Consider the following 129,360-nt stretch of genomic DNA (forward strand, 5'->3'; position numbering starts at 1 on the left):
TTCCTTCAAAGGTTGATTCCTGTCTGAATCACAGCCTTCAACCAGCAGGGTACAAAGTGCTTTTTATTTCATTCAGCACATCACAGTTTGAGGCCAAGTGTGTCCTGATTATAGTGGGTGTGTCCAAAGCCCACTGTAAGGGCCCCCAGTCCTCTGACAGCTTAAGGGAATCCTCCCAAGCAGAGCTAATGTTTTCATGCTGTGTGTGCTCCAAACATCATTGTCTCCTCCCCATTTGGGGTTTCCCAACTGTTTTCATTCTGCAGGGGATCTGTTGATTTGTAAGCATGGACCACGCAACCAGTGAAAGGTTGATGAAAATCACCCAGAAGAAAATAAAAGGCAAGGATACGCGCACAGGAGATACACTGGCTGACACACGAGCAAGAAGTTGACACCTCACACCCATGACATCTTGAGAGAGGGAAGCTGTGGCACATTCAGAATACACCTCTAGGAGGCCTCTAGAGGGGACAGGAGGTGCTGTTCCAGTCTTGCTGAGGATGATTCCAGCAGGAGAAGCTTTCAGTTCGTCCTATCATTTCCATCCGTGGGGTGCTGTTGATAGAGGGCAAGATGGACAAGAGTGGAGCTTGCCACCATGTGTTCCTCCCACCCATAACTCATTCAAGTGACTCCCACTCCAAACAAAAGTTAGACCTTTGGGGATGAGCTAGGAAATTTGTCAGTCTTTCTTTTCTTACCCATCCTGTCCATCCCAGTCCCCTAGACTAGTCCCAATCAAAGTAATCGAAAATATGTTCTTCCAAGATTAAAGAAAAAACAACCAAGACTTCAGCCAAGAGAGAAGGCAGCATGCAACCAATTAGTATATGGCCGTTTCCAAGAGGCACTTTAAAGCAGGGTGAACCCTGACGTGGCATGTTCTTTGGCAAATAAGGGCAGGTCTGTTTTGAGTCAACCAGAAAAATCTGAGCCCACTTGAACTGGGGGCTTCTTTCAGTGCCAGTTCCTTGAGAATATTGGGGCCTCCTCTCGGGTTCTCAGGCAGCTGTAGCTCAGACATTGGTATCATGGTCTGCAGAAGGAGTCTGTTCCCACACAGAACCCCCCACCCCTGGCCTCTCCTCCTCTCCTGGGCCCAAATACCTTTGCCTAGATTCTCTGCTGGCCAGGTCTCCACCATAATCTCAGATGGCCCCCTAACCCCAGGCGTTCAGTTAAAACTACCAAAGTAATAGTTAACAGACTCCTGATTCTCTTCAGTGATTGAGGGTTAAAGCTCTAATAAAGCAGACAGAAGCACCACTGTCTTGATGGCCAACCCAAAGCAGGTCTAGGTAGCCCACTGATTTTATGGGCAACTAACAGGAAATTCCAACTTATGTGCATCTTGGGAGGTAGGGTGTGAATGGAAAGGAATGTTTAAAAGTTTGGTGTCTCAGTGAAATAGTCTGTGGCTGACTAGATTTGAGAGACGTAAGCTAGAATCTTAGTGGAGTAAAATGTAAGTGATAGTGACTTTCAGGTAATAAATTATAATTAAAAGCACCATGAATTTGACAAATCATCTTCAGGCACTGGAATCTAGTTTTCCCCAGCCTATCTCCCCGGAAGATTCACGAACCTCTCAAGAGTAAGGACCATGTCTTACTCGTCTTCCTATCCCTGGGCAGCTGCTGCCTGTAGCACTCCATAGTTGGGCAGTGAGTTTGGAAAGAACGGAACTATTTATGCTTTGCCTCACACCCCTGCCCCTGCCTTCCCCGGTCTTCCTCAGATCCTGGCAGCTGAGGTATCTGAGCTGGCACTCCTGCCCTATTCCCAGACCAATCATGTCTCGAGACAAGGATTTTCATTCTGGCGGCTCTCAGCTCTGCCTGCTGTCCAGTGTGGTACCAACTCACTGGTCACACAACCCAGGAATTTAATTTGGTTCTTGGTGCTCCGGAGCCGACCCATCATGTTCCACAGCTGCTACTCAAGTCGTAGATTCACCACCACCTGAGGGCCCCTGGGATTCTCCTGCTGACACCGAGATTCCTGCACCTAAGGCTTCACCACTGAGTATCAAGGGGCATGCATTGGACCTCTTTCGCTTGTTCTGGGCCAGCTGTCCAGTGAGCACTCCAGCTGTGGCTTGTCACCCCACTGCATGCTCCTGCAGCCCACTATGGAGACAGCTGAAGTTCCCTTCTCCCCTGAGCCTGCTCCCCTGCTTTTATTCCCCACCCTCTGCCCCCACCTTCTGTCCTGCTCCCTGGAAACAGAGGCCCTGCTGTGAACCCCTGGCCCAACAGCTAACTTCCTGTTAAATTCAGACTGCTTTCAGTGGTGACAGCTACTTCTCTGCCCTAGTCCTGGTCTCTACTTTGCCCTCCGATGGGACATCCCCACCTCCATTTCGTGAGGCCCCAGGCTGACCATTTGTTTAAATCAAGATAGGAGATTACTGTGTCCTTTACCCTTCCCACTGGCTCTCTAGTTAGCACCATCTGCCCACCATTGATGAGAGGGTCCTGGTGTCTCCCAGCCTTCCTTGCCAACCTTCAACACAACAAAGGGATCTGCAGTATGGTGGTAATTACTGCACCCCAACACACACACAAACACACACACACATTTGCTTTCCAGCTTCCTTCTTGCACTGCCAAGAGAAATGGAAGGTGAACTAACCCACAGGGGTTATTCTGAAATGAGTTTACTGCTACAGAACAAGAGTTTTTTGGTTATTTACATTTTTCATGGAAGTAGGGGACCTGGGGTACAGATAGATCTCTGAGAACCACACATGCTGAAATTATCTTGGACAGCCCCACTTTCCTAACATTTTATTCTTTTCAATGAAGGGTATTTTTTAATGCTTTTATTAATGCACATATGTCTATATTTCAAATGCCTTGTTAGACTTCATATATATTTCCAAAAACATTTGAAAAGAATTCCTTCTCAAATCATGAATTTGGGAAAAGAGGGCCCCTGGATGAGGAGGTGACCAAGTCACTGCTTGTACAGCTCTCAGGATGTTTCTGGGCACGGAACAGCTCTCCCAGGGTGCCCCTGTCCTGGAGCCCTACCCCGGGCTTCATGCTCTAAGAGTCATGCTCTCATCAACAGCGGTGTGAACTTGGTTTTGCTCATCATCTTTCTTGGCTTCTTCCTACGTAAGGCTGCAAACCACCATCCTGTCTCTAACTGGGTGGGTACTTTGGGACCTTATGCTATGCTTTGAGGGCAGATTTGTCTGCAGAACTCTCAGCGGCCCACTGTGCCCCCCCCTTTTCTCCCCACTTTCCTCAGACAGCCAGGATAGGATTCCTGGACATCCTCCCCAGCCCTTGCCAGAAAACTTTCCCAAATCATCCAACTCTTTTTATAAATGGAAGGTAACCCTCTCACCTTCTCTAAAGTTATTTGTATTTTAGGCCTTTTTTTTTTTTTTTTGCACTGAATCAAAGAATGAAAACTAGTCCCATTAAGGGAATTTTATTGTTGATCCTCAGGAGAGTGGAGGAGCTGGGGGAGGCTCCCTTCCAGTGCTCAAATATCCTATACACACTCCTGCTGCTAGGCCCAGCAGAAGCCAGTGATGGTCAAACATGAACAGCCCTCACATGCCTCCAAACATGCCCCTTCCCCACCACGGAACTTCAGGACTCCTAGTGGGTGAGTGGAATGCAGACACCAGGTGTGAGGCTGAGGTTGAGTTGTAAAACCATCTTTTAAAGGCCATCTTCCTTGGCTGGTCCCAGCCTACACGGGCCCGCATTCCCCTAACTCCTCAATAGTTTCTATTTACTTCACATTCTTACTTCATTTCCCAGGAGTCACCTGGGAATGAGGCGATGTGTTTCCCTTAGCACAGTGCCTGGCACATAGTAAGCACTCAGTAAATGTTAGCTATTAACAATAAAAAGAATGAATCCAGAGTGGGATCTATGGGATGCTTGCATAGGAGCGTCTAGGAGTAGTCAAGGGGCTGAGACAGGGTAGGCAGCTACATTCTCAGCACATGGTAGCCTGTTCATGTTCCGGAGTTTGAGGGAGTTTCACTTCTTTAAAGTGAAAGAAGAATGCCTGTTGGCCAAATGACAATGATAAGAGCTCCTTATTCCTAAATCTCCAAGAGAGTTAACAAAAAAAAAAAAGTTTTTCATGTAATAGCTAAACGTGCCGTGCCGCTCAATGCCCAAGATGGAAATTTATGACCAAAACACTACCCATCTCCCTTCTGTTTTGGCCATAAGAATTCTAATTGACCAGGTGATGTAGACAACTTTCAAAGGACCTGGAAACTTCTACAGAAGGAGGTGAGGCTAGTGAGGTGTGTTAAACCAATTAAGCAAGCAATATTTGTAAGATTCTCACCTAAAGCCAGGGAACAGAAAGAGAAAGAGCTGAGATTCTGCCCTCAGAGTCTAGAATTAATATTGCTGCCTTAAAGCCCAGGATCACAGCATTGTTGTTTTCCCTCCTCACCCTGTCATGTTGCTTTGCACAGAGTGGTTGGAATTTTGCCTCCATTTCCTGAGACTCTGGACTTTCAACTGGTCCTCTAGCAGTGCCTTGACTTCTAAACTGGTTAGCTGGGGCAGAGGCGTGGATCCTCTGCCTAAGACCTGTCAGACTTCTTGCCTGAGGGCTAGAGCCCAGAGCCTAGGTGCAGGTGAAGCACCCACTTCAGTTTGAACATCTGCAGGGCCCCACAGCACTGTCCCCAAGCTCTAGATTGAATGCCATTAGGTAGGATACTAGTTACCCTTCTCTTCCCTCCCTTGACCCCCAGATTATGTATCATTTTGGTCACAGAATGCCTAAATTTGGCAGAAAACTAGATTGGAGACAGATTATAAAAACCTTGAAAGTGAAGGTATGGAATCAGGGATGGGGACACTGAAGGTTTTTGGGCAGGCAATTCATATGATCAGAGCTGTGCTTCAGGCCGCGGTGATGGTACAGGTGGATTGGAATGGGCAGAGCCTAAAGGCAGAGAGGTTGGCTCACAATCCAGGTAACTTCCCCTCAAGGTGGACAGGAGGAGACCAATCTGTGAGATGGTTCAGAAGAACTGACATGGATTTGGGGAAGGGTAGGGGAAAGGAAAGTTATTACATTAACTGGACAATTGCAAAACCATCTTTGTATGCTGTCTTCCTTGGCTGATCCCAGCCTCTGTAAGCCCACACTCCCCTAACTCCTCAGAGTTTCTATCTAACTGGAGGTTCCTACTCAGTTTTCCCGGAATTACCTGGGAATGAGGAAAGCATACCTTACAGAGAAATAAATGTTCATGCTAATAAAAATGGGCAGAAGGACCAACATCTAATAAGTGCTTATTACAGAACAAGCATTGGTAGCATTAATGGAACAGGCAAAAACAAAAACAAGGGGCACCTGGGTGGCTCAGTGGGTTAAAGCCTCTGCCTTTGGCTCGGGTCATGATCCCAGGGTCCTGGGATCGAGCCCCACATCGGGCTCTCTGCTCAGCAGGGAGCCTGCTTCCCCATCTCTCTCTGCTGCCTCTGCCTACTTGTGATCTCTGTCTGTCAAATAAACAAAATCTTTAAAAAAAAAAAAAAAAAGAAGAAGAAGAAGAGCCTCACTGAGGGGCACCTGGGTGGCTCAGTGGGTTAGGTCTCTGCCTTTGGCTTGGGTCATGATCTCAGGGTCCTGGGATCGAGCCCCGTGCAGGGCTCTCTGCTCAGCGGGGAGCCTGCTTCCTCCTCTCTCTCTGCCTGCTTCTCTGCCTACTTGTGATCTCTATCAAATTAAAAAAAAAAAAAATTTAAAACAAAAACAAAAACAAACCAAACCCAAAAAATTGCTTCAGAGGCTACACAAAAGTGTAGAACCAGGATTCTAACCTAGGGATGTGACCCAAAGTCCTTGCCCTTTGCACTGCAGAGTGTTTCTCTAGAGAAGCCAAAAGGAGAAGCAAAATAGAGGGTGGAAAATGACTTTGAATATGTTGAGGGGCTGGCAGGCCAGGCAGAGCACACCATCAGCGGTTCGAAATGTGAGCACAGAGATCTGGAAATAGATCGGGACCAGAAGATACAAATCTGGGAGTCAGTTGCATGACCGTTACAATGGAAACTCTGGGACACATCAAATCTCCAACACAGAAGGTAGAGATCAGGGAAGAAAGCTCAGGCTGGAGACCTGAGGGATACCCTCGGCTTAGGAACTAATAAAGAAACAAAAAAGGAGCCATCAGAGTAGAGGGAAAACCAGGGGAGGGTCATTTAACCAGAGTCCAAGGAGGACCGCGTAAAAATAGGAAAGAGAAACCAGTGGCTTAGAACACTTGACACTAGCAAAAAATTAAAAAACCAAACAAGAAAAGGCTAGCAGCTTCAGCAAGGAACACAGTGGTGCTCTCCATCAATCAGATCCAGTCAGGTGGTGGGCAGGGGAGCTGCTGAGACAGCGAGGGTGGACTCTTCTTTCACGAATTTGGCATTAAGAGAAGAGAGGTATTGGAAAAGGTGGGCAGGGGTGGAGGACCTCTTTGGATCAGTCTAACGAATGAATTGCACAGACTTGATCACTCAGTCCTTAATCCGTGCCATGCTCAAAGAGAGAAACTGTCCCCAGCCAGACTCTGTATTGTCCCTGTGCAGACCACACCTGCCTTCAACAGTTTTGTAATGCCACTTTTCAACCGCAGCTCCTCCTTGGTAGTAATTCTGCCACCATCATTGGCCTCTCAGGATAGTTACTCTCCAATACAATGCCGATATCTGGGAGATCATCTCGCCCATCCCTCCATGCAGCAGTGGGAATGGCTCAAGTTGGCAAGGGGTCTTCTAGATCCAAAAATCCCATAGAAAGCTTTGAGCATTTTCATAACCTGGCAAATCATATCTAACTTTCACAGATTTAGCCTGTTCCTTGGCCTCTTTCCTTTTCTTCTGCCTTCGAATTGGAGAGGGGGCTGTCTAAGAGAAAATGACATGAAAAGTCAAGGGGAAAGCTCCCTTTACTTGGGGCCATGTGAGCAGGAGCCAAGTAGGAGTGACATCCAGCCCCTGCTTCCTTGCCAGGCTTTGTATGCCTCCAGAGGGGACACCTTTTTCTAAATTGCACAAAAGAGGGTAGACTAGTGGGGCACTACCTAAACAGTTATGCTAGGAGAAGGACCAGGTAGAGAGCAGCTCTCTCCTCAAAAGAAGCTGTTTTCTCTGACGGGGGTCCTTCTGTGGCCACAGGCCCCAACCCCAGAGGCCAGGCACTCCATTTCTCTGCCTAACATTGAGGGGCATGTGGGGAGAGCTGGGAGTCAGTGTTCCACAGGACATGATGGTCTTGAGTAGAAAGGTCTGCCTCCCTCCAGGAGAAACACTGGCTAACATAGGGAAAGGGGCCCAGATGATGTACTGAGTGTGGGAACAAGCCTAATGCCAAAGACTGTCAACTGCAGAATTTGCCCAAATTATTTTAAACAGAAAATTAGCAAGTCTGAGCTACCCGCTCCTCTTGAAGGAGGCTGATAAGATCAGACTCTAAGAGGTTAAATCATGTGGAAAACCCTTACTTTTAAATGGAACTACATTTAGTCAAGAACCACTTGTGTAGGATATGTCTTCAAATATTATTGCCATTTGCCTGAGAAAATGTGCTTTAATTCGTTGATGCCAAAGAATGTCTGATACGTTGTATAATGAAACTAGAATAATTGAACCACTTGTTCATTACAAAGCTCTCTAGCCAAATACTCTAAATTCTTCAGCGTCTGAGTGGGCTTGCAGTGAATTAACAACGTTCTTTTCTTAAAAAAAAAAAAATAATAATAATTTTGAGGTAGGACACAATATTTACAAAAGAATTTTTTGTGAAGCGTTACTAAATGCTTTTTATTCCCAGAAGGATCATGCATTATTCTTTGTTGCTAATGCCAGGGTGATTCAGAAGGACAAGTGAACCGTTAGCCAAGGCATTAATTAAGCAAGAATCCAGACCAGCTTTACTCTGGCCATTTTTCTCTCAGTTCCCGCCAGGGATCGTCCCCTAACCTACTGCCCCTCTCATGGCATTCCCACCAAATGGCCTTGCCTCCAGGTAACCAAAACATCAATTCTGCTACCTCCGCCTCTCCAGCTTCCTTAAGCTGGGGAGCCCTATAAAGGCCGAGATCATGTGGTATTAACATTCTGGTCATCAAAAGCACACAACAGAGTACTTCACACCTAGGAGGCCCTCAGGAAGGCATTGATGTTGGGTATAGAGAGCTAGAATGAGAGTGAGAGGCTGGAATAAAAATGGAAAAAAAAAAGTCCAAACTCAGACAGATGCTTCCTCCATCCCCCTGGATTTGACAGAGGCAGTCAACTTCTTTGCGTTTCCTACGAAGATTAAATGAGGTGCCCGCGAATCAAGATTGTTTGGGGAAAGAAAGCTGGCCCTGTCATGGATCACAAAACTCTGGCAGCAAGGGAGTTGGGGGAGTGGAGAGAAGAGTGCGAAAAGAGAGAAGTGACTCAATAAAACACGGCCAGGCCAACCAAGGCAGGCATAAGGATGTTTCAAGGTGCGTGGGAACATTTTAAAGATCACAGACAGGTTGATTTTAAGGCCAACCGAGGAAAGGCCCCTGGGTTTCAGGAAGTGGCTTCTAGATTTTTCCACTGTTTCCAGAGAGGTGAGGCTAGAAGCCAGATGGCAGAGAGGTAGAAGGGGCTTGGGAAGATGGGAGGCAGTAGGGCAAAGACCACATTTCCAGAGCAGTAGGGGATAAGAGGTAGGAGGGGAGAGTCTATGACTGACTGGGGCAGGGGGAGGGGGCAAATGCTGGAGTTCATTTTACAGCAAACCTCCGGGTAGGGGTTATGGTAGAAAGGGCCTTGAGAGAAAGAATCTGAGGAGCAGAAATTAAGTACATTCTTCCTCCGAGATTAGAGGATTTGAAAAAGAAAAGAATGGATGTAGATTTGACACACTTTCACGAGTACCCCTCCCTCTTCCAAGTCAAGATGGTGCACACTATCACCTCTAAACTGGTGATCCTTGAGGCCAATTCATGGGCCAGTGTCCTTCCACAGTAAACTTCTCACTGAAATGAGGTTCTTTTTATATAGAACTCAATTCAGTGTGAAGGACTGTCCTTTGTGCTGAGACTAAATCCTCTACTTTTTTGGAATTAATATGTTCTTTGCTGAACACGAAATGATGATAGTAGATCAGAGTTTGATTTTTTCCTCCATGTCTTTACTTAGCAAAAGAAAACAATGCTATTCCTTGTGAGTCCTCCTTCTGCCCCCACCACACTTTATTTTTCATGTTCCTGTTAGTGAAATTAATTATTGAGAGTAATTGTTCTGAAACTAATGTCTATATGCTTCTAAAATATAGTTTTAGAAAACGGCTATTTTAACAAACCATAAGTGACTCTTAATCTCACAAAACAAACTGAGGGTTGCTGGGGGGAGGGGGTTTGGGAGGGGGGTGTGGGGTTATGGATATTGGGGAGGGTATGTGCTATGGTGAGTGCTGTGAAGTGTGTAAACCTGGCGATTCACAGACCTGTGCCCCTGAGGATAAAAATACATTATATGTTTATTTAAAAAAAAAGAGAGAGAAAAAGAAAACAGTTATTTTAAATGAACTATTGTGGGGAACTCAAGAAAAGGCATTTCTGGTTTCATCTCCTTGGTTAGGACTTACAACCTCATGCCAATTTATCAGTTGAATTGAGAATTACTTCCTTTGAGGAACACCTTAAAGATGAGTGGGAAACCAAGTCTTTTTGACTCAGTGATTTCCAAAAGGACCAGGTGACGACTTTTGTGTACACCTCCCTCCAGAGACACCAATGAACAGGTTTGTGGTAGTGGTAGAAATCCAGGTCATGCAGCCCTAAGATCCCAGACCTTTAGGCCTGGAAGGAACTTTAGAATTCCTTTTTGCCATCTCTTCTGGTTTAGTCTATTATCTGAGGCCCTGTGCCCGAAGCCACACAACAAACCAGCAGCAGAGCCAAGATGAGAGAGGCCCAGGCTCCAAATCCCCAAGTGTCCCTCTCCCATCTCTACTTGTTCCTGGCTCAGGATCATTCCTCATAGGCAAGCCTCAAGCCAAACAGTAGCAGCCTTGGCCCAGCAAGCTTGGCCTATGGGCCGGTACGTAGAGTAGAGAGCCATTTTCTCCTTTATAATAATGGCTGTTGCCTCAAATGTTTAATGCCTTCCTGATTGTATCACTCAGAACTCTTGCTGCAACCCCTTAGTCCCCTCCCAGAAGGGCTTCTCTTCTAATGACTCAGAGGTCAGTTCCAAGGCCCAGGCTTTCATAGTCCACCTCAACCTCCACGATTTCAACAAGGCTTTCCTGCAAATGGCTCCTCTTGACAGCTCCCTTCTCTTATCTCCCTGTTCATGGTGCACCCCAGGAGTGGCATCTTGTTTCCGGTGAAACAGACCTTGTGGGAATCCCAGTTTTACCAATGAGCACTAACATTTTCATAGTAGCCTTTGAGGCTGAAAGATCAGGAATTACAAATAAGAAACGCATCTAGGGCTGGTGGAGACCTATCAGAGTCACCTTATGCTATGACTATAAGGGACATTGTGTAAGGGTGGCAGGGGAGCATGAGAACGGGATGATTTGGGTCACTCTGGGAAATGGGGGTGGAGGGAACCCAGGAAAGCTTCACAGAGAAGACATTTGAGCTGGCCTTGAAGAACGATTTCAAGGCAGAGGAAGAATCTTCTAAGCTCCTTGCCTCTAGTCATAGAACTGACCTCAGAGAGCAAAGCAGGAGCTGGAGAGGAGAACTGCATAAGAGACAGGGAGGACCCACCAACTGGGATGCAGCTACTGTTTGGGATAGCACAGAATCAAATGGTCCTTCCTTACTGATTTGGGTTATGCCCCAGCTGATGGTATAATAAAAGGTTGTCTGTCCACTGACTATAAGCTGAGATTTAATGCCAGAATGACATTAAAGTTACTTTGCATTTTTGGCTTATTTCTCAATTTTAGAACTTATAGAGTAATTCAAACTCTTATGGAGCCTATGTCATGAAAAATTAAGAGTAACTGTTTCAATTGTTATGTTGACAAAATACAGTGATATTTCATTATCATTTATGACCTTGGGTGATGATTAAAAGTAGTGATATAACTACTTCATGGTGCATACTATGATAAGGTGTTTAGTTGGAGATGTGTCATGAACCATGTGTTTTTAAAAGTTGGTATGTGTCATTGAAATTAACATAAAAGAATCCAGAAACATTCTGTCTTTGTGGAAAGATCAGGTGGGAATCAGGAAGATGTAGCTTCTCACTCTGGCTCATCTCCTGACACAGTGTCTCATCCCTGACTACCATCCACTTTACTTTCTCGTTAGTAGAAAGGAAGCAGTTGCCTAGCTAGGGAGGGGAAAAATGGAATAGATGGTTTCTAAGGACTCTTCCAGCTCTGCCATTTCTATGATGAAATTCAAGGGATTCCTTTATTGAACAGTGGTCCAGAACATTTCCTTCCATGCCCATCTTATGCATCATTTGCTTCTAAAACCCTGAACCCTTGCTTTCTCAGTAACTCTTAGCATGGTTAGTAAGTTGACTCAGAAATTGCTCAAGTACTAATGATCATTATCCCACTTCAGCTGTTGCTGAGAAAATGAGAAAAAGGAACTGGTTTGGGGGCAAAGAATCATCCCCAGGATAATGGATTACTATTTTTCTTAAATTAGAAAACAAGTCCTGAGCTGATTGCAAATGTAAGCTTGTTCACATGCTTAATGGGAAGCTAGGAAAGAAGGTGGCTGCCCCCCATTGGCCAGCTCCATTGCTTTAGGGTTTCTTGGAGCCTACAAAGGCACTTTCTGATCCCTTAGTCCTCTGCCTCAGGAGGTTTCATAGAGAGGCAAGGGGCCTCTGCCAGAACAGAGGACCCTTACTACTGAGTCTCCCATGTATTCTTTTCCATTGTTGGTGGCATCTGCTGTCTGATGGCAACTGGGCTTCTTGCCATCACCAGGGCTTCCTTTTGATCCCTGGTTTACATGGCTTTCTGTTGAGCAAATAAACACACACTCATCCCTGCCCCCAACAAGACAAAGGCAATTCATTCACAGTAGCCACTGCCCAGCTGACAGATGTTCTGGCCTCTTGACCCTGTAGCCCAGCATGCTGCTGACCCTAAAAGTGAAAGTGTCTGTCACCCATTCTTATCCCCCTGTTGGCCAGTTGCTGCTACACAGGATCATCCAAGAATGATCTTGTCTTTCCTCCTCCACTCCTGCCCCCATGGCTCTTAGTGGCTCTTAGGACAGAGCTGTTCCCAAAGTGGCCTTTGATCAGGTCAGCTGGAGAATGAAAAAGATGGGTCATGTGGTCAGGGTTGCCTTGCCACAGCTGCTCACTTCCTTCTTCTGCAAACCTGACTGTGCCTTTGCAAAGACAAGGCCGTGAGGAACTTTTTTAGGTACTTCCCCACAGAGAGAGAGAGCAAGGAGAAGGCCCTTTATGGGAATTTAATGGCTGAAAAATAAGTCCCAACTTTCCTAGCTTTATCATGATGTTGTTGGGGCTCAATAATCTTCCTTTCTTTGATACTTTACAGCCTAGGGGAGGAAGAAAAGACCTTTGCTAACATACTGTCCAGATTTTAGGGTCTAGAGGACTGCCCAAATATTTGTTGAGCCCAGAGAAGGAAATGTTGACTTGCAAAGGGACACTCTTGGAAGGTTCTACAGAGGAGGTGACGTTTGAGCTGGGCCAGAGGAGAGGTAGAATTTCATCCACCGAACTAGAGATGGGAGGGCCTACGGTTATGCAGCTGCTTCTGTGTAAAGGCAATAGACTGCAGAGTCAATCTGAGCAGCAGAGGGACCATGCCACCACAAAGATGCTCTCTGAGTGTGTCAGTTAGCCCTCTGAGGAGTACTGAGCCCAGTTTAAGCAAAACTCTTTAAACCCATTTCTTTGTAGAAATTCAGAGGGTTTTGAGAGGGAAGTAACCCCTAAGTAGTCTTTAAAAGGAAACTCTATGATCTGAACTCAGCTGACTCCCTCCCCGTCTAGGCTTCTTTGGAGTCTTCCAACATTTTTCTACATAAGTTACTGAGTGGTCTATGCTTGTACCCCAAACCACAAATAACCAGAAGGGTCACAAACAGCCTATTAGCTTATCTTTGAGAGTTAAGACTCTCTAGAAATCACTGTGGTGCTTTTCAGCCTTTTCATAGGAAAACATCTCTGGAGAAAATGATCAGGTGCACTAGAAAGAGGTTTGAGTCACATGTGACAGCATTAAGGAGCCAATTTCACTCTGCCAATAGAGACTCTCAAGAATATAACCCTAAAGAGCCTGTTCCCACCACAGCTGTGAGGCTTGAAGCTCTGGACCTCCTGTGCCACTTGCAGAGTCTGAGCAGTACCATCACCCAGCTCCTCCTCTAGCCCTACACTGGGAACCAACTCCTGCTGCTTTTCCCTCCTTCAAAGAGCATTTCCACCACATTACATTCCTCTTCAGTGCCTTTTTAGTGTATCAAATGATTGAAGTTCCCTTTAGTGCAACTATTGTGTTTTGTTTGTTTAAAAGCATAATAATAACATTTCCCTTAAGAAAATCATCATCCCCAGAAACAGAAAACAATTGTAGGGGACAAATAAGGCACCAGTAAGACTGAAGGCCAGCAAAGTGTGATCAGAGAAACGGCAGGAAGGAGAAAGAGGTGAAGAGAAGTGAACAGAAAGCTAAGAAAGGAAATCACCTCCCTGGGTGAGATAATTCAATTAGACCAGGGGGAAACTGTCAGAAGAGAAATCAGATCCAAAGGGACCTGCCACAGGAAGGGTTAATTTGTTTGGGTTGAGTATAGAATGGGTATAGAAAAGCTGGACTTTTAAGACAAATTACAGGAGGCAAAGCCTAGAAAGACAGAGTTTAGAGGCTGAAAAAATTCATGTGGGCATATCCCCAAAGGCGATTTCTCACACTTGGTAAATTGCCAATCTGACTCCAAGTAGTCGAATTGGCCATGTTGTCCCTTGTCATTTGCCTCCCAGTCTCTGATAATACTGAGATAATCTCCACTATTGTATGATAATTCTTGCCCAACAATGGTAGACATTAAGCATAAAACTTAGAGGGCACAAAGCTTCCTTTCCAAATTAGGTCAATTTAGCCTTTAAATCCTGGGTCGACCAGAAGCAGGGTTCACCTCATGCTGGATGGTAGGGCTACACCTCTAAGGTCAAGGTTCCCCACCCTCCCCAGCCATGTGTATATAAGATCAAGGAGAGAATGACTGTCTCCTCCTCCCACCAGAGGATTCTTAGGATCAGTAACCATAGGTCTGCATGCTGACTCTTCTCTGACTAACCCACTATGACTTCTTTTTTTTTAATGCCGCCATCCAAGGCATGCTACTACTCTCTCAGGCCTGAGTCTTGTGCTCTTCATCCTTTGGTTGACTAGACCTAATTTATCTGCCAACTTCTCTTCTATCATGTATCATTGGGTTGCTTTTTCTTCCAAGGCTAGGGTTACTGCTGACTAAATTCAGTTCACTGGGAATGACCAGAATCCTGGGGAAATACTGGTTATATCTGGGCTTAAAAACAAAAGTCCAAAGAGTTTTATGCCGTGAAAGATTAAAAATTGTTCTTGGAGGTTGTACAAACATTTTTAAAGGAGTAATGTTTGGAGTAATGATTTCCCTGCCAAAGAAAAATTTTCGCAAGATCCCTCTTTAGTCTCTACAAAATGGTAGAGCTACAATTCTAAAACAGCAACAAAGGGGAAAAAAAACTGAATTAAATTAAATATTTAAGTGTGGACTTCTTAAATAAGTTTTCCCTTTTATCTTATCATTCAGTTGCCCCTTCTTGACCATTTTTTTTTTTTTTTTTGGCGGGGTTCTCATCAAGCAATTTATTACCAACTCCTCTCTACCCATGTCAACTCCAGTTCCTCCTCTTTCTCATTTCTGCCTACACTCTTCAAAACATGTACCCATACTGTTTCTATTGGCACACATGAACTAAACATCAACCTGATACTCTGGCAAATACAAGTGAACAGTTCTGATCATATTCACTCTTTGGGGTCCCATCTCCCATTCTACTGTGAAGCATCATTGCTTGCTTGAAGGTGTTCACTAAGAGACCTTGCCTAGGCCCAGAGGTATATCACTGGCTCTCCCTCCAAACACAGACTCATAGAATAATGGGACTGAGGGTCAACCTAACCACTCTCAGAGAGCACTTGTCATTCCAGCTGAGTTCTCAACTTTTAGCCATTACTCCTATAAACAAATAATTACCTATTTTCATCTGGACAACATTGGGCAAAATGTTAAACAGGTAAAGTGTCATTCCTGTTGTCCTTACTGGAGAAAACACCCAGAGTCTCCTTGAGCTTTTTCCCACCTTTCTCCAGCTACCTACCCTGCCCCCCTACAGATCTCAGTCTTGGACTGAAGGTGTCCATCACCATAACTAGCACCACCTCCAATCTCTGCCTGTGGAAAGTTCCCTGTCACCTTCCTAAGTCCAGCTCAAATGCAACCTCTTCTGGCAGGCCTTACTTGATGACCAGCCTGCATCTTTCTCTCTTCTGAAGCCCCATGGCCCTTGGAATTGCCTTTGCTACAGTACTTGGCACTTTTCTACCACTAGACAGTGAGCTCCTCGAGGGCAGGATCCATGTCTGATTCATCTCTGGGTCCCCTGCAGGGCTGAGCCCAGTGATCACTCTTGGAGGCATGCAGGAATGGCTGAGGAAGGAGTGAGGCTCTAAACATGGCACAACACACACTCTCAGTAGGTTAGGAGGAGCCTGGAGGGGGTCTACCTCTTCAAAAGCTGGTTATTTCCTTTCCCCTTCCATTCTCACTCCCAATCCATTCCTGAAGGACCTCTCTTGTTCACTATCTTCAGCTAACTGTCACTGTGGGGAGAATCCTCTGTGAAGGCTTTAGCTGTTAACAGCTTAGAATGTTACTGCTCCCAGAAGTCTTTGCACTCAACAGTATGGGTGGGATGGGATGGGGTTGGGAGAGTGCTGAAGGAGGTGAGGGTGAAAACCTTTAGTTCCTAATAACATGCCCTCTTATTAGAGGATTTAGGCATGACAGGTTGGGCAAGGAAAGAATTTGGGGGATTGGGAGAGCTACTTCTTGATACCTCTCCAGTCATAGCCATTTAGTATTTTGAGCTACTTTTCTTCTCTTTCTGCCTAGCACAGAGTAGCCCTTAAATAAGTTATAATCATTAGTGTTGGTACTAATAAGTCAAGAACATAAACAACATAGACACATAGCCCAGCCTAAACACATGAATGCTTGGAGGTGCCAGGTATAGATGTAGATAGATTTTGTTAGAATTTCTGAAGTGTTAATGGAGATTTTGAAACCTCTGCTTCCCTGATGGTGGAAACAGTCTGAACAAAGATAAGGAGGTAAAAACCAGCAGGTTATGTATGCACAGGGAATGGCCAGTGACTGAAGAGAGAGTCCTCCTAAAAGACTGACAAATGGAGTTGGTTAGATGGGAGGAAGCAAGAGGGGAGAGAGGGTCCGTGTTGAAGAGAGACATGATGACAAATTCAACTTTGAGTTGTTGATAGGTCAGTAAGAAAAAATGTCCCCTAGGAGCCTGAAGATCCCAGGCCGTGAGTAGATAGGTAGGGCCCAGGGTCATAGGCAATGCATGGATCCTGCAAAGCAACAAATGAGCAGGGTTCAAAAAAGAGCAGGGTTCAGCATTCACGTTCAAATGAAAAAGTTGGGGAGGGAGAGGGTGATAGTGGTGATAGATAGTGCTTTTAGTGCCTCTGTGCTCTGTAGCAGAAAAGTCCAGAAATATGAGGTCAGGGAGAAAAAATATAGGATGGAAGATGGAGAACTTATTAGAAACCCTACGTGTGCTCTAAAGACAACTTGGCTTAAATTAAATATTGACATTATATTTACTTAATGATTTAGAAACTAATTTTTTTGCTATTTTTCTGGGTTGGAAGACATATGCAAGTCTCCATAAAATTGAGTCGAAGGTCCCACTTGGTGCTCTCCTTGGTGCTGGATTTGCACAGTGCATTCCTTGTCTTAGTAGTTTATGGAAACCAATGCTTTCTCCCTGTTCTCCGTTTAGGTGCTAGCCAGGAAGTAAATCTTGCCAAATAAAATCACCTTTACATGACTTGTGTTTCTCCTCCACCCAGCATCACTAAGGTTAACTTTGCTGCGAAGTATTGAATAGAAACAGCAGTCCTTCCCAGGAGTAAAACTCTCCATTTTTTTTCCAAACCAAATCATGTTAGTAGTTTTCAGGGGGTGGTCAGATTATGAAGACTGTTTATTTCCTTTATATTTTCCACATTTTCCAAATGTTACTTCCATAGTTAAATTTGTATTTCTTAGAGAAAAGTAGATTGGAGATGGAGTTACATCAAGAGAAGGGACTTACCTGGGACCTATTCTACTGAGTTGTTAATTGGAAGATTAAGCCCCATGGACTGAGAACATGGTGGGGGGGGGGCTAGATATAGTTGGTGGAATTCTAATTCTATTGTAATTCTATAGTAGGTGGAATTCAGCTCCCCAAGATTCCAACCCCCTATAGAATCCTCTCCCCAGGACAGTGAGCAGGATTTGTGAAGATGTAATTTCACACCTGTGATTATGTTAACTTATATGGGAAAGGGGGGTTTATAGATGTAATCAAAGTCCCTAATCAATTGACTTTAAATAAATTAAAAGGATGATTATCCTGGGCCTGAACTAAGCAAGTGATCTAAAAGTGTATAGGCCTTACCAGAAGTCAGTGATTCCAAGCAGAATATAGGCTCTACTGTTGACTGTGAGGGAAAATCTGCCATGTTGTGGAGAGAACCACATGGCTAGGAAGAGCATGTGGCCTCTAGGAGTTGGAAATGAATTGAATAAGCAGTGAACTTGGAAGAAAACCCTAAGCCTCAAGTGAGATTGAAACCTTGGCCAACACCTTGATTCCAGCCTGATGAGACCCTGAGCAGCTATCCCGTACCTGTGCCCATGTGGGATAATAAATTTATGCTGTCTTTTTTTTTTTCTTAAGATGTTATTTGACAAAGAGATCACAAGAAGGTAGAGAGGCAGGCAGAGAGAGAGGGGGAAGCAGGCTCTGCACTGAGCAGAGAGTCCGATGCAGTGCTCAATCCCAGGACGCTGAGATCATGACCTGAGCTGAAGGCAGACGCTTAACCCACTGAGCCACCAGGCACCCCTAAATTTATGCTGCCTTAAGCCTCTAAGTTGGTGGTAATTTGTTATGTAGCAACAGAAAACTAGTTCAGTGGGTAAAGAAGGAAAAAATGTTGAAGACAGAGGAGGAGGTAAGATCTAGAGCCCTACTTTCCACAGAGAAACTGGGGAACAAAAAACATTCTGGTCAGCTGGTCAGTCAGTGAGAGGTGCTGAAGTATAAAGTCAGGCAAAAAAGCCCTCCCTACCTCCTAAGGATTCCCGCGATAGGAACAAAATCCATGAGACTTTCCTTCTCAAGAGGAATGCTCAGGTGAGTGGTGCTGGCTGCGGCTCTATGACTTTTCCTGCCCAAGAAGAGACCAGTGGAAAGGAGATGATGTTTATATCCTGGGGAGATGTAAAAAATGTGTTTCATTCAAAGGCAAATACATAATTTTGTACTATGAAACTTGGCAAGTTTCTTCCCTGAAATTTAGTTGTTTCCTAGCACTTTCATGTTGTTACTTGCTACCAAAGATGCAAAAGCATACTCGTGCATTTTGTGGTGCATTTCAATTCTTTAAAAATATTGAGGGGCGCCTGGGTGGCTCAGTGGTTAAAGCCGCTGCCTTCGGCTCAGGTCATGATCTCAGGGTCCTGGGATCGAGTCCTGCATCGGGCTGTCTGCTCAGCAGCAAGCCTGCTTATCCTCTCTCTCTGCCTGCCTCTCTGCCTACTTGTGATCTCTCTCTGTCAAATAAGTAAATAAAAAATCTTTAAAAAAAATATTTTAAAAATATTGAAAAAAAGTGTAGCCAGTTTATTTTTCCCTTCAAAGGAACCAATATTTGATTTTCTTCTTTGTCACACTTGTGAATCATTTCAAAGTTTGAATCATTTTACAAAATGCAGAGGGACTATTTCTTTAACACTGGAAATAATCAGCTGTTTTATAATATACATAAGAAGGACAAATAATTTTTAAAAAATTCCTTCATCTCTTTTTCTTCTACCATCTCAAGAACCCTAAGTCTTCACTGAAAATAGTAAACCATTTTTAATGACAAAGTTATCTTCCTATGAAATTTTAAAGCTCTAGTAAATTTTGCAATAGAATATCAAGTGCCTATTCTGTGAGAAAAATATGGCATTGTACTGTCACATCCACAGGTGGAAAGGAAATTACAGACATCTAAAGACAATTAACAATACAGGATGATTAAACTTGGCACAAGGAGTCCAGATAATCAAAGATATAATTGTAGGGGAAGGAAGAATTGCCTAGAGTCTAGGTGACCAGCCCATCTTTGAAGGAGGAGTGATCTCCCATGAGTGGTGAGGACTGAAAAAGGGAGGGTTGGCATAAGGCAAGGAAAAGTTGGGAAGGTTGGAAGAGTCTAGGCATATTTGTGTAGCAATAAGTAAATCAGTTAGATTGAAGGTAGGATTCATGTAAAAGGAAGTAGGGGAGATGTTTGGAAAAAATTACTGAGTCTAGGCTTTTCCTATGTACAGTGGAAAGCCACTGATGTCTTTTGGATCCAACAAAAGCAAATGTTTCTTGAAGATCCATGGCAAGTTGTGTTTGTTTGGATTGGTGGCAGAGAGCCTATTGGGAGTTTATGGCAAAAGTGATAAGGACCAAACCATGGCAAGGGGAAAGCAGACAGAAAGATGACATTCAAAATATAATATACAGAAAAATGCAAAAAAATGTGTTACCTCTCGAGGGAATTTATTGATGTCACAAACCTTCAAAGATTTTGGTCAACATCCAGCTTCTTTGGTGGGGACCAGTGGTCTCAGGCAACATTCCTTTCTCTTTGCAGAGAAATATAATTGTATGTGAGCTCACGGTGACATTTTTAGAGAATCAGCTCATGACTCATTGAGAACTTCAGTGGAAACTAGGGATGATTCCACCATCCTGATGCTACTGCTACTCACTAAGCAATCCCTCCTCCATCCCCAAATCACTTTCCTTGTCAGAAGAAGAGGTCCTGGAAAATGATGCCACCCTTACCTCACCTTTCCTTCCTTTGTCTCATGGTCAGTTTCTGAACTTTTTTATTTTTGAGAGAGGGAAATATGCACTTGCCTGAATTATACTCCAAGGAGATACAGGTCTAGGGAACTTGCAGTCTGGCTTCCCAGTGGACTTCTTTCTCTCTTGTGAGCCTAAGATCCCACTATTGGTATCTCTTCCCCAGACCCTCAGAATGACCCATATGTCACACAGAAAACCTCTGTGGCTCTAGCGGTATGAGAAGGGAAACTTTCAGACCCCAAAGTCTAAAGGCTGGTGCAGTGGAGAAAATAGAACCTGTACTCAGGATACCTAGGTTCCTTGTTAGGATCCTGAGAAAATCGCATCACACTTGAGTTTGTCTCCCTGTGACTCATGTAGGAATCACAAAGCTTATCACAAAGGCATGCTGGATTATCATGAGGATGGTAAGATAACTAATACACAGAACACTCTTGTTGATGTGATGCATGGCACCTACTTGTGCTAGCTAAACGGCTGACCCCTATTCTTTCTCCTGCTTTTTATCCTCTTTCCCAGATTGAACACACTGGCATTACTTTGTTGTAGAAAGAAAAGGTAAGTGCTTTCAAAGAGAAAAGATAGCAGAGATGGCATGGAGGAGTAGTTAATTGTCTTTATGAAGAATTATGTCCTTGGCAAATGGCCTCAGCTTCTCCCACTCTTTTTTTTTTTTTTAATGTAAGATTTCATCCTTTTTCCACTTCAAGTGCTACTCTGGACACCCTCTGATGTCTTCATTTCCCTTTTGAGTTCTGGAGCCCCTAACCTGATTGTATTCTCTAAGATTACATTTACTAGGCAAGAAGACTATTATATGGAGTAATCTTGGCATTTTGTAGGATTCATAAAACTTAAAGTAGTACTTTATATACTGTTTTGTGAAAGTGATTTGCTATTGGTTTTTGTCAGAAGAGAGAGACAATCCTTCGATAGTTGTTTTCTAGAAAGGGAAAGCCCCAGAATCAGGCTGGGAAATGCTCGCTAACAATATGTTGCATTTCCGAGGGACAGGAGAGACCTTAAGAAAGATTTCAAACTTGGATCCTAAATTTCTAGTCCGAATTTCTGTTATTTCACTGAATTGTGAGCTTGTTAAGGTCAGGGATGATGTATAAGCCATTTTTGTATTTCCAAGATATAGCACATAGGGACATTCAATACACCTTTGTTGAATGAACATCTGTATCAAGTATCAACCCAAATAAGGCAGAACACTTGGAGGCATAGACTCCTGGGACTTGGTACCACCAGACCAGGAGTTATAGGATTCCTAAATACAACAGTTTCTATCAGTGGGCCTCTGCCAGTAAGTCCTAGGGGAGCACCAACTAGAAGTAAAAGAGATGGATTCCAAGTATGTGGCTAGACTTCCAGGTCTAACCAAATGGAGGAGGGACATTGTACTGTCTCACACTGATCGATAACTAAACACTGAACAAAATCCAAACACACAAAGCAATTAACTAAGGACTCTGAAAAGTAAGTAAAAGCAAGTGGACTGGGGCAAGAAAGAAAAACTCAATACATGACCAATATGGTGGCAGTGAGTTTCTTAGAATTTTTCTCCTTTCATCTGAGGGTGAGCTGACTCATGAAACTGCAAAGCAGTTATAAACAACAACAACTATAAAAAGCAGCCCATCTTAAGTAAAATCTTTAAAAAAGGGGGGGGCGCGCCTGGGTGGCTCAGTGGGTTAAAGCCTCTGCCTTAGGCTCAGGTCATAATTTCAGGGTCCTGGGATCGAGCCCCACATCTGGTTCTCTGCTCCTCGGAGATCCTGCTTCCTCCTCTCTCTGTCTGCCTCCCTGCTTACCTGTGATCTGTCTCTCTCTCTGTCAAATAAATAAGTAAAATCTTTAAAAAAAAAAAAAAAAAGGGGCAGCCCATCTTTCTGGACAAATGACCTGGAAAGGGGGCCCTTGCAAGCCAGAGTATGTGGGGAAAATTCTTGTTCTCATATATTTTCTCTCTCAACTCAGTCTCAAAACCAGATGCAGCTTCCAAACTACAATGCCACCACCATAGCAGCAGCCTGGGCACCTAAAATCCCTGAGAGAAAAATCTGTACCTCTGGATAGAAGGATGTAGAAAAGGGACTTCTGCTATGTGAAGAGTATAAGAGGAATCCTCATTTTTTTCTCTTTTCTCTTGCCATTTTATCCAGAGGGCAGGCCTAGTAGAATGAAACTCTGTGATGTCATTATTGGCTCTAACTGAGAAACAGCCCCATCTTGCTGGTCAGGAGACCAGCAAAAGGTGATTCTAGGAGCTGAAGAATGTGAGGGAAATCCTGGAGAGGAAAGAATGGGAGAAAGGGATTCCATGTATGAACAGCATAAGTCCTGGGCTTTACCTCCAAACTCTGCATGTGTGGAATACACCTGAAAGCGCAGCAAAGACTTTGGAACCTGAACTGAGAGTGGAACCTCTGCACACAGAAGGTGAGAGAACTACAGTCTGCACTTAACTGGTTTGCTTGAATGCTAAAACAAAACAAAACAAAAAATCAACATGCTCTGATTTTTAACAGGACCCAGAGTTACATAACACTCCATATAAAATAACTAAGATATAATCCAAAATTACCCAGTGTGCTAAGAACCAGGAAAATCTGACAATTCTCAAAGGAAAAGGTAGGACAATGTTGAAATTATAAGAAAAAAGGTTTTAAACCAATCGTTACATTCTTTGTAATGTTAAAGTAAACACTCTTGAAATGTATAGAAAGACATTGTCAATAGATTTGAAATAGAAACTTTTTTGAAATGGAAATTGTAGAACTAAGAAATACAACATCTGAAATAAAAAAAAATTCACTAGATGGGTTCAATAACAGAATGCAAATGACAAAGGGAAGAGTCAGTAGACTGGAAACAGATCAATAAAAATTATCCAATCTGCAGAACATAGAGAAAAATGTTTGAAAAATAATAAATAAAGCCAAAGGGACCTGTGGAACAATATCAAATTGTCTGACATCTATGTCATTGTAGTTCTTAAGGGAGTGGAGAAAGAATGGGAGAGAAGAAAATAGTTGAAAAAAAGTAATGGTTGAAGATTTCCCAAATTTGGCAGGAGATATAAGTTTATACATTCAAGTAGCCTAGCAAACCCCAAACAGAATAAACTTAAAGAAAACTGAACATCCCACCATTCCCTATCGTTTCACCCACCAGTGCCCTTCTTAGACCCTGAAGACATTTGAATTTTTGACCCTGGAGTCAGGGAAGGAGCACATGAATAGGACTCAGACTCCTAGGGACAGACTCAAGGGTGAGACCCAGGGAAAACCAGTTCCCCTGCAGGGCCTCAGGTCCTCATCTAGAAAATCTCAGGGTTGAACTACATGATTTTCTAATTTCTTTCCAGCTCTTAAATATTAGCCATTATTAGCTATTCTGTAAACTTTTTCTGTTCAAATGATAATATTATCAAAACTTAATGCTCTGAAACAAGAAACCACTTTCCTGCCAAGTCTTTCCACCCTTTGTAATGGTGCAACTGACTGAAATGGAGTTGCTCACAGAACACAACCAAAAATGAAGTTTTGTAGCAACCAGAATGGAGGTTGGTTTTCCCCAGCAGCTTCCTACAGAGCTCTTTGAACACCATGGGAAGCCTAGAATTCATTGCGAAGGAAAGAAAGCTCATCAGAAAACTTTTTACTCTCCCAAAAATGCATTTCCAATCTCATCATGTTTTTCAGAGGCTAAGGAATGGAATGGAATGCCCCCATGACCTCAGATTCCTAGTTTGATGTCAAGTCTTGTCAGAATAGGTTAAATCTAACTACCACTTGTATAGCATCTTAAAGCAAACAGAACAGTTCTCTTTCATGCATAATTTCATTTCATCCTCCCAACCACCAGCCTCAGCGGTAGGTTGTAGCAGTCTCCTCCTGTTTCCTCAGAGGAAACAGTCTGAGAGAGGTTGAGAGTTTTACCCCAGGCCATCTAGTACTAAGCTTGAGAAAGTGCCAAATCTCTGGCTTCCAGTTCTGTCCTTTTTTCCCACCACCAGCAACCAGAGGCCCTAGGCAATACCCAGAGCCAAGCTGTGACTAAGAGGCCAGTTACCCCACATTTTAAGGACAGGCTGTGGTATATTAGATCTGCTAGATCATTCCTCCCAAGAGAAACATGGCGTTAAAGGTTGGCTCCAGTACTCTCTGTCCCTCTCCCAGTCCCTCCTGCCACACTAGCCAGGCTACTTGGCATGGAGAGTCTCTCTGATATTAGATACAAGCTCTTTTGAAAATGTCTTTCCTCGCCTACTTCCAGCTGCTTGAGAATGTGCTTGAATTTGAGTCAAGTAGGTTTAGGAATTGGTGGTTGCTTGTTCAGGTTTTGCCACTGAGGGGCCTTGAAGGGCTTTGCTGCTTGACCCCCCCCCCTCCCCCGCACACACACAGGCTTCCTCCCTGCTCTCCTCTCCCCCAAGGAATTGCTGTTCCCTCCCATTGTTTTACATTCATTCAGCCTCCACTGTGCATTGAAGTTCCTGGAGGTCATCCTTCCCTCCTTTCATGAGCCAATTTCATCTCATTTATTCACACATTGTCCCTTCATTTTCAGGAAAAATACAAAGTAGTCTCTTTGAGTATGATAATTCTGAGTCATTGCATACCATCATCATTTCAGAACAAAAAGATGTCAAAAGGTGGGCGGGTTCATTTCGTCTAGCAAGAGAGTAGGCTTCCCTTCTTTGTTTTACCCTTAATGACTCATTCAACCTGAATCAAAGCTGAGTAGTCTTGGCCTTTGAACAGGAGGCTGGGGCCTCAAGGGGGAGGAGCAGGGTGTAGGTACCAACCAAGCTGGGGCCATGTCCACGTGGCATGGAGTGGGCAGAAGGGACTGAGAAAATAGAATGGTAGTATGGTGCCTTATGAAGCCCTTGTTCAACTCTGGACCTCTTATTTTCCCATCTATAAAAACCTCAAAAGGATCACACAAGAGTGGGTCAAGACCAGGGTGTATGACCTCACTATAACTATTTTTCTGAATCACTTTGTTTTTCTACTTGGGCATTGGAACCTTGATTCAGGAAAGGAAGTTCAACCCTCACCTGCCTTAGATACCTGAAGAGGTGGAGAGAGGAGGCTTTGCTGGCTGATTTAGGTTGGATCCTACCTCTACTACTTCCTGGCTCTGTGACCTTGGGATAAGTTTTTCAGCTCTCTGTGTCTCATTTATAGTTTTCTCATTTATAAAAAGAGAATAGTACTTATCTTGATAAGGTGATTGTGAGGATAAAATGTATTATCTGCCACAGTTATCTCAGGGACTTCCTTGATTCACATACAGGATATACAGGACAGAGGACAGGTAGGCTGAGTGGGCTTGGACAGTCTTTTAATATCCCTCAGTGTATTCTTTGGTAAAACTGGAATAATAATGTGTGCTTTGCAAGAGGTTTCAGAGTGTTAGAGATGATATAGTAAAGAGTCCAGCACAACACTAGGACCCTAAGTGGTGCTGCTCATCAGTTAGAGATTATCAGTATTTACCTTACCCAGGGCCAATGCTGGGTCAAAGCAGGAGACACCAGTGGGTTTTGAGCCAGAGAAGGTGGGACCAAGATGCCATCAGCATACAGGCTAGGGCCAGTACCTAGAGGTATTGTGTAGGATGCTCAGACAGGGGATGGTGTCCAGCAAGAGTTTACACCCCAGGACCAGAGAGGCTGCTCCACGCACACACTTATACAGCTGTATTTTCCACAGTGTTGGGTTCAGGGAGTCTCCCTGATGGGTTCACAGGCCTCACAATATAAGCTGCCAGGCAGGCCTCTGCAGAGGCCTAGAAATAGGGTAGCAACACTCGAGGGCAATAGCTCTCAGCATGAGGACCCAGGTCATGCAGAAGATTCACAAACAAAAACATTCCCTTTGGGGAAGGAAGACTTTTGGGTTTTTCTTTGCTGGTGGAAACTGGGATTTATGGGGTTTTGGTCATGCTGGGCTATCTAGTGGTTCATAGACCTCTTGAGGTTCCTACACAAGTGGCCTTGGGGAACGCAAAGGACTCTGAACTATTCTGGGAAGGGAATGGGATTCCTTCCCCCAGTCCCTTCTTTCACCAAGTTTTAGTTACATACCACGGAGAACCAGGTCTCAGCATCTCTCCCCAAAAAAACCATGACCAAGGGGCGCCTGGGTGGCTCACTGGGTTAAAGCCTCTGCCTTCGGCTCAGGTCGTGATCCCAGGGTCCTGGGATCACGCCCCATGTCAGGCTCTCTGCTCAGTAGGGAGCCTGCTTCCCCTCCTCTCTCTCTACCTGCCTCTCTGCCTACTTGTGATCTCTCTCTGTCAAATAAATAAAATCTTTAAAAAATAAAAAATTAAAAAATTAAATTAAAAAAAAAAACATGCTAAACAAATCACACACTGTTCCGTCTCAATAATCTTACTTGCATCCCAATCCTGGAATGTCCTCTCCATCACTCAAATCCTACCCATATAAAAGGCCCAGCATCCATCCTAACTTTTCTGGGAAGCCTTCCAAAATCTTCCAAACCCACATAAATTGTCCCTTCCTCAGAATACATGGTCGTGCCACCATTTTCTTTCTGGATAGCTCTTATTTTATGGTTTTGTTTGTTAGCATCTGTCTTTGGTATTTTTAATTTTTTTCTTCATGAATATTGGTTTCTTTCATCTTTCTCATTTCATCGTTCCAGCTCATCACCAAAGCCTGTTATTTGTGCCTCTCAAAATTATCTTAAATCCATCAGCTTCTCTTTACCTATCAGGGTCAATCTCTGGTTCAAGCCACCATTACTGTAGCAGCCTCCTAAGAAGTCTCCTCCATCAGGACGAACCCTTCTAATTCATTCTTCACCCTGAGCCCAGAGGACTGTTTCTAAAATACCTCGGGATACCTTGGTGGCTCAGTCAGTTAAGCATCTGCCTTTGGCTCAGGTCATGATCCCAGGGTCCTGGGATTGAGTTCCATTGTTGGACTCCCTGCTCAGCGAGAAGCCCACTTCTCCCACTGCCTGCCACTCCCCCTGCTTGTACACACTCTCTTTCTGACAAATAAATAAAATCTTAAAAAAAAAATACAAATCTGCCTCAAGCCCTTTATCCCACTAGCCTCAAGATAAAATATAAATTTTCCAACAGTCTTTTTTTTTTTAATATTTTATTTATTTATTTGACAGAGAGATCACAAGTAGGCAGAGAAGCAGGCAGAGAGAGAGGGAGAAACAGGCTCCCCACTGAGGAGAGAGCCCGATGCGGGGCTCGATCCCAAGACCCTGAGATCATGACCTGAGCCGAAGGCAGAGGCTTAAACCACTGAGCCACCCAGGCGCCCCTCCAACAGTCTTTTCAAAGGCCTTCATTTACGGGTCTCTACCTACCTCTGCAGTCATATTTCTTAATATTTCTCTCCCCCAACCCCTTCCACCATTATCACTGAGGCCTGCCACATTCTGGTCATGATACACCCTTCTTTGCTCCTCACACACACATGCTGTTAGACATTCCATCTAGAATTCTCTTCCTTCCCCCGCACCATGACTCTCCCACAGCACTTGACTGTACCTGCACATATTTAGTTCAGGTCTCTAGTTCAATGTTCTCTCTTTCACTGAGCATTCCCTTGATCTTAGCCAAAAGGCCGAGAAGCGATTCTTCCACTGAGCCTTGATGCCTGCCAGCCCCCAACACACACCCCAGTCTTGGTCCCAGAGCTCCCTGTCCCCTCCCCATCACCATACTTTTAATTCCACTTTATAGTTGCCTGTTTACGTCTTTGTCCCCCAGTAGACTATAAGCAATTACAGAGCAGAAACTGTATCTGCACAGTTTACTGTTGCATACCCAGTGCTGGGGCAGTGTCTACCTTTCATAGATGCTAAAGAAATAATTTTTTAAAAAATGAATGAAAAGAATCTATACATCCAAATCTTCAAGGGCAATAAACATTTTATATGCTTCTCTGTATCTCCCTTCAGCGCCTGATTCAGGGACCTGTGTTTTCTAGGTACAGAGGGAAAGAGGTAATGCCCTCATTATTTAAATAGAATGTTCCTCTATTTTTTGGTATTTCCCTTTTCCAGACTGAAGGCCTTTTGGACTACATGCTGACAGGAGTGCAGCTGACAACACAGTGACCTAGATCTGCTGCCAGGGGTGCCAGCTGAGCAAGAAAACACACAAAATTCAAGGCCTCAGAAGCTGAATGGGCCACTCATCAAGGAGAAGCTGGAAAAAGCCTTGAGGGAGACCAGAAATTGAAGCTCTCATCCTGGCTCCTTCATTCAGTAGCTCTATGACCACAGGCAAATCACTTAGCCAGTGAAGTTCAGTTTCTTCATTGGTAAAATGTAAGGAAAAGGACTGACGGTTTATCTTCACTTAGAGCTTGGAGTTATCATTCATTAATAAACATATCACCACATTCCCACCAGAGGTGAGGAAGAATTGGGCTGTTTACAACCTAAAGATCAGGATACCATATCATTACAAACAAGGTAAGCGTTTTTGTAACCATAATCTTACATATTATATGAAGCTTTAAACTAGGTAGTGAGTTTTCATAATTTTAATTATTAAAGTAACTGCAGCTATATAAGTATATCAATAGCCATTATTCCCCTCTTGCCTATCAATTTATTCGAAATGGCAATATGTCCAGTTAAAAACTATATTCCCCAGCCTCCCTTGTAGCTAAGATAATCATGTGACTAGGTTCTAACAGGTAAGATTTGAGCAGAAGCATAATGTATAGCATCCATGTAAAGCCTCTCTAAAGGGGCAGAATGCACTCTTTGCCTTCTTTGTCCTCTCCTTTCTGAAGGCTGAATGTGAAAAAGATGTCTGGAACTTGGCAGCCATAGTGGACCATGAGGTGATGTGTTAAGAATGGTGGAGCAGCAAGATAGAAGGAGTTGGGTCCCTGACTCCTGGAACCACCATCCCAACCCTGGGTTATTTTCTGTTAGACCTCTTTGCCATAAGAGAGAAATGATTTCTATCTTCTTTAGGCTACTGTTATTTTAGTTTTCTTGTCACATGTAAACTTAGACCTAATTGATAAAATAATCATCTATTCAAGACCCTGAGCTAAATGCTGCACCTGCTCTAAAGATATATAGGTTTTAGATACACAAAGAATTGAGCAGAAAGGCTCTGTCTGATCTGAAGGAAATGCTAAGAAAGGTTTGGCCTGGTAGGGCTATGTGGATATGAAGAGGATTTTATGAGATGAGGCCAGGGAATATTAGGGAAGGAGCTTAAATGCCAGGCTAATGACATTGGACTTGACCCAGTGATGGGCAAACAGAGCAAGTAAGTTTGCCTCCAATATGTGAATGAAGAAACCCAGGCCGTATCAGATTACAGGGCTTGTTCAAGGACCCCCAGCTGGTGAGCTGCAGAGCCAGAGCCGATCTCAATTCTACTGACACCTGCACCAGTGCCATCCCATAGTTCTGTGTCCTTGACAGAATCTGAAGAAAAAGAGTGGGAATGGAGATTTTGCACTTTGACATAGCCAGGGAACTGGGCTGTGCCCCTCTTCATACCCCCACACCTTTAAGAGGAAGCTTTGGAGGGTTGCTAGAAGTTTAGGATCCAGACCTACCTTGAAGTCAGAGGACCCTTCTCGGCTTCCTGCTTAGCCACCCCCATGAGGCTACAGGGGCCAATGTGCTGCTTTGCTGTGTGGTAAGTTCTCATGTGGCAGGCACAGTGCTGGGCACTCTGTGCACATTATGTAATTTACTGCCTTCAGTAGTTTAACAAGAAAGTTATAATACCACTCCTATCTTACAACAAAGATGTAGAAACTGAGGCTCTAAGAAATGAAACGACCAATCAAAGTTGATGGCAGAGTTGAACTTCAAAGCCACATTTGTTCAACTCCAAAGCTGTGTTCTTAGCCCCACATTCTAATGTCTTCCCAATCCCTGCCGCCAAAGCATGAAATAGTATCCTATTACTACTCAGACACCAAGGACTTACCTAGTTTGGTAGGCTGACTGGTACCAGATTCCTTCTATGCGCATTCCACCTATAGTCGGGAGTCAACCTCCAATCCAATAATCCTATCAACCATGCCCTACACATGACCCTCACATGGATGAGGGATCTTCTGGAGAGGTAGACCCACAGATGCTCAGATCTTTGTGGCCTCAAACCTCCCAGGGTTCTTTGTCTTGCCTGGTCATGTGGCTAGGATGTCAGAGTCCTCCCATTCTAGGTTCTAGAATTCACAAATTCCAATGAGCTGTTTCATGGAATCAGGGACACTGCATTCTTTGTGTCCTTCCTGTGGCTGTCATGGTTAGAATGCATTTGTTATGATTTGCACTGGCATTCAGTCAATAAACAACTGGTCACTGGAACTGAATCTCCTATCATTGCCAACACTTGGAAAATTGCATTTTATTTTGCTGGTTATCCAGTGTGCATCTTTCCAGTAATGTGGTATGGCCAGTGTTCCAACACAAACCACATATTCCCCTAAGCTGACCACACTGGTTTTCTTCTGGAACTTCCATAGGAAACACCCTGCGATGTAGCCTGTAGAGCTGAAGGCGACTGATGGACCCCTATCTCCTCTGCATTCTCTGATCAACAGAGACAAACTACTTTGTCAGGTTTTGCCCTGGATCATCACCCACCACCCAATTCTTGTGCAACCTCCCTTCCTATTGGAAAAACTTCTTCCTTTCCATGCTCAGCCTGTGATTCTCATCCCACACCTGCTTGCTAATCAAGCGAAGATGGAATGTGTTTCCCTTATTTTAACTAGATATGTTAGGTTTAGCCTAAGTCTAGCAGATTTTAAGTTATCGATAGAATTTTCATCCATTTCCTTATAAACACTATAATCAACATTCCTATTTTCAGATGCACTACTTACAGCATCTGAAATCAGACATGAAAGAATAATTTAAATTTGTTCATAACAAAGTTTTCTAAAGATATAAGCAGATTCTGTCAGATGCAGAAGATATAAGCAGATTCTGTCAGATGCAGAAGCACAATTCTTATACTTTCAGGCATTGTAGTGTAGTCAAACTATCTCACCAGAGCTTACCAATACACCTGATAGACATTCTTATCAATGGTTCTTATACAATCCTCATAATCTGCCATTGTCACCCCAAAGTGATAGCCAGTTAAGCAGTTGGAGCCACATGATTACCAGAGGCTCACTGCTTCCTTGACTGCAATATTTTCTTTAAAATTATGCCCTAGATATTTCATATAGGCAGCATTAGCATGTTCCCCCAGGAAGCATCAGCACTTGGTGGACCTGTAAGGACTTTGAAACCCTGTATAACTGTACCATGTGTCTGCTGTCCTTTTACATGGTAACAGATGGTGGCCAAAGTCCAGCTAAACTCTACCTCTTAATTGTAGTACCATCTCTAGTAGGTCATTCACACTCTCTCACCTCCAAGTTTTTCATCTGTGAAATGGAAATGATAATGCTTGCCCTACCATGAAGTTCAAATGAGATCACAGTTGGGAAATCCCTTCAACAGTCAAATGTTAGCAATTTTATCAAATGCATTTACTTTTAATCTTCACAATAATAAAACATAGAGGTCATTATCCCCTTTTATGGATGTGAAGACTCAAGCGAATAAGCAGTGGAGGGCCTCGGGTCCACACCCAGGTCTCCCTGTTCAATGCTCTTTCCTCTCTGGGAGGAGGCACACTCCATGGCACCATCCCTGTTTATGGCTCTGTCCTCTGCACATTTCGAACAGCACATCATGAAGCTGTTGGCCTAAAGTCTGGCAGCAAATCAGTCCTCAAGAGCCATACAATGGAAAGAAGGGGACCAAGGGAAGGCAGTCAAGCCCCTGAGGCCTCTGCTGTCCAAGAATCCTACTCCCAGCTCTGCTGCCTGATTTTCCCCAACACAGGTATGTTGGCCACGTACCTGTGGAACACCTGCTTCCGCCACAGCCCTGGGGAAGGTAGATGGGATTCAGTGGCAGTGCCCTGAAAAGACGTGTCACCTGAGGCAAGAACTGAAGAGACACAGCAGCAGTTAACACAAAAGAGTATATGTTCAGGTGCCTAGTGAGTAGGAAGGATACAGGGACATTTCCAGATGCTCCACTTGAGGAACACTGGAAATCCTTGAAGTCCTCTCTGGCCCCAAAAAGCCCAAGAAATACCTCAGTTTGGGGAGAAACAGAATCGGCATCATCTCTCCTCTTTCCTCAACCCCACTTCCTTACCACAAAGCTGTTTCACTCACTGGCCTACAAGGTTCCACGTGGTCAGAGAGCAGATGTTTCCATTGTCATAAGCTCTAGACCTACCCCGGAGTCCATCCTCAGTGAACATCTACTGAATTGAATAGATGCAAGTAGAGCACTTGGACAACAATAGGGAATCACCCTCTGGCCTCAGAGACCTATGAAGAGTATGCAGCCAGGCTGGACTCTGTCCTGAGATGGAGGAGGCGTAGGCCCTCATGTAGGAGCCAAAGGAAGAGAAACCCATCAACATCCTATGAACTAAATGGAGAAAAATGCTGTTTAGGAAAAAAAAAATCCAATAAATGAAATTCCCAAGAGCAGCAACTGTCAGGGGGAGATTCCTCCCTTGTGTGAGAGGCAGGGAGGTGGTACTCTGGCCACCACCAGCCAGAGCTGGGCTGTGGAAGTGAAGGGGCTGCTTCCTGCACTTGAAGTCAACTAACAGGAGCCCTGTGGGCACCTTCCTGTCTCATTCATGGGGGAGTTTTGAGGGCCCTGACCTCTTCAGAGGAAGGAGGCCTAATTGCCAGGTCGAGTATTCTTCCCTGATCTTGTATTGAGTGAGTGGAGAACAAGCGGGGGCTTTCTCTGAACCACGTGGCCCCTTACCTGATCTGGAAGCACAAAGGGAAATTAATACAGAGCTACTTTATGCAAACACCTCCCTCTTTTTTTGTATACTATATTTAGAGAAAGAAACTGCTTTGGCATTCAGAGATAAGTTTTACATAAGAATTTGTTGCTGCTGCTGCTGTCAACCATCCAAAGAGTAAAAGCCAAGTGGAAATACTCAAATGTCAGTAATACGACCAAAATGCTTAAAACTATCCACAAGGCCCCCTTCAGTCACCACATTTTTAAACTTCTGGAGTATAGAAAACCTTCTCAGAAGAACTTGTCATAATCTAGTGCTTGACAGAATGTTTTCAACCTTCCCTCCCCAACCTCTCCCTTTAAGGTTTTTCAGGTACACTTGATTGTAACAACTTTGGGCCAAGCTAACTCACTGTGTGGCCTTGGGCAAGTCCCTATCCCTGTTGGTCTCAGTTGCTGATTGTAGGACCTCTAAGTTTCCTCCCTGCTGAAAGGGGCCCCTTTCAGCACTATGAGTCCAGAACCAGTGATCCCATTAGGAAACAATGCAGCCCCTAGAATTATGGGTCTACAGAGAGCATAGCACACCTCTGGCTGAACCGTTCCCGACTGCTGCTAACACAGAGGCTCCAAGCTTTCAAGCCTTAGTAATGGCTCCAAGGAGTTCAGTGTTTTGTACCAAATGAATGCTGGCACCACAAGGGGACTGGAGAGGTCTTACTTAGCTGGCCCAGTAAAAAGAAGGAAAGTGACCTTCTGCCCTCTTCCTGTGTTCTCTTCCACTGGTCTCCTGGGCCGCCTTCTCTGGACCTCTCTCCACACCCCTACTACCAAGCCATCAGCATTGCAAGAGTTTGGGCTCTTGGGTGGCCTGTGAGTACCTACCATGCCGGCTCCTTCCAGCCCTCTCCTTCCCTGCCTGCTGGAAAACTCCTTCTGTAGGAAGCTGCTCTCAAGTGGGAAGGAGCCAATTGACTAATTCACACTGAGATCTAATGCTTCCTAAAGAATTGAAATGCAGATGTCCTATGGGAGGGAAAAAAAATCCATTAAGTTCCCAGAGAAATTAAAGAGTAGAACTTGAGGCATCAAAGATGAACCAAGAGAAGATGTTTTATGACATGAGAGCTTTCCAACACCAGATTTTTGGATTTGGGTGTGGCTCTGCCCTTTCTTTTACAAATGTGTACTCTAGGGAAATTTGTTGAACCACTCTGAAATCCAAGTTTAGGACTATAAAATGGCTCTGGAGCCACTGACCTACCCTATGAGATAACAGAAAAGTGTTTGCAAAATGCATAGTTCAGCACACACACCCATGCCCGCGCTCCCTTCAACCTACCCCCAGTCATCTCTTTCTTAGTTCCACTACTCACTCCCACTACCCTGAGAAAAAAACAAGGAGAGAAAGATGCTGGCATGTTCTCTTCCAGCCTTCCCCATGCTTCATCCCCTCCCCACCTCCTAATCATCACAGGGATTTCGAGGATTGTTTTTGCATGTGGATTTTCCCTTGCCCTATGGGAAACACTCCAAGTCTCTGGAATCACAGGGTTTGACATGCTCTGCAATAGGACAATAGAAGATGGGGTGTGAAGGATGGGAAAGAGGAGGGTCTGCATGGTGGACAAAATCAGGAGACACGAAGGTTGTGCTTTTTTTTTTTTTAGACCTATACAAAAGTGTGTCCCTTCTGACTCTTTGCCCAACATCTCTCAGTCCCCTTGAAAACTGGGCAGCATGATGACAAGCTTGGTGCCATTTTATAATCAGGCAGCTCATGGAATGGGGCTATTTCCACATATTGCTCTCAGTGGGGGACAGTTCTCCACCCCAAACAGAGTGGACATTCCCCTTATTTAAATGTAGACATTTCTCGGGGTGCCTGGGTGGCTCAGTGGGTTAAGCCTCTGCCTTCGGCTCAGGTCATGATCCCAGGGTCCTGGGATCGAGCCCCACATCAGGTTCTCTGCTCAGCAGGGAGCCTGCTTCTCTCTCTTTCTCTGCCTGCCTCTCTGCCTACTTCTGCCTATTTGTGATTTCTCTCTCTGTCAAATAAATACATAATCTTTAAAAAAAAAATAAATGTAGACATTTCTCGTTACTGACAAAGATTAATATTTATAAAGTCCTAACTTGATGGGAATTATTCTAGCTATTCCTGATTACCATTAGGCCTATATGTTAACAGTGTATTCCCAAGTCAGTTTGGGAACTGGTCTAAAAATATGAACATAGAAATAAGAGTGAATAAAAGCAAAGCCAATTCATAGGAGGACACTAGAACATTGCAAAGGGAGGAACCATCATGTTTATTAAGTCCCTGTATGATGAAATTTGGTAATACATGCTGGGGAACAAGGTCACACACTGATCAGAGCTGAATTAGAACACAGTTCTTCTAATCCACTTTGTGGATGGCTGAGAACATAACAGCAGTAAAATAGTATAAACTAAAAGATAATTACAAGCCAAAAAAAATAAAAAGACAAATTCAAAGATGGTTCAAAACTCAACACCAACCTAAATTCAACTAGCAAACAAATAGATGGAAATGAAATTCAAACGGGAAAAAGCATACGTGGAAATGCAAATTTCAGACTGGGAGAATAAATGCGAACTGGAACTCCACTTAAGCCATCCACTGATCTGGAGTTTTTACTATCCGCTGTGGAGCTCCCACTGGGTTATAATACCCAAGGAAGAAGTGATTCTATTTTGGGAAAACAAGGTTAAAGACAAAACCAATAACAGAATGCTGGAGCTTGTGTTTGACACAAATTGAAGGCAAACGTGGAACTGTAACCTCATTTTTGGTGACAGTCACCAGGAAGATTAAACGAAAGAGTTCTTGCTGCCCGCTACAGGAAAAGGAATAAAATGCCAGCAACAAGAAAAACACAGTAATTAAGAGAATTCCTGAGCCCACATCAACTTTGCTTATTGGGGTGAGTGCCCAAAGCAGGTTGCTCCTGGGCAAGGCCCTTAAAGTGGTTCAGGAAAGCCTCTGAGAAGACCCTGCTGGCAGGGCAAGAGGTTGTGAAGACTGAGGAGACAGAAAAGAAAGCATCCATTTTAAGGACTTTGACTCTGAAGATTTTCACCTCCTCCTCCATCTGCCCTCTCTGCTCTGTGCTCTTAGGCTAACAGCGGGACACTTAACCTTGGGGCTTGCGCCTCATACTGACCCGGCAAATAATGAAGAGACTTCCTGCACACCCCCTACTTTTCCCAGTTCGATTAGCGTAAGTGTCTGAATCAGGCTGCCACACAGTAAACACCTGTTTTACTGAACTCTATCGGCTCAATTCATACTTCACCCATACTTCCCAGCCATGGCTTCCAAGAGGCCAGGGTCAAAGCTCTTCCAGGAAAGTGGAGGAAGAGAAGTGCCTCTGCAATAATTTAAGTCAAATGTTGGGTTTCCCGGACAACAAAAAATGAGACTTGAGCAAAATTAATAGGAACACAACATGGACCTTACAGTCAAGGAATTTTGCTGGTAGAATTCTCAAGTACAATAAAATATAGAACGAGGCTCGAGTTTAAATATTTTTTAAAGATTTTATTTAATATTTATTTGACAGAGATCACAAGTATGCAGAGAGGCAGGCGGGGGTGGGGTGGGGAGGCAGGTTCCCTGCTGAGCAGAGAGCCCAATGCAGGGCTTGATCCCAGGACCCTAAGTTCATGACCCAAGTCGAAGGCAGAGGCTTAACCCACTGAGCCACCCAGGTGTCCCTCGAGTTTAAATATTTTACTAGTAAATCCCACAGATCTAGACTTTCACTCAGTGGTTTTATTTTCTTAATAGGAATTGTCCAATATCATGCCTAGTACCTAAAGAAAGTAATAATGTACCTTTGACACAGCACTGTCCTTGACACTCAGAAATAACAGGACATGGGGAGATGGAGAGGAGAAGGGAGTTGAGGGAAATTGGAAGGGGAGATGAACCATGAGAGACTATGGACTCTGAAAAACAACCTGAGGGTTTTGGAGGGGCAGGGGGTGGGAGGTTGGGGAACCAGGTGGTGGGTAATAGGGAGGGCACATATTGCATGGAGCACTGGGTGTGGTGCAAAAACAATGACGCTGAAAAGAAAAAAGTGAGAAAAAAAAAATAACAGGTTCTAAAACTGGAGAAGAAAAATGTCCTTCCTCAAGCCCATTGGCCAAAAATACAGAATTTCGAACCTGGAAGAAATCTTAATTGCAGACCCAGGTTTAGGGTAATAATATCATCTTGACAAAATAAGGCACAGGGCCTTAGGAATAGGTGATTGTGAAATGAGGGGCATTAAAGTGTGAGCATCTTTAGTTTCATGGTATATGTACCTCTGCCAATGACTCATGGTGTAATTCACTTAAATAGTCATTTACTGCATTTTGATTTGTAGAATTTTCAACCTGAAAATATCAGCTGGCTTGTCCATTGCCATACATTTAGTTGGTGGAAAGTGTCAGGGATCAAGCCCTGTATTTTGAACTCCTATCCAGAACTGTATTACCTCTACTGGCTATATCTGCAACTATTTTGCATATACCCCTAAACATCCAAAAGTATCACATACTTTTGGTTTCAGGTAGTCAATAAAAGGAAAGAGAATAAACCTATCTACCATTTAGAAGTAAAGTAACTTAGGACTTAGGCCAGCCCTAAATGAAAGTCAGTGGGTGATACATGGCACCATATGTCAGGTTTGTTAACAGCTTAGCTCTCTCCTGCTTGTACTCATCTTTGTTCTCCTTTTCTTCCAGAATCAAGTGCCAGGCCTAATTAAATTCCTGATTATAGCCCAAGACATCACTGGGAGTTCAGCTGGCCAGCTGGCTATGTATAAAGGACAAAACAGTCTCCCCTATTAGATTTCCAAAGATATTGGTATTGTATTGGTAGAGCCATCTGTTGGACTCTCCAAAATCATGCATTCATTTATTCATTCATCCATTCATTCACTAATTTGTTCATTCATTCATTCAACATTCATAATGAGTGCCTCAGGACAAGGGACACATCAGTCTCTCTCCTTAAGGAATTTACAGTCCATTTGAGGAGATAAGAAATAAACTCACGAAAAGAATTTAAGGTGGAGCACATGTAGGCAGAACAGAGGAGGGGAGAGAGCTTCCTCAAGATGGACCTGATCCAGGCAGCCTTCATGGAAGAGGCAGGACCTGTAAGTCCCTGGAAGGTAGGCACAAAGCCCTCTTGATCTTTCCAGCCCTTGACTGAACAAAGAAATATCTCACTGACACTCAGTGACATTAGTCAATTGCTTAGGGACTTGCTAATTTCTTTTTTTTTTTTTTTTTAAGATTGTATTCATTCATTTGACAGAGAGAGAACACAAGCGGGCAGAGAGGCAGGCAGAGAGATGGGGGAAAGGGGGAAGTAGGCTCCCCGCCAAGCAGAGAGCCCTGTGTGCGGCTCGATCCCAGGACCCTGAGATCATGACCAGAGCGGAAGGCAGAGGCTCAACCCACTGAGCCACCCAGGCACCCCTCTTTTCTTTTTTTTTTTTTTAAGATTTTAAGTAATCTCTATACCCAGCGTGGACCTCGAGCCCACAACCCTGAGATTAAGAGTCACACGTTCCACTGATAGAGCCAGCCAGGTGCCCCGGGACTCATTAATTTCTGAAGTTTCTCCAAAATGGAAGATAAGATTATTGGGGACCTAGCCTCCTCACCACACACAGACCCCTTGGGGCCAGGCTTGGGACTGACAGGTAGATGAGCATCTCTTCAGAGGCACTGGTTCATTTAAAATAGTGGCTCTCAGCCATACTAAACCTAATGCCTCTTTTTATAACAAATAATTTGTAACTCTCCCTTTGTTAAGCTCAAATGAAAACCATAAATAACACAATCTGCCTATACAAAGAATTTTCCCTCCAAAATACATAATTTTAAAAATTATTAATAATGTACTCACTGTTATAATGAAAGACCAAAGAAATGTAATTTTATAGTAAAATACTAAGTATTTTGGTACCTGAAAAAAAATGTACATAGTTACACTGGACCACCTAACGAGTAGTTAGATGTCTGCACCTCTGGGCAGAATCACCATGAATGCAATATATAAATGCACGGATCCACATGTATTTTAAGGGCCACTCAAATGCTGATTGGCTTTGCTATTCATTATATGGTTTTCCAGAATCATGGGAATACTGGGGAACAACACTCCATAAAGTCCTAAACAAAATATGCCACCTTCACTCAATTTTGCATTCCTAGAAAAATTCAGTTCCTGTCAAAATTGAAAAAAAAAAAAATCCTTCATGTTTATATGTAAAATGGAGTTGGATGCTAGACCCATATAATTACAAACAGGGTTTTCATGGACAAACATCTAGTGGGACATTTGTAAGTCATGTTGACAGTACCTTGTGGTATAGACTGTCCTGATCATGGCAGAACATCTGACACCCCATCCAGTGACCCCCCCCCATCTATTGTAACAAACTGTGATTGTGACAAATGCTTCCATAAAATCCCAAAATTCCTCTTAGGGAGTGAAACTACCCTTTCTGGGAAGCCTACATTAGAGGGCAAAGGTGTGTGTGGGGAGGGGGATAAGGTATGTGTCTTCTAACAGCTGGAGGTAAGGATCACCTGCTCACCCTATTGCCTCCTGAAGTGGTTAATTTTATGTGATGGGGCACCAGCTGGCTCAATCATTTGGGGTCTGACTTCTGCTCAGGTCATGATCTTGGGGTTCTGAGATTAGAGCCCTGCATCGGGCTCCCCTGTTCAGTGGGGAGTTTGCTCGGCCCTGTTCTTTTCCCTCTGCCCCTCCCCCCACTTGTACTCTCTCTGTCTCTCAAATACATAAAATCTTTAAAGAAATTTTATGTGTCAACCTATGAGCCATAGGGTGCCCAGATATTTGGTCAAACATTATCCTTGAGTATTTCTGTGAGTGTGTTTTTGGATGGGATTAACATTTAAATTTATAGACTGAGTGAAGGAGATTGTACCCTCTAATGTGGGTGGTCCTCACCCAATTAGTTGAAGATCTGAATAGAACAAAAAGGCTGACCCTCCTAGAGTAAGAGAGTAAGAGAGTAAGAGAATTCCTTAGACTGCCTTAAACTAGGACATCAGCTTTCTCCTGCCTTCTGACTCAGACTGAAACATGGGCTCTTTCTGAGTCTCAAGGCTGCTAGCATTCAGACTGGTATCACAACGTCAGATCTCCTAGGTCTCTACCTTGCCAATTCATCCTGTCAACCTCCATAACACCTTAAGCCAAGTCCTTATTATATAGATATAAAATCTGTACTTAGCTATGTATATATCCTATATACATTACCATATATATGGTATATATGGTATATACATTACCATTATACATCCAATAGGATGGGATACCTCTGTTTCTCTGAAGAGTTCTGACTAACACATTCCCATTCAAGTCTGAGTAATGTTCTTGCCCTCTACTGCCTTCTGCCCTCTGATTCCTCAATTCAGGATGCTGGGCTCTTGGCTATCACAGTTTTTCATCCACTATAAGACACTCTGAAGCACTATATCAGGAGGCCCCAGCTGAGCAGATAGGACCCCACACCAAACTTAGCACAAATCAACCAATGGCAAACAGAAAGGAGAGAGAACCCAACAAGGCATCTTTTAGAGCTGACTGACTGACCCTGAGACTTTGGCCCCTTTTTTTGGTGTCTTCTTGGACACTCAGGCTTGGGTCTTCTCATGAAACAGGAGGAAGGGCCTTTGGGAGAAGACTGGTGGCACTTTGATCACTTTGATTTACTTCGATTATTCCCTTCTAAATAAATGAATTAATTCTGTGGTCAGGAAAGGAGTCTCAGAAAGAAAGTATAGCAAAAGTATTTCATTTTATCAGATACTTATTCAGTCATACAAAAATGTATGGAATGTCTACTCTATGCCAGGTTGGCATTAAGTCTTGAGAACATAATGATGAGGAAGATATAGATCACAGACTGGCAAGGAGACAGGCAGGTAAAAAGGCAATTAGAAAACAATGGAATATACTCCAGGATGGGTAAACACAATTGCAGTGGGAACACATAGTTGGGGCAGCTAACCCTCCCAGGGAGGTGGGGTCAGGAGTGAGGAAACCTTTCCAGAGGGAACATCACAAGTGGGTTTTGAAGAACGAATTGAATCTACCAGACAGAGAAGAAGAAAAGGAAAAAAAGGCCAAGAGAAGAGTGCTGTAATGGCATGAAGCAAGGACAGAGCAGGCACATCCCAGAAGGTAGAGGAAAGGATATAAGGTACAGGTGTGGAGTGGGGAGAACTAGGCTAGAGAGAGCAGGCAGGGGTTGGATTGTGGGATGCCCTCTGTGGGTCATGATAGGCTGCTTGGTTTTCACTCAAAAGGCAGTAAGAAGCCATTGAAATATTTTAAGCAGGAGAGTGGCTGATCAGATTTGTATAATAAATGTATCACTCAGACTGCAGAAAAGAGTCTGGTTGCATAAACTATCAGACCAAGAGCAGGAGGAACACTCAGGAAAGTGTTGCAGTAATTCGGTGGAGGTGTGATGGGTACCAAAATTAAGGCACAAGTCAGAGAGGAAGGAAGGGGTATGCAGAATATGAAGTAGAGAAAGGATTTGCATATACACACACATAACTGATCAGTAAAACATGAAAAAATCTTGCTATAACTAATAAAGCAATAAAAAAAGTGATAAGGTACTTTCTTCTGTTTATTTCATAAGGGTTTTTGTTATATTTTATTCTTAGGGAATACAAGACACATTGAGTTTGAGGTCCCTGTGGGTCTCCAAATGGATTCCCTCCATTAGTAGTTGGCCCTGTGGGTCCATAATTCAGGAGAGAGTCCTGGGCTGCAGACAGAGTCTGGTAATCATCCATGGTAGGTGGTGGTCAGCAGCTTTGGAAGTGAGCTAAATCACCAAGGGAGAGTTTGTATAGAGAGGAAATAGGGCAAAATCCTGGAAAACACTAGCAATCAAGGTGAAGAGGGGTTAAAGAACAGCTGAAGGAGGCTAAGAAGGAATTGTCAGAAAAGTAGAAGGAAACCTGAAAGAACATAATGTGGAAGCCAGGACAAGAAGGAATGCCAAGAAGGAGGGAGTGAGGAAAACCACCAAAGGTTGCAGAGAGGTAAAGTGAGGTTGACCTTCATACTGAATATTATGCACTGTATTCAGCAAACAAGTCATTGGTGACTTGTTTCTTCTATTTTATTTATTGCTTATTTCATCTCCCCTCCCCATTTCCTTGTACAAATTAGTTGTTATTCAATCTTTTATTTTCCTCGTTAATCTGGGATCTCTACTTTTTCCGTAAGATCAGCTTTCTTCTCCTTTTTGTCACTTATAGTCAGACCCATATTTTTATTCCATTGCATGAAGATAAGACTCCAACTATTTCCCCTAAACTCTATTCTCCTGCTGTTCTTCCTCCCCGAAAGATGGATCCTTTAGAGTGCTTTCACTTCCCACTTTCACACCAACATGAGACGTGTGGGAAAGTTTTCCTTCCCCTCTTTCTCCTTTAGTACTTTCAGTTCCAGGCTATTATTAACATTTCCCTTGAAATATGTCTCTTCTATTTTGAGTACTTCTATTACACATCCTTAAACAGTCTATAATTATCCATACAAATGTAACTAGTTATATATTGTAAGGGCTCTTTCTCATCACTATTTTTTTTTCTTTTTATCCTCCATCCATCTTGATGCCTTTATACTGATTCAATTATTGTTTTGTTAGATCTTTTGTTAATATCTTTTTCTCTGATGGAAGATGTGGGTGACATGTCTTTTGGATCTTTGCATATCCTCAAATATATTTCTTTCACTCTGACAGGGGAACAATGTCTTGTTACAGGATTCTTGGTATGCACTATTTTTTTCTCAGGGATCTTCACATGATTCACCGCAATACTCTCTGTTTCAAGGGTTGAAGAGAAAGTTGATTTCCCCATGATCCTTTTTCCTCTGTCAGTAACTTGTACTTTCTTTCTGGATGATTGTAACATTTTCTTTTTATCCTTAGACTTCAGGAATTTACCAAGCTTACTCATTTGTCTTGTCCAGAACTTGCCAAAACCTTCTAATCAGCAGTCTTGGGCCTTTTTTTAGCTTAGGAAATTTATTTTCTACTACTGAAATATTCTCTCTCTCTTTTCCATCTACTTAACTTGTGTGCAGATCTTGTCTTTTGGCTTCAGAAAGTTTTTTGTACTCTACTAGAATCTTTACATCCTAATGTTCTTATTATTTTTAAAGTTTATTATTGTCCTTTAGTGGCTTGTTTTTATGAAAGTCTCTTTCCTAAGAGTACTGCTGGGCTCCTTAGGTATTATAGTAGTTTCTTTTGTCTGCTCTCAGGGCTCAGTGCCAGTCACTAAGGTGCTTTAAGAGGGGGTAGACCCACAAGTGGTGGGCAGTATTCACCCAGTCAAGATGCCAGGAGGATGACTCTCATCCTCCAGTTTTCTCACATTGCCCAGTCTTGAGAGTAGAGTAGAACATAGTACACCTATATAATTTCCCTTCCTCTCAATCAGCTGAGTCTCTTTGCCAGGATAGCTACCGGTACCCAGATGCTCCGGCCTTCTTCTGATCACAGAAGAAGGGGCAGTTTGGAGACTAGGTGCTTACATGCATAGCTTTAAGGAAGAACACAGGTCCCATTCAAAAAGTTATCTCAAAGTGACATGAGCAAGATAGCACAGTAGAAAGACCTTCATTCTCCATAAATACATTGATTTAGCAGCAATTCACAGACAAATTCCTTTTGTGAGGAATTCAGAATTAATTGAAAGTTTTTTGTACCTCAGGCAAACATGAAACCAGGTTCACTGAAGCCAGGAGGGAAATTCAGGACACAATTTTGCCAGAATTCCTACCCTTAGTGCAGCACCATATGATCAGGAAGAGACTTGCCAGGTCCCAGGTTTTCACAGGGGAGAGAAAGAGTTGATTCATGCATGTAGTAGCCCACCTTTTCCAAAAGGGCTCCCCAAGAACTGACTTCTGTCTTGCCAGGCTTGGCACTCTTATGGGTCCAACACAGTCTAGCCACCCAGGGGAGAACAGAGACAGTAACTTGGACTGGTAAATGCCATGACTCCTCCCCTCTGCACAGCACGGAGCAAGCAGGCAAAAGCACAGCTGCCTGCTTCTCCCTGGTGAGGTAAAGAGTTGGTCCAGGCTTCCAACAACACTTTTCTGGGAGTTTCCCAAAGGACTAGTTCTGACTTGCATGTCTTTTTTTTTAAGATTTTATTTATTTATTTGACAGACAGAGATCACAAGTAGGCAGAGAGGCAGGCGGGGGGGTGGGGGGAAGCAGGCTCCCTGCTGAGCAGGAGCCTGATGCAGGGCTCGATCCCAGGATCCTGGGATCATGACCTGAGCTGAAGGCAGAGGCTTAACCCACTGAGCCACCCAGGTGCCCCTGACTTGCATGTCTTGTAGTGCTGATGTGACCTGACATATTCTATCTGCCTGGGGGCTAGTGAGAACCGAATCAAGATTTGGGTTGGCAGTCATCATACTACCCTTTCCTGGTTCAGCACAGAGCAAGCAGAGATAGATAGATAGATATAGATGGAGAGATAGATAGATAGATAGATAGAGGTTTCCCGATTGTCCTTAGGGAAGGAAAAGTTGGACAGAATGTCCTGTGATCCAACTTTTTTGGATCCCATCCAGGGAACTGGCTTCAATCTCACCTGTCCCAGATAGAATCCAGCATACTCCAGACATCAAGGAGCTGTATAGAAAGTGGGTTGGTTTAACACAAAATATTGAAAAGCCCCTAGAATCTCTGGCCAGCCCAATTGATGGGGGGTCTTCTGCTGTACACAACCAATCTGTGAAGACTATGAGAGGTGGCTGTTTTGTCTAATACACAGACACCAACACAGAGTCCAGGAAAATGAAGAATCAGATAAAGATATCATAAAAGTACACAATAAATGTTAACAAAACAACCCTAATGAAATAGAGGTATATGATATACCTAACAGAGAATTCAAAATAACTGTCATAAAGATGCACACTGAGGTTAAGAGAACATGAAGGAAGTAATAATTTCAATAAAGAAATAGAAAATATTTTAAAAGTCCCAAATAGAAACCTGAATCTGAAGAACACAATAGCTAAAATTAAAAATTCACTAGAGGTGGTTCAATAACAGACTAGAGCAACAGAAGAAAGAATCAGTGAATTAAAAGATAAGTCACTGAAAATAATTTAGTCAGAGGAGCAAAAAAGGAAAAAAAAAAAAAAAAGGACTGTAGAAAGCATAAGGGACTTATGAAATATCACCAAACAGGCCAACATATACATTGTAGGAATTCCAGAAGGAGAAAAGAGAAAGGACCAAAATGCTTATTCAAAGAAATAATGGCTGAATATTTCTCCTCAACTCTGTGTAAGGAAGTAGACATCCAAATCCAAGAAGCCCAAAAAATACCCAAAAATGTGAAACAAGAAAATTTCACACTGAAATGCATTATACTCAAACTGTCAATTCAAAGACAAAAAAGAGAATTTTAAAAACAGCAAGAGAGAAGCAAATTGTCTTATACAAGGGAACCATCACAAGACTATCAGCAATTTCTCAGCAGAAATCTTGCAGGCCAGAAGGGAATGTTAGGATAAATCCCAAGTGCTCAAAGGAGAAAACTGCCAACCAAGTGTACTGTACCTGGCAAAACTGCCTTTCAAAAATGGAGAGATAAAAACATTCCAGACAAACAAAAGGTAAAGGAAGTTCATCACCATTAGACCCCCTTACAAGAAATACTAAAGATAGCATAAGAAAGTACAAAATGTGTTGGTAAAGATTAATATATACACAGATACAGAATACCGTGTTACTATAATGGTAGTGGGTAAAATAGTTTTAATTCTTGTATTAAAAAAACAAAAATACTAAAAATAACTATCTAAAATGTTAAAAGACAAACAATATGAATAGATGTGTGTTGTCACACAACAACAAAATATGTGAGAAGTTATAGTGTAGAGTTTTTATATGTGATTAAACAGCTTAAAATAGACTACTTTTATGAGCTTAAAATAGGCTTTTAACTATGAGATATTTTATGTAAACCCCGAAGTAACCACTAACACCAAGAATATTTATACAAGTTACACACAAAAAAGAAAAAAATATTAAAATATCAGTACCAAAAAATCAACAAAACAAAAAATAAGATAGCAAGAGAGGAAGACAGACAACAAAATTACAAGATCAACAGAAAATAACAAAATGGCAATAATAAAACCATGCCTATAAATAATTTAAATGTAAATGTATTTGGGGCACCTGTGTGGCTCAGTGAAGCCTCTGCCTTCACCTCAGGTAATGATCCCAGGGTCCTGGGATCGAGCCCCACATCAGGCTCTCTGCTCAGTGAGGAGCATGCTTCCCCCTCTCTCTCTGCCTTCCTCTCTGCCTACTTGTGATCTCTGTCTGTCAAATAAATAAAATCTTAAAAATAAATAAATAAATAAATGTAAATGGATTAAATTCCCCAATCAAAAGACACAGAGTGATGGAGTGACAGGATAAATAAGAAAACAAGACCCAACAACATGCTATCTATAAGAAACTTAATTTAGATTTAAGGACACACATGGGCTAAAAGTGAAGATGGAAAAAGATAGTCCATATATATGGTAACCAAGAGAGCAGAGGTGGCTATAGATATACCACACAAAATAAACACATAAAAATGAAGTAAAAAACTATCACAAGAGACAAAGAAGAGACAAATAAGGATAAAAGGGTCAATTTACTAGGAAGCTATAACAATTATAAATATATATGCTCCCAATATCAGAGCACCACAATATATAAAGCAAACATTGACAGAACCAAAGGAAGAAATATATAGCAATACAATAATAGTAGGAAACTTCCATACTTCACTTTTAATAATGGATAGAACATACAGACAGAATACCAATAAAGAAACACGGGATTTGAACAACACTATAGATCAAATGAACCTAAGAGGCATATACAAAACATTCTTTTTTTTTTTTTTTAAGATTTTTTATTTATTTCACACACAGAGATCACAAGTAGGCAGAGAGGCAGGCAGAGAGAGAGGGGGAAGCAGGCTTCCCGCTGAGCAGAGAGCCCGACGCGGGGCTCAATCCCAAGACCCTGGGATCATGACCTGAGCAGGAGGCAGAGGCTTTAACCCACTGAGCCACCCAGGCACCCCTCATATACAAAATATTCTAACCCATAGCAGAGAAACACACATTTTTTTCAAATACACATGGAATTTTCTCTAGGATAGATCACATGTTAGGTGACAAAACAAGTCATAATAAATTTAAGAAGACTGAAATCATACCACATACCTTTTCTGAAATGAATCTAGAAATCAATACCAGAAGGAATACTGAGAAATTCACAGATATGTGGAAATTAAACAACATACTCCTGAACAAAAAATTAGTTCAAAGAAGAAATCAAAAGGAAATTAGAAAATACCTCAGGTCAAACAAACAACAACAAAACCATGACATACCAAGATTTATGGGATATAGCAAAAGGAGTTGTAAAAGGGAAATTTATTGAGATTAAAAAGAAGGAATAAAAAATAATAAAGATCTAGGGGTGCCTGGGTGGCTCAGTGGGTTAAGGCCTCTGCCTTCAGCTCGGGTCATGATCCCAGGGTCCTGGGATCAAGCTCCGCATCGGGCTCTCTGCTCAGCAGGGAGCCTGCTTCCTCCTCTCTCTCTCTGCCTGCCTCTCTGCCTACTTGTAATCTCTGTCTGTCAAATAAATAAATAAAATCTTTAAAAAATAATAAATAATAATAAAGATCTCAAACAATCTAATTTTACACCTCAAGGAGCTAGAAAAAGAACAAACTAAGCCAAAAAGTTGGAAAAGGGAGGAAATAACAAAGATTGGGACAGAAATCAATGAAATAGAGGATAGGAAATTAATAATAAAAAAATGAAAATAAGAGGTTTTCTTTCAAAAGATAAAATTGATTAACCCTTAGACTAAGGAAAAAAGAGATAAATAAATTTATTATATTTATATCATTTATTATATATTATATAATTTATAATAAATTTATCTCTTTTAGTATTTTATATTATAAATGTCTTTTAATAATTTATTATTTATTATTATTAATTTTTATATTATAAAATATATCTTATATATTTTATATAATATATTTAAATTATATTTATATTTCTAAAATATATATTTATATACTTATTATAAATTTATTATTTAATAAATAAAATCAGTAATGAAAAAGGAGACATTACCACTGATGCCACAGAAATATAAAGGATCATAACAGCCTTCTATAAACAATCATACAAAAACAAATTGGGTAACCTAGAAGAAATGGATACATTCCTAGAAACACACAACCTACCAAGACAGAACCAGAAAGATACAAGAAATCTAAACAGACCTATAACTAGCATGCAGGCTGAATCAGTAATTAAACACCCCTTAATAAACAAAAGCTGAGGACCAGAGGGCTTTACTGGTGATTTCTACTGAATATTTAAAGAATTAATGCCCATCCTTCAAACTGTTACAAAAGATTGGAAAGAAAGGAATACTTCCACCCTAGTTTTATGAGGCCAGCATAACCCTGATACCAAAAGCAAAGACACTGCATAAAGAAAAAGGAAACAGCATCCCTGATGAATATAGATGCAAAAATCTTCAGTGAAATACTAGCAAATTTAATCCAATAGCATATTAAAAAGATCATACACCAAAACCAAGTGGAATTTAATCCCTGGGATGCAAGGATGCAAATATGAAATTTCATATTTCAACATATGAAAATAAATTAATGGGCTACATCATATTAACAGAATAAAGGATAAAAATCACATGATTGTCTCCAGATGCCAAAATGGTTTTGACAAAATTCAACACCATTTCATGATAAAAACTCTCACCAAATTAGAAGGAAATTACTCAATATAATAAAGGCCATATATGAAAAGTCCACAGCTAATATCAGACTCAATGGTGAAGAACTAAAAGCTTTTCCTCTATGATCAAGAGCAAGGCAAGCTTTCTCACTTTCACTACTTCTATTCAATATGGTATTGGAAGTTCTAGCTAGAGCAAATAGGTAAGAAAAATAAATATAAGTCATCTACATCAGAAAGGAGGAGGTATTACCATCCTTGTTTGTAGACAACATGATTGTATTTACATAAAAAACACTAAAGACTACACGAAAACTTGTTAGAACAATAAAATAACTCAGTAAAGTTGCGGATACAAAGTCAATATGTGAAAATCAGTTGCATTTCTGTATACTAACAGCAAACTTTCTGAAAAAGAAATAGTAAAACAATCCCATTTATAAGAGTGCCAAAAAGATGGGGTGCCTGGGTGGCTCAGTGGATTAAGCCACTGCCTTCGGCTCAGGTCATGATCTCAGGGTCCTGGGATCGAGCCCCGCATCAGGCTCTCTGCTCAGCGGGGAGTCTGCTTCCCCCCTCTCTCTCTGCCTGCCTCTCTGCCTACTTGTGATCTCTCTCTCTGTCAAATAAATAAATAAAATCTTAAAAAAAAAAAAAAAGAGTGCCAAAAAGAATAAAGTACTTGGGAATAAGCTAAACTAAGGAGGGGGGCGCCTGGGCGGCTCAGTGGGTTAAGCCACTGCCTTCGGCTCAGGTCATGATCTCAGGGTCCTGGGATCGAGTCCCGCATCGGGCTTTCTGCTCAGCAGGGAGCCTGCTTCCCTCTCTCTCTCTCTCTGCCTGCCTCTCTGTCTACTTGTGATCTCTCTCTGTCAAATAAATAAATAAAATCTTAAAAAAAAAAAGATAGATTTAAACTAAGGAGGTAAAAGACTTCTAGACTGGAAATACAAAACACTGATAAAAGAAATAGAAGAAAATATGAACACAGAAAGACATCTCAAGGTCATGGATTTGAAGACTTAATATTGTTGAAAATGTCCATACTATACAAAGTTACCTACAGATTCCAAGCAATCTCTATTAAAATCCCAATGATAGTTTTCACAGAAAGACAAAAAACAATTCTAAAATGCATATGGAACAGCAAATGACCGTGAATAACCAAATCAACCTTAAGAAAGAAGAACAAGGCTGGAGTCATCATATTTCCTGATTTCAACATACATTGCAAAGCTAGAACAATCAAAACAGCATGGTACTGGCATAAAGGAAGACAGACATATAGGCAAATGGAACAAAATAGAGAACCCAGAAATAAAACTATGCATATATGATTAACTGATCTTTTGACAAGTGTACCAAGAATACACAATGGGAAAACGATATTTCTTCAACATACAGTGCTGAGAAAACTGGATGTAAATATACAGAACATGAAGCTGGATTCCTATCTTATGCCAGACACAATAATCAACTCAATATGCCTTAAAGGCTTAAATGTAAGATGTGAAACTGCACAACTCCTGGAAGAAACAGTGAAAAACTTCATGACAGTGGTCTTGGTAATATTTCATGGATCTGACACAAAAGCACAGGCAACAAAAGCAAAAAAAGAGAAGTGGGGGAAAAATAGACAAGTGAGACTACATCAAACTACAAACCTTCTTCACAACAAAAGAAACAGTCAACAGAGTGAAAAGGCAACATATGAGATGGGGAAAATATTTTCAAACCATGTATTTGAAAAGGGGCTTATCTCCAAAATATATAAGGAACCCCTTACAACTCAGTACCAACAAACAAACAAACCCCCTAATGACCCAATTAAAAAATCAGCTAAGAACTTGAGCAGATATTTTCTGAAAGAAGGCATACAAATGGCCAATAGATGAATGAAAAAAAGCTCAACATCACTAATCATCAGGGAATTGCAAGTCAAAACCACAATGAGATATTACCCTCACACTCGTCAAGATGGCCATTGTCAAGGAAAAAAAAAAAAAAGACAAGTGTTGTTGTCTTTTTTGCAGAGAAACTGGACACTGTTGATGGAACTGTAAATTGGTGCAGCTACTATGGAAAACTAGGAAAATTCCTCAAAAAATTAAAATAGAACTATCATATGATCCAGCAATCCCACTCTGGGTATTTATCCAAAAGAATTGAAATCAGGATCCTGTAGAGATATCTGCATTCTGATGTTAGCATCACTATTCACAATAGCCAAAATGTGGAAACAACTTAAATATCCATTGATGGATGGAGAAAGAAAATGTGGCACATGCATACTATAGAATATTATTCAACCTTAAAAAAGAAATTCTTCAATACGCGACAACATGGATGAGCTTTGAGGGCATTATGTTAAGTGAAGTAGAACAGTCACAGAAAGATAAATAATTTCACTAATATGAGGTATCTAAAATAGTCAAATTTGTAGACTCAAAGACCAGAATTAGTGACTGTCAGGGAATAGGGTTAAGGGGGAAATGGGGAGTTACAAATCAAAGGACATAATGCTTTAGTTAAGCAAGATGAGTTAAGTTTTAGAAATCTATAGTACAATATTATACCTATAGTCAACAATACTGTATCATATAACTAAACTTTTTTTAAGATTTTTATTTATTTAACAGAGAGTGAGAGAGCACAAGCAGGGGGAGCAGCAAAGGGAGAGGGAAAAGCCCACTGAGCAGGGAGCCTGATGTGGGACTCCATCCCAGGACCCTGGGAGCTTGACCTGGCTGAAGGCAGACACTTAACAGACTGAGCCACCCAGGCACCCTAAAATTTTGTTAAGAGGGTAGATCTCATGGAAGTATTCTTACCATAATAATATATTTTTTTAAAAAGAGACCTAGTAAAATGACATACAAGAATAATTCATTCCTAATAACTTTGTGACACTGTAAACCAAAAGAAGAAAGAAGGAAGGGAGGGAGGGAGAGAGAGAAAGGAAAGGAAGGAAAGGGTAGGAGAAATATAACCTATTATCACAGTTAAGCACATCTCTTAAAAATAAGAAGAAAGTCATCTGGGTTCAGGGTCTGTAGTCTGACCTGCATTCCCCCTGGCTGAGGATAGTCCTCCAGTCCCCTGGTTCTGCAGATGGAGTGCCATCTCTCCAGACTCAGTATTGGCAGGAATCCTTTTTGGTCCCTTTCACTTAGACTTTGGAGAGGTGAGGCCTATCTACTTTTGCTTGTCACTGCCTTCTGACCCTAAGGAGGAAAAGTCTTGGTTTCTCAAGCCCCAAATTCACCTTCTGTTCAGGTTCCATATTCATCTCTGGGATGCAGGGCTGACAGTTCCCCTACTTGGTCTCCAGGAAATCGTTCTGACATCACTGCTCTCCCTGAGCCCTCCATAAAATGCTAGACTGGGGACTGGCTTGCTTTCTCTTGCATTGTTTATATATTCTAGCAATCAGACTTGCCCCACCTTTGTTTTGAAGTCATGGAGCCAAGTGCCGCTCTAAGCCCTTTTCCATTTCATCAGTTTGAATCCTTTCCCTGCCCTATTTTTCCACTTCCTGTCCATCATCTTGAGCATTTCTGACTGGCCCAAGATTTGGGTCAAGAAATTTCCCACTTTCAATGAATACTGGTGAGGTTGTAACAGTATGATCTTGAGCGAGTCACTTAACCTTCGCGAGTCTTGCTTTCTCATCTGTGAAATGGTTCTAAGACCTGCCTTGCTCACTTCACAAGCCGATTATGGGGCTCAAATGACATGAGAAAGTACTTTGAAAACTGAAGTGCCCTACACATGTAAAGCTTTGTTTTGTCCTTTCAAAAAGAGTGGTTCAAGTTTCATAAGTGGGGCATTACAGTATTAAGTTACTTCCATGGATCCAGCCATTTCAAAGCTACTAGTTGAGCTTTTCTTCCTATTTTCATTTTTCTGAAAACAATCACTTTTTTATTTACTGAACGGCCATAACTCTAGGTGAAAAAGAAGGCTTCTCTCCACTGTCCGATAGGATTACGACTTAAAGATCACTAACCAGCTTTGACACTAATCAGGTGGTTGATATGGTAGAAGTGGAGATGTGCCCCACTTTCCCTTTTTTTTTTTTTTTTTTTTTTTTTTAAATATTTTATTTATTTGACAGAGAGAAATCACAAGTAGGCAGAGAGGCAGGCAGAGAGAGAGGAGGAAGCAGGCTCCCCACAGAGCAGAGAGCCCAATGTGGGGCTCGATCCCAGGACCCTGGGATCATGACCTGAGCCGAAGGCAGAGGCTTTAACCCACTGAGCCACCCAGGTGCCCCACCCACTTTCCCTTTCAAGGAAGGACTTGCTGCCCAGCTGCAGGGAGTGAAGTCGGGGTATGCCTCTGCTTTGAGAACTGACTGGCCCAAGGTCACACTCTTCCTGGAGCAGCCCACATCTGCCCTGTGACTGGGTAAGACTGGTGTGAAAGCCAAGCCCACTCTGGCCTGACAAGGGACACTCTAACGGACAATACTCCACTCAAAGATCCCCAAAGTGTTGGCCGAGGCTTTGCAAGACTGCACTGAGTTGGACTTCTCCCTCTCCCTAATCCTGCTTCCTCTATTTCCTTCACAGATACTGATCCCTAATAAATATCTTGCACCCCAAATTCCATCTCAGCATCTGTTCCAGGGAACCCCATCTGTGATAATTGGCTATATGATGCACTGGGAGGGCAGGATGGGTGGGGTGGGGCAGGGCATGTTTATCACAAACAAAGGAAATAAAGCACAGAAAGGGTGGAGGGAGAATTTGAAATAGCACTACTGTATAACCTCAGAGAGCTCCGTGTCTCACAATGCTTGGGTAACTCTCAGATACTGCACCTATGGCAGGTGGAAAGCTGTTGTTACTTCCCCAACTTGGACCAAAATCTTATAGGGGAAGCAACATCTTCTATTCTTCCTCTCAATTCTAGAGATGGCTTGATTTGATGATCTCACCTTGAGGTACCAAAGGCTGGCTTCTCAAAAAATGTAAATACCTGCTAGGTATCATACAAAAACTCCAGCTAATATCATGACTAGCCAAATTAAGTGTTAGTCATGGTTCTATTTTTCAACTACCTTTTGATGTGCAATGAAAGAGAAAATGGCATTTTCTAGAACCCAATGTCTTCTCATTTCACTTGGCAAGATGGGTTTGAAGGCTGAGATTTATCCTGGTGGAGGTCAGAGATGATTTCTTCAGTGACAGAAGTCACTACAAATCCTACCAATAAAAGGTAATCTTTGAAAATGAAAATCCATCATTTATCAACCCAACCTCCCACCCCAACACACACACTTGAAACCCTTAACTAACTTCCCATTTATCCTACAATAAAGACCCCAGTCCTACAAGTTCTCACCCACAGAATCTGGCCCCTAACTCAGTCTCCAGCCTTACTTCATTCCCCTTTCCTCTTTGCTCCCTATGGTCTTTCTCCTGTAGCCACATTGGACTTCTTATGGTTCCTCAAATAAACCATGGTATTTCCTGCCATAGGATCTCACATGTACTGTCCCCTCTGACTACAACTCTCCTACTCACACCAGCTAACTACTGCTAATCTTCAGATTCCAGCTCAACCGCCATCACTTCTTCAGGGAGACCTTCCCTGACCCCACACTCCACATCTAAGAGAGGTTCCTCAGTGATCAGATCTCACAGAACAGCACTCCTTTCCTTCAGGTCTTCTTTCTCATTGTCGCATTTAGAATTGTACCCTCACACAATTACTTGACTAATTCCTTCTCCCCACTTAGACCACAGGCTTCAGGAAGACAGGAATAGTGTCTGGTTTTTCTCTCCATCCTATTTCTAGTTCCTAGCACAGTCCCTGACAGATAGTAAGCACCTAATTTGTTGAATAAATGGATAAATGAATGAGTGAATGAACAAAGAAAAGAAATTTCTCTTTTTGTTTGTGGAGCTTGAAGTTTCATGGGGTGAAAACGTAGAAATGTTGAGCTAAAAACCCAACGTGGTTGGGCAAGATATATTTTGGTGGCAACTGTTACAGAGATTTTTCTCCCTAATTCCTGGCAAGGAGGAAGGGTGGGGATGGGGAGGCAGCATCTAACACCATCAGGAGTCACAGCATACCTGCCAACCTCATCACAGATGATGACAATCCCCAAGATCAGGCCTGAGGGTAAATGAAAATTATTCACTTCATCGTCATCATGAGGAAATGCTGTGGACTTAGAATTGGAGTATATTCTTGAATTGGGTATTTTTCTCCAGGGCCCTAAAGTTTACTGGCTGGAATCATTTTTTAAGGACCATTCTATTTAACCTTTGAAAATGAAGCATCTGTCTTTTAATGGAAAAGCTCCTTCTCATTGTAAAGATAGCTCAGAATGTTCTTGGCTTTTTTGGTCTCCAGAAAAGGAAAGTCAGATATCTCCCTGTGTCCTCACTGTATCTTGAACCTCTGTGTCAAAAAAATAGGCCATATTAATTAACTTTTTTTTTTTTAGAATTACTTATTACTAAAAGTACCAGCCCATCCTGAGAAACATTAGGTAGGGCAGTCTACACAAATGTATCTACCCCTAAAGGAGTCATGGGAGGCTTAGGAAGCCAGAGATGGAAAGGCTCCAGATAGCCAATCTCAAAGCCACTATGTTCAGAAAAGAGGCCAAGTTTACCATGCATTGAAAAGTTCTATTCCTCAGAAAACATCCAAAAGAAGGGTAATCAGCTAATCAATTTATTAATCTGATATTCTTACTTGGCAAAAGCCCCTGCTGTGTCACAATGAAGAGAGGTCCCCTTCTTAAGGATACTATAACCCAACAAAAGAAGTAAGATCTAGAAGAACTAAGATGTTGGTAAACAGGCCAAAGCACAGCAAGGGTGTCAGCAAGTTCAGACGCCCCATAGGCAATAGCACTAATGTCCACTGAGGGTTTACTGTATGCCAAGTGCTCTAAATGTATATTCTCATTAAATCTTCACAAGCTATGAGATGGATATGATTACACTCTCCTTAGAAAATCTGAGTAACACACCCATTTTGTAAATTTCAAAAGCAGTTTCAAGCTTAGTTCTGATTCCAAAGTCCATGCTTCTAGGCTCTGAGTCCCTGAGGCTTCCAGAATTCAGGAAGGCAAGGCTTGATGAGGGACAGGGACAGGGTTCTGAGCTAGTCCTTAAACAGGCACAACTCTGAGATAGGACAGAGAAGGGCAAGTGTCAATGCATGGAGCTGTGGTGGAGTGAGGGTGTAGAGAGAAGACAGAGAAGAAAGGGAAAAGAGAACAGAGCCAGGCCAGCTGCTTGGATACAGCCATCTTGGGGGGGGGGGGGAGGATTAGTGAAGACACCTGCCTCGTAGGCCATAATAGCTTGCCCCACCCTTCTCCTTTCCAATAAAATTATATATTCCTACACAGAAAGACTTGAAGAAGGAACTGGAAAAAGTGGTGAGTGGAAGAGGAACCTTGTCTTCCCTTTGCTCTTTCTGCCTCTCTGCTCTCTCTGAGTGCAGTATCCCAAACACTCCACCTAGCCAGCCCGAAGTCCATGCCACAAACCTTTCGAGTCCTACATCCCAAGAAGGGTAGCATCTTCACCTGAGCTCATCAGATAAAGCCTGGCTGGTTCCAAATAGAACTGGAACACCACTCCCCTACTGACTATGGGCTCTGAACCAGAGGGGTTGAAGGCATATGGGGTAGGCTGCAGTTACTCTCCCCAGTGAACAAGCAGCCTTCCAAGGAAAGTAGCTCCAGTTCAGTGGCACGAGTAGAGTTTTGTTCTTAAGGCTTACTACCACTAGGCACACATCGTTTTACACAGACATACGTTCACTATCCAGCCATTCACTCATTCAACAGGGAATTATTGAATGGCAATTTCAAGGCAAAGACTATGCCTGGTGTTGGGGGAGACAAGGTCAAACAATATGTGGCCCCTAACCTCAGGAGCTGTATACTTTGTTGTTGGTGGTGGTCCCCTTCCTCATGGACATGGTCAGGCAGTAGTAACTATAATGAACATTAGGATAAAGAGAAGCTCAGCAGGCTCTGTGGGACTCCAACTTCTCACACTGCAAGCTGCTTGCCTTGTTCATTTCTGTACCTCCAATGCCCATCACTATGCCTGACACACAGTTCATTAACTTTTAGTGAATTAAATGAAGATCTTACTGAGCCTAATTCCCAGCTCTCTCTGTGGCTTCTATCCACTGGTTTAAGCCTGGCATCCTAAGCCTGGATGAGATAAGGATACACTGTGCTTCAAATAGATCACAGTATGTTTGAGTTGGGAGAAACTGGACAGATTTGTCTGTATCACCTCCGTTCCCTCCTAGACATCATGTCCCTGTAGTTGAGGTCCTTCATGAACCACTTGGAACTTCATGCTTTCCTAAGTCCTCCTCATCGCGGATGCTCTCCTGAGGATATGCAAAATTTATCAATGTCCCAATTAAAACTTGGGAATCCAGACCTTGATACAGAACTGTGACAGCTTCAGCTGGCTGATGGCAGGGGTCCACCTCCTCCTTTGAAATAATGGGCTGTGGAAACAGAAATCTTGGCTTCTGCTTGGGGTCTTCCAACACCACTAGGATCTCCTGTGGGCTCTGGGGCTGCAAGGAGGCAGAGCCATTTGGGGAAAGGTGAGAAATGGGGTGGAGAGGTCCTCTGAGGAGGTTGAGCCATGACTCCGTACTTGAATGGTGATCCTTGAGGTATAGGCATGTAAGCTGACAGGAAAAGGAAGGGGTAACCAGGAGGCATGAGGCAACTGTCCCCTCAAGCAAGGCAGGCTAAGTAAGGTCCAGAAAGAGCCTAGCCAGGGTCCCAACTCTTTAGCCAGAAAGCACCTCAGAATCAATTCAGAGTGGTCTTGGGACATGCACAAAGCCCTTTAGCTGAGTAGTAGCAGAATGGGCTTAGAATCAGGTATCCTGATTTCCACCCTGAAGTTTTTTTTCTCCTCACCCTGCTGTCTCCTAGATATGGATCTCATGTCAGAGTTCTTGGCCTGTCACATCCTAGAAATCTCCTTCACAGAGGACTCCTTCTCAGGGAGGGCAAGGCTTTTCTCATTCTGATGGGTGGCCTTTTTAACCCTCCAATGCGAACGGTCTCTTTGTCTCTCTCCATCCCTTTGGTCCGAAAGATCTCATGGTCTACAGTGGCCACGTGATGGGCAGCCTGGGTCCCTGCCCAGCAGCAAACCTAGGAACAGTGGGCATATGTCTTGGCATCTGGGCACGCTGACCCTTTTCTCCAGAGAGGTCAGCGTGTGGGGAGAAGGGAGTGGAATTCAGTGACTTCTCGCGCCTTAAGAATTCCTGGTCTCCCCCTCAGTCTGACCCTCACTCTGCGGGCCTGGGCCACAACAATGCCCACAGGCAGGGCAGTGAGAAAGGGAGGGAGACCTGGGTTTGCCTGTTTTCTTGGCCAGGCACCAGGAGCAAGAGCCCGGCCCACCCCTTCCCCGCACCGGCCATCTCCACTTGCTCCTCTCCCCCTCTCGCCCGCCTGTCCCTCCGGGCCGCTCAGGCGCCACCACTACTGTCCCCAACCCGCCCCGCCAGCCCGGGCAAAGGGCAGCGTGACTCACGGCGCTGCCACCAGCCCACGGCTTGCCCGCGGCGTATAAAGACTGCCCAGTGGGAGGCGGCGAGCCCTGCCCGGCCGGAGGTGCGCAGAGCATGGCCAGGGGCGCGGAGCGAGGCCGCGGGGGCTCCGGCTGGGGGCTGCGGGGCGCGCTGGCGGCGGTGGCGCTGCTGGCGGCGCTCAATGCTGCGGGCACCGTGTTCGTGCTGTGTCAGTGGCGCGGGCTGAGCGCGGCGGTGCGGGCGCTGGAGGCTCAGCGAGGCCGGGAGCAGCGCGAGGACAGCGCGGTGCGCTCCTTCCTGGCTGAGTTGAGTCGCACGCCGCGCAGGGCGCCCGCGCCACCCCCGGACCCCGCCAGCGCCGCGCGCAACAAGCGCAGCCACGGTGGGGAGCCCGCGCCACACATCCGCGCCGAGAGCCACGACATGCTGATGATGATGACCTACTCCATGGTGCCGGTAGGCGGGGGCTCGGCTCCGCGTGGCGCCTCCGCTAGGGTGGGCGGTGGGCAGTGTGGGGAGACTGGCCTTGACGCCCTGAGCTCGCTCCCCTGGCTAGACCGCGAGGTGCCAGAGAGGGCCCTGGGTGTGAGCCCGCTGGGGAGGTCACCCTCGCAGGCCACTTAGCCCTTCCGTTTCCTCTTCTGTTGATTGGGGGAGGGCGTGAAGGGCTGTCTTCCACCTCTGACATCTTTGGGTCTGCAGGTAAACGAGGGGTGCAGGCAGTGTTTAAGAGAGACTGCTTTCCTTCCTAACTCTGAATTAAAGTTTTCACGATCTGAGGTGAAGGGAGCCACAGCGGCCCTGGGCTTTGCCTGTGAGACTCGCTGGAGCCCCCCCTGAGAGCACAGGGAAGACATTTCTGGGAGCACAGACATCTTCAATAAAAGGGTTCTTTACCTGGCTTCAGCTAGTGGTCTGGCTTTTCACCTGGCCTCGGACCAGTCTCATAAGATTGGTTGAAGGGAAAACAATCAGCCCTAATTTTACCAGTCACCTGGAACTTTGGTGCTGAGAAAGTTGCTCTTGGGTCTAAAGCGGTTCCAAATGGGAGAGATCAAAATGGAGAAATTTTCTTAAAATCCTCTGTGAAAGCTGAGATTCTCATGTGGGCTCCAGGGGTCTATGGAACTCCAGAAATTACCAGTGTGCACTTAGGGGCCGTGCATCTGGGTAGAGTCCATGGCTTTTCATTAGATTTTCATTAGATTTGCATTCCCCAAAAAGGTTTAAGAAACTCTGCTCTTAAGGTCTTTAAAGCAAAACCTCAAAAATCTTTTTTTTTTTTTCCAGTTTGAAATGTCTTTGCTTTGGCTGATTTTTAACTCAATAATTATCTAACGATTACATTTCGATCACATGGCAGGCCCCCTTTCCATTTCATTATCCATAACGACTGCATTGGTCTTATTTGATTTTACAACTGCAAAGATTTCAGTTCTGGCACCTCAAGTCAAGTGTGAGCCATACTTGGGAATCCTAGGGATTTGAAGATAAACTTATTTAAGGCTTCTGCATCAGAAATGCTTTTACAAATACATGATGGAAGTACTAGATACTGCAAATACATCTTTTGAGAGGATCAAATTTTCCATTCCTGGCTTTTTTTTTTTTTTCATCCGTGTTATCATTTAAAAATCTGGGCTCAAGCAAAAAAAAAAATTTTTTTTTTAAATTTAATGTCTGATTTTTTTTTTTTTAATTTGACAGAGAGAGGCACAGCGAGAGAGGGAACACAAGCAAGGGGGAACAGGAGAGGGAGAAGCAGGCTCCCCACCAAGCAGGGAGCCAGACACAGGGCTCCATCCCAGGAAACCACCCCCCCATCATGACCTGAGGCTAAGACAGAAGCTTAAGGACTGAGCCACCCAGGTGCCCCCAAGCAAAAAAAAAAAAAAAAAAAAAAAAAAAAAAAAAAAAAATTAAAAGACCTCTGTAAAGTGAAGGAATCTCCTTTCAGGGAATTAACTCTTTCTCTACTCTCTGCCATGCATTTTGAGGATTTTTTGAAACGCTTCAAGAAGGATGCATCTGAGCATCAACAATTTTATGTTTTTAATCCGGCTTTTAACGTAGAAGCTTGTGTATTAAAGCTTGTTCAGTCACTAACCCAAGAGAACAGAGATCCATTTCTGTGTTAATCTGAGAGCTAGATTTAACTATCACCACCTGCTCTGTTAGAGGTCAGAGAGCAGAAACATCACATTTGTTGGGCTGAGAGGCATTCATAGATTATCACCAGTTCATCCCCCATTGTAATGGATATGCTTTGAGGGAATTTCCATGCAGGTTGGGAGAGAGTAGCTGTCTTATTGCTGGTTGTTCTCAAATTCTCAAGCAGTAGGGGAGGGGGTCACCTGGAAACACATTGAAACGCAGATTCCACTGTCCCACCCTCACACTTATAAAATGATCATCTTCAGAATTGTCTTCCTTAGTAAGTATGAGACTCCCCATTCTCCTACCTTCCCAGCCCCTCGGTGAGTTAGATACAGGTGGTTCCAGGTGCCACTCTGAGAAAGCTGCTCTAGATCACTGTTTCTCTACTGTAATAAGCAGGTGAATACCTTGAAGATCTTGTTCAAATGCAGGTTCTGACTCAGAAGGTCCAATTTCCAGCTTGAGATTCTGCATTTCTCATAAGCTCCCACTGACACCAATGTTGCCATTTTGAGGACCTCACTTTGAACAGCATGGTTCAAGAGTGGTGGTTGCACACTGAAATCACATAGGGAGCTTTCAAAATGACTGATACCTAGATCCCACCACCAGAGATTCTGAGTTAACTGTTAGAGGTGCAGTCTGGCATGCCTGGACATTGACAAGCCTTCCAGCTGACAGTGAGCAACATTGAGCATCTTGTTCCCACATTTTGCTCAAGCAGAGGTACCCATTTTATTGCTGAAAGCCTTTTACTTTATTCTAGCATCATTCATCTTGGCACATTTTTCTCATTTTTACTCCCTGTTTTTTTTCTCAGAATACAGAATTATTCACATGAGGAAACAATGTTTTAAAGGGTACTTTCAGGGCTGCCTAGGTGGCTAATTCTGCCTTTGGCTAAGCATCTGCCTTTGGCTCAGTGCATGATCCCGGGATCAAGTCCTATGTCAGGCTCCCTGCTCAGCAGGGAGTCTGCTTCTCCCTCTTCTTCTCCCTCTGCCCCTGCTCGTGTGCACTCTCTCTCTCAAATAAATAAATAAAATCTTTAAATAAATACATACAGAATCTTAAAAAAAAAGAAAAGAAAGCCCTTTCATGGGCACCTCTACTAGAAAAGTTGCTTAGAGAACTGTTTAGTATACAGTGTGGAGATCAGTGTGCACACTCCGTATGGTTGAAGTCACACCTTTCCCCACCCTGTTATAAGTACCAATAGGTTCTGAATGAGGATGAGATCAGAGGTCCCCTCACTGTGGTTCCATGTCCTTAAAGACAGAGAAACCAAGAAATAAGCTAATGTCAGCAGACTAATGTCAGCATTTAAAAAAAGTCTTCCAAATGGCTCATTTATCTAAGATGAGCTTCCTCAAGCTATCTGACACTCCAGAATTCTGTGCTTTTGGCTGAAAGTATATCAACTCAGCATGGTAATTTCGGTTAGCACATTCTGCCCGGAAACTGGTTGTTAGAAGGGCAACATAACTAGTCATTACTTAGAACAGTTAGTTTCGTACAACCAAACACATTAAACCCTTCAGAGTAAGTGGGTACTTTGGAGAAAAGTAATAAGGGTCCTGGGTACCACTGAGCTAGACCAGTGATGGGAAGCCATCTGCCAGGAGCTCCCGCAGGTGAGGGGACTCCCGTCTAGACCCCATCCCACCTTACACCACCCACATCTCACTTCTCCCATCAGCTGCTCTCTCATCCCATTTTCCAGGTCTTATACTTATTGATGTTCTGGAAGCCTCATCATCCCGTCCAAAATCTAGGGTCAAGCCCCCAGTAGGAAAAAGATTTTACTTCTCACAATGTGTGTCATAACAAGCTCTCAATGGGTTGAAGATTTACGTTTTTAAAAAAGAAAACCCTGAAACTACGGAGGAAATATGGGTAAATGCATTTTTAATGTTGGAATGGGCCAAATTTCTTTCCAACAAATCAAAAGCCAGAAGCAAAGAGTGAATAAATTTAACGACAGCTTAAAAAGCACACACAAGAACAAAACATCTGGATGGCAAACAACAACAAAAACAAACATACACCTCACAAACATAGGCAAAAGATAAAGGACAAACTGGGAAAAAAAATATTTGCACCTCATATCATAGACGCAGGGCTAATCATATATATAATATGTGGTGGGGATATATATATGTATAATTCCTATAAGTTTATAAGAAAAAAACAAGAATTTAATAAAAAAAATCAGCAGAAATAGGTATCCAATAGGAAAATGGAGCATAGTTTTCAGTAAAAGAAATGCAAATGTCTTGGGATGCCTGGGTGGCTCAGTTGGTTAAGCGGCTGCCTTCAGCTCAGGTCATGATCCTAGCGCCCTGGGATTGAGTCCCACATTGGGCTCCTTGCTCAGCAGGGAGCCTGCTTTTCTCTCTGTCTCTGCCTGCCACTCTGTCTGCCTGTGCTCATGCTCTCTCTGACAAATAAATAAATAAAATCTTCTAAAAAAAGAAAAAAGAAATACAAGTGTCTCTAGGTAAACATGTGAAAAAAGATGTCTTGGTTTTAGAATGCAAATTGCACCTGTCCTGAAACATAATTTTTACCTGTCTAACAAAACTACAAAAGTTTAACCACACATTCTCCTGAGGAAGTGGAAGGGAAATAGACACGCTTTTGCATTGCTGTCTGGACCACAAAATGGTACAACCCATGGGCAAGGCCATTTGGCAGTACCTAAAATATTATAAATACATTTACCCTGTGACCCAGCAGTCTCAATTGTGGGAACTTATCCTGCATGACAGACTTCATCACCTATGAAATGACATATGCACATATTCACTGTAGAATATTGGTAAAAGCTAAAGACTATCACAACCTGTGCCCATCCATACAGAATACGGAATTATTTTAATAGGTCAACCTATGCACTCACTGGGAGAGGTAGCTGTAAAATGAGAACGAGGAAATTCTCTATGTCCTGTTATTGGAATAATCCTTAGGATATATTCTAAGGGAAGAAAGCAAGACAGGAAATATATGTATATTGTATTACCTCGTGTAAGGAAGAAGTGGAAAAATAAGTGAAGATATTAACAAAAGTGCTTTACTTAGGGTGGATGGGGATAAGATGGGAATGAGCCTCTCACTGTGTAGCTTTGTGTATTATGTTGACTTTGGAACCATGTGATTGTGTTATTCTAATTGTGAGTGAAAAGGCCATAACCACAAAGTTACATGGGTGCTGCCCCTGGACTGGGGGGTAGTAGGGCATGGTGGAGACTCTGCCAGCCTGAAGTTTGTGCTCTTTCTAAAGGGGAGGGGGGTGGGCTCTCCCTGGTTGTTCCTGTACAAGAGCAAGAGCTCAGTGTGCCTGATCTTTTGTGGTTTTTTTTGTTTGTTTGTTTGTTTTTTGAAGTAACAAAATCTGACTTTTTATGTGAAATCTCTTGGCTTTGAAATATTGACCAAAAAATTCCAAAAAATTGTTTTTAACTGGCTGAGCGTGTTGACCAAACAACACTCACATTGTTAGGACTACCAAGCTTAGTTCCCAGCAGTCTCATCTTATAATCATGCATGGTTTTGAACAGAAATGGCCTTGTTTAGCTCCACCACGTCCCCCTCCTCCATGTAGTTCCCACCCTGGTTCTGCAAGGGTACTAGTAACTGTGCCATTGTTATTGTTGGTTGAGTGGAGCTAGGTTTCTTTGTGTGTTTAGTTTGGTCTGGGTTTTGTTTAGTTTTTTGGCTGTTTCTAAAAATCAACCCCATCTTCAGTGGATGGAGATTTCCCAGCACTGTGGCTTTTTCAAAAGCCTGTGGTCCAGTTCTGAGGATAGTTCTCAAGGAAGAAATGCCAATTGTCTTGAGCTGTCTAACGCAGTATTGTAACAAACAGAGCTTTTCATGATGAATGTAATGAATGTAATGAATTACATGGATCTGTACATTATCTTGTTTATGGGGTGGAATCATGTTACCTATAGCCACAGGTCCTGCTTACAGAGATGCTAGCTCCCTGAAAGGCCTAAATTGGCTGTGTCAGGGTTTACCTCCCTTTCCTACCTCTTCGAGTCAGTCACCTCCAGATGGTGTAAAAGCTGAGGATTCAGACCGGGGACAGTAGACTGTGCCCTATAGCCAAGTCAAGCCTGCCACCTGCAAACCCACAAAGTAAGAATGATTTTTTTTTACACCTTTAAAGGGTTAAAAAACCAAAGGAAGAAGAATATTTTGTGGCGTGCAAACATTATGTGAAATTCAGATTTCAGTCATCATAAATAAGGTTTTATTGGAATACAGCTATGCCCGTTTGTTCACATATCGTCTGTGACTACTTTCGCACAACAACAGCAGAACTGAGTAGCTGCAGCAGAAACCATATGGCCCACAAAGCCTAAAATATTTTCTTTTTGGCCCTTTATAGAAAAAGCTTGCCAACTCCTCATTAGACTGTCCTCCGTCAGAGTGGCCGTGACACTGGGGGCTGTTCCTTTGGAGAACCTAAGCAACGAAATCAGGGTTATTCTAGGATTGGGCTAACCCTGGGGGTTTTTTTAATTTTGTTTTTTTGTGGGTTTTTTTTTTTTTTTTTTTTAGCTTAAGGGTAGAATTTAGTGGTTCATAGTTGCATATAACACTATAACACCAAGGCTCATGAGATACATCACATGCCCTCCTTAATGCCCATCACCCATTTAGCCCAACCTCCCACCCACCTTCCCTCCAGCAACCCTCGGTTTTTTTCCCCAGAGTTAAGAGTCTCTTACAGTTTGCTCCCCTTTCTGTTTTTATCTTATTTTATTTTCCCGTCCCTTCCCCTAATGTTTATCTATTTGTTTCTTAAATCCCACCTGAGAATGAAATCATACGGTATTTGCCTTTCTCTGATTGACTTAATTTGCTTAGCATAATACCCCCTAGTTGTACCAGTGTCATTGGCAAATGGCATGATTTCATGTTTGATGGTTACATAACATTCCATTTTGTGTGTGTGTGTGTGTGTGTGTGTGTGTGTGTGTGTGTGATATCTTCTTTATCCATTCAACTGTCCATGGACATCTGGGCTCTATCCATAATTTGGCTATTGTAGACATTGCTACTATAAACACTGGGGTGCAGGTGCCCCTTTGGATCACTACATTAGTATCTTTAGAGTAAATATCCAGAAGTACAATTGCTGGGTCTTAGGGTAGCTCTATTTTCAAGTTTTTGAGGAACCTCCATGCTGTTTTCCAGAGTGACTGTACTAGCTTGCATTCCTACCAACAGTGTAAGAGGGTTCCCCTTTCTCCACATGCTTGCCAACATCTGTTTCCTGACTTGTTAATTTTAGCCGTTCTGACAGGGTTTTAAGACCTCCCCCAAGGAGACAGAATCTAGAATTGAGTTGACCCAAAGAGCAGCCCCACCTTGGAAGGGGGCTGCTGGGCCAATCTGACCCTCAGGCCTTTTGCTCCTTCTAGGCCAGCTCCCCAAGTCAAGAACAGTCATGTTAGGACAGCATTTAACCAACACTAACTCCATATCTAAGCCTTGCTTCAAACTCCATTGTTCTCTTCAATTCCAATTGAAGGGAGAGGTTTGTACCCCATTAGGTCCTATGGAACAGTCCCTGATGAGAGATCAGAGGCCTGATACAGAAGAACAAGAAAAGACAGGGCAGCCAAAGGCACAAGCCAGCATGCAGTGCCTGGGAGGTATGTCTGCATGGCTTTTGTCATAGCAGCAGGTGCATGTGGGCACTTGGGATGTCACACCTGACACTGTGGTTGGTTTACATGTCAGAAGCCATTTCTGAGTGTCAGTTAAGGGTGGGGAGAACTTGAAGCTATGTGTCTGCTAAGATTTTTGTCTGCTATTGGTACTGGGAACACATCCATAAAATTAACTCATGATGGCACGTTGAGGAAGTCAGGGGAGAGCTAGCTCCTTACTAGCTTCAGACACTTTATCAAAACACATTTTGCATACATGGAAATAAGTCACTCAATGTAGATATACAGTTGGCATGATTCTCTAAGGACATTAAAACACAAGTGGGCCAAGACTGAGCACCTGGACCCACGAGAACAGAGCAGTTGTGTTGATCACATGAATGGCATTCCTGCATTTCCCTCAGCCTATGCTGCCTCTATGCCAGGGACGGAAAGAATTTTTTGCCTTTGGAACTCAAAGCCACATGCCACATGCATCCCCCTCCCTCCACTCTGGGGAGAGAGCAGAACCCCCAGGCCAGCCTGCCTGTTCGTGGCACTGCCCCCAGTCCACAGGCTGAGAGAAATTTCTGCGTGAGTTCCAGAAGGCTTCCAATGCCAGGAGGTTTTTTATCATCCCCAGTGCCCTTGTCCCAGGATCTGTTCTACCGCTGGCTCAGGCTCACCAACACACAGTACTCCTGCCACCTTCAGCCACTGCGTGGAGCAACCTGGGATTCCTTCCTCACTCTTAGATTCTCAGACAAATTCTCCTTCCCGGATGCTTCCCTGAATACGTTGTGGCGGTGAGCAGAGCGAACTAGGGAGTCGGAGGGATTCATATCCTAGGCCCACAGCCTTGTAGCTGGGCGACCTTGGGTGAGTCTTAACTGCTCCAAATTTCAGTTTCCTCACCTATAAAGCTTGAGATAGTAACGTGCACCTCATAGTGTCCGTAGGGGGGTTAAGGGAGAGGAGGTAGGTCAAGAACAGCACCTGGTGTATTCAGGTTCCCAGGAGCTCTTCGTTGTTGCTGTTATGAAGATTTTTCACTCTTACTTTTTTGTTAGCCCTTCTTGCCCCATTATCTCAGCGTCTTCTTTCTGGGCTTATGGTTTATCACCAGTTCCCTCAGAATGCCAGGTTTTCTGTTCACACGTGCTTCTGTCAACTGCTGCTTCGGGATCATATTTGGCTTCTTGATAGCAGACAGACATCACACCAGCCTAAATCACCTTGTCATGAAAGCAAAAGAGTTAACCTTGACAGGATGACAGGGCTTCTCAAACTGGTCAGGATTTCCCAGGCCCCTATCCCTTCTACGTGGCCACCGATGACAAGCTTTGACACCCACTAGGAGGGAGTCATCTTGACCCCCTTTCTGAGTGGCTCAGCGGTTGTCAGCTCCTACTGCTTCCTGTCAGTGGCAGTCCTAAAAAATGTTTTGGTTGCTTTCATTTGGAAAACTGACAAAATGTGAGCTGAAGGTACAGTGAAAACAACTTCTAAGAAAGAAAAACAATTTACTTCTTAGGGGTCTCCTGTTCTCCAGGATTGGATTACATATGTGGAAACTGTCAGAACAGGCTTCAGATCTGACAAAACACATTTTCTGAGGGGGGGGTGGGGGAAGCTTTTTTTTTTTTTTTTCCTCTGCATTCCTCAAACTCCTGCCCTCCGCCCCCCCTCCCCACCTCCCTCATCACTCCCATAGAAGAAATCCTTGGTCAAATCTCGTTGACATTTAAGCTTAATTTACATGCATTTTATCTACAGACTAAAGGTCATGTTGTGTGAAATAAACTGAAGTTTTCGGTTGTGATTCTGCTACAAAGAGAGCATTTTTCAGCCCATCAGTTCTTTTATGTAGCTCTTTGGGTTTCAACAGCTCTGTATTTTAAGTAGACATAATTTACTTCTAGTTTAACTAAAGTTCAAGCCACAATTTTCTTTACTGAAAAGTAGAGTTAAAACAACAAGACCAACTGAAGATCGATTCAAAATGCAATTTGTGGAGTTTGTTCTGAATGCAATAGGTAGAGTAACCTTTCATCTGCCATTCAGAAAGTTTCCTGTATTCACCAAAGTGCTGGGAACTTTGGAGACCCTGCCTGGGCTGTATGTAAAGTACTTGGGGAAAAATTGTGGCTAACTATATCTGAGCTAAAATGATGAACTGACAACTGCAAAATAATCCCCTGGTTTTTCATTAACTTGATGGATGACTGTTGGAATCTGGATTCATTTTCACTCCAAGGTGGAAAATGCCTTCTCCCTCTAGGTAACACTTGAGGACCTTGGAAACAATCTCACTGAACAGGGAGACCGTTAGGGGAAAATCCTTCATAGTGAGCTGTGTGGTAAGCATCAGGGCAGTCAAGAAGAGAGAAAATCAATTCTCACTAAAGTGATGAAGGAAGATTTCATGGAGGAGACAGAACTTCAAGTGGACAATGTGGGGTTGGTAAGATTTGGGCAGGCAAGGAGGGTGAATCATTCCAAGGACAGAGAAGAACTTAAGCCAAGCTCGAGGGACTGGAATGACAATGGTCACAGGCTGGAAGAGCAAGGGACCAAGAAGATCTTCCCGCACTGGAGAGTTTGAGCTATGGGGAGGGGAATTCCTTCAATTTACACTTTCAAGAAGTTGAGAATGAATCTGACAGACAATTGGGAGCATTGTTGATCTTTCAATGGGAAGGAGTCATGAAGAAAGTGGTTTTGTAGGATTGGTCTTGTGTGTAGTGCAGGACAAGCGGTGGAGAGACCAGAGGCGAGAAGAAAGGTGGGAAGTTATTGCCTTGGTCCAGGCAAAAAAAAGAATTGATGTCTGGCTAAGGTGGTGGCATCAGAAATGGAGAAGAAGATCTATATCCTACAAATACCAAGACAGAAGAATGAAATTAAACTGGTAACTAATTGGATATAAGAAAGAGAAAGGAAGCATCTGGTCCAGATCCATCCAACACTGAGAAGAGTGAAGACATCACAAGCAGAATTGAGGAAACACTGAAGCAGGTTAATTCAGAAGTGAGGATGCCAGGGGACATCTGGGCGGCTCATTCAGTTAAGCTTCCAACTCTTGATTTCTGCTCAGGTCATGGTCTTGGGGTTCTGAGATCAAGCTCTCTATTGGACTCCATGTTGGGCATGGGGCCTGTTTAAGATTTTCTCTCTGTCTCTCTCTTGTCCCCTCCCCACCCTCTAAAAAAATAATTTTAAAAAATTTTAAGTGAGGATGCTAAATTTGTTTCGAGATTAAATATGAGATGAAAAGAGAGGGAGAAAAAGGGTGGGAGGAGAGGTCTACTAAGGAAAGAAAGCATTCAGGGAAAGGAGAACATCCTGCTTCCAAGAACTCTGTGTTTGCTCTAAGAGAAAGGGCTTTACAAGCCTAAAAAGGAAAAGGCAGAGGCAAAGCCTTTACAGTGAGTGCTAGAATCATACTGTGTGTTTCCTCCTGGCTCCCTTTTAGGTGTTTGACCTTTGACAGGTCAAACTCTCTGTGCCTCCGTTTTCTCATCCTTAAGAAGGCAATGACAGCAGTGTCTACCATAAGGATTTAATTCAGTAACTCAGGTAAAGTCCTTGGTGTGGTGTCTACAACTCAGTATGTGTTAGCTTATTATTACTGATATTTTAGTATATCTCAAATGCTTCCTTTCTGAGCTTCAGGGAATTCTGAAACCTTGTAATAAAAATAATGTCAATTGAATCAACGCAATTTGCCAAAGAAAGGGCAGATCCTAGGATGACTCTAAAGTTTGGAATCTCAGGAATCTTTGGAATACATGTATACATATATATATATATATTCCAATACATATATACATATATATGTATTCCAATACATATATACATATATATATCTATATAGATAGATAGATAGATATTTTTTAGGGAATCTAATTATATTAAATATAATTTGCAAATATCTTTATTCATGTTCAATGTGAACTCATGCATTTATTCTTTCACTGACCAAAATTTTTTGAACCCTATAGGAACAACATATTTGTCAAACCAATGATCCCATCCAGCCAGTGTTCCAAGGCTAATAGAATCAATAATTATTTTGTGGGTGAGCATCTCACCCCTAAGGACCTCCTCCAAATGTTTTCTGGAGTAACCACGAATAGCTATTCCCTGATACAAAGGGGAGGGAGGAGGGGGCTGAGCAAGGAGTAGATTGATAAAACATCTTCACAAATGTTTTTGCTATGTTACAAAGAATGCCACAGGGCAGAGTTTGGGGATAATGGTTTAATTCTTTGTCCATTCCCCCATCACTGACAAGTTACTTGTTATAGTTTATATATACTTTTCTGACTAAAGGTAAGAATAAAAATGCTTAGATAAATCAGAAATTATCTGAAGATGCCTGTTGAAGGGAACAATATGAGCACAAAGTGTTGTTATTAATGGTTGGTGAAAGATTATTCCAGCAACACTCATGCTTCAGAGAGCTCCATTAGAGGCCAGGAGGGGACAAGTGATTCTCAGTCACTTCAAAACACTCATCTTTTCCTTCCCTAACTCCTTCTGCACTTACATATCTGTACCACGCAAACTAAAACTCTGTGCACAGTTTTGGTCTCCAATTTGTCACCTTCAGTCACCTTGTCTCTTTAAATACATCTCACCGTTCTTTGCTATGCTTCTAGTGAGGTAGTTGACAAATACCTCTTCACTGATGAATTCATCTACAACTCAACAAGTACACATCTAAAGAAGGTATCTGTCAGTTTCTGAATTTGGTTTCTTGCCCTGCTGAGGGTTTTGGTGGGCCCTGGGGCATTTTTAAAATTCCTTCCTCAGAATTCATGCTACTCACCAAATAGGAGATGGTGTCAGGTATCGATAAGACTTAGAGGCCTACTCTACTGTCAGAGATTTGTTCATTCAATATGTGGTTATTGAGCACCTACTATGTCCCAGGCACTATTGTGGTTGTGTGTGAAATAGTCTGAAGAAAGCCTACAAATCCCTGTCCTCTTGGACTTTATATTCTGAAGGGAAGGGCAGGCAAAAACCAAAGTACATGATTATCTACAGTATTAGAAGGTGATGAATGCTATGGAAAATGATAGCAGAGGTGATGATTAGAGAGGGGGAAGATGAAGATGGAATTATAAATCATGTGGGTGGGGAAAGCCCCGCTGAGAAAGTGGCATTTGAGCAAAAACTTGAAGGAGGAGGAAGTGAGCCATATGGATATCTGAGGAAGGGCTATTCAGACAGAGGGAACAGCAAGTGCAAAGGCCCTGAGGAAGGAGAATGGAGCAGAGAGAGTGGGAGGGAGAACTGGGTCAGAAAGGAGGTCAGAGAGAAAACTGAAGGAACTGGAGAACGGTTCACACGTTGCTTTGTGGGCTGTTGTAAGGACACTGGCCTGAAGGGGGAGTCTTTGGAAGATTTTAGGCAGAGGAATGGGAGAAGTGACCTACCTTTTCAAGGAAATCACTGTAATTAGACTAGACTCTGTGTGGGGCCGGAGTGGGCAGTGGAAGCAGGGAGGCTTTCTATGTAGCTGTTGTGATAATCCAAGTGAAAGAAGAGAGGGGCTTAGATCAAGGTGCTGGCAGCAGGTACCGTAAGGAGCAGATATGGTAAGGAGTGGACAGTGTCTACATATGTCTGATGGTCAAACTGATAGAATTTTCTGACAGCCTGAATATAGGCATGGGTGGGGGGAACATGTTAAATGACCTCAAGGTTAGTGGCCAGTAACTGAGACAGCAGAACTACAGATGTTTGTGGGGACTATCAGGAGTTCAGTGTGGGGCATGTTAACACTAAGATTTCCTTTAGAGCTCCATGTGAAGAAGTCAACAAGGGAGCTGCATACGAGTCTGGGAACCCCTCATTAAGGGTTGGTTCTGTTTTCCTGCTTCTTTGCAGATCTGGTAATTTGTTATTGGTTGCTGGATGTTGTGAGTTTTACCTTGTTTTGGGTGCTTATAGTTCAGTTAGGCACTTAGCTCTACACCCAGCACGGAGCCAAACATGGAGCTCAGTCTCACAACCCTGAGATCAAGAGCTGGACGTTTAGCCAACTGAGCCACCCAGGGGCCCCAATTAGGCACCCTTTAATTATACCAAGGGGAAGAAAACACATGGCCTTGGGTAATTTCTACATGGTCGACAGGTCACTGAGGCTTTGAGAGGTTAAGTTGCTCAAGATCACAGAGCGAGTAAAAGAACAGGAATTCAGATCAGATGGAGCTGGATCCGATTCCAAAGCCTGTGTTCTTTGTACCACACCTTGTGGCCTTGGGTATTTCCTGTCTTTTCATTTTATTTCTAGAGTTTTTTTCTTTTGAAGGGGGTTGAAAATTTTTCATTTCATATACTCACATCTATAAAGCCTTTCATTTATGGGCTCTTCTTTTGCTTTTATGCTTAGAATGTTGTTCCCCATCTCAAGATCTTAAGATCAAATCATCCCCTCTGTTTTCTCATAGTTACATATAATTTTATTTAGAAGCTATTCCATTAAATTTACATGTGTTTGAACTATGCAAAAATAAAAATGGTTCTTATCCCTTTAAGAAGCAATTGGCCAGAATTAGTCAATATTGCTGGATGTGAAAATAGGCAATTCACTACAAGATAACTTCTTAAAGTATGGGCAAAGCTTTGAGCTTAATAACTTGGTTTAAGTTACCTTTTTTGTTTGTTTGTTTATTTTTTTGTTTAAATGATGGGTGCTGTGGGGAGAACTGTCTCAGAATAGATACAATGTCACATTGTCTCTGTGTTTGCATCTCTCTCCCATCTGGTAGAAGAAAGAACGCTTCTGAGCCTTCTCTGGGAGTGGCCAGGTTTCTGTTTCTGGAGCTGGGTCAGCCCATTGGTGCGAGCAGTGCTCTTTCCTGCCAATGACTGTCCCCAGCCTCTCAACAGAAGGAAAAGCAAAAGGTCTGGCCATTCCCGAGCAGCAACTACTTGAACAGCAGACAGGATGAGACTGAAAACCTGGGGCTTGTTGGTGCCTGAGGGGTACCTGGTAGAAGAAGGGAAAAGCTTAAGAAGGGGGTCATAATGACCAATGGCAATTTCTGCTCAGTGGGTTACGGAGCTTATTGATTTGTCTGGCCGTTTTTATAAATCTTACTCCATTTTACATTTTAAAGCTAGCAACTAAAAAAAAAAAAAAAGCTAGCAACTAGACTTTAGTCTAATTTTTTTTAATAACATGAATTAATGATTTTTTGAAAAGGAGAACCACCTCATTTATGTGCAAATCATGAAATATCTTTATATAATAACATCAACACAAACATAAAAAGTTGTCTTTATGAGGGCGTCATTACTCCCCCCAGCTCCTCCCTGGGATGAGTCCTGGTCGCTTCTACAAGGTCCTGAGCGGTCAACAAGAAGTATCAAATATCTGCCACCACTGTTTGACCTGAGGTCGGAGCCCAGAGACGTCCTCAAAGCACACCCAGGGGAGGAAATGCTCCTTCAGGAACTTAAACTGCACATTTTCAGATGTTCCCAGTGTTAATAAATGTCCCCAGGCTCTGATCCCAGCTCAAAGCCATTTTGCCAGAGACATCGGTGAGGATGTTTGCTGGAACCACCTCTTCCAACTGGGATTGTTGATGAGTCCTGAACCCAACCCAAGCGGCTTCAGCTTCTGTGGGTTTGCACACAAGAGAGTTGGCCAAGACTTGTGGGTGGACTCTAAACCAGCACTCCTTAATTATTTGTTGGGCATGTTGTTAGAGTCTGGGCAGTGGCTAAGACAGGGTGAGAAGGAGGGTGGCAGAAGGCTGTACAGTCTCCAGCAATTCAGTTCAGCTCTGCAGACCCTACTCTGCCAAAGAAATGTCTCAGGGAGAAGACAGCCAATCCCTACTTGGAGGGCAGACTAGCCTCCACCCCCATCCTAATCCACTTAGTAAAGCAAGAGTAGCTGGTAAATAGCATGTTCTCCCCATGGCATTGGATTTTCACTGATGTTTGAAACTCCCTTACATGTCAGCATCCCAGTCTCTGCCTAGCTGACCCAGGCCCTAATCAACTGGATGCAGAGCTCATGCAGTTGCCTCTACTCAAGAAAGCGTGAAAGGTTTAGGTTATTTCCCTACATGCCGGGGGAATAGCAATTGTTTCTGGTTTTACAGTGATGTCAATGAGGGCAGGAAGCAGACAGCTATGTCTCAGGAACCCTACTAGGATAATCCTGGCAGCTCCAAGCTCCTGTTTTCTAGGCTTTAGTGTCATGTCTGCCAAAATAAAGTTATCTTAAACAAGCAGGCATGAAGATGCTAGATGTTCACTTCCCATAAACAATGTTAGTGCTGGTCAGAAAGAAATAATATCATTGGTTGAGGAGAACATTCTCCTTCCAGTTGAGTGAGTAACCAATTATGAAGGATTTATTGAGCATCTACTTTGTGCCCAATGCCATTCCAATGCTGGGAACGAGGACTAATGAGTCAGTAGGGCATACAGAAAAAGGATTGAACAGTCCCTACCAATGAGCCCATCTTGTTGAGAAGCCAGAGCAACACATGGGAAGTGTGCCAACAACCATCCATATCGTGATGTTGCTGGGCTCAAAAGAGGCATAGTTGGTGGGAACAAAGGTCTTTGGGGAAGGCTGGGTAGGGTTTAGTTGGACTCTCAGGATTCCAGTCTGGATAAACTGACAGAACTCAGGCCCAAGTCCATTGGTGTGGGATGGCCAGGGCTTACTTATTTGAGCTGACAGATGTCTAGACCTTTGGCTGATCTTCCTGTGGGCCTGCAGGAACAAGTTCACACCCAAGAATTTCAGCCCCATACAAGGCAAACTCCACCATGTCTTGGCCCCAGTGTGAATTCTTGTCTTTCACGGGGGTGAGTCCAGGGTGGCTGACCACAGCTTCAGGCCCCACGAAGGATTTACCAACACCTGTGGTCTAACCCTCCAGCAGCTGGGCCCCCACACTCAGAACCCCATCTCCAGTCAATGGCAGACTGATTATCAGCTCCCAGGAGCCGTTTCTAAAGGATCATTTGTATGTGCATAATAGCAGCAATTTGCATAATTACAGGAAGTCATAAATAGTATTCAGTTGTCCAAGGAAAATGGAATTTAAGTTACGGCATAGGTTAGATCTGAAAGGTAACTTGGAATCTGAACAGTGTTCTGGCTAGCAAACCAGGGACTGTAATTGGGGAACATAGAAGAAGCCATCACAGCATACTTTGTTGAAGCAGGGCTCAAACCGGAGCAAGCTGGGATGGATGGGCAGGTTTGCTCTCTTACTTTTTCATGAATCATTTCTGAGAGTAAAAGGTGAAGGAAGGTAGTTCAAGAGGGGAGCCAGCCAACCACCCTCGGTTTTGTGTTCAGACGAACAGTGGTAACTCACTGCAGTTAGCAATGCTCCTTCTGATAAAAAACACTTTTCACTAAACCTTTCGCTTTTGCACTGAAGAGATTTCTAAAGATTGATGCATTTTCAAATTGTAAAAAATCTAATATCCTATTCATATTCAGACTAAACTAAAGCAAAAATTTGGGGGGAAAAGCCTTTTGCAAAGGCTCAGCAGTATGAAAATGTACCTGTGGAAGAAAATAGTACTCAGCCCTGGAAGCTAGCTGAGTGAACCTGTACCAGCTACTCCACTTACTCTCTCTGGTCCTCAGCTTTCTCTTCCATCCTCCCATGACTCTAGGTCTCTGGGTGTCCCTCCCCCACTCCTCTCTCCCCCATCTTCCTGTTGGAGCAGAATTTGAAGTCATGTCTAGTCCAAAGCTCTCATTTCACAGATAAATAAGGCCAACCTCACCCCAGTTCACCCAGAGTAGCTCAATTTTTTTGTTTTGTTTTGTTTTCTATTTTGGGTTTTGGCAATTTATATGGGAAAAAGAAAAATCCTATGACTAATGAACACTTTGAAAATCACTGGGCTAGACAACTGTTCTTGTCCATTCTATGTTCATTTGCCTAGAAGCAACAGAGGTCTGAGTTATTTCAAGTGTTGGGAATAATTGTGAATGTTATACCCGAGTTTTCGTGTCTGAGAGACCACCAAGGAGCCAACACCAATGCAATGACATGAGGGTTTATTCGAGGAGCTTGAGCTTGGGCCGAAGTATACCCAACACAGTGGAGTAGGGACTTGGACCCAGAGCTTAGTTAAGGCAGGGGTATTTATGGGTTCCTGTTACTAAAGCAGGGTGGGGATTCCTGTTACTAAAGCAGGGTGGGGGTCCCTGTTACTAAAGCAGGGTGGGGGTCCTTAGAACTAAAGTAAAGTAGGGGAAAGTTCAGCCCTTGGGCATAGGGGTCTGAGATGGCTGCCGGAGCTAAGATGGCTGTACTTATGCCAAGGCTAAACCTGAGGTGGGATGGCCTTAATTTTTCTTGGCCTCCACAGTGAAGGTATGATGTTTGGGTTCCCAGGGAAACCTGGGCCATTAGACCCATCTTTTGAGTTCACATAATGTTTGCATGCTCTCTCTCTCTCCCACTAAATTACTAAAAACCTAACAAAGTAAAACTGTATTCATGAAGAAATTAAAATCTCCTTTTCATTCCCCTGGTCTCAGCCGCCAGGGGGAAAAAAAAGAATCTCAATTAATAATTGATTCATGATGCTCCCAACTTTTCTTTGCACTTATCTACACATGTCTAGATATCCTTTTTTTTTTTTTTTTTTTTTTTAATATTTTATTTAGGCAGAGAGAGAGGAGGAAGCAGGCTCCCTGCGGAGCAGAGAGCCGGATACGGGGCTCCATCCCAGGACCCTGAGATCATGACCTGAGGCGAAGGCAGAGGCTTTAACCCACTGAGCCACCCAGGCGCCCCTAGATATCCTTTTTTTAACCAGAAAAGTTTTATTGTGTTTTGTGGCTCTGACTGTACCTTGTTAAAGAGTATGCTAAGGCTGTCTTTCCAACTGAGGACAAATGATAATTTTACCTCATTCTTTTTCATCTGTTTATCAGCTGCCTTATTGACAAACATTTAGGTTGTTCGGGTGCTTTTCCCATCACAATGTTGCCATGAGCATTCTTGTCCAGGATATTCTTATGCTAAAAAGAAAACTGCAGGCCCCAAATGGCATCGCTTAGATCGAGTCACCAAACTAAGACTTAGTACCTAAACTAGCAGCAGTTTCAACAACCCCCTAACCCCCAACCTCCAAGGAATGTAACCTTTAGCTAGTCAACATGGAATTTCCTGGTCAGTACTAGGAAATTTACTGACAGACCCCTGCTGCTCCCCTTAAGAGGGCAACCTTGCCTAAACAATGCATTCCTTACTAATAAATTCCTGTCTCCTTTTTAAAATGCTCTTTCTCTGCCTTTAAAACCCTTTCTTCTATTTAGCTCACCAGAGCTCCCTTCTACTTGCTAGATGGGGTGCTCCCAATTCATGAATCATTTTAATAAAGCCAATTAAATCTTCTACCAGAGCCTGAAGAGGAACACTGACAGAAGCCAGTGAGAGTTTAAATTCTTACCAGAATCAGTTCTTCTGAATCTCTCTGACTGTAGTACCCCGTCAGGAGAGGAAAATAAAATACCATGTTGTGCCTTCCTTTCCAAATCCCAAACCATTGTTTGTTGCTCCTTTTTTGCCCAAGGATGCTCATTGTCTTCTAGCTTATCTTGTTCTAAATGGGTTTGGCTTTCTGCCTGACTGGGACAAGCAGATTGTTGGTTCTTTCTCTGGGCTGTGTTTGGGAGTGGCTCTGGATTTTGGGAAGGTAATACCCTTTGCACCCTCTTTGAGAACCTGTCTTACACCCAAGGGGTTATGCAATACTGCCAGAAGAATTTAAAAATTAGAAATATGTGGGATGCCTGCGTGGCTCAGTTGGTTAAGCGCCTGCCTTTGGCTCGGGTCATGATCCCAGGGTCCTGGGATTGAGCCCCACATCGCATGAGGCTCCTTGCTGGGCGGGGAGTCTGCTTCTCCCTGTCCCACTCCCCCCGCTGGTGTTCCCTCCCTCACTCTCTATCAAAAAATAACTAAAATTTTAAAAAAAATTCGAAGTATGTATCCAAAAGGAAAGAAACAAATTGAGAATAATGTAGTTGCACAGGTGGACCAATCTATGATGTCATTTCAGTTATAAGCCAATTCTTGGAGGAATTGAGAGCAATGATCCTAATGTTACAGATTTTTCACAAAACCTAAATTAGCTCTAGAGGCAAGTCAAAATTCATCTATTCCTTTACCAATCCCCAAACTTTCCTTGTTTATCTCAAAAGACTTGTAAATTATTGACCTTAGGAAACCCAAGTCCTTCTTAGAAGAACTTGTATTCTTTCTCTGTCCCTTGATGTATACATTTTATCATGTCTTTGAAATATAAACACAGGGGCACCTGGGTGGCTCAGTGGGTTAAGCCGCTGCCTTCCGCTCAAGTCATGATCTCACGGTCCTGGGATCGAGTCCCGCATCCGGCTCTCTCCTCAGCAGGGAGCCTGCTTCCCTCTCTCTCTCTCTGCCTGCCTCTCTGCCTACTTGTGATCTCTCTCTGTCAAATAAGTAAATAAAATCTTTAAAAAAAAAAAAAGGAAAGAAATATAAACACAGATCACAACCAATAGACTGAAGGCGAAAAAAAAAAGGGAATGAGGCATTTTTAATTGTTTGTTTTTCTTTTGAATCAGATTAGTTTAAATTCTTATACCACCTCCCCTCTAAACCCCTCACCCCAATACTAGACACCGTCCCCAACTGATTCTGTATTTGATACTATAGAAAGTAACTCTCAAAATGATTTAACATATTAAAAAAAAAAAAGAAAGTAACTCCCACTGTTATTGTTCCAATGTCCACCTATATAGTAAATGGTAGTTTAAATGTCTGAATGGCCCTCTAGATCCTGAGCTCTAAATGTACAGAAGTGTGCTCAGTTTTCTCACGTGTAGATTGGGACAGTATTTTTCTTTTACTATAAATTAAGTGTAACTACATGTGAAGCTCCTAAAATTAACTTTAGCAATGCCAGTTTTTATATCTTCCCATCAGAACAAGATACAAGAGAAAACTGTGTTAGTCATAATTCTGCAGAATACAGGAAAATATTTAAACCTGAGAATTTCACATGCGTAGTAATGTTGGAAATATTAACCTAAGATTATCCCCCAACGTATTTCCTTATTGATCCCAGGATATTGAGTTGTTCCAGGAAAGGGAGGACACAAAAGTATCTTCTAAACAGATAATTTGTTATTGTGGTTATGATGAAGTTCTAGAACGTAGGTGAGGTTCGGTGGGATGAGGTCCAGAGCCGATGACCAAGAAAGAATTCTTGAGACATCTTTGGTGCAAAATGGTGATTTATTAAAGCACGGGGACAGGACCCGTGGGCAGAAAGAGCTGCTGCCCTGGGTTGTGAGGGATGGCAGGTTCTGTACCATGGGGTTAGGGGAAGGTAAGGGAAAGGGAGGTTTCAATAGAACTTTCATATGCTAAAGAGGACCTAAGATACCTGAGGTCTTGCTGGTGTCAAGGTTGTTTTTCCCTTTTAGCAAGCCTTTGACATTAAGATAGTTGGGGCATTCTTAAAGAATGTCACATTTGTCCCACTCAGGAGTGGGGGTGGGGGGAGATTGCGAGGTGTCAGCCTTTTGCTTTGTCCTCAGCCAGCCTTCTGCTCCCTCATCAGTTAGACACATGTAACATAAAATTCACCCTTTTAAAAACCCTTTTAAAAGTGTACAGTTTTGTGGTACTATTTACTTTTGCAGTGCTGTACAACTATCAACAGTCTCTAGTTCGGAAATTTTTCATCACCCCAAAAAGAAACCCTGTCCCCCTTGAGCAGGCACTGTCCCTTCTCTACACCACCCCCCCACCCCCCCACCCCCCGCCTTGGCAGTCTATTTATCTTCTCTTTCTATCGGTTACACATACTTAATCTCATCCCAGAAAATTGATTTAAAATCCAGTGCTCTTTGAAATTTTCAAGACACAAGTGTTTTGTTTTTTTTTTAATTAATTTGTTTGACATAGAGAGAGAGATCACAAGTAGGCAGAGAGGCAGGCAGATGGAGAGAGGGAAGCAGGCTCCCTGCTGAGCAGAGAGCCCGATGCTCCATCCCAGGACCCTGAGATCATGACCTGAGCTGAAGGCAGTGGCTTAACCCACTGAGCCACCCAGGCACCCCAAGACACAAGCTTTTAAGAGAGAAAAGTTTTTAGGAGGTCTTCAACTTAGCTTCGAAAGATGGGAGCCACTTTGATATTCTGCTGATACCTTTCTTTCTTTCTTTTTTTTTCAAGAAAGGTAGAGGTGGGGAGGGGCAGACAGGGAGAAAGAGTCTTAAAAGTCTCCACGCCCAGCATGGAGCCCAACACAGGGCTCAATCTCAACAACCCTGAGATCATGTCCTAAGCCCAAATCAAGAATCAGACGCTTAACCTACTGAGCCGCCCAGGCACCCTACAGCAAATACACATTTTATTCCAAGAAGGACAGCTACAAAAAGAATGCAACCCACTTTTTCTTCTAGTCATAGGTCAGAGGTCAACCTGAAGGCCTGGAGAAGACTGGGGGAATTTAAGCTGTCAGTGAGAACCACAAGACACCCAGAGAGGGAAAACAGCTCTCATTGGACTGGGCTAGTAGGTTGATAGGTCCTTAACTAACTTTACCTGATGGATAGCAAAACTCCAGTGATGGTTTTCAAGCAACAGAACGTAATGTCTAGAAATCTGCTCAGGGAAGCCACATCTCATACAGAAGAATTCACAGCCACCACATTTGCCTAAAATCAGAAGAGGTCCACTTTGGTTATATTTCACAACACTGGGGATGTTTGCTTCAGCTCAATGCCATTGAATTCCATGCTTTAGCTCTAATTAGCTGTGGGGTCTTGGGCCAGTCAGTCAGCATTCTGGGGAAGATAATCTTTCTCTGTAACTTGGGAACAATGAAACCCACCTCTTACATTGCCTGAGGATAAAACAAGAGCATATCGAGGACCAGCCTGGCGCAGTGTTACTGGTTGGAGTGACTAACATTTAGAATCACAGTTCCCAACCAAGGGTGACTTTTGCCCCCACGCCCCTAGCCCCTTGGGACATTGGGCAATATCTGACATTTTTGGTTGTCACAACCCTGGGCTTAGGGGGAAAAAACCTTTAAAATATAAACTATTAAAAGGACTCTTGTGCCCAAACTCTAGCACAACCTCTTTAAGTCTTTAAGGGCAAACATGAGTCTTAAAAATCCTCTCCACAAATATTAGTAAGACTTTTGCCATCCTGGTGTCCTTGCAACATGGCAACAACCTGTTCCTAAATCATAGAAATTAAGGTGGGTAAGCAATGGCTGTAAATGAAGTAAACACTTAGGGCTTCAGGAAACCCAGATCCCTTGGTGCCTCTCAGCTCTCTGAAAAACTCCATTTTTTTGTTGTTGTTGTTTTATTTTTGCATTCCTTCACCCACCACAGTACATTGAAGATGACTCAAATTATGAATAGATATTGGTAGGGAGACTTATATAAAATTGCAAAAACAGTCTACCAGCTACGTCTGACTTGTCAGGTCCATAATCCTGAAAAAGCTGTTTTTATTCCCAGAGCCCTCAGATCTCCCGCTGGACTTTTTAGCATCTGGGACCTCATTTAGCTGCCATTTCATGTGGGTTAGCCATATGTTTTTGCTACTATACGTGTTTTCAAGATGAGCTAAAGCTTCCCCCACTGCAAGGCCAATGCCCTTTCAGTAGCAAAGGAACTGTTAAAAAGCATGTTTCCTCCCTGGGGTATACCTTTCATGATCTCCCATGATTGAGGTACCCACTTCACTGGACATATATGCCTTAACAAAGCATATGATATGTCTTAACAAAAACCTTGCAGACTTCTTAAAATTTCATCACTATACAACCTTCTGCTTATCCCTTGTCATCTCATGCTGATATGACCAGCTACTGTAGGTCTCTAATGTCTTATACTCAAGCCTAGCATTAGCAGTTTAAAGAAGCCTTCCCAGGTCCAGTTCAGAGAATCTAACTTGGTCACAAGTTAGAGCCTGGTGATTGGATGTTCTGAAAAAGATGGCCTTCAAGCCCCACTGAAAAGGGGATCTTACCAATGCTCCTGTCCTCTGACACTTTTGCAAAACTAGAAGCTATCGAGCCAAGGGCACTTAGTTTTTCCATTGTCCTTGGGCTGTGAAATTACCTACTTTGGTTAACCAAATTACCTATAGTCATTTTGGTCTAGGCTGACCCTTAACTTAAAAATCAGCAGGTTATTAAAAAAAAGTTATAAGATCTGACTCATGGAAGATCACCAGACAGTAAAAGCCACAAAGGCTGGACATTCTTAAAATTGTTCCCTGTAGGTAATTGCACAACCTGGGACAATGGAAAAACTACGAACCCAATGTAAATGATAAACCCAAAGTTAAAGAGTAAGGCCCTCTCTATACAGTTAACTAATTTTAAAAGCATATAAAATAGGGCACCTGGGTGACTCAGTCACTAAGGGTCTGCCTTCAGCTCAGGTCATGATCCCAGGGTCCTGGGATCAAGCCCCACATCACATCATCGGGCTCCTTGCTCCGTGGGGAGCCTGTTTCTCCCTTTCCCACTCCCCTTGCTTGTGTTCCTGTTCTTGCCATCTCTCTGTCAAATAAATAAATAAAATTAAAAAAATATATAAAACCTTTGGTTAGAAGCAAAGGGGGATGCTCTACCCCCTCTGGCTGCTACTTTGTCTGTGAAGTAGCTCCTTTCTTACTTCTCTGATAAATCTTTGGTCCTTCTTCTAAATGGATTGTTCTTGAATTCTTTCTCAAACAAAGCCAAGAACAGTCATGGTGAGGAACCAAAGACCCTTCCTCTCATTTTGGCTGTCTTTTCTCCCATGACCCACACATTGTCACTGCTAAGAACAAGTCCCCATGCTATGTGTCCCTCTCCATTACTGTATTGATCTTCCCACTCAGGAGATGACCCTGACAGGCCATGTTGTCTCTTCTGGGGAGGTGATTCCACCCCATTGACACATTAACCAAGGGTGCACTAAGCCTGAGCACTCAGGGGTACCATTCTTCATATTGCTCTGAGGGTGACAACCATTTGTTTCCATAAAATGTATCCTCCAAATAGTGTCCGTGGGTTGGGGTGGGCCTTCCCACAACTGTTATGGAGCTTTTTCTGCCTCTCACCCATCCTCTTCCCAATGCCATCAAATTCTCACATCATAAACCCAGGTTAGCAATTTATTGTCAACTTCAGTCAAGGTGAGATCTCCCTTCAAGACCACTGACTTACTTTTTTACTGGAAATGTATCTCCCCGGTGGAAAAGTTCTAGGTCTGAAAGCAGGCACTATTTTATACACAAGGGATAGAGACAAAACAGCAAATTCTCTCAAAATTCTTCCATTCTTTGGGAGACAGGAGTGGGTAATAAATAAACGCAGACATTAGTAAGATAATATTGGATAGTAATGAGCATTACAGAGAAAACAAGCCGGGCAAGGTGATGGAGAGTGGCCCCTAGGGGTATTTTCAGCTGGGGAATCAGGGAAAGTGTGCCTGATGCAGTGACATTTGAGCTGAGGTCTCAGCAAAGATGTGAGCACTGCCTAAAGGCGCAGCAAAGACCAGAGACAACTGGGGAGTTGTGACGGGGAAAGTGGCAGGAGCTGGACTCTGTGGGGGAGCAGGGCTACATCTTGGACTGACTGTGCCTGACGCCCCCAGGACAGTGAGCTGGAAGGCCTCTTCCAGCTTCACCGTTCTTGAGTCCTAAATTTAAGATTTAGAAAGCTCTCTCTGCCAAATGTGAGTCCATAATTTGACAACCTAGGTTGTGTGACAACCCATTTTGAGTTCTTTTATTCTGATCCAAGTTCTTAATCACTATCAGAAAGACAGCTTCTGACTTTCTATGGCCACAGCTTTTCATTCCCTATATTTCCCCCACCACAACCTTATATAGCCCAAGTCTGTTCAAGGACTATTTCGGCATGAACATTAACACAATTTACTGGTAAATAGCTAAATGCACATTTAGCATATAAATGGAGCCAAAAGGTCGGAAATGAAAATTCTTTCTTCATCGTCTTTTATAGACGCTGTGCCTACCCCAGACCGGTGATGAGGAGGAAAGAGAAAAGCTAATTTTCCCTATTGATGCTTCTGTTGTTTCAAAGTACTCCGTCTGCTGTGGTCCCCCAGGCAACAAATGAAGCATTGTGAAGTCTTTAATGGTTTTCTCAATGGGCAATTATACATTTTTTAAGATAAAAAATCTTGTCCATAGTGCAGCTGATTACATTCATTTATGAAAATGACTAAAAATAGCGAGTCGACATTTCTTCTGTCTGGTTCTGTTGAGGGAATCATCAGAGCGATAATCGAAAGCACAGTAGACCTGGCATCAGGAGTTGAGGCCAGCTCTGATCCCAGCCAGTGACATGACCTTGAGTAACGATGTCACCTCCCTACGCCTCTGTGTTCTTACTTGTATGAAAGAGAGAGGAACACCACACAATACACTTTGTCTCAGAGTTGATGGGGTTGGGGTGTTATGGGAAGAAGCACCTCTAGTTTCTTACCGGGGGTGGGGAATGGGTGCGGGAATATACATGTTTGTTTTACGATTCATCTTTAAATGGTGCACATTTGAACTATTTGTGAGATGTATGTTTCACAATACATTTCTAAAGCCATCAGTAAATATCTATTGATACACTTGACAAAGTGGACATGGTATGAGTTTTCCTCTGGATCTCCTAGCAAACAGACTAAGCCTAGGTAGAAAGCAAAACAGTCTTTCCCCTCTGATCAAAACACATTCTTTTTAAATAGAGTTTAACTCAAAGAATGATCAGTGAAATTTTCCAATGAAATAAAAGGGCGTATCATGTTTCCTGTGGCCTCCTCCCACCCTGGTCCTCCATCTCCACCCCACCTTTGAGGCTTTTTAGGTTTCTTTCCATAAATACTCTGGAAAGCCAAAAACAGAATCTTGAAAGCAACAAGAGAGAAGCATATAGAAATATTTGTGTGCACAGTACTTTTTTTTTTTTTTTTTTTTGCATAAATGAGAGGCCATTACACATGCTGCTTGGTACTTTGCCTTTTTTTTTTTTTTTTTCATTTATCTTGGAGATATTTCAGTGTCATTCTTACAGAGTTAAATATATTCTTTTTCACTGAATTTCATGCTATGGATATGCTGCCCTTCATTCCATAAGACCCTCTGATAAATATTGAGTTTGTTTTTGCTCTCGTCCACATTTCTGCAATGACCGTCTTTGTACTTCTCTCTCCTCACGCGTATTTGAATATATCCGAAGACTAAACCCCAAAGTGCAATTGGTGGATCAGAAGGTAGACCCACTTACATTTTAGTAGTTATTGCCAAAATGCCCTCCAGCGGGATAGTTTGCCTTCACTTGATCAACAGGACAAGAGAGTGGCTTTCCAGCTGCTCCCATGATAGTCTGTTAGTCTTTTTATTAACAAATCGAAGAGGCGGGAAATAACATTTCATCATTTGAATGTATTTCCTTAACTGTAAGTGAAAATGACGCATCCTTTTGTTTTTCTCTGAAGTTCCTGTTTGGACCCATTGTCCATTTTTCTTCTGGTTTCTTGTTCTTTATTGGTTTGTAAGAGCTCTTTAGATACTAGCCTTTCACAGTTGTTTTTCAAGGTCTGCAGTTCTCATTTGTTATTGGCTTGTAGTATTTCACCTTTTGCAAAAATTTTAAATTATTAGATAGTCAAATTTATACATTCTTCCTATATAGTATGGGGGTTGTTTCTTTCTTGGAAAATTCTTTCCTACTCTAATGCCATTATGAATTTTTCCCCCAGATTTTCTTCCAGTGTTTTATCTAGGTTTATTTTTCACTTTTAACTCTTTTATCAATATCGCTTAATGGACTTATTTAGTGTAAGGAGCGAAGTAAGGAGTCAACATTTTGTTTTTCCCCGATGTCTAACCTGCTGTCTCAAATCCATTTTTTAAAAAATATTTTATTATTTGACAGAGAGATCACAAGTAGGCAGAGAGGCAGGCAGAGAGAGAGGAGGAAGCAGGCTCCCTGTGGAGCAGAGACCCTGAGGTGGGGCTATATCCCAGGACTCTGGGATCATGACCTGAGCCAAAGGCAGAGGTTTTATTTATTTATTTTTTAAGATTTTATTTATTTATTTGACAGATAGAGATCACAAGTTGGCAGAGAGGCAGGCAGAGAGACAAAGGAGGAAGCAGGCTCCCTGCTGAGCAGAGAGTTCCATGTGGGGCTCCATCCCAGGACCCTGGGATCATGACCTGAGCCCAAGGCAGAGGCTTTAACCCACTGAGCCACCCAGGAGCCCCTCAAATCCATTTCTTAATAAGTTCTCTGCACAGTTTTGAAATGTCACATTATTGGGGTCTAAAAATTACTGAATCTATAAGTTGAAAACAATTGGATGGTAAATTTATGAATTAACTCAGTCATTCTTGGCATATTTAAGGAACTATCTAACACAATAGCAAAAATAACGTGTGCTTACTATGTGCTAGGTCCTGCTCTGAGTGTGTTGCATGTACTTGCTCATTTAATACACACAACCATGGTATAAGGTAGGTGCTATTAGCTTCATTTACAGATAAAAACACGGAAGCGCAGAGAGGTCACGCAACTGCCCTCCAATCACACTGCTTGTGAGTGGGAAAGCCACAATTTGAACATAGGCAGGTTGACCTCAGAATCCATGCTTCTGTCCACATTCTCTATTACCTCCACTGGGTAGAAGATACTCTTGTGTGTGCTTCCCAGATTGTTCTAAGAACTTCACATAAACTGATTTCGCTGACTTGTCACAACAATCCTAAGATGTAAGCACTGTTCCTGTCTCCATTTTGAGATGAGCAAACGGAGGCAAAGCATAGCTGGAAGATAGAAAGAGAAAGGGGAGGGGTGAGATGAGTCCAGAGAAGGAGGAATTTTGTTCTGTGTCTTTAGAGCAGCAAGGAATCACAACAGTATGTGAATCAGGGCTCACCCGCTCAGGTTTGGTTTTTGTGAAGTTCTCTGGGAACAGCATGGAGAGTGGTGAGGGGGAGGGGCTGCAGAATGGGTGTAGGGAGACCAGATCCCGAGCTCAGACCATGCTGCAGGGTCCGCCTACCACAGGCAGCCATCCAGTGATGGGTAGGCTGTACCCACAAGGCATGAGAATGACTACCATCTGGGGCAGCATTCATGTACCGGGGACAGAACTCAAAACAGGTACTTATAGTATTTACACTTTTCAAAGGAAACCAAAGTGCCTGGAGGTTGAGTACCTTGCCTCTATTGGCCCAGCTAGTGGGTGCTAACTCCCAGTCACAAACCCTTCCCTCTTTACTCACGCAGATTGAGTCCTTCAGATGCTGGAGGGCTGACTCATGACAGCCTTGAAAATTGGATTTAGCAATTCCTTTACCATCCTCTCTTCTCAGAGCTGGAGAGAAATCAAGGAGATTTGATTGATGATATTAGTAGATGAGCTTCTATTGTCATACACCATTAGGTCTTTTAAGAGTTTCTTTTTCAGTTGAGGTTAACTTTTCTTCAGACTTCGGCATGTCCTATTGAGGTTACGTTGTGAATCCTTGTAACTGCTTTTGCCCAGGTGAAGGTCAAGTTTGGGGCCCACTGTATTCTGTGGTGCTATTAACCGCCCTCTCTCCCTGCAGATCCGAGTGATGGTGGACCTCTGCAACAGCACCAAGGGCATCTGCCTCACAGGTAGGCCGGCCTGGCACTGAGCGAGAGGGGTTCACACTGCACACACGTGGGCTCACCAAAGGGCCAGGGCAGAATGAACACCTAGGAACTCTAAGGGTTATAAAAACACATGTTGGTTTACTTTTACCAGATTTTTTTAAAAAAGATTTTATTTATTTATTTGACAAAGAGAGAGAGATCACAAGTAGCCAGAGAGGCAGGCAGAGAGAGAGAGAGGGGGAAGGAGGCTCCTCGCTGAGCACAGAGCCCCATGCAGGGCTCGATCTCAGGACCCTGAGATCATGACCCAAGCTGAAGGCAGAGGCTCAACCCACTGAGCCACCCAGATGCCCCTTACCAGATGTTTTTAATGAGCTCAATATCAATTGAAATATAATTATGGAAAATAATATTTTTGGTATTACCATAGAAATATAGCCATGAAAAATAACTAGGTCTTGGATAATTAGAAACGTGTGGTACCTTGAAATGGGGCCATCGATGTTTTCCTTATTCACATGACTTTTTTTTTTTTTTTTATTTATTTAATTGACGGAGAGAGATCACAAGTAGGCAGAGAGGCAGGCAGAGAGAGAGGAGGAAGCAGGCTCCCCGCGGAGCAGAGAGCCCGACGCGGGGCTCGATCCCAGGGCCCTGAGATCATGACCTGAGCCGAAGGCAGCGGCTCAATCCACTGAGCCACCCAGGCGCCCCCACATGACTTTTTAAAAGAGAAAAAAAAAGGGATATTCTCTTATCAGAAGTAATTGTTTCCTTATACATATGGCATGAACAGGAAGTTCTAGAAGCAAACTGCTAATTAGTCAAGAAAATATTATGAAGAGTGCTCTGTGTGTGGTGTCTACTGTGTGCTAGGTGATATGGGGGGTTATGTCACAGCTCCCCTCCACTCAGGAAATCAAGGAGGGGAGAGAGGGAATCAACAAGGAGGCACAGCAAGCCAAGGGACACAGCATGGCTAATGGGTTGGGCGGGGGAGGAGGAGCGTGCTGTTGATACGACAATGTACACCTACCTGAACCTAAGGTGTCCTGCCTCCTGCCTGAGGTGGGGGGGTGCCTGATTGCTGCCTGAGGGGAGCTGGGTGCTTGATTCCTGCTTGAGATGAAGTGCCTGCCTCCTGCCTTCAGAAGCTTGGGGCAAGGAAGAACACAGACCCAGAGAGGTCACCTAATTTGTTTTACCCTAGACCAGAGAAGGCTCTGGCCAGGCCCAACGATGGGCCTACGGAGCCTGATATCAGACACAGCTATTTCCATCCTCTCCCCCATTCTGAGGAAATTGGGGAATGATTTTTGCACTAAAAGTCTACTATGGAGTAAATGCACAGCTCTCATGAACTTTAAAACATAACCAGAAGACTTTGAAGCCTGATGAAGCTTCTGTTGATCCTTCTCCATGTCTGCCCTCAGGCCCGGGGGATGTCCCATGGACCGAGCACACTGGTGGAGGTTGAGAAACCCTGCAGTGTGTGTCCAGCCATGAGAAACCCCGTCCTGCGCGCCAGCGTTCTCCCCACGACCGCCCATGACCTGCCCTGCACTGGGAGCTCAGTGCAAGTTTGGTGAACGACTAAACCAAAGGTTTATGGAAGTGATTAAATTGGGGGCAGTGGGCTGGTAAGAAAGACATTTCCCTGAAGAACCCTGGGTCCAAGTCTGCCTCTTGTTTGCTTAGTTTAGTTTTAGCGAGAAAAGCTATAATCCTGTGGCTTATGGGAAATGCTAATTGAATTACTCAAGTCACATTTCGACCCTCAAAGAAAATTAAATCTCTTCGGAACAGCTTGGTCCTTCATTCTGAAACTCTTGTGTCTTACGCACCTTTCTTTCATCTTTGAAAGTCCTTTTCAGAGCTCCTCATATGACAGTAATGAGCACTAGAGAAATGCTCAGATGGATGGAATTACAGGCACAAAAGTCCTGTTGAGAGGCACAGGAAAAGCCTCCTCCTTTTTGATATTTATTATAGAAGTGCTAGAAGGAGAGCCGGGCTGTTCAGTGAATGCCGGTGGAGCTGTGGAGACCACTTAGGGAAGATTAGGGGTGGGGGTGGGGATCCCATCTGTGCTGGAAATGGGTTGAGGAAGTTGTTCTTTGGTACCTCGAAATCTTGTCAAAAGCCAGCACCTTCTCCTTTCATGCCAGCTTGAAGCTGGGCCCCCTTTTAACACAGAAGGCTCTTCAATTAAAACTTGGGTGTGAAACGTACAAGTTGCCAAGCGAGGTTGTATCTTGGGATAGACCACAGTGTCTGGACAGAGGGCAGAAAGGTGACAGGATCCAGGACTGCATTGGCAGCTACAGGGGGAAGGGCAGAGAGCCTTGGTCCAGAGCCCCAAGAAGATACTGGCAGGAGCTGCTGCCAGAGTGGACCCCGGGCTTGGGGCCTGAGGCCTGAGAACAAGGTCCAGCTTTACAGGGGACTCAGCTTTGAAAAAGCAGGCACTGTAACTCGAGGCTAGTCTAGCTGTGACCATGAAACCCCATCCCTGTTCCCTTTTCTGGACGCAGCTCATTGCTCTGGGGACAAGGACAGATGTATGCAGCCAGTTACCCGTCAGGCAAATAGTGAGAGGGCAGTTCAGGAGCTAGAGCAGGTAAGGGTTTTGCTAGTGCACATTTTGTGCTTTTAGTACAAATGGCGTGCTTTTCTGGATGCATCCCATCCCGAAGCCCAGATTTCCTGGGACCCCAGGAACATATTTTCTGGAATAGCAGGTGTCTCAAAGAAGGCAGGTTCTTGGGTTCTTCACCTCCAGTGGACTCAGAGCATAGGCTTTTTTGGAAAATCTCACAACTATGACATTACTGACCTGCCTATCTGGGCAGAGGCGCTTCAAATCCACATTGCCCACTCTCCTTATGGCCAAGGGGCTCCAACCCTGTGATGACACTCCTTACAGCTCCTTACCCTGTAACCCGGCAGACACGGAGAAGTGATCCCAGCCGCCACGGAGGGTGGCCTCATGTCACTCTTTTCTGGCCTTCCAGAAAGCTGTACCGACAGATGAGAACTGGCACTTGAAGTAAAACCTATTGGCCATCCATACCCTAAACCTTGAAGGTTGCCGTGCCATGGTCCAAAGTTGAAATGCACCGAACAGATGGGATTGGACCAAAGCTGCAGTTTAGCGGGGACATGGGAGGAAAGATGCCTTTCCAAATTAGGTGGCCTGAGACTGGCCCAGCAGTTGGTTGCAGGGGAAGCCACAAAGATTGTACTGGTGCACACAGGGTGGGTCTTGAGGCCTCCGAGCTGTGGCCAGGGCAACGCTGGTAAACTGACAGTCTGTTCTCAGAAACAGCTGGTGTTTGCTCACACTCTCGCTCAGCCAGCCTCACTGAGCAACTAGCCTGTTGTTCTAATTGGTAAGTTCCAGTTCCACATGCGAGAACTAGGGCCCTCTCAGGCCACCCCTGAAGGACAGCCAAGCACTCCTGACTCCCAGGGGAAAGGGGAGCCACACTCCCTTTGGCTAGAGCTCCCGTCTGGCCCTGAAGCTGTGGCTGGCTGGCCCAATCCCAAGCCCCCGGGGAGTCCCTGCTGGGAACAGGAAAGGAGGAGAATCAGGACCATAGGCCCCACAGGCGCCAGACCTGGCTTTATCATGCTTAGGGAGCTGCCTCCTTTTCTCGCCCTTTCTAAAGCAGCTGAACCAGACCTCCCTTTCTGACATGTTTCTATTTGGATTTTTTTTTCTGATTTTTTTTTAAATTTCTTTTCAGCGTAACAGTATTCATTGTTTTTGCACCACACCCAGTGCTCCATGCAATACGTGCCCTCCCTAATCTATTTGGATTTTTATTTGGGGCTTCTTTGTGTTCCACTATGGGCGAGACTTCGGGAAATGTGATCATTCCTTCCTCATAACTGTTGTGCCTGTGTTTCCTGTCTACATCGAAATCCTTCTCTTTGCTAGCAGCAGAGTTTATCCGAGGGAAAAAAAAAGTCAAGAAGTTACCAGTTATTGTAAGGACAGAGGGATGTATTTGTCAAGGTAGGTTAGGACAGGCTCTGGTAGTGATTAAACCACAAAATCTCAGTGGCATAATCCAGCAAAGGCTTTTTTTCTCCACGAAGTCTGGACAGTCCAAGTTGGTTCTGGGCACTCCGGGATCCCAGTATTGCCATCCTGTGGTTCTGTCATGTCAATGCCAGTCACCACCACTCCTCTCTGATCTCTCTCAGCAGAGTGGCATTGTTTCGCCTTGCATGACCATCCACAGACCTCCGATTTACATAACTAGGGCCACTGTGGGTCAGTCTTCGATTTCAAGGAGAAAAAAAAAAAAAACAAACTCTAAGCGGCTCAGCTCCTCCAGCATCCGCCCACTTCTCACCGATTCTGCTTAGGAATGTGGGTTGGGGCAGTCAGAGCCCGCTGCGGTAATGAAAATTCAGGGCCCCTTCTTCAAAAAGCAGGAAAAGGGCTTCCTCCTTTCTTTAATGGTTTTACTCTCTATGCTATGGCAGGGCTTTTTATTTGCTATTTAGTGTCATACTCCTCAAGGTGAGGGATGCTCACAGAATGGGTACAGGCCCTCACAAGCACAGGAGACCCCACTCGGTGACGAAGGCATGGAGGACACATGTCGGACCCAGGCCCCCTCCTGCGTGGAAGGTCGTAGCAGTCTCTAACCAGGCAGGGAGCGGGGCAGACGCATCAGAATCTCGGGAGGCAGCAGAGAACTTGTCCTGCGGGAGCCAGGAGGCAGTGGGAAACAGGGAGACAGTGGGAGGCAGGACCATATGTGAACCAAGTCTCCAAGTCCCAGAGACATTCTCCATGGTCCCATCGCTCCAGCCCCGCATACGGTGCTAACATGAAGTTGGCTGTCCACGTGTATCCCCAGGGTTTCTATTATTCAAGAAGAGAAGAGTTAAGAGCTAAGAAAACATCCTGATAAACAGTTTTCTCAAGACCCAGTTGGCACATACTATTTGATATTTGACATTAGTATAATGACACATATTTGGGGCTTCTTCCAGGTGTAAGTGGCCTTTGGGCAGCTCTGTAGGCATCCTGAGTGGGCATCAGGATACAGGCTCACCATCACTATAGCACTTTGCTTCTGGGCTCTTTGGAAGTGTTTGTCTCCTTTCTCTTCTGAAATTCTCTTTTCAGGTTCAGGGCTCAGGACCTCCTGGATTCCCTCCTGTACCTTCGGTTCAGTCTCTTTCCTGGTGCCTCTTCTATCACCCACCTCCCTCCAGATGTGGTGTTATGTCCCCACCCCTACTCCATCCCACAATTTGGCTCAAATTTTACTCTTGCCTCCAGACTAATAGCTCTCAGGCATTCTAGGGTCAGGGACCCCTTTAGGACTCTGTTGATAGTGACTGATTCTTTTTCCAGAGACGTTTCACATCTGGTCGAGGTTCCCCAGGACCGCCGGCTTCCCAGTCACCTGTGGTGCCTGGTGAAAAAGCACTTTCCTGGGCCCCACTCTAAATGTAAACTGAATTAGATTCTCCAGCTAGGGTCTGGGTAACAAGCATTCTAGGTGAGTCTATGGACTCAGATGACTGAGAACTATAACCATAGGTGTCAATGATCCTCAGGTCAATGTCAGGAAATCCTAATCTAAACATTTTTCCAGGGGTGCCTGGGTGGCTCAGTGGGTTAAAGCCTCTGCCTTCGGCTCAGATCATGATCCCAGGGTCCTGGGATCAAGCCCTGCATCGGGCTCTCTGCTCAGCAGGGAGCCTGCTTCCTCCTCTCTCTCTGCCTGCTTCTCTGCCTGCTTGTGATCTCTGTCTGTCAAATAAAAAAATAAAATCTTAAAAAAAAAAAAAAAAAAACCTCATTTCTCCATAGCAACATTCTTGGCCATGACAAAAGTGCCCTAAATATACAGCTCTAGACAGGACCTCTCTCCAATACTCCTGCTTCATAGAAATGGTTATTGGACTGTCCTGAGACCTCTTGAAACCTATATAGACAGCTGATTCCTGCTTGATGAGCTTTTATCCAATCTGCACATCTGAATTTGGTTCCATCTGTAGTTGGGAATAATGACTGATTTCTTCTGCCATCTATCAGCTCTTCCCATCACCTCCTTACGTGTGTACAAGCATGTGCCATCTGGGGGTAAAATCATGTCACCACAGGCTACAGTGACCCTAGAAAATGTGGTACCATTCTCACCAAATCATTTTTGCCCAAAGTGGGACTGCATGTATAGAAAGAATGCATTCAAACACTTCTTCCAAGAGTCGTCATTCTCTTTCCATCCATATCCTCAGTTCCCCATCATCTGCGAGTCCTCCTCTCTTGCCCCCTACCCAATCAGACATGGAGCCCTGCTCATTCTTCTGCTGAAATACCTCTTGAATTTCTAGCTTTCTCTACAACACTACAGTTACCAACCAGTTTGTCCACAACCTTGCCCCTCATTTTAACTACAAAGGGTTTTCTCCCCACCCCACCTCTCTTTCTCTCTCTCTTCTTTATCCCCAGTTGTATACAACTTCCATCTACAGAGAGGATTTCCAAAACACACTGATTTCATGGTATCATCCCCCAATTAAGGCCTACTGTGGCTCCCCACTGCCTTGCAGATACCACCTACACCTCTCCTTTCGGTGTTCAAATGCCCCACACCCGCCCCGCCCAGTACTGACTCAGCCTCATCTCTACACACATACCAGGTTGGCCAGTCTTCGTCCTTTCACTCTCCCTGACTCGTGCAAGTTTCCACCCCCGTGTCTTTGCTCCTGCGGTCCCCAACCTGAGCTGCCCAGCCCTCACCCCTGTGGCCATGCCAGGCCCATTTTTTCTTCAGCACCACAGCTCAAACCTCACACGCTCTGGAAACCTTCTCAAACTGCCATGTGCCAGACTGCCACAGTAGTCCTTGGAGGGACTGCTTCTCTATAACTCCCTCCCTCGCGTTTCATTGTAGTTTCAGAGTGTCTACCTTCTCCAGCTAGATTGTAAACACCAGAGACACAGGGACCAAGATTTCTGCTGCCTGGTAGACTTTAGTGCCCATAGGAAGTGCTTAGTAAATGGCGGTTTTATGAAAAGTGATAGGCTTGGATTTGTAGAACGACCTTTCTACTCCAATATGGGTAATCATCATATATGTTCTGGAAAAACAGAAGGACCTCAGCTGCTCATGTTATAAGCCCATTGGCTTGTCCGAGTGCTTAAATAAAATAATTGACAATGAGACTCTCCTATTTGTGGAAGCAAAATTGTTTTGTTGGATTATGTGTAAATGGTTCATCTGAACCCCTTAGATCCTTGGGTAATTACACACTAAGCAAGATGTTTGTTACCTGATCTGGGCCCTCAATTGTTCTCAGGCTATTTCGTGCAACAGAATAGAGACCTGAGAACCAGTTATGTTCTCAGTTGCCCTAGGTGGCCTGGAGGAAAAGCGCTGACTGGCTGGATGAGAGCTCTTGGGACTGCTTTCTCATGACCGCCAGACATCAGCCCTGCAATGACAGCACCACCATTTCCTGACGCTTACCTGGGCCCGGGCTGCACTAGCGCCCTCCTGCGTTCTTACCAAGCCTCATTTAATGAAGCTGACTGCTTGAGAGATGACTGACTTACGAATCTATGGTGAAGCCCACACAGAAATTATTCTTAGTCCATTGAAACCTAAGCAAAAGTGGGTTTGACTGGAAAATTGTTGAATTGCTTTCAAGGATCTTTTGAGTGAATATGCTGAGTTCTTAATAAAAGGCGTGGAGTGGTTGCTTAGGGCCAGTAGATGGTTAGTAATTATTAGGAGGGGAAGGTGCCCTTGAATTTGGGGGTTGTGGTGCTGGCTTCACTTTCTTCCAGCCATGCTTTATCATCTAAATTTGTTTTTTTGTTGTAGGACCCCCTGGCCCACCAGGTAAGAGCCCATGGATTTTCCCACTTCCTGGGGAATGGGGGGGGGGCTAGTTCCCCAGGATGGCTCAGAAGGGATTGAGGTGGGAAAGGGGGAAGAACATGAGTGTGCTCCCTCCTTGTCTCTACCCAAATCACGAGCTCTTCTGTCCCCTCCCACTCAAGAATGTACCATTACCATTCCCTCCTGTTACTGCAAAGGGGTAGGGGGGAAAGCAAAGGTGGAAAAGGAAGGGAAGTGGGAGGAGAAGATCTGGGAAAGGCACTGATGCCCGTCCAGTTTCACTGGCTAAAGTAAATCCCATTAAGCTCAGTGACGATTTTTTAAGAGGGTCTCATTTCCCGTGTTTTGACGTAGGACCTCCAGGAGTCGGTGGGCTTCCAGGACACAATGGATCAGATGGAGAGCCTGGTCCCCAGGGCCCAAAAGGAGAAAAAGGAGCAACTGGAAAAAGAGGAAAACTGGGTATTTGGGCAACTTTTCTAGTTAATCCCCTATTGCTTGTCTCAATTATCACTTTTCGGATGGGCCCAAGAGGAATATAGTGGGGAGACGGTGTTACCTCTTTGCCTGTGGGACTGGTTTAACTCTCGTCAGGAAGCCGCTGTGGGCTGAGTTGCCATGGGCATGCTTTTGAGTGCAGTCCTGCAAAGGTTTACATCTATCTGGAGGAGCAGCCTCCCTGGGAACTGATTCCCGCTCTTCTGCTCACTCTGAGGCAGATGGAGGGATGGAAGGGGTGGAGCAGGCAGCCCTGGGGAGGGATGCTGCAGGGGCTTTGGGACAGCCTCCGTGTGTGCTGACACCCAAGTTCTTTTGAGGCTCAGGTCCTGCCCCGCCCTCTCGCTGCCTCCTCCTGCCCAGCAAATCCTTCTGTCTGACGGAGTGTCAGCTGGTTGATGCCCGCCGCAGGTGTTCTCAGCTAGAGGAGTAGCTAGAACTGTTTGAGTAGCAGGCCCTCCTCGGGCTGGTACTTGGATCACGTGGTCCCTGCAGCCGGCGTCTCCTGTCCTGGCATCGTCCGATGATGACACCGGTATGGCTGACATCCCCGGAGGGGTTCTGCTTCTCTGCACTGAGGAGCAGCATGGCCGCAACTTGAGCTTAAGCCCTGGAAACATCTGCGTCGGACATGTCCGGGGAACCGTGAGAAGCAGGGGCTGGTGCGAGGCCCAGCGGGAGGCTGTGGGCCGGGGTAGGCAAGTTCTGAGGGGCTCTGAGCTCCAATGCTGGGCTGTCTGTGGACAAGGCCAGGAACATGCCCCGATGTGAGCTGGCCTGTGACATGGTGGGGGCCCCACTGCCGGGGGGAGGGACGCCCCAGGAGGCTACCGGGCAGGCCTGGCCCTGAGCCACAGCAGTCAGGACTCTACCAAACCCTCTTGTTTATTTTCAGCCTCTTAGCTCTGCCTCGCCAACTCACCTAGATAGGCCCGGGGCTAGAATAACTACTAGACCACTCTTCCAGATGACACGGTACCCTCTTCCAGCACCTCTGCTCTTCTAAGCACTTTAAGTGAGAACCAGTGGAAAGGGAGACAATTGTTAAATGGTTCTGCCATTCGGTCAAGCCAACATGCTCTTGTTCCCGGGGGCTGCCTCTGAGGATGGGCCCACGTGGTCCCAGTCAGCTCAGTAAATGCTAGCCATTCCAGCTTTAATTATGGACCAGTAATGGGCCCTTACATGTTGGATAATCATCGTAATTATAAATGAGCATCGGCGGCGAATAATGATGGCCGTCAGTGTGCAGACATTTGGTTTATCCCAGAAAGGCCCCAGAAAGGTAGTCCAGTCCTGAGGATCCAGCAATGGAGATTCTGAGGGCCAACTGAGGGGAAGGAAACCTCGATGGTTCACTGGGTATGGAGCAGGTGGGAAAGGGGTGACTTTCAAAAAGCTTACAGACCGCTGACTTTGAAGAGGGGTGTTTGCTTGCCGCCCACGACCCAGTGAAGTCCCGACCGAACAAGCTCATTCATCGCTATAATGGTGGGTGCTGTTCTAGATGGTGCAGATCCAGAAGTGAAAAAGCCGACAAAATCCCTACCTTTGTGAAACTCCCATTCCATTCTGGGCAGAGGGACCATAAACAAACAAATAAGTAGGAAAGAATCAGCTGTTCCCCAGTGCTAAGTGCCACAGGGGAAACACAGTGTGAAGAGAGGGAATGACAAGTGTGTGTATGCAGGGGAGTGGGGGGTGGGCTGACTGCCGATTGGGAGGCCAGGTAAGGCCCCCTTGGGCCTTTGAGCCAACATCTGGAGGTGGGGAGAGAGGGAGCCACAGGCTATGGGGGGGCGGGAAGTTTCCAGCACAGTGTGTGAGGGCGATGTCCCCACAGGGTTTAAGGAGCAGCAGGGTGGCCAGGGCAGCCGTACAGAGGGGATGCAAAAAGTGAACCTGGTGGAGATGAGGCCAGAGAGATAGTGTTCAAGTCAGTTTGGTCCTGGCATCGTAAGAACTGTGGTTGGTACTCGGAAGAAAGTGGGAGGACTGGCAGAGGCGCAGAGAGCTGCCCTGCCTCGCCAGGAAAGGGAAGGAGGCAGCAGTGGAGCACTGAGAGGGGCCCAGGTCCACTTGTTGAGGGCAGGGGACCAAGTCCCACGGGACCTCCAGCAAAGATGCAAATGCTCCTTTGCAGCGGGCTTCCAGCACCGGAGGCCTCCGGGAGTCAGCGGCATTAGAAGGAGAAGCCCCGGCTAAGGTTGAGTAGAGAACCTGAGTCACAAAGGGCCCAGGCAGTTGTCCTTGCCCCAGGCCAGGGGAAAGGCAGCCGAACACCATCCTCCATGTACAAACACAGAGACTGTTTGACCAGCCCCGCTCTATGAAGAGGTTGTTGAAAGCACGGCTCCGCCATCAGCCAGCTGTGACTCTGACCTAGACCCTAAACTCCAGCATGAGGGTCCGGTCACCTTGTCAAAGCCCTGAATCTGTTCTTTCCTTCCTCTGCTTCCTTCCCTCATCCCATGATGGGTTCACATCCTACCCGACACTCAGTGTTCTTGAAGGGAGGGGAGACCAGAGCTGGTCAGGGGGCCTGGGCTTTGTTCAGAGAGCACTGAGAAGCCCCTGAAGGGTTGCAAGTAGGAGAAAGTGACAAGGTCAGGTCTGCTTTTCTAAAATGACACGGGGGATGCTGCCTGGAGGGCACACAAAGGGAGCAAGGACGGAAGGAGGGAGATGTTCAGAACCTGCTCAGGGTGCAGGTCAAAGGGATGGCAGGCTGGGGAATGGAGAGACTGGTGGAGCTGAGTGATATTCTGGGGAGAAATCAGCAGTACCTGGTGGTGGGTGGATATAAGGTGCCCAAGACTGACTCAGATGTTTGCCCCTGATGACTGCTGTGTCCCAAGTAGGGGAGCCCTGTATCAGCTCAGATTCAGGGAAACAAGCTTGGCTGAGCATGGGATGTGCTGAGTTTGAGGTGCCTTGAAATGTCCAGGAGGAGATGTTGGGGGACGTTGGAGATGCAGGCAGGTCTACAGTCAGAGGAGACCTTGCGGGCAGAAGTATGCATGAGGGGGCCACCTGAGGCAGTGGGCATGTGGGCATGGGCACCATCACTTTCAGAGGGAGCTAACAGGAAAGGAGGGTTGAGCCTTGAGAAGCAACAACGTCTAATGACCAAGTAGGACGGGGGTGAGCCAGCAAGGAGGCCAAGAACAGGACTGAGTAGCAAGTAGAATACCAGGAGAGGGTGGGACCATCTGTCAGCAAATATTTATTGAGCAGGTTCCCAGCCCTAGTAGGGAAACAAACAGATGCAGCCCCTATTCTGGAAATTTCCATCTTTGGTGGGAAGGCAGGAATTAGGAGTCGATAATCAAATCACAATGTGAGATACCTGTTTGAAGGAGAGAACAGGGGTTTAAGGGATACGGTACAGAGAGAGGGTGTCAGGAAGGTAAAGTATGAGGTCAGACTTGAAAGATGTGCTCAAGCAGAGGGTGGCCCAGGGGGAGTGCATGGAACCCACAGGGCCCAATAGGTATGACCGGGGGAAGGGAGATGTGCAACAAGATCTTCTAGAACCTTCTGATTAGTAGTCTGGGTCTCCTGATCAGCTCCCAGGAAGGCACTGCAGGGTCTCATATAGGATGTGACCTGCTGGGCCAGGGTCATGACTGTGGAGAAGGAAGCATTGTGGTTCCAGCTGAGAGTTCCAGGATCAATAGTGATTTGCCAGGCAGGGGTGGGAGAGAGGAGGAGTGGGTGTGCATTCCAGAAAGAGGGAACAACAAGTGCTGTTTCTAAAAACAGGAAAAAGAGCCTGTGTTCCACAGAGACAGGACTCAGGCTGGACTATGCCCTCTGGCAGGATTCTCTGAACAATAGTATGCAAATAGCTAATATCTATTGTCAGGCATGCTACCAAGTACTCTCTATACTTACTTCTTTTGGTCTTCGAAACAACCCTAAGGAGAGGGACATTTTTGTTGGCCATATTTTTTCCAGATGAAGAAGCCCTATCTTTCTGTTTCTCAAACAGGCCAAGCCCACTCTTGCCCTAGGACTTTTGCACTGCTATGCCCACTGCGTGGCACACTTTCCCTGCTCTTCCTTCAGGTCTCAGGTCTGTTGCCACCTCTCAAGTTTATCCCCCACCTCTATGTCTAGTCCCTGCCTCACCAACATGGTTACTCCTGGACCCTTGCTTTTAAACACGGCTTAAAACCATGAAGTTAAAGGCTAGAGGGACTGGCCCCCAGCTGGGAGGGTGGCGTCCCCGATGTGCCCCAGAGCAGGAGCAGACAGGAAGGAGGCCTGGCCTTGGGAGCTAGTGCCATTAACTCCCGCAGGACGTGGGGCAGTGGACTCCCTCCCACTGCAGCCTACTGTGGAGTCTGGTAGGGAGGGCGCGAGATGCCCTTCCGAGATGCCTGGAGGATGCGTACCAGAATACACAGCTCAGAGGGGAGCAGCATGGCAGGCAGGCAGAGATGGCTTTGTGTCTCTTATTTCCTGTTCTCTGGGCAGAGGAGGGCAGTGGAAGGAGTCCCGGGCACACCAGCCTCAGTCCCCGACTGCACCACGGCCTCTCACGGTCACTTAACGATCCAGCCTTTGTCCCATCTGCAGACTGAGGAGGTCGGGTTCCCACAACCGTAACATGGTTTCCATTTTTTGGAATAGTCTGCTCCAGTCGGGTGAGACTCAGTAAACAGCTGATGAATGAAGACTGCACACGTGCACGTGGGAATGGGAAGAGTAGAGCCTACCTTCCATCGGTGAGGCTTCCCGCCCAGGTGAAGGAGAGGCCGGATCTTACACACAGCTCTGGAGGTGTAGCTGGTTTTTCTTTTTTTCCCCCCTCTCTTTTTTGAATTAACTTTTTATTTTAATTCCAGTTTAGTTAGCATACAGTGTTATATTAGTTTCAGGTGTACAACACAGCGAGCTGGTTTTTCTGTTCTGAAGACGCTTTATGCATCCCAAGAGAAAGCTGAACTTCCCTGTGAACATAATGGACTAGTGGGGCCCCATGTAGAAGATGGGTTGTTTTGTAGGGCTAAGTGTATAAGGCACAAGAGAGAGAAGTGAGACCAACATCTTAGAAATAATCAGAGGGAAGCTGTGGAGGGTGTTGCAGTGGGAGAAGAGAAAGACCTAGCTTGGAGGGACTGCTAGTGAGACGGGATGCTGGAGGGGACCCAGGCTGGGTGCGTGTCTGTAGGAGGCAGCAGGGAGCCACTGTGGGCTCTTGAGGAGATGAAGAACATGATGAAACCTGGGTATAGAGCACTAGGCTGACCACTGTCTCCAGGAGACTGAAGTATCAGAGAAAACCCTGGCTTTCTGACCTTGGCAATGCTGAGAACAGTGGAATAGCATGGAGCCAGAGCCTGACATGGTTTGAGTCCCTGGCTCTAGCTGTGTGCCCTTGGGCAAGTTACTTAATCACTCTGTGCCAGTTTCCTCATCTGTAAAATGGGAACGATAGTAGTATCAACCTCTTCAGGTCATTTAGAAGATTAAATGAGAGACATATATAGAGCTTAGAAGAGGGACTGGCACACAGTGAGTGCCCTGTTAGTGTTAACTATTGTTTCCAAAACTTGTTGTTGTTTTTTTTAATTTTATTTTTTATTTTTTATTTGTTTATTTACAGCATAACAGTGTTCATTGTTTTGGCATCACACCCAGTGCTCCATGCAGTACGTGCCCTCCCTATTACCCACCACCTGGTTCCTCAACCTTCCACCCCCCCGCCCCTTCAAAACCCTCTGGTTGTTTTTCAGAGTCCATAGTCTCTCATGGTTCATCTCCCCTTCCAGTTTCCCTCAACTCCCTCTCCTCTCCATCTCCCCATGTCCTCCATGTTATTTGTTATGCTCCACAAATAAGTGAGACCATATGATACTTGACTCTCTCTGCTTGACTTATTTCACTCAGCATAATCTCTTCCAGTCCCGTCCATGTTGCTACAAAAGTTGGGTATTCATCCTTTCTGATGGAGGCATAATACTCCATTGTGTATATGTACCACATCTTCCTTATCCATTCATCTGTTGAAGGGCATCTTGGTTCTTTCCACAGTTTGGCGACCATAGCCATTGCTGCAATAAACATTGGGGTACAGTTTCATCTTCATCTGTATCTTTGGGGTAAATACCCAGCAGTGCAATTGCAGGGTCATAGGGAAGCTCTATTCTTAATTTCTTCAGAAATCTCCACACTGTTCTCCAAAGTGGCTGCACTAACTTGCATTCCCACCAACAGTGTAAGAGGGTTCCCCTTTCTCCACATCCTCTCCAACACACGTTGTTTCCTGTATTGCTAATTTTGGCCATTCTAACTGGTGTCAGGTGGTATCTCAATGTTGTTTTAATTTGAATCTCCCTGATGGCTAGTGATGATGAACATTTTTTCATGTGTCTGATAGCCATTTGTATGTCTTCATTGGAGAAGTGTCTGTTCATATCTTCTGCCCATTTTTTGATATGATTATCTGTTTTGTGTGTGTTGAGTTTGAGAAGTTCTTTATAGATCCTGGATATCAACCTTTTGTCTGTACTGTCATTTGCAAATATTTCTCCCATTCCATGGGTTGCCTTTTTGTTTTGTTGACTGTTTCCTTTGCTGTGCAGAAGCTTTTGATCTTGATGAAGTCCCAAAAGTTCATTTTCGCTTTTGTTTCCTTGGTCTTTGGAGACATATCTTGAAAGAAGTTGCTGTGGCTGATATCGAAGAGGTTACTGCCTATGTTCTCCTCTAGGATTCTGATAGATTCCTGTCTCACGTTGAGGTCTTTTATCCATTTCGAGTTTATCTTTGTGTACGGTGTAAGAGAATGGTCGAGTTTCATTCTTCTACATATCGCTGTCCAGTTTTCCCAGCACCATTTATTGAAGAGACTGTCTTTTCCATTGTGTATTTTTTCCTGTTTTGTCGAAGATTATTTCACCATAGAGCTGAGGGTCCATATCTGGGCTCTCCACTCTGTTCCACTGGTCTATGTGTCTGTTTTTATGCCAGTACCACGCTGTCTTGGTGATCACAGCTTTGTAGTAAAGCTTGAAATCAGGTAACGTGATGCCACCAGTTTTGTTTTTGTTTTTCAACATTTCCTTAGCAATTCGGGGTCTCTTCTGATTCCATACAAATTTTAGGATTATTTGCTCCAGCTCTTTGAAAAATACCGGTGGAATTTTGATTGGAATGGCATTAAAAGTATAGATTGCTCTAGGCAGTATAGACATTTTAACAATGTTTATTCTTCCAATCCAAGAGCATGGAACAGTCTTCCATCTTTTTGTGTCTTCTTCAATTTCTTTCATGAGTGTTCTGTAGTTCCTCGAGTACAGGTCCTTTACCTCTTTGGTTAGGTTTATTCCCAGGTACCATATGGTTCTTGGTGCTATAGTAAATGGAATCAATTCTCTAATTTCCCTTTCTGTATTTTCATTGTTAGTGTATAAGAAAGCCACTGATTTCTGTACATTGACTTTGTATCCTGCCACGTTAGTGAATTGCTGTATGAGTTCTAGTAGTTTGGGGGTGGAGTCTTTGGGGTTTTCAATATAAAGAATCATGTCATCTGCAAAGAGAGAGAGTTTGACTTCTTCCTTGACAATTTGGATACCTTTTATTTCTCTTTGTTGTCTGATTGCCGTTGCTAGAACTTCTAATACTATGTTGAACAAGAGTGGTGAGAGTGGGCATCCTTGTCGTGTTCCTGATCTCAACGGGAAGGCTGCAAGCTTTTTCCCATTGAGGATGATATTTGCTGTGGGTCTTTCATAGATAGATTTTATGAAGTTCAGGAATGTTCCCTCTATCCCTATACTTTGAAGCGTTTTCATCAGGAACGGATGCTGGATTTTGTCAAACGCTTTTTCTGCATCAATTGAGAGGACCATGTGGTTCTTCTCTCTTCTCTTATTGATGTGTTCTATCACATTGATTGATTTGCAAATGTTGAACCAACCTTGCAACCCAGGGATGAATCCCACCTGGTCATGGTGGATAATCTTTTTAATGTGCTGCTGGATCCTGTTTGCTAGGATCTTGTTGAGAATCTTTGCATCCATATTCATCAGTGATATTGGTCTGAAATTCTCCTTTTTGGTAGGGTCTTTGCCTGGTTTGGGGATCAGGGTAATGCTAGCTTCATAAAAAGAGTCTGGAAGTTTTCCTTCTGCTTCAATTTTTTGGAACAGCTTCAGGAGAATTGGTGTTATTTCTTCTTTGAAAGTTTGGTAGAATTCCCCAGGGAATCCGTCAGGTCCTGGGCTCTTGTTTTTTGGGACGTTTTTGATCACTGCTTCAATCTCATTACTAGATATCGGCCTATTCAGGTTGTCAATTTCTTCCTGGTTCAATTTTGGGAGTTTGTAGTTTTCCAGGAATGCATCCATTTCATCTAGGTTGCTTAGCTTCCAAAACTTGTTTTTCACCCAGAGGGAAATCTAAGTTGAAATGCCTATAGTCATAAAAAAAAAAAAAAAGAAGAAGAAGAAAAGAAAGAAAGAAAGAAATGTCTGTAGTCATTTGAAAAAAACCGACTTAGATGTGGAGAGAAGAACTAAAGAGACTTGAATGTGGTCAGTTTTGCAACTGGCATCTTCTATGACATTTGACATTGCCTCAAAACCAAGCTTTTGCTTTTTTCCCCCATCTGTGTCTCACTTTCTCACTAAGAGTTAGTACTGCACTGTCTTCTCTAAAAATCAAATCCTCCAGCAACAGAAAGAAATGCCCTCCTCTGTATTCATCCCAATCTTGGGACTGGGTTTTATGTGACACCCCCGAACCCGTTTTGCCCCCTGCCTCAGTCAGTGACAGATGGTCCTCCCAAAAATAAGCTGTCCTCCTTCACCCCCTGCCAGGAAGATGCTGGAGTTGACCCCAGCCACGTCAGGCAACCCCCAACGGTAAAGCTGGTGAGACAGTTTGTTTTGAGTGGGCACCACGGGGGAAGGAAAATAGCAGAGAGCCACTCCTAGCCAACGAGGAGGGTGAGCAGAATCCGGCCTTTCTTCCCTGCAGAATGTGCTGACTCGAAGCCGTCCAGGACTCAGCCGGAGGCACTGTGCGGGGTGGGGGGGGCCGGCTGTGCACTGTGTGACAGTCAGGATGGGGAAGTAAGTGCTCCCCTCCGGTCCTCCCATGGTGGATGGGATGAGGCGGTGCTGGACCTCAGCGGGGCCACTGCCAGGGCACCGCCAAGGCAGGCAGAGAGGAAACTGTCATGAGAGAAAGAGACTCTATGGAGACAGAACATCCCCCGCCCTTCCTTAAGGAAAGCAGAAAAACCATCGTGCGTGCCCAGTGGAGAGTCCAAATACATTCTTAAGCGAAGGACTTTAGTATCTTTAGCTTCAGAGTCTCACCCTGTGGGGGGCATCAATACCACCAGCGCATTCAGGCAGGAGCGGTTTCCTGTCTCACACTAGGCCTTTTTGAGAAAGAGAAGGCACAAGAGGGACAATAAAGGGGAAATCGGATGCTGATGCAGAGAGGCTCTTTGTGACTAGAATAAAAGCCTGAAAGAGAAAACCCCGAAGTAACGAAGTAAGGGCAGGACACCAGTCCCCTGAGCACTGCGGAACAGGGTCATGTGAAACCTGTGGAAGGTATTCCTTGTCCTCCACGCAGTGTGGCCGACTCTATGGCAATGTTCTCGTCTTTTGTGTCCTTCAGATAATGCACGAAATTGCCCATTTAAAATCCCCACAAAAGGACGTCCTCCTATGCAGAGTGCCCTGAGGAAGGGCTCTTCTCCAGTGAGAGCGCCACTTCCCAGCGAGCGGTCCCGGGGGCCGGGGGGCGGGGGGCGGGGCTTCCATGGGGCTGCGAACTAGGCCTGCGCCTCCCCACCCGGCACCTGCCCCCCCCCCCCCCCCACGGAGGGGCGGCCACGCTCCTCTCCGAGCCCTCTCCCGCCGCGTCCCCAGCCCCTCCGTCAGCACCGCGCCCACCCGGCCGCGCCACCACCACTGGCTGAGGCAGGAAACCCCAGCCTCTTTCTCCCCACGTCAGCGGAATCTCATGGTTTTCGGGAAGATGTGGTTTTCGTGGTTGGCTGAAATCTGGCGAACGCGTCTTTGTGCGCTGCGTTGCCCGACAGTGATCAATACTTGAAGGTTCTTGAGTACGCTGCTGGCTTTTTGGGGGTGGTCCGCGTAGGGTCCCTTGAATTGGGAGGAGCAGATGCCACATGGAGTGTGTGTACCACTTCGGAAAGGTGCTAAGAGCTCCAGATGGAGGTTTTAGGGAATATTGCCTCTGATGGCAGCGCAGACTCTTCCAGCACGATCTGTGATATGATGGGATGTAATAAACTGCCCACTGCTGACAGGACTCCAGAAGAGCCGGTCAGGGAGTGTGGAGAGGCTTCTAGGCTGGGACCTGGGGTTAATCTGGATGACCTCCAAGGTGCCTTCCAATCCCAAATTCTCAGATTCCAAAATCACTGTCCCAAGAGAATCTGAGAATTTGGTACACACAGTATCTCAACATTTTCTGAGATCTCTCTGCCTTGCCGGATGGGAATGAAGCCCTTTCCCTGTGCAGGCATGAGAGTTGTATAGTGAACTTCCCGTTTGTCCCTTCCCTGCCTTGTAGAGTTTCACCCTGCAGGTCATTGCTCAGCCAAAGACCCAATGACACCCGTCTGAAGTTCTCCAGAGCTCCGTCTGCACAACCGCCTTCTTCTGCCTCATGAATCCTAGCCACCTCTACCTCCCCAGAATCCAGCTTTTGTCACCTCACCTCAGTGAAATTGTGGGGCTCTATCTGGGTCACTCCCTCTGCAGCTGTCTGGAAACTAGCTGCCAGCATGACCAGGGCAGTCAGATCACACTCCTAGTTTCTTCCTTTCTGCCAGGGATCAGAATGCTGTGCATCCATAATCCATGCTGAGAGGGGCCACTGCATACTCTTACCTGCATCTAGCCGAGAGGGACCGGTCCACAGTTCTTGGAGTTAGGGCTCCCCAGGAACGGGGCAGACCGTCCAACCACACTATCACTATCTGTCTTAATGCTTGTGCTAGAACGACTTTACCCATTTTGCTCATTTGATGAAAAGCATTTTGCGTTGGAATGTCACAGAAGAGCACACAGGATCAGATCTCTGCTGCTCACTTAGCGGCCTCAGTGATGATGCGAGCCTGAGCTCCAGTTTCCCTATAATGAGAGTCAGGATGACTGAGCAGCCTACCACTCCAGGATGTTGTGAGGGAGAAACCAACAACGCAGGGCACAACACCCACCCTTCCGGACGCCACACACACCCCTCTGTGTGCTCCGTCCTTCCCGCAGGCAAACTTGGGCTCAGGACTTAACCTTCCTTCCACTCTTGCTGTGATTGCCCCTTTTCTGGTCCATTCCCTGTTGGCCCAGCCAAAGGTCCCTAAGATATTCAGAAGAGTCCCCTGGAAATATGAGTCTTTAATGAGTTTATATCATGCTGTCATCCTAAAATGGCCACAGAGTCTTAGGTATTTGGTTGTTGAAGCTCCTTCACCCTAAAAGTGCAAACTGTGATACGATATTACAAAGTGGGGTACCAGAATTTCTTGCACTACAGGCTAAGAAATCATTTCCTCCCTTCAGGGCTGCCTGGAGCCACAGGAACTCCAGGGGAGAAGGGAGACCCTGGTGAGCTGGGCTTGACTGGAAATGAGGGCCCAGCAGGGCCAAAGGGTGACAAAGGAGACAAAGGGGACGTGTCCAATGATGTGCTCCCCACAGGTAAGCGGCCGGGCCCAGAAATTGGCCTAGTTTTTAGAACAAACACTGCTTGAGTCTTCTCTCCTTATCTGCTTTATGTGCCCATCTGCTTTACAGCATGTTTTAGAATTCTGTGCTTTCAAAAAGGAGAAAACTGTGCATGCTATCCCAACCTTGGTGAGACAAAATCTGAGATCTAAGCAGAAGTAGTTTAGATAATTCCAGTCCAAACATCATGGTTAGATTGAATGAGGATGAAGGGAGCTTCCTTTTCCCAAATATCTATTAAGTCTAGCACAACCTAGAATAAGACGAGTAAGCAAGCAATTTAAGATACGTCAGAGGACAACTGACAGAAAGCTCAGGCATTTTCCTCACAGTCCAGGTGGGGACATCTTCAGATCTTTATCCTAAACATTTTGACATAGAATTGGAGCAAACTTGGTGGCTGATCTCCTTTTCCTGGTTTCCAACCCAGGCTCAGAGCAGACAGTTGGCACCTGGGAGGGGCGGGGTTTGTAGAGACTCAGCAAACCACAGAAAGACATGGTGGAAAGAGTAGGTGACAGCCGATGGTCATGGACAAGGAAGAGGCAGAAGAATTTTATAAGCACAGTACTTCAGAGACCACTTCTATCATAAAAATATAACTATCCTTATGTATTCAATAAATATTTTTGAGTGTCAAAGAACACCGTTTATGAATTAGCAACTTTGCTAGGAGCTGGGAATATGAAGATGAAAGTGAGACAGAACATCTGTCCCGAAGAAGCTGCGATGGTAGATGGTCGAGAACAAAGACCCTGAAGCAGTTGCCCATCTAGCCACTCAAAATGTGTTGAGCACCTACTGTTTGCCTGGTACTGTGCTAAGACCAAAGCTCAAATTATGTTTAGCCTGATTTATTTCTTAAACAGGGAGGTTGCTGTACAAAATACATAAAATTTAAGAAGTGTTTTGATGGGATCAAATATAGGTGAATATACTTTGAAAACACGAGACCATGTTATACTTCAGTTATATAGGAATTTATACATCCCAACTGCCATACTCCCCTATGCCCCTTAACAAGTGAGGGGTGTTGACAAACGATTCAGGAAAACTGCATCCCTGTGTGTACCCCAATTCCAGAGAGCAGCCAGAGCTGAGTGTTCGCTGGCCAGACAGCAAGCAAAGCATCTGAGGGTGGATCTTGTCTGCCCTGCCTACAGGTCTCTAGCCCTTTCAGAGTGGGCTTGGACTTGCCTCTAGCCTCTGGGACCCTGGCTTGCCCCTAGACAGCCTACAAAGGCTTATCTAGTCTGGCCGGGAAGAGGCAGCTAATAAGACCTGAGATCACCAGTCAGCTCAGGACAGGAGGGTAGAACCAAAGAGCTAAATGGCCCAGCCTCATGGCATCCTTGTGAATGGTCCAGACAATAGCACCTGCAAAAGTCTGCACCCATGTGCAATGGCCATCTAAAGTCAGAGCACTCACACCAGTGACCTCGGTGTCTTCTCACGGGACACGACAGGGAGGATGAGACTCAGCCTGGAAATGAAGAAACAGGCTCAGAGTGTTAAGCTGTCTGCCCAAGGTCACAGGCCCAGCAGGCTCGCCTGATTTCTTCTACCACACAGAGCGGTGCTTCTCACACCTGGAGGCATATGAGGAGGCTCTCAAAAATACAGACGACCTGTTGTCATTTGACGTAACTGTTCTGGATGGGGTCCCAGCACTAGAATTGTATTAAATCTCCTTAGGGGACTCTAATAAGCTGTCAGGATTGAGATCCTCCAACAAGGCGGGTGAAACCAGCACAGGCTTTGTCGCGAGACACACCTAAGGTTCAGTTCCACCCCTGTTCCCAGTTGTGACCTTGGGCAAAGCACTGAACTTCCCCAAGACTCAGGTCACGACGGGGCTACTAATACCATCTCACAGATGGTTGGAAAGAACAATGGGGAGGAGATTTGTAAAGTTCTTAGCACAGTTCCTGGCACAGAGTTGGAACTCAACGTCTTCTATGGCTGCTTCCTCAACGTTGCATGGACAAGTTCTAGAATGCAGTTACGTCCGGGAAGGGGGCGCTCAGCCATCCTCCCTGGGGCTGCTCATTCTCCTTTCCCCTGGGAGAAACACATCTCTGTTTATGGCTCTTGAATCAAATTCTCTCCCCGCCCCCCTTCTCTCTCTAGGTGCTAAAGGTGACCAAGGCCCACCTGGACCCCCTGGACCCCCGGGCCCTCCAGGTCCCCCAGGACCCCCCGGAAGCAGAAAATCTAAAGGCCCTCGGCAGCCAAACATGTTCAATGGCCAGTGTACAGGTCACTAGCCCCTGCCCCGGGGAACCCAACTCTTTGGCTAATGATCCCAAGGGCTCAGGCTTCACCCATGCTTTGCAACCAGATTTCTTAAACAGAGGCTTTGCCTAAAGCAAGAGCTCCCCTGTGTATCAGGCCAGTGGGCTGCTTTGGTGCTCTGCCCTTGGGGTGAGAACTTGTAGCAGGTTTAGAATTGGGCCCCCCACAACCTCGCCTCCTCAACCTCCCCTCATTTATTCCCAGACTGTTCCTCTTCCTTGCCAAACCCACCATCCCGCTCCCCCAAAACAGTCTCAGAGGCTAAGCCATTTGCTCTGGGAGCGTGAAGGGCTTGGCTTATGTTGGGGAGATGAGGGGGGGTTTCAGCTTGGTTACCCCCCCCCCCATGGTTCTCCAGTTGTGTCCTCTCCGCCACTCCGCTTTGCATGCTGACCATGGTGCTCAGTGCTTAGTTTGCTAGAGGCTCACAGCAATGACATGATATGCCAGTCGGTACTGCCACCAACTTAGAGAGAGTGCCGAATCCTAACCACTAGACCACTAGGGAAGTTCTGCCACCAACTTAGAGATCCCAAACTGAAATGCCCAGGAGCTGTGTAGCTTGCCCAAGGCCACTCAGTAAGTGACAGATCTGGGACTCACATCTGCTGGGCTCTAAAGCTCTGCTCTGGGAGCTTCTTCCTTTCAGAGATGGAAAGTCACACTTTGGGACTAAGCCAACCAAGGGCAAAGGGCGCCTGATCTCTGGAAGGCCAAGAGGACTTGCCTGTGGGTCAGTTGGTTCCAGAGGTGGCCACAGGACTGAAAGCTAATTACAAATGAAAAAAATACTTTTTTATTTTTTAAGATTTTATTTATTTGACAGACAGAGATCACAAGTAGGCAGAGAGGCAGGCAGAGAGAGAAGGGGAAGCAGGCTCCCTGCCTAGCAGAGAGCCCGATGCGGGGCTCGATCCCAGGACCCTGGGATCATGATGAGCCGAAGGCAGAGGCTTTAACCCACTGAGCCACCCAGGCGCCCCAATGAAAAATACTTCTAAGGTGAGGCAAGAACTCCCCCTCTGAGAGGGCTTCACTGCCGTTCAGCATCACCCTCTCCGTGAGCATCAATTCTTTGTTCAGCTGCCCTTGGAGAATGAGCGGAGCAGGAACCTTCGCCTGGAAGAAGGGGGGTTCCGACCTGAGTATTTGGCACAGGCTGTGTCAGCCAGGATGGCGGTGCGGGGAGAAGCAGCCGCCCCTGCCTCTCCGCCTACTGAGAGGCTGGTCAGCAGGGTGTAGGCCACAGTGTTGTGAAAATTGCTTAAATGAGAGGCCGTGGTCTTCCACTCTGCCTCCTAGAAATGAGTCCTCGGTTGCCAGGCACCGTGCATCTGAACTTGGCCCTCTTTCCTCCTCCAATTCCATTTCTTTAAGCCCCCTCTTGCCTCTGCAGCTTTAGAAGCAGGTTGGTACAACACGAATTAATAGAGCCTTTTCTTCAGACTAAGAACAGGAGGGTCTCTCTGTCCCTTTCCGGAGCAAAACCCACGTTCCTGAACAGAAACTCCAGATGAAACTCAGTGGCAGCAGGAGTCATCACACTGTCCCCAAGACTGCTCTCATCAGGGGACAGGAAGATTTCAGGGAAACACAGGCTCAATCCTGCTAGAAAGCAGCTTAGAGTACAGGGGGTCCTGACCTTTATTTTACTGATAAAGAAACCTCTCTAGATTATTCTGTGAGCTTCCTTTGGGACAATGAGGCGCCCCTAGCACCTAACTAAAAGGTGATTTGAACCCCTCAGAATTGTTCTAGGCAAGTGGTCTGAACTCCAGAAAGCTTGACTTGTTCCCACCTGCCCCAGACCAGGTCCTTCTCCCCAGCCAGTCCACTCCCTCTGTCTTCATACTGGCCACCTTCCTCCCTTTTGTCCTGCTTCTGCCAACCCAGTACACCTCTTCACCAAAAGTCTGAATTATGCCCATCTGTTAAAGGGAACAATTACAACCCAGGTAGGATGGCTTCTAGCTCAGGTATGGCCTCAAACCAGCTGTGAGTCAGGTGCCTCTTGAGGACCCATGTCCCATAGACCTTCAAGCTAACAGGGGTAGGAAATGTTGGAGGGGAACTCAAACATCTCTGGGCTCCTTCTTCCTCTGTGGCTCCTCCCTTTGGCTGTCCAGGAAGACAAGGTAAAGGGGGCCACCACTATCATGAGGCCCTGTCAGCTTCCCTGAAAGTGTAAATCCTTCCAGGAAAATGCAATCCCTGATAGTGATACCACCAGGCCAGAGAGGCCAGGAAGCATCAGTATGGCTCTCCCCTCCCCCAACCCCAGAGTGCTGAGGGCTTGAACAGGCCACTTTTTCCCTTTGACTGACACCCTCTTGGGACTGCATTATTTTAGCAACTGTGATGATGGATAGTTGTTAGGAACTCCCCCAGCAGAGGGGAGGGGGCAGGTGGCGGGGAATTGAAAGCATTTGACTTGTTCCTTAACAGCAAGCAACTAAAAAATGCGTGGGCCTATTGTAAGGTGCTTGTAGGAGTAGAGCCTGGGGCGAAGTGGGGAAAGCACCAGTTATAAAGTTACAGGACTCTCCCTGTGCCGCCTGTGTTTGCTCTGATGATTGTCCTCGTCACTGTAGGTGAGACGTGTGCCACACCGAATGATGGTACCTTGGTTGGAAAGGCTGATGAGAAGGCCGGGGATCACCATTCTCCACCAACAGGTACGTGAAGAAGAGCGACTTGTTTTGAAATTCAGAAGTTGGATGCCTTCAAGTCACAATGAGTGATTTTCCTTTCTCTCCCTTCAGTAGAATCCGTGATCGCTTCCATCGGGAGTCCAACACAAGTACTGAAAGTTAGAGAGACATTTGGTACGTGGATAAGAGAGTCTGCAAACAAGAGTGATGAGAGGATCTGGGTGACGGAACATTTCTCAGGTACCTTCCCTTGGTGAGGAGGCCGATCTGTGTGGGGCTTGTGCCCATTCATCGGGTTCATTCTATGTCTGTGTATCTGAACCCTCTCCTGATTGGGGTCACACAGAGGGTCTTTGTTTTCCAAAGCACAAGTGAGTGGGCGGCAGACTTGTCTCAGTTGAGCCCACTGGGGATAAGCCTTGCAGGTCAGGTCCCAGGGGCAGCCCCAGAGTGCTCCCAATGTTGCTTATTCAGTTTTAGACGAAATATCCAGAAGGAAACAAATAGCCTTATGACGACAGCCTTATCAAGCTCAAAACCATAATATGGAAGAAATGTCAGAAACAAATTCTTGCGCACTGTCTGTCTTTCTTTAAGGAGAGCACTCATGGCCATCCTTCTGAGAGGTCTGTCAGACAGACAGCCCAGGGGAGAGGGTGAGGTACCCCCTTGCCTCCGATCACGACCCCAGTTGCGCGGCCCTGGAGGGACAGTTCAGGGACCACCATCAATGGTAGTAGTAGCCTCGTTCCAGAAGATGTCTGGCCATCCTCACCGATCAGAGCGATTGCTGAGACATGGCTTCATTTCCTCGGGGCTTGGTGATGGCCCAGGTTACCAGCTGGGAAGGACTCTGTGGCTCAGAAGGAAGGAGGAACACTCAGCAGGGGCAGGAGCAGGCAGAGGGGATTACACGAGGGTCAAGATTTCGCTGTTGCCGGTACAGGCCTCTGTCGGTCTGATGGAAGCCTTTATAAATAGTCTAGAGGGGTCCTGGAGGAGCAAAGCCAACTCTGTGTCTTCTGCCATGGAAGGACCGTTCAGGAAACAAGAGAAGAGAATTGGCCTTGAGTCTGGGAGTCTGAGACTCCAACCTGGACACGGACCCTTGGTAGACACCTCATTCTCAACTTACGTCCTTTTAACGTCCTCCCCCTACTCCCTCCCATGCCTTTCCCTGGCTTCTCCCCTGCAGGCATCAGGGTGAAGGAATTTAAAGACCAGCCGTCACTGCTGAACGGCAGTTACACACTCGTGCAGCTGCCGTATTATTTCCATGGCTGCGGGCATGCCGTTCACAACAACTCTCTCTACTACCACAAAGGAGGTTCCAACACCATAGTGAGGTGAGTCACCCGGGCCACAGCTGCCCTGCTCACGCATCCCAGACAGCACCTGTGCAGTGGCTCACTGATCCGGGAGCTGCTTAGGTGTAGGGAGCATGGTTCCCTCATCTTTCTGTCCCCAGAGCTTCCACACAGGGGTCAGTCAGGGTTTGCTAACTGAATGAACCACAGGACACAGTGAGGGAGCCCCATGACCCAGCCCCAGCCTGGGATCTGCTGTATTGCTGGTGGAGACACCAAGAGTAAGGTCAGAGCCGGAGAGAAGTAGATCTGGAGTGATAAGGGCTGTAGCTCTCTTAGCCCTGGAAAAAAGAGGCAGGCAGAACCTCGTGCTTCCCTGTCAGGAATACAACCTCGAAGTCGGTTGTATTCTGAAAACTTGGGGTGTGAGAATTTCATGTCATAGCTCAGATCATTGAAGACTAAAGACTGAACACAGTGCAAAGTCAGGGAATCTTTGTGTTCAGACTGAGCTGTCGTCCTGATGGAGCCCTGGCCAGGCCCCCTCTCCTCCTCTTTGCTCTCCTAAGGGGAAGGGAGGTGGCTACCTGGGGAGAGTGAGCCATGTCCTCCAGGTTCCCCAAAAGAATTGCTAAAATTCCGTCTTTGTGGCTTAAGAAGACAACAAGTTCTGGTCTTTAGAGGCAGAAGCAGGTCATCTTGGACAAACTGAGAAAGCAGGGAACTCAGTCAGGTTCCATCTTTGCCTATTCACTCCATGACCTTGACAGGACTCCACCTCCTGGGGTCTGCAGGTCCTCAGTAAAAATGAGAAGATGGACTAGAGCCTCTGCAGCCATCCAGCGGCAGCCCTATCTGAAATAATCCCAGTATGATGAAAGCCATGGTCCGAGTCATTCAAAATAAGAGATAAGGACCTGCAGGAAAACTGGGCCCCACTTCTCTCACCCTCATAAACCACCCCCCCGCCCATGAGGCCCAGCTACAACAACCTTGCTGGCACTGGAGTGTTGGTTAGGCTGGGGACGGGACACCTGTGAGCTATGCTGGAAGCATTCCACCCCCCTTGGCCTGCCTCTCCCTTCCCCCCCATTTCAACAGCTCCTTGGCTACCTCTTTTGCACAGTCTTGTGCTAACAGAAAACCGCAACCAAACCCCTCCTGTTTAGAAGCCAGGACCCCCCAGACACACTCCTTCTGGTGCCCTTTCTCCCATGTAATCCTATAGCTTCTTACTGCTCTCCCCCACCCCCGCCCAGGCTGTGTTTCCATAGGAATGAGCATGGTGAGGGAGCTCAGGGGTTAATGAGGCCCAGAAGGAGGATCGGCCACTCCAAGAAAGAGTGGCTTCTAATGAAACTTAGCCTGAGTGATGCGCTGCTTCGGTCTGTCCTGCAGCCCTGCTCTCCGCCAGCCACAGGGGAACTAGACCCTTTTCTCCTGTGAGAGACAAGTCCCTTCAAGAAACGCACCACAGGCACCAATACCAGAGCAATGGCAGTCCTGAACTCCAGGCATTCAGAGGACAGAGAAGACCGTGAGCTGAGCTGGGCAGGCAGGCTCCTCTCAAACCCTCACTTGCCTCTGGCTTCTTTTCACACTTACTTCAGGGGCTCCTAATTGGCTTCCGGCTAGCGAGGCTCCCGTGCACCGTCCCACCGTCCCCATTTCTTCTGCTGCTCAATGGCACCCTCTCGTGTTCTTCTTTTCTTTCAGCCCAATGTTCCCGAATTCTCGTTCCTGGAGTTAGGGTACTTTCGAATCACAGTCAATGTTTCTGATCAGGTCTGGGTGTGGAGTCTGCCAAATCAGCCTCCAGGAGCTGAGGGCCGGGGACTCCCTGCCGTAGCTCAAGTTATCCCTTCACTTTCCTGATGAGAAAACTGCCCTCACAGCAGTGACTTGGCTCCATCTCTGCTCAGCTGACTTCCTGCTTCATTTAGACTGTTGTGACATGTTTGTCTTTAAAACTCCAGCAGAGGTAGAGGAAAAACCCCCAAACTTGCAGCTGGAAAATTTAAATTCAAACTCTGGCTACTTACTTAGGTTCCCGGGTCAGTCACTTCTCCTTTCTCATTTGTAAAATGAAAAGACTGGACTAGCTCATTTTTAAAGGCCTCCTGCAGGTCTAAGAATCTTGGAGAGGACATTTCAGGAGATTAGCAAACATTCGAGAATCAGGAATGTTCCTGGGTCACGTGGCTCGCAGGTGGACACTCAGAGGGTGTCACCATCCTTCACATCCTTGACGCGCAGAGCACTGAGTCAACCGGTAGAATGGGCATGACCCGGAACTTAGAAATGCAGCATCCCAGGCTCCACCCAGTTTAATAGAGGATAGCCACAAACAAAGCCACCACTGTCCACAAAAATGCTGACTCATATCTGTCCTTTTATACATTTCAGATTTGATTTTGGCAAAGAAACATCCCAAACTCTGAAGCTTGAAAATGCCCTGTATTTTGATCGAAAATACCTCTTCGCAAATTCTAAGACTTACTTCAATTTAGCTGTGGATGAAAAGGGCCTTTGGATTATCTACGCTTCAAGTGTGGATGGCTCGAGCATTCTCGTTGCCCAGCTGGATGAGAGGACATTCTCTGTGGGGCAACACATCAATACCACGTACCCCAAAACCAAGGCCGGCAATGCCTTCATTGCCCAAGGGATCCTTTATGTCACAGACACCAAAGACATGAGGGTAACATTTGCTTTTGATTTGTTAGGAGGGAAACAGATCAATGCTAACTTTGATTTAAGAACTTCCCAGTCTGTTCTTGCCATGTTATCATATAATATGAGAGACCAGCATTTATATTCGTGGGAAGATGGCCATTTAATGCTCTACCCTGTGCAGTTTTTGTCATCTACATTAAACCAGTGAAGAGAGGCATCCTGTTCCCCCTCAGTAACTTTCAGATGTTCTCTGGCATCATTTATATCCCAACATAAATCTTGTCTGTAGGGTAACCAGGTACTTAGCTGTCATAATCTCATGACATGAGTGTTGATATGGTCAGGGAACCCCCTTTAAGTTCAGATTCCTTAGGCGGAAATAGCAAAGACGAAGTCAAAATGGCTGAGATTTGGTCATTTCTCCACAGACTAGCTGGCCAAGTTACCCCTTCCTCGTTAGGCCTTGTTTTCCCGACCAGTAATAGGCAAGGCCTGGCGAAGATGATTGGCAAGAATTCTTCCACCTGTAGCAAACTCCGTGATTCTCACTGTTGCTGCCCTCCCAGCGGTTATACATTTGGTTTTGGATTTCGGGTATTTAGCCACATGCTGAGCAAATTTACCTCCGAGTTTCTAAGCTCAATGCCTTGAGCAGAGAATTCCTGAGTACTGACTTGTTTTCAGTGCCCAGGGAAGCCGCTTGGACCCTTTCAGGCTGCGGAGGAACCAGATTTCCCGTAATTTATTACCTTTCTCTGCCTCTGCACCTGCCACCCCAGCACCAGAATGATCATTATCCTCAGCTCCCGCTTGCCCCTCCAGGATTAACAAAAAGCCAGGCACAGCTACACACTTGGGTTTGCTAATAAAACAGAAACGGGCCCTTTTCCGGGCTCCCATCCATCTCTGAGCATGCTGATTTGCAGGTGTGGATAAACGTTGACTCCTCAGGTCGTCCCGGCTTCCACAGCGACGCCTCTGCTCTCAGAGAACTAAATATTGTGTAAGTAGGCATGAACCTGGCTAGATCCGTGGGACGCCCTTGGCAGTTCTCCAGAGAGGCACGGTATGTGGCTATTATCTAGAACGGGGACAGACCAACTACGGCCCTGAGGCCAAGCGTGCCCACTGCCGGTTTCTGTAAGTTGTGCTGGAATGCAGTTACATGCCTTTGTTTATGTAGACTAGTTTGTGACTACTTTAGCAGAACTGAGTCGTTGCAAAAAAAGTTGAAGAGGGGCCCTCAAAGTCCAAAACACTTACCTTCTGGCCCTTTACAGCAAAAATTTGCCGATCCCTGATCTAAGATACAAAGCGAGCCTGTTGGAAGGTTGATTCACCAGGGTCCGTTTGTTATGTTTTGTTTTGTTCCACATTAAGAAGGAATAATTTATATTTATTTTTGAGCGTTTGGTTGAGGGGAACGGTGGGAACAGCATAAAATTCTGTGGCCTTCCCCAAAAGCAGTTTGTAAACTGTTCTTTCCCTAATATAGTTTTCCTCCTTGGACGCCAGGGGAAAAATCCGGCATAACTTGCACCTGAATGCCCTTAAGCATGTATTTTCTGCCAAATACGTTCTTCAAACATTCTGCAGCCTGGGGTCCAGGCAGGGCTGGTAAGAGGAGAGAGGAATCTGGAAAGTTACTGGGGTCCCAAGGCCAGGAAGGGGACTTAGGGATTTTCACCACTTTGTCTTTGTTGAGCTCATGTGTGTGGGGGAGAAGAGCTATACGCTCGAGGGTTTTTCCCCTGCGACTTCCAATTCACATTTGGGAGGCCCGGAGTTGTGGCTTTATATCGTATTAATAAAAGCATTTTGAAACTTAAGGGCTATAGAGATTTGAATATTTAAATCCCCCTAACCCCAAAAACACTTGGGCAGCTACTGGGGACTTTTGATATTATCGTGTTCTCAAAATAGCCAGTGTTTGAAACTTTTTCTCCACTTTTCTATTGGATCGGTTGTGTCATGTCAGCATAGCTTTGAAAAAAAAAATACTCTGCAGATTTATGTTTAAGATTTATGTTTATGCATCTAATGAATACTAGTCTTCTTCATTTAAATATATGTGTTGCTGTTTCTGGACACGGGGACCTCAATATGAATACAGTGCCATAGTAAAAGTTGTATTGGTAATAGTAATATATACAATGCTAATTGTATATATGGTAGCAACCAAAAAAGGTTATTGAATGAGCACATATTTCTTTTAGAACAAATTTTTTAGAAACCTCAGTCTTGATATCTGAGCTATCCTGGTTCCCTTAATTGTGGGGACAGAATCATATACTTATGGCTAGAAAAGCTCGTTTGGGATTTTTTTTCTTTTCCTATGGCAGAGGAGTAACCAGGACAACAGAGTCTGAGGTATAATCGGGAATGCTATAATATGCTTGAAAGTTTGTCTTTACAGAGGACTTTATAAGATTTGAAAAACTTAGAAAATTAAGATTTTACTGATTCTTGCCAGCAAGCACTACTTTATTTAAAAAAAAAAAAAGGTTTGGGCTCACTGTTAGAACATAAAATCTAATGTTTTGAAACCAAGATATCACTTTAGAAGTTCACACTGTCACTTATAATCAAAGTTTTTTTAAAGCAGTTTCCAAATATCTGTACTTCTGATGTCATAATCAGAGCTGATAATGCTCTAATTCTTCTCTAATCTGAAGTAGATAGCTTTTCCCTGGAAAGTAAATAACACCGTCCTCCCAACCTCAGCTGTAGGCCAGACCCTATTTCAAAACATTTTCTCTCAAACCGATAATGTGTCCTGTTTGAAGCTCTGAAGGCAGCCGGAGTCTCTGTGTATCACTAAGCACAGGTGTTAGGAGAGAGAAACAGCTCTGTGGTGAAAGTTTTAAAATGAGGTGTTCTGGTCTTCACGCCCCACCCCCCACAGTCCTTTTACCTTCAAGGTTGCGAAGTGAAGGATCAAATGAAAGCCCATGATCCTTGAGCGTCAGGAGTCCTTTTCCAAGTGCAAGAGGACACGTGGGCCGTGGCTATCTGATGTCAAACCATCTGAAGAAGCTGTGATGGGACTTCTCAGTTTTCAGCCTGCTGCGGTGACCTGGTGGGCGCGCTATTTAAAAAAAAAACAAACCAGATCTGGTTTCCAGATCTGGACCATTCTGAGCAACAAACGAATCATGGTGAATGGCTCTTCTTTGGTTGTCATTTATTTAACGTTAGTCCGTAAAATAATCACTGCTGGATATAATCACATGTTGAAACAAGTGTATTCTTATATTTGTCTCTCGTTAATTCCCATGTCACATCTAAAAGGAAAAAGTAACCACCGAAAACAATCTGTGGGAGAGGACAGTGGTTGGTCCTGGTGAAACTCTTGCAATTTGCTAACTCCTTCCAAAAACTGAAAAGTCATGGCTATGGACTGTGTGTTCTCTATAGGGAATCATGAAAGCTCTGTAAAACCATAATGTAAAACCAGTCACTAGAACCAGAAGCAGATAAATGCAGTAGAGATCTGCTACTTTATTGGCATAGGCAAAGCCACTTGAAAAGGACATCACCTCTTGGCCTAAAAATAAAAAAGGACAGATTTAAAAAAAAACAAAACTGTGTGTGAATTGGGGCAGATATCTTCACCCCTCAGCGCCTCTGTTTCATCTGTGAAATGTATAACAGTGTTCCCACTTCCTTGAATTTTTCTATGTGAAATGAGAAATGCTATGAAAATTGTTCAGTTCTTAAGAAATTACTGTTTTTCCTTTCATAGTTCATCCCTGTGGAGAATCAGAGTGACCCTGTGGTTCTCACAGTCAGGGGCTGCAGAGATGGGTCAGGATCATGGCATCATTGTTTCTGCCTACTGGCCTGTTTGATTAGGTAGTTAACACTCCATACCAGCACTAAACAAAAAAGCGTTCTTAGTTCTACAACAAGTTTACAGTAAAACTGGCCCACAGGGAAAAAAAAAAAAAAATACTGCTTGAGAACCTATTGCTGTGACCCGTAAAGTTCTTTCTAATCTCTGCTTTCTAACCTCTGTGCTACTGGGTAGTCCATGCATGCACTGATGATAACTTTTGTAAATAAAAGATTATAAAGCAAAAAGAAAGAAAAGCCTATTAAAAAAATAGCAGTCCACCAAAGATACAGATGTAGTGAAAAGAAGGGCCATCTGTACCCCAATGTTTATTGCAGCAATGGCTACGGTCGCCAAACTGTGGAAAGAACCAAGATACCCTTCAACGGATGAATGGATAAGGAAGATGTGGTCCATATACACGATGGAGTATTATGCCTCTATCAGAAAGGATGAATACCCAAATTTTGTAGCAACATGGACGGGACTGGAAGAAATTATGCTGAGCGAAATAAGTCAAGCAGAGAGAGTCAAGTATCATATGGTCTCACTTATTTGTGGAGCATAACAAATAACATGGAGGACATGGGGAGATGGAGAGGAGAGGGAGTTGAGGGAAACTGGAAGGGGAGATGAACCATGAGAGACTATGGACTCTGAAAAACAACCAGAGGGTTTTGAAGGGGCGGGGGGTGGGGGAGGGTGGGAGGTTGAGGAACCAGGTGGTGGGTAATAGGGAGGGCACGTACTGCATGGAGCACTGGGTGTGATGCCAAAACAATGAACACTGTTATGCTGTAAATAAACAAATAAAAAAAATAATAAAAAAATAAAAAAAATAGCAGTCTTGCCACTTCATTTTTTTTTTTTTAATTTAAGTTCAAGTTATTTACCATAGAGTATAGTGTTGGTTTCAAGGGTGGAATGTAGTGATTCATGCCTTACATATAACACCCAGTGCTCTTTACATCATGTGCCCTCCTTAATGTCCATCACCCAGTTACCCCATCTACCCCACTACCTCTCCTCCTGCAACTCTCAGTTAGTTTCCTAGAGTTAAGAGTCTATTATGGTTTGCCTCCCTCTCTGTATTTCATTCTATTTTTCTTTTCCTTCCCCTATGTTCATCTGTTTTGTTTCTTAAATCCCACATATGAGTGAATTCAATGATATTTGTCTTCCTCTGACTTAATGTGCTTAACATAATACACTCTAGTTCCATCCATGTCCTTGTAAATGGCAAGATTTCATTCTTTCTGATGGGTGGAATATTCCATTGTATGTATATATTACATCTCCATTCATTAGTTGATGGACATTCGGGCTGTTTCCCATAGTTAGGCTATTGTGGACATTGTTGCTATAAACACTGGGGTGCATGTGCCCCTTTGAGTCAGTATTTTTGTAGCCTTTGGCTAAATATCTAGAAGTGCAATTACTGGGTCGTAGGGTAGCTTTATTTCCAACTTTTTGAGGAACCTCCATGCTGTTTTCCAGAGTGACTGCACCAGCTTGCATTCCCACCAACAATGTAGGAGGGTTCCCCGTTCTCCACATCCTTGCCAACATCTGTTGTTTCCTGACTTGTTAATTTTAGCCATTCTGCCTGGTGTGAGGAGATAATCTCATTGTGGTTTTGATTTGTATTTCCCTGATGATGGGTGATATTGAGCAGTTTTTCATGTGTCTGTCGGTCATTTGTATATCTTCTTTGGAGAAATGTCTGCTCATGTCTTCTGCCCATTTCTTAACTGGATTACTTTTGGGGTGTTGACTTTGATGAATTCTTTATAGATTTTTGGATACTAGCCCTTGATCTGATATGTCATTTGCAAATACCTTCTCCCATTCCATCACTTGCTTTTTAGTTTTGTTGACTGTTTCCTTTACCATCCGAAAGTTTTTTGTCTCAATGAAGTCCTAACAGTTGATTTTTGCCACTTTTCTCTTGCTTTTGAAAACATGTCTAGGAAGAAGTTGCTGCGGCCGAGGTCAAAGAGGTTGCCACCTGTGTTCTCCTCCAGGAATTTATGGTTTCCTGTCTCACATTTAGGTCTTTCATCCATTTTGAGATTGCTTTTGTATGTGGTGTAAGAAAGTAGTCCAGCTTCATTCTTCATATTGCTGTCCAGTTTTCCCAACACCATTTGTTGAAGAGAGGTCTTTTTTTCCATTGGATGTTGTTCCTGTTTTGTCAAAGATTAGTTGACCACATAATCATGGGTTTACTTCTGGGTACCTTATTCTGTTCCTGTTCCATTGACCTGTTTTTGTGCCAGTACTACCCTGTCTCGGTGATTATATTTTGTAATACGGCTTGAAGTTGGGGATTGTGATACCTCCTGCTTTGTTCTTCTTTTTCAAGATTAGTTTGGCTATTTGGGTTCTTTCCTGATTCCATACAAATTTTAGGATTGTTCTAGTTTTGTGAAAAGTGCTGGTATTATTTTGAATGGGATTGCATTGAATGTATAGATTGCTTTAGGTAGTATAGACATTTTAATATCTGTGCTCCCAATCCATGAGCATGAACTAGTTCTCCATTTGTTTGTGTCATCTTCAATTTCTTACATCAGGGTTGTATAGTGTTCAGTGTACAGATCTCTAAGCTCCTTGGTTGAGTTTATCCCCAGGTATTTTATTATTTTTAATGTAGTTGTAAAGGGATTATTTTCTTGATTTCTATTTCTGCCACTTCATTATTAGTATATAGAAATGCAACAGATTGCTGTATATTGATTTTGTATCCTATGACCTTACTGAATTCATGTATCAGTTCCATTGGTTTTTTTGGTAGAATCTTTAGGGTTTTCTACCCATAGGATCATGTCATCTGCGAAGAGTGGATATTCTATTTTCTCCTTGCTGACTTGGATACATTTTATTTCTTTTTGCTGTCTGACTGCTGTGACTAGGACTTCCAGTATTATGTTGAATAAAAGTGGTGAGAGTGTACATCTTTGTCTTCTTCCCAATCTTAGGGGAAAGGTTCTCAGATTTTTACCATTGAGTATGTTAGCTCTGGGTTTTTCATATATAACCTTTACTATATTCCCTCTAAACCTACTTTGTTGAAGATTTTCATCCTGAGTGGATGTTATACATTGTCCAATACTTTTTTGCATATACTGAAATGATCACATGGTTTTTATCCATGTGAGGTATCACACTGGTTGATTTATGAATATTAAGCCCACTTTGTTTTCCAGGAATAAATCCCAATAGATCATGGTGAATGATTTTTTTAATGTATTGTTGGATTGAGTTTGTTAATATTTTCTTGAGGATTTTGGATTTATGTTCTTCAGCGATAACTGGCCTGTAGTTCTCTTTATTTGTAGTGTCCTTATCTGGTTTTGGCATCAGGGTAGTGCTGGCCTTACAGAATGAATTTGGAAGCTTTCCTTCCTCTTATATTTTTTGAAATAGTTTGAGAATACGTATTAAGTTGTTTTTTTTTGTTGTTGTTTTTTTTTTAATATTGAGGCTTCTTGGGTTTGTTGGTGCAGTGCTCACGGCACAGACCCCTGCCTGTTGGATTTTTTTTTTTTTCCATTTTATTTTTTCAGCGTAACAGGTAATGGGGAGGGCACGTTTTGCATGGAGCACTGGGTGTTGTGCAAAAAGAGAATATGTATTAAGTTTTTTAAAAATATTTGGTAGAATTCACCTGTGAAGACATCTGGTCCTGGATTTTTGTTTTGGAGTTTTTTGATTACTGATTCAACTTCATTGTTGGTAATCTGTTCAAATTCTCTATTTCTTCCTGCTTCAGTTTTGGTGGGTTAGATGTTTCTATGAATTTATCCATTTCTTCTAGGTTATCCAATTTGTTGGCATATAATTGCTCATAACATTCTCTTGTAGTCTTTTTTATTTCTGTGGCATTGGTTGTTATTTCACCACCACTTATGATTTTGTTCAAGTTTTCTTCATCCTTTCATCCTTTCGACCCTTTGTCCCTTCCTTCCTTCTTTCCTCCCTCCCTCTTTCTCTTCCCTTCCTTCCTTTTCTCTCTTTCTCCCTCTCTTTCTTTCTTTCTTTCTTCCTTCCTTCCTCCTTTCCTCTCTTTCTCCCTCTCTTTCTTTCTTTCTTTCTTTCTTTCTTCCTTCCTTCCTCCTTTCCTTTCCCCCTTTCTCCCTTTCCCCCTTTGCCCCTTCCTCCTGTCCTCCCTTCCTCCCTTTTCTTTCCCTTTTTCCTTTCCTCTCTTTTCCTCTCCTCTTCCCTTCCCTTCACTTCTGCTCCCTCCACTCCCCTCCCCTCTTGTTTTTCCTATCCTTTCCTTTCCTTTTTCTTTTCTTCTTTTTTTTCCAGCTAAAGATTTAGCTATTTCGTTGATCCTTTCAAAGAACCAGGTCCTGGTTTCATTTATCTATTTTTTTTTAATCATTTATTTATGCTCTAAGCTTCATTATTGTCTTCCTTCTGCTGGTTTTAGATTTTGTTTATTCTACTTTTCCCAGCCCATATAAGTATAAGGTGAGGTTGTTTGAGATTTTTCTTGCATTTTGACTTAGGCCTGTATTGCTATAACCTTCCCTCTCAGAACAGATTTTGTTACATTCCGAAGATTTTGGACCTTTGTGTTTTCATTTTCATTTGTCTCCACAAATTTTTTATTTCCTCTTGAACTTCTTAGTTTACCCATTCATTGTTTAATAGCATATTATTTAACCACTAATATTTGATCTTCTTGGATTTGTTGAGACTTGTTTTGTGGCCTACGATGTGATCTATTCTGGAGAATATTCCATGTGCATTTTAAAAGTATGTGTATTCTGCTGTTTTAAGATGGAATGTTCTGAATATGTCTGTTAAGTCCATCTGGTTCCATGTCTCATTCAAAGCCACTGTTTCCTTATTTTCTGCTTGGATGATCTGTCCATTGATATAAGTTGCGTGTTAAAGACCCCTACTATTATTATATTACTATCAATTAGTTTCTTTATGTTTATTATTAACTGATTTATGTATTATGTGCTCCCATGTTGGGTGCATAAATATTTACAATTATTATGTCGTCTTCTTGGATTTTCCTCTTTGGTATTATATAATGCCCTTCTTTGTCTCTTATTCCAGTCTTCATTTTAAAGTCTATTTTGTCTGATAAAAGTGTTGTTACTCCAGCTTTCTTTTCACTGTCATTTGCATGATAAGTGTTTCTCTATTCCCTCACTTTTTAAAAAATTAACATATAATGTATTATTTGCTTCAGGGGAACAGGTCTGTGAATTATCAGTCTTACACAATTCACAGCACTCACTATAGCACATGCCCTCCCCAGTGTCCATAACCCAGCCAACCTAGCCCACCCAACCCCCAGCAACCCTAAGTTTGTTTCTTGAGATTAAGAGTTTCTTATGGTTTGTCTCCCTCCTGATCTCATCTTGTTTCATTGTTTCCCTCCCTGCCCCTCATGACTCCCCTGCTCTGCCTCTCAAATGCTCAAATCAAAGAGATCATATGATAATTTTCTTTCTCTGATTGACTTATTTTGCTTAACATAATGCTCTCTAGTTCCATCCATGTCGTTGGAAATGCCAAAATGTCATTTCTTTTGATGACTACATAGTATTCCATTGTGTGTGTGTGTGTGTGTGTGTGTGTGTGTGTGTGTGTCTGTATGTGTGTATATATATAGATATATATATACACACACACACACCACATCTTCTTTATCCATTCATTTGTTGATGGACATCTAAGTTCTTTCCATAGTTTGGCTCCTGTGGACATTGCTGCTATAAACATTCAGGTGCATGTACCCCTCTGGATTACTACGTTTGTATCTTTGGGGTAAAAAAACCAATAGTGTGATTGCTGGGTCATAGGGTAGCTCTATTTTTGACTTTTTGAGGAACCTCTATACTGTCTTCCAGCATGACTGCACCAGCTTGCATTCCCACCAACAGTATAGGAGGGTTCCTCTTTCTCTGCATCCTTGCTAACACCTGTGGTTTCCTGACTGGTTAATTTTAGCCATTTTGACTCCTGTGAGGTGGTATCTCACTGGGTCCATTTCTGGGCTCTCTGTTCTGATCCATCGATCTATGTGTCTATTTTTGTGCCAGTACCATATTGTCCTGATGGGTATAGCTTTGTAATAGAGCTTTACATGTAATGCTGCCAGCTTTGGTTTTTCTTTTTCAACATTCCTCTAGCTATTTGAGATCTTTTCTTGTTCCATATAAATTTTAGGGTGATTTGTTCCATTTCTTTGAAAAAAGTTGATGGTGTTTTGTTAGGGATTGCATTAAATGTGTAGATTGCTCTAGATAGTGTAGACATTTCTACAATATTTGTTCTTCCAATCCATGAGCATGGAACGTTTTTCCATTTATTTGTGTCTTCCTCAATTTCTTGTACAATTATAAAGTGCTCAGAGTACTTTATAGTGCTCAGTACAGATTCTTTGCCCCTTTGGTTAGATTTATTTCTAAGTATCTTATAGTTTTGGGTGCAGTTGTAAATGGGATCAACTCCTTAATTTCTCTTTCTTCTGTCTTGCTGTTGGTGTATAGAAATGCAACTGATTTTGTGCATTGTTTGTATATCCTGACACTTCATTGAATTCCTGTATGAGTTTGAGCAGTTTCGGAGTGGAGTCTTTTGGGTTTTCCACATAAAGTATCCAATGCTCTGCAAAGAGTGAGAGTTTGACTTCTTCTTTGCTGATTTGGATTCATTTTATTTCTTTTTGTTTTCTGATTGCTGTGGCTAGGACTTCTAGTACTATGTTGAATAGTAGTGGTGATAGTGGACAGCCTTGCCGTGTTCCTGACCTGAAGGGAAAAGCTCTCAGTTTTTCCCCATTGAGAATGATATTTGCTGTGGGTTTTTCCTAGATGGCTTTAATGATATTGAGGTATGTACCCTCTATCCCTACACTGTGAAGAGTTTTGGTCAAGAAAGAATGCTGTACTTTGTCAAATGCTTTTTTAGCATCTGTTGATAGTATCAAATGGCTTTTGTTCTTTTTTTTTCTTTTCAGTGTTCCAGAATTCATTTTTTATGCACCACACCCAGTGCTCCATGCAATATGTGCTGTCCATAATAACCACCACCAAGCTCATCCAACTCCACACCCTGCTCCCCTCCAAAACCCTCAGTTTGTTTCTCAGAGTCCACACTCTCTCATGGTTTGTCTCCCCCTCTGATTCCCCCCAACTCACTTCTCTCCATCCCCCAATGTCCTCCATGCTATTCCTTATGCTCCATAAGTAAGTGAAACCATGTGATAACTACTCTCTCTGCTTGACTTATTTCACTTAGCATAATCTCCTCCAGTCCTGTCCATGTTGATAGAAAAGTTGGGTATTCATTCTTTCTGATGGAGGCATAATACCCCGTTGTATATATGGGCCATATCTTCTTTATCCATTCATCCATTGAAGGGTATCTTGGTTATTTCCACAGTTTGGTGACTGTGGCCATTGCTGCTATGAACATTGGGGTACAGATGGCCCTTCTTTTCACTACATCAGTATCTTTGGAGTAAATACCCAGTAGTGCAATTGCAAGGTCATAGGGTAGCTCTATTTTTAATTTCTTAAGGAATCTCTACACTGTTTTCCAAAGTGGATGTACCAACTTGCATTCCCACCCACAGTGTAAGAGGGTTGCCCTTTTTCCATATCCTTTCCAACACATATTGTTTCCTGTCTTGTTAATTTTGGCCATTCTAACTGGTGTAAGGTGGTATCTCAATGTGGTTTTGACTTGAATCTCCCTGACTCCTAATGATGATGAACATTTTCTCATGTGTCTATTAGCCATTTGTATGTCTTCTTTGGAGAAGTGTCTGTTCATGTCTTCTGCCCATTTTTTAATGTGATTATCTGTTTTGTGTGTGTTGAGTTCGAGGAGTTCTTTATAGATCTTGGATATCAGCCCTTTGTCTCTAGTGTCATTTGCAAATATCCTCTCCCCTTCTGAGGGTTGCCTCTTTGTTTTTTTTTGTTTTTTTTTGTTTTTGACTGTTTCCTTTGCTGTGCAGAAGGTTTTTATCTTGATAAAGTCCAAAAAGTTCATTTTTGCTTTTGTTTCCTTTGCTTTGGAGACATATCTTGAAAGACGTTGCTGTGGCCGATGTCGAGGAGGTTACTGCCTATGTTCTCCTCTAGGATTTTGATAGAATCCTGCCTCACATTTAGGTCTTTATCAAATTTGCGTTTATCTTTGTGTATGGTGTAAGAGGATGGTCGAGTTTCATTCTTCTACACATAGCTGTCCAATTTTCCCAGCACCATTTATTGAAGAGACTGTCTTTTTTCCACTGTATATTTTTCCTTGCTTTGTTGAAAATTATTTGACCTTAGAGTTTGAGGGTCCATATCTGGGCTCTCTACTCTGTTCCACTGTTCTATGTGTCTGTTTTCGTGCTAGTACCATGCTGTCTTGGTGATCATAGCTTTGTACTAAAAGCTTGAAATCAGGCAATGTGATGCCCAGAGTTTTGTTTT

At 44.2% G+C, this 129,360-nt stretch overlaps 1 protein-coding gene across 1 annotated transcript; it reads left to right on the forward strand.

Moving 5' to 3' along the window:
- The first annotated feature begins 58,471 nt into the window (after positions 1-58,471).
- Positions 58,472-121,246, forward strand: GLDN (gliomedin). The gene is made up of 10 exons (XM_046010225.1): positions 58,472-58,964; positions 87,997-88,048; positions 95,890-95,907; positions 96,262-96,369; positions 107,970-108,107; positions 110,265-110,393; positions 113,021-113,104; positions 113,195-113,320; positions 114,276-114,426; positions 116,794-121,246. The coding sequence occupies exons 1-10, from the start codon at positions 58,602-58,604 to the stop codon at positions 117,269-117,271; spliced, it is 1,647 nt and encodes a 548-aa protein (XP_045866181.1). The 5' UTR covers positions 58,472-58,601; the 3' UTR covers positions 117,272-121,246.
- Positions 121,247-129,360: the final 8,114 nt, after the last annotated feature.

This window comes from Meles meles, chromosome 6 (genome assembly GCF_922984935.1).
Source record: "Meles meles chromosome 6, mMelMel3.1 paternal haplotype, whole genome shotgun sequence".
NCBI lineage: Eukaryota > Metazoa > Chordata > Mammalia > Carnivora > Mustelidae > Meles > Meles meles.

What these genes read in the sequence shown, in the direction of transcription:
- GLDN (XM_046010225.1), top strand. Translation starts at nt 58,602, where the DNA reads ATGGCCAGGGGCGCGGAGCGAGGCCGCGGGGGCTCCGGCTGGGGGCTG. An exon ending in GTTCAATGGCCAGTGTACAG is followed by an intron (nt 110,394 to 113,020) that starts GTCACTAGCCCC and finishes TCGTCACTGTAG; the next exon opens with GTGAGACGTGTGCCACACCG. An exon ending in GGTGACGGAACATTTCTCAG is followed by an intron (nt 113,321 to 114,275) that starts GTACCTTCCCTT and finishes TCTCCCCTGCAG; the next exon opens with GCATCAGGGTGAAGGAATTT.